We start from the raw sequence: 144,179 nt of genomic DNA on the forward strand, positions 1-144,179 counted from the left end.
CTCGTTCGGCGCTGCAGCGCGAACGCGGCGCGCCCCAGCGTTTAATCGCGGCTCCCCCTAATGGCGCTAACGAGGACGTTTATGAAACGCCGCGGGGCGAGCGCCCCCCCCCCACCCACCCACCCATTCCAGCCATTAACTCTGAGGCAATGCTCACGGTCAACCAGCCCTGAGCCAGCGCTTAGCGAGCAGGCTAATCTTTCAGTGATCCAAATGAATGAAGACCACTGGAGCGCTAATGGCGCTAGCAGCTGCTAGGCCAGGATTTTGGCGGCATTCCAAAAAGGTAAATGCTTTTGAAACGCGCATTTGCATGCAGGTATTTTGCGCATAAGTTCTGGACGCTCATCTGCTTGCCTCACGTTCCATGTGGTTCATACCACCTGCAAGGCAACCAATGCCTCCAACGCATTGATCGGTTTTTTATGGACACTTTAATTTGTGAGGTCACAAATATGTGATGAGAGTATTCTTAGCTGAAGGTTCTAATGCCCGATGTAACAATCACTACCGTTGATCGAAGGCAATGCTGTTCTAGAACGCTTTGACCGAAGATAAATTCTCCTGTTGCCCTCGATACCAGAAGCACTGAAGGCTGGCCACCCAATCGAGATCACTCCCGACACAATGACCCCTCCCACTTTTTGCTTTGATTGATGGGGTGGGAAAGACTGGTTCCAGAAGAGCCAGGGCAGGACAGAGGGTTTTTTTTTTCTTCTTGGTTTCCTTATGACTGGACATTTTTTCCATTTTCTTTTTTTCCATTTTGCTTCCTTCAAGCCTCCTTATCATCCCTGAGCGATCCCCACACTCACAGCTGGATTGCGGCACCTTCAACACCCCCCCCCCCATCCCCCGAATCTGGATCAGGAGGACCTTTCCCCTCTACGAGTGTCTGCTCTAAGCCTTCAGACCCCTCCCCCAACCCCGCCTCGAAAAAAAAGCACAAATCATCCAGACGTATCCCAGGACACCTTCAACGCTGAAATGAATCAGGCTCAACGTAATCACTGATGAAGTCTCGCAGACATCGCAGTATAACAGATGGGCCGATGTGGTGCCCGTCCTCTGCAGCCCCCCCAACCCCGCCCCCCCTCCTAACCCCCGTCTTCGTTTTTCCCAAAAAGTACTCCAGCCCCCCCCCCCCCCATTTTCAGAGCTGATGACACAGAAGGCAATATTATACCTTTGAAGAGTATGTTTTAAAAAAAATGTTTTTCCTAAATTCTAAGTGAGTGTTCTAGAACTCCAGTGCTTTCAATTCACATCAGCATTAGAGTGTTCTTAACATCGGTTAAGAGTATTCTGATCACATAATTGTGCTCTCACACCTTAAACTGGGTTAAGGGGAGGACAGCAAAAGATTGTGGACACCCGTCCATCATCGCTCCCACGTGAGGTTATTATGGGATGTCCTGGTGCAGGAAACAGGAGGCTTTGAGCACAACGTCGCACAGATTTTGCCATTTTAAATAACGGCCTTTATTAAAAATTTTACAGGAAGCCCCGGACCCTCTCTAGGATTTTTATTCTGAAACACACACACACACACGCACACACACACACACACACACACACGCACACACGCATGCTCAGTCCGGGTTGCAGACGGCCACGGGGTTATGAAAGACGCGGATGAGCCACAGAGTGCCCAGACTGCGCTGTGTCCACATCTGCGGGTGAGTAATGTCTGCTCTTACTATGCCAGAGGATGTGGGCCCATGTGGGGGTCAGCGTAGCTTTCCCACAGAATCGCCGTTTCTTTCAGGGGAGATCAGAGCCTTAAATCTCACCGAAGGACGTGGGGTTAACATTGTTGAAGTGCCACCGCAGAGCGCTTTCAGGCAAAAACTCGGCACAGGTGGAACAAGACGTGACACGACATGGATGTGCGCTGAGCGAGCGAATGTGTTCGCGGCTCTGCGGATCTCACTTCTGTGGTTGGTGGCGGGGGAGAGGAGTCGGCTGTACCAGGTCACGTGTCACTTCCTGCCGGTCAGAGGCAGAGACTGTAAATCGCAGCGAGATGTAAGGACGGAGTGTAGCACAGTGGGTAAAGGAACTGGGTTTGTAACCGAAAGGTCGCAGGTTCGATTCCCGGGTAGGACACTGCCGTTGTACCCTTGAGCAAGGTACTTAACCTGCATTGCTTCAGTATATATCCAGCTGTATAAATGGATACAATGTAAAAATGCTATGTAAAAGTTGTGTAAGTCGCTCTGGATAAGAGCGTCTGCTAAATGCCTGTAATGTAATGTAATGGCTGTGCCGGGGCAGAGACTGTAAATCGCAGCGGCTGTACCGCTCGGTCACGTGTCACTTCCTGTCGGCCGGGGCAGAGACTGTAAATCGCAGCGGCTGTGCCGTTTGGTCACGTGTCACTTCCTGCCGGCCGGGGCAGAGACTGTAAATCGCAGCGGCTGTACCGCTCAGTCACGTGTCACTTCCTGCCGGCCGGGGCAGAGGCTGTAAATCGCAGCGGCTGTACCGTTCGGTCACGTGTCACTTCCTGCCTAGCGCAGGCTAAGTTTGGGCTTTGGGAGCGCCGCGGCCGTCTCCGCCGCGGTGTGCGTAGTTACCGCTCGGCCGTGAGAAAGGCATCCCGACTCGCTTCTGAAAGTATTTTAAGGTCTTTTAAAAGCGGCGCTCGAAACCGCAGGGAGGGAAGTTCACACAGACATGGAGATTAAATCCACCCGGCCCCCCCGACTCCACCTCCACACCCCCCCTCTCCTCCCCGAATCCATTTCCACACCCCCCCCTCCCTCCCCGACTACACCTTCAATTAGCTCTAACGTGACACTTTCAATTTTTAAAATAAATGTTTTGTACAGTCCATTTACGAAGCCGATCCGGATTACACGGGACGAGAGAGAAAAGAGAACTCGGTCGGTGGGAATTGGGAAGCCGTTTGCTGACTCTTTCAATTTGCAACGTACGATGTCACTTGGCGGACGTCCCAGCCAAGTGCAACACGGTAAAGACTCAGCAAATTGCCTTTCAAAGTCAATCAAGCTGACATCCTGGATAGTTGCACCATTGACCACATCGCTTGCCCTATTACAGATGGCGAGGGCTCGCTCCGGTTATGACGCTGGACCCTCTGGATACCGTTGGGTCATATACCCACGCACAAACACGGTCATGAACGGACGCGCACACACGCACACAGACACACCAACGATTATGCATACACACGCACTCTCGCATGCGGCAACATGATTATGTAAAGACACACACACACACACACACACAGATCGGCTGAGGGGGAACGTGGCGGTGAAGCTGAGTTGCTTTGTTTGTTTGGGTCTGTTTCACATCCTCCAGTGAGTCAACCTCAGCCCCCCCCCACCCCTCCCTCCCTCCCAGAGAAACAGAGGGAAGTGGGGGATCTTTCCCCCAACCCAGATTCAGCAAGCTGCAGCAGCTGGGTTTATGAGGCAGGCTGACTGGAGCCGCTCACAGGGCCGCCGCCGCCCCCCCTCCCCCAACTGCTCACAGATGCATTGCACACTGTACCAGGAGAACTGTGCACACACACGAACACACACACACTAACATACATACACACGCACTAACACACACATCTCACAAACGCACACGCTAACACACACACTCACTGACACACACACCTCACACATACTACACAAACCTCATACATACACCTCATACACACACACTAACACACATACACCTCACACACACACACACACTAACACACACACACACCTCACACACACAGTGCCGTATGCTGGGGGCCATGTTGACAGAGCTGCTGTTTCACAAGGCAGATGTGGTGCTAGGGGAAAGGGGGGGCGGGGTCCGTTGCCCAGGGAGATGGGAGGGGAGGGGAGGCGAGGGGAGGGTAAGTTTCACTCCAGACATGTGGCTCTGGGTTTTCATTCTTAATGAGGGATCCCAAACCGGCTTTTTCCTCGTGTAATTGGGAACAGCCTCCTAATGGTGGAGTCCCTGTTTTATCGGATGTCTGAGGGCCTTCGGTGGCCTGTCTGACGGGGTGTATGCGGGGGGGGGGGGGGGGGGGAGCTTGGAAAAAAACTCAAAACTCAAGAAAAAAATATAACGGAGCAATGGCAAGGGGCAGGGGGGTTACTGCCCCACCCCATTACCCCTACAGGAGAACAGCATTACTGCTGAGCTCACTGTGAGTTCAGTAGCCCCCCCCCCCCCCCCCGTCCAGTGCTGTTTACACAGGGTTTGGGTATGTTCCCAGCCTTGTACCTCCCATGTTTCTGAGAAAGAACGAAACAGCACAGAACCAGAGGCGAATGTGAGATGGATGGAGGGAAGAGGAGAAAGCAAGCGTGAGATAGGGAGAACAATGCAGATTGGTTGGGAGGGACAGAGGGAGAGATGGAGAGAGACACAGAGGGGGAAAGGGAGGTAGACAGGGAGAGAGGAGGGAGATAAGAAAGGGGGGAGAAAAGAGAAAGAAAGATAGTGAGAGGGAGTGGGAAGGGGGAGAGAGAAAGAGAGGAAAAGAGGTAATGAGAGGGAGAGGGAAAGAGAGGTGGAAGAGAGGGAAAGAGATAATGAGAGGGAGAGGGAAAGAGAGGTGGAAGAGAGGGAAAGAGACAGTGAGATGGAGAGGAGAAGTAAGAGAGGAGAGAGGAGCGCATGGTGAACTCCGGTTTCGGGTACGAGAGGAACGCAGTCGACCGGGTCCGTGGGAACACCTGTACGGCCCCCCCCCGGATCAGAGACCAGGGGCCAGGGGCCGGGGGCCAGGTCTCCAGCAGCGCCGAGCACGAGGCCCCCACTCTACAGCCTCCGGGGGGGGGTGGGGAAGGGGGGGCTACCGTTCCTACCTAAATGAAAAACAGCTGCTCGAGAACCATCTCTGAAATTTTTCTGATAACTCCCTCCCCCCTTCTTTTTTTGGCTGGACCGCAACAGCGGGGCCAGCCCTACAAACACGGATGTCTGTGACTGAGTGAGTGAGTGACTCAGTGATGAAGTTATACCATTGGTCAACCGAGTTATGAAGTTACACCATTGGTCGGCCGGTCCAGCTGTATACTAGGACCTGGTCTTGTTCTCTTCCTGCTTGCAGCATTGAAGGTCTGACAGAGCTTGGTTACCCGCGCCCCTCTCCCCTATCGAAAACCCGGCGCCACTAAATCTCACACGCTAAGTCTCGGACGGCTCACGGTGGGCTACTGCCATCCCAGAAAAGCTTCTATCGACATCAGCGATCAAAGTGAAATAGCAGCTTTACGGGTCGTGCGTTAAATTAACATCAACGAACGTAACGCGTCGTGGTTTTAACTGTCAACGGCGAATTGTCCCATTCCGCTTCACCGATTGGATCCTGGCAGTCGATCCGCGACCCGCGATGCGTGTGGCGTGCTTCGCTTTCGCCCCGGAGACACGGCTTCCTCTCGACGGCTGGGTTGCTCAGCGTGTAAACGGACTCTCTGCCCCAACTTGTTTTCGAAAAGGAAACATCCAGAAAAGATACAAAGTCGTTTAATGTAACCAGGCGTTTCTTTTCGCCCTACGCCCAACCTACGCCCTTTTTTTTTTCTTCTTTACGGAGCAAACTGAATGCGGCGTTTACGAAAAACATTTCAGAAACGTCGGTTGGCGCGGCGCGCCCCGCCGTCCTCTTCCTTTGATCTCGACGTTGATTGACTGTGAAAGGATCAAACTGGCTCCTTTCCCCTCCCAGGAGAGAGACGGAATCCAAAGCAAACAAAAACGACGAACTGTAATCCCAAATTTTCCATGTCCCGAAGGCCCGCTTTCGAATCTCACAGTCCAACGGGAGGTCATCCCCAAATCCGTGTAGTGCACTGGTTCAGAAAGTAAAAGTCCTCCCCAGCATTTTGAACTAATCACCCGGACTTGCCAATTAGTTCTTCACAGTTCTTCAGCCAGGAGGAGGCTGAACGGCATCAGTGAAATCAGCTGGCCGGAGTTCATGGGTGGATGAAACACATGGCAGGACTTTTACTTTCCGAACCCTGGACTGTCCACGTCTGTTCAGCAGCGTTCCCCAAAGGCACCTGTGTGGTTCAGTTAGTAAAGGTGTCGGTAACAGGAACTGGTGGGGTTTTAAACCTTTTTTTCATCCAGGGACACCCACCCAGGCTCAAACGCTAACCAGGGGACCCCAACGCAAGTTAAAAAAGGTTTATTTTATTTTTAAATTTTTTTTTAAAGTTTTATATTTTGAAATATTTCCTCCATCTATATGTTTAGAAAGCCTGGCCAGGGACCCCCAACCGTACCTTCATGGAGCCTCGGTTGAAAACCCAGAGTAGACCAGAGATCTCAAACTGTCCTGGAAGCCAGAATCTGCTGGATGTTGTGCAACCCGTCCAATCAGCAGATGGTTCAGGCCACGGAACAGAGTTGTGTGGACTCGTTAGCCAGTGAGAAACTTAAAATTCAGTCAATGTGCACCGGAAAGCAGCAGACACTGCAGCCCCCTCCAGGATTCCAGTCTGGGACGCCCCACACAGACTTAGCATCTTCGAGAGGTCCTCATAGAAAGTGGCCTACTCAACCCAGGCCTTCCCCCGGGCACTGGTCATTTCCCGTCCTGACGACTGCTGTTCCCTCCCCGACTCACCAGACCTCTGCAGCTTTGTCCAGAACAGGTCTGCTGCTCTACCCTACAACGTTCCTAGGCTCAGCCATGCCACTCCTCCTTTCTGGGCGGCAGTGTAGCACAGTGGGTAAGGAACTGGGCTTATAACCGAAAGGTCATAGGTTTGATCCCTGGGCAGGACACCTGTACCATTGTACCCTTGAGCAAGAATTGCTTCAGTACAAATCCAGCTGTGTAAATGGATACAGTGTAAATGCTGTGTAAAAAGTTGTGCAAGTCCAGAGCGTCTGCTAAATGCCTGTAATGAATGTAACTCTTTATGGGATGGCAGTGAAGAATAATGGTTAGGGCACTGGGCTAGTAACCTAAAGGTTGCAGGTTCAATTCTTAGAACGCTGATGTGTTCACTTAACCTGAATTCCTTCCAGCAACATTCTTGTATGCCGGATACTTCAACCGGAGTCGGTGTGTCGAAAAGTAAAGTTGGTCTATTCTATTTTTTCTTCTTCCGTCAGACAGCAGGGAGGGGCCAAGGATTTTGACCAAGCCCCCCCCCCCCCCCCTCCCTCCCTCCCTCCCAGTTGTTCATAACGACGGGCCCTCTTTTGCCCAACCTTCAGCGTGAAACCTGTGATGTGTAGGAAATGGCCACAGGCTCCGCTTGTGGGCGTCGGCTCCAGAGAAACAGAACGCGTTTATAGCTGTAGCGCTAGTTTGGGTGGCATGGCAACCATGCAAGAGCTCGGTAAAGCTGCCGATTCCAAAATTGGAGAGGGGGGGGGGGGGGGCTGGGAAAGGAAGAAAAAAAATCTCTTTGAATGACGTAACGGTGGCCAGATAAAAATGAGAAGCAGGCGGCTGTGTTTACGCTTTTGCTGAAGTGTGTTTGGAAAAGGACCGCATTTCCAGAACAAAAAGTTTCCTGTTTGATAATCCTCTGAAAAACTGAGGTTAAAAGAGTGTTCGACGTGAGCTTGCACCGGAGGAAGAAATCAGTACGCTCAGACGCACCTACACGGCGCTCAGCTTCCGAAAGCTTGTTTTCACAATTCCTGTATCGAATTTAACGCAGTGACAACAGTACTTTAAAAATCCCCGCGCACGCACACTTGACATTAACTAAGATAACAGAACGCGTTAAAAAGAAATACAGTTGTACTGCTGCGCGCACGATAATTACAACAGAATACTAGCGTCCCGCGAAGCATAAATAGACCTCAAGGTAATCTTTAAACACCGTTTGTTCGACCGTCCAGCTAAGTGCAGGTCCGAAGCATCGATGTTCAGAAATAGCTACCCACTCCATACCAACGCTACTGCACAGCGATCCACACCCTAGAATGCACTGCAATCAGGAGTCACCCGACTAAGCAAGGGGCAAAACTACACTTCCCATATCACGCTACTTAACAGGCACCCTCTAAATTAAACCTTAACATGTGAGAGAGCCTCGTTTATCTTGAGTATACATGCCTTGGACAGCTTTAAGGCCAATTGTCCTTGTGAGTCTTCTCCAGCTAGAACATTTCAGAATGTTCACCAAAACAGCAAACAGACGCACTTAATAAACTGGCGCACTTGTCCAGAGCAAAACGGATCTTTTTGCAAAGTGCAGGGTACTGTAATTGAGATGACAGCGCCATCTAATGGACGCAGCTGTGAAATGCACGCCAAAAGATAAAAAATTCCCCACTACATTACCTTTACAGTGGATGGGACAAGCAGGACGGCTCATCCGAACACGATAACTACAGTTTACAGAAGTCCGGAATCGTCACGGAATCTCACCCCTCCCCCCCCCCCAAAAAAAACCATTGTTCTTACACGCATCAACAACCAGCCAATAAGGAGAGGCTGAACTGCATACTATGGCTGAACTGCACATGCTCTGTCCGAATGTGGGTGGAAAATAATTACCCCTAGGGCATGGACTGTAATTTAGATGAGGGTTCTGGTGGCTCGAGCATTTTGGAACCTGAGGGTTTTAAGTTTAAATGCAATGTGAGACACAGCCATTCTAATATTTCACCAGGATTTTTGCCTCAGCTGATGTGGCCAAAGAGCTTCAACAATAACCTTTCAAGGTGTGATGTCACAAATATGTGATAAGGATGTTCTTAGCTGAACATTCTAATGCTGATGTAACAACCACTACTAGTAACTGAAGACACTGGTGTTCTAGAACACTGTATATTGAAAAAACATTCCAAAAACATATTCTGCAAAAGGTTGAGTGTGTAGTCATCTGCTTGTAAAAGCGTGAATATGTAAAAGGGAAAAAGGCAGTGCTCTCCTCTGCATAAAAGACAAGACCAGCGTTCACGTGTGTTATTCACTTTTTTTGTATTGTTTATACAGCATTTACAAATTCTTGAATAACAACAATCCCCGGTAGGAAAGCCAGAGGAACCCGGGCGACAGACTTGATCAAACAGAAATGAGTTCAGCTGGTCCGTGAACAACCTGACTTACAGACGGGAGTCAACTGGGGCTCCCTTAGCCTGTTAGAAAATGCAACGACAACAACAGAAAAAGAAAACCCCAAAAACAAAACAAAAAAAAAGCACGGAGGCAAGACCTCTCTGGTATGCACCACCCAAAAAAAAAAAAAACGAAAAAAGGTTGCCAGGGAAACTGCCGCTGCAACCCTGGAGCCAATGATGTGCGTGGGGCAAAGCGGGCGGGCGGCAGTTTCTGGAGGAGACGGAATGGCGACCTGGACAACAACAGGACACTTTCACAGGAGCTATGGCTAAGGCTGGAGGACAAACCCACACCACGGGTATATCCCAGCGGCCTTTGCAGACGCAGCCAAACTAAAACATCTTCATCATCATCATCATCAACGTCATCATCATCATCATAGTCATCCTCAATTGCGTCTGCTACGTGAGGAACATCAGGACTCTTTCCCTTAAAGAGGTTCACCAATAAACGAAAAGCCAAACTGAACTCCTGAGAAAACTCATCTACACAAAAAAACGAAAGGAGCCTGGCCTTCAGGAAGGAATACAAAGCAAACTGTCTTCAATTGTTCAAAGCTGAATATACAAACCAGTTTTTTTTTCTTTCTTCAAAATATATTCAGAGTCAAAAGTTACAAAGAATTGTTTTAATTGTACATATTTGTCACAATTCTGCCAGCAAAAAAAAAAAAAGAAAAAGAAAGATTTTTTTTACTCTTAATTTTTTACTTCTGGAAATGTACATAAGGCCTCCGGTAAAATGTACATCACTTTTTATAGTGTAACAACCTCATATGTTCAGATGTATAATTGACAATATCTTACAATCTTTCACTTACAAGTTAGTAGATGTTCCAAAATACAGCGCTCTTCAGTACAAAACGGAAGGTCTTCTGGTGTCGCGTGGAAACGTTTGCCGGTAACCGACCGGACCCCCCTTCCATGCAGTGTACTGAACGGCACCGACTGTAAAGTTTCTCGAAAAAGGTCAATATTAACAGAATATTTAACAGACAGAAGTATAAACAAAAGGCTACTTGTTTCAAACAAAGGATAAAAAGAATGCCATTTCAGATAGTGAAGCCATATAAAGATTTTTAAAAATCACTCTTGATTCAAAGAAATATACAAGTATACCCTATATGCAAGTGGGCAGTGTGAGGGGGTAGGGGTGGGGGTGATGCATATACACTAAAATTCAAATTTTTGCTTTTTTTTTTTTCCTCAAAAGGGTAAAAGACATTACATTTACAGCATTAAGGTTTACAAATGTACAACTGTACAGACCATGTCAGCGTCACTACCAAAAGTTAACAAGGCTCAAAATAAACAACGAAACGAAGATTCTTCTTTTCCCCCAAAAAATAAAATAATAAACTGTAAACTTACATCTAATGTAATAACTACACGTACACTACATATTTATATGAAGCAAAAAAAAAAAAAACGATGGCTATTTGTATAATCATGCAAGCTTTAGAAAAGAGGTGTCGGGTGGAGCACCCGGAGTAACCTCCGCTCCACCGACACATACGCCGCAAATATACCAAAGCGAAAAAACGACGCAAAAATAACCCTCTCCCCCCCCCACCCCGTCAGCTGTGACGGTTCCCAATTGTGTTGTGGCGGCGAAACTGCCCGCCCCCTAATCCAAGAAACGCCCCCTTTTTTTTTTAAAAAGCCCCGCCCTCTACTCCAAGGACCGCCCTTGTCTAGCCCACCTTCTGCCAAAACCAAACAAATATTTATGTACAAAGCTGCTATACACCACAGAACGGTTTCCTTTAAAAAAAAAAAAAAAAATTATATATATATATATTTATAATTTATATTTATATATAGGGCAGTGTTCATCTCAAAAGAATTGCGGGACTTTTCACAAACTGGAGATGAAGGTTTAAAATCATCATTGCTCTTGTTGACATAGTGTCACGGAACACAACACAAAAAAAAAGTATTATTTTTTTTTGCCCTTTTGTGATGAAAAAAAGAATAAAAAAAGTGACATTAAATCTACCAAAATACAACTGAAACCAACATGCTGTGTCTGAGTGTATCTGGGGCCCGTTTAAAGAGCTGTACGGAGAGGGAAAGTCAGGTGCAGGCACGTGTGGGTCTAATGTGCCAAAACTGCACGCTCCACAGGGGAGACGCACGCTGGAGCCTTATTTCGACCAATCACGCGCTCCCGATCTCATCCCACGCGGGCTATTGGGGTCAGGGCCGTAACTGAAGCTCATTGGTCACGCGCGTGGGGGCGTGTCCGGTCCCGCTGTACGGGCGAGCAGAGCGCCATCGCGGGACGGGCCGCGTGCCCGCGGGACCCCGTACCTGACTTTACCCCCTCCGCACGGCCGCGAAACGGAGCTCCCTCTGGTACAGGAGCACGGAAACCCCCCCAAAGGGAAAACGAAAAAACACAACAACGTGAGGGATTGCTCGGTTGTGCTGAGTTGCCAGAATCATCATCATCATCATCATCATCAACTCACATGCTGGTGCAGCTGTAAGAACAGTAAACTTTTTTTTTTCCTTTTAAAAACTACTGATTTTTGTTTGTTTCGTTTTTTCTTTTTTACACAGTGAATTTACAAGGTAAAAATTTACAAAATATATGACAACCAGTTTTTGATACAATTAACATCATGTACATGCGTTCTGTGCTTGGCCCAGCTTGGTGATGGAACGGCTCCACAAGGGGGCACTGGTGAGGTGGGGGGGGGGGGGCGGGGGGCGGGGGGGGGTCTTCAGTATGGGGTCAGGGGTCATGATCACAGCGTTACTCTTAGGTTAAGTAGATTTTTTTTTTTTTTTTTTTTTGGTAATTCCCTTTGAGGAGGGTGTCCCGCCGTTGGGGTAAAGGGGGGCGGGGGGTCGTTTGGGAGGGAGGGGCGGTGCGTCTCCTACATCAGGCCGTTGGTCGGGCCCCCGATGGGCCCCAGGTCCGAGCTGTTCTTCATGTAGTACTTCTCCAGCTTGGCCAGGATGTGCTTCCCGTAGGTGTACTTCCGCAAGGTGGCGATGTGGGGCCGGATCTGGGGGGGCGGGGGGGGGCAGTGTGTGTGCAGGGAGGGGAGGGAGAGAGAGAGAGGGGAGGAAGGCTTGATACTATATAAACTGTAAATATATATTTTATTTTAATTTAAAAAAAATGAATTTATAAGCCCTTCAAAGCTTTGTCAGCAGGGTGTAAACCATGCAGGTTCTGTCCTCCGCTCCACAAAATGTGTATTCTGCGAATCTGCACAGCTCAAACAGTGTGCGACTGTGCGTGTGTGTGTGTGTGTGTGTGCTCCGACTGGTCCCACAAGCAGTATCACGCTAAATCACTTTTTAATACTTAGCCTTTACGTGCAAAATGATTGATTGATGATTTAATAAACTTTCAATTATTCAGATTAATCTCAGGGTGCAGGGTAAACCTTTGGGTTTGGGTCAGGGTCATAGGCCATACTCAAAAGACTATGCTAAAAGCAAGCTACATGCTACATGCTAAAGGCTACATGCTACAGGCTACAGACAGCCCCAGTTAGGGAGGGAGGGAGAGAGAGAGAGAGAGAGAGAGAGAGACAGAGAGCGAAAGAGAGAGCGAGACAGAGCGAGAGAGAGAGAGAGCGCGAAAGAGAGAGAGATCGAAAGAGAGAGAGCGAGAGAGCGAGAGGGAGCCGAGGCCTGGCCCCGCCCACCTTGTGCATGATGATCTTGCGCTGGGCGGGCTCGGCCATGTCGATCATCTTCTGCACCACGTAGTTGGCGTACTGGTCCTTCATCATGGTGTAGAGGGCGCTGTGGGGCCCGTCGTTCTGGCAGCACACCTCGTCGATCAGGAGGGCGCGCTCCGCGCGGGACGAGTGCGTCACGCACTTCTCCACCACGTTGCTGCGGAGGAAGCCGGACGCGGGTTACGCTGCGAGCGCCGCCATTGGCCGGTCGCGAGGGGGGGGGCGGGCGGGGCCTATCGGGGCTCAGGTGCTTCGCTTTTCACCCAGTTAAAAAAAAAAAACAGAAAGAAAAAGCCTGCTCCTCTAAGGGGAAGCGGGTCAGGCGAGGTGAGCTGGCTCCCGTCCCGCAGATTAAACCAGCGCAGAACGACACCGTAAAACACGAACGCGGGCGCGTCACCAGACACACAGTCACCGTACAAATTACAGGCCGCCAAAATGCCTTCCAGCAAATCGCTCCTCTGCAAGTCAAATATCACCCTCCCCGGTCGTCACACCCTCCGAGAATCGCAAAGGTCTCTCCTCCAAAAACAGACCGACCAAAACCACAGACTTTGAAAAGGTAATGCTAAACAAACACGCTGCATGAAGGTGAGATTGACAGGTAAAGGTAACTGTAAACAAATCTACGAGGGTGAGACTAAAACCTTGCCTTCATGTCAAACAAAAAGAGCACAGTCTCTGTCCCCTGCTTTTTATTTACCCACCTAAACACAACACTACAAGTCCTGCTACGCATAATTCGGGGGAAACTGCGTCCATTTCAGCTGCTGTGCTGAGATCAGGTAACCTAGTAAAATGGGAGGAAGTACAGGTGGGGAAGCGTACCTGAGTGGTGCAAACTAAGGACAGGTGACAGGTGTGATCTAAATGGGGAAGTTAAAAAGGAGGCTTCCAATCTCCCGAAGATGTAGGAACACAAGAGACTTAGTGCTGAACTGCGAAAATGGAGCCATCCGATTGGCTGAGGTAAGGGAGATACCACCCACAGTCTGCTCAGGCTGAAGACAGCCCAACACCCAGCAGGGTCACATGACTTAAAAATAAACGCTTGGGGGCGATTGGCAGGAAACCTGGTTTATTGTGAGACCTGGTCCTGCACTGACCCCGGATCAGTCTAAAACCGGACACAGGAAGCTATGGGAAGATGCTGTGGGAGTGGAGGAGAAACTACAGAGTGACACTCTACAGGATGACAGGAAAACAAGAGATCTGCAGGAGGGGGCGGATTAACCCAGGACTGGACTAAGGAGACTGGAGATTAACCCAGGACTGGACTAAGGAAACTGGAGATTAACCCAGGCCTGGACTAAGAAGACTGGAGATTAACCCAGGACTGGACTAAGGAAACTGGAGATTAACCCAGGCCTGGACTAAGGAAACTGGAGATTAACCCAGGCCTGGACTAAGGAAACTGGAGATTAACCCAGGACTGGACTAAGAAGACTGGAGATTAACCCAGGACTGGACTAAGAAGACTGGAGATTAACCCAGGACTGGACTAAGGAAACTGGAGATTAACCCAGGACTGGACTAAGAAGACTGGAGATTAACCCAGGACTGGACTAAGAAGACTGGAGATTAACCCAGGACTGGACTAAGAAGACTGGAGATTAACCCAGGACTGGACTAAAGAGACAGGAGATTAACCCAGGACTGGACTAAGAAGACTGGAGATTAACCCAGGCCTGGACTAAGGAAACTGGAGATTAACCCAGGACTGGACTAAGGAAACTGGAGATTAACCCAGGACTGGACTAAGAAGACTGGAGATTAACCCAGGCCTGGACTAAGGAAACTGGAGATTAACCCAGGACTGGACTAAGAAGACTGGAGATTAACCCAGGCCTGGACTAAGGAAACTGGAGATTAACCCAGGACTGGACTAAGAAGACTGGAGATTAACCCAGGACTGGACTAAGGAAACTGGAGATTAACCCAGGACTGGACTAAAGAGACTAGAAATTAACCCAGGACTGGACCAAGTAAATCGCAGATTAACCCAGGACTGGACCGAGGAGAATGGAAATTAACCCACGACTGTACTAAGGAAATTGCGTATTAACTAAGGACTGGACAAACAAAACATGCATAAGATGGCTGTGATGTAACTTCACTCCCAGACAAACAGAGAGGAGAGCCAATCACAAAGTAAGTTAGCATGACACAACCAAACAATTCTGCTGGTGACTGGTAGATCACTTTCAGACCACTTCCTAGTCATTTTAATAGGCACCTCAGGAGTATAACCAGAAACAATCCACCAATGACCATCAAGCGTTGTTCCACTGACTGGTTACCAACATGCTCCATGATTGGTGGAGCTTCTCTCTGGCCACGGTACTACCCCTGGCTAGAAAGATGAAAGTGCAGTTTAACACAGAGTTTAAAAAAACTAATAATAATTTTTACCTGGCGAACTTGTGCTGGCTCAAGGCCAGGACCTTCCCCCGGATCTCGGCCACGATCTTGCTCTTGTCCTCCGAGCGGCCGTGCTCCAGAACGTGCTGGATCACGTAGTTACCGTACTGATCCTGTCGGGGGGGCGAGGAGCGAAACAAACAAAGCATGCGGCATCTCTTCGTTTTTTTTTTAATTTTTAAAATTTAAAACAAACAAAGAAAAACAAAAACTGGAGAAAAACCCACACACTCTCACAAACATTCAACAAGTAATAAAAATGCATCAAAATAATTTTGTCCCCATAAAAAAATATATGCATGCAGAGGGTGGATCACATCAACTTGAGATTCGTTTCCTTTCCCACCACAAACATTTGGGCTCATTGGACCGTGACCTTGCTGAAAAGAATCCACTCATTTAACCCAGCTCGGAAACCTGCTTCTCTGTGCCCCCCCCCAAAAAAAATCTGGACGTGGCTCAGTCTGTTCTGGTGCACGTTGCACTTCCGATAACTGACATCACAGAAGCAGGATATCTGCTCAGTAAAGTATAATACTGCTACATGACAGAGACTCAGGGTTACTTCCTTTGGTTGGCTGTAGCTGGACTGGACTTTTACCACAGGACTAACTAGCTGTAATGTCAGTTACTCTAGTCCTGGCAGTGACTGATGTTCCCTTAATGCTCTCCTTGTTGTCATACCCACAGCCTGAATGTTCATCTCCACGTCCAATACGCGATGGATGAGTCCTGGCATCAGTTTCCTGTTTCTACCTCACAGCATCCACGCCAAATTCATCTCGTCGATATTCCGTACGTAACTATTCAATCAACACCGCCGTTATGCGAACTAAAACATTACCAGCCCCCTCGGTCAAAACGCACATCTGTACGCTAGTTCGTTTAAAAAATAATTTTTTTTTTTAAAAAGCCGTTATTTTACTAATGCTGTGAGGCATTCTGAATGGATGGTATGAAATTGTGAACGGGGGGAGAGACTCAATGCTCAAGGCTGAACACCTCAGAATGAGCCACAAGGGGGCGCCAGCACAAGACAAAAGCCAGGCGTTCGTGCGAGCAGCAGGGCCAGAGAGCGCGGAAACGGGGGGGAAAATGAGCGGAGGACAGCGGCCTTCTGACACCCAAAGGTTTGTGGTCCGGAACACGGTGAGAGCAAAGAATAATCGTTCGGGAAAATAAAACAGTGGACCCTTTCTCGTATTTTTCAATATTCAAAACTACCATCTAAAGCCTTGCAAGATTTGGAAGAGCATTTTGTTTCTGTTTGCCACAACAACATAGACATAAAAAAAATTAAAAAATTAAAAAACCAAAGTGTCGAGAACGACACTTTCAATTTGGATGGATTTGACATTACGGATGAAGACTTCTAAGAAATGGAAACGGATTCAGATTTATATAGCAATCGTATTATTGCTACTTTTTGTAATATATTTTTTAAGTAAATAGCCAAAAAGACCCAAGGATTTCATCACTTTTGGACACACTGCCACAAAAAAGTCCTACAAAAACGATAATCGGGAAAAATAAATCTAATCTATAAATTTCGACTATTAATCTCCTGCACTCACAGGTGCAGTAACAATGTTAAAACCTTTCAAAACGGGTTGCACGCCAATCGAATTATAATGACCCTGTCTTGTCAGTAGACTTTCATCAGTACGGCACGTCCGATGGACAGAGAGAAAGCTACAGGAAGGGACAGTAGGCCAGGGCCTGTGGATTTAGGGCCTTTGGGTTTCGGGTCTGTGGATTTTGGGCCTTTGGGTTTCGGGTCTGTGGATTTAGGGCCTTTGGGTTTAGGGCCTGGGGGCTTAGGGCCTGCAGAGGCTATGTTGTTGTTTCAGACGGCGCAATGCTCTTGACTGGGTTTTCTATGCATCAAGCACTGAGAGCAGATTGATCAAGAGGAAGGAGGCGGAGCCATGGGAGGAGACATCCGCGTAAGAGGCGGGGTTAGGGGCGGGGGCGGGGTCAGGGTCGGGTGGGGGTTGGGGTGGGGGGTAGGTTGTGGGGGCGGGTTCTGACCTTGAAGAGCGCGTCGCTTGACACTGTATAAAATGTTTTGGATGTCATCTCCAATGAAACTCCTTGATATTTCTAGATGGAATAAGGGGGGGTTGTTTTCATAGCAACAGTTACTCCATTCGGTCAAGTTACTTCGCAGCGAGCATGGATATACTTTATCAATTCCATATGGGGAATATATTTCAAATTGACTAGCAATAACAGAGAACAGACAAAAAAAAAAGAAAATAAAAAATGAACAAACATGCAGACATGCAATTATGCTACAGATGTACAGGGCACAATTCGCTCTAGTAGACATTCAGTGCTATACTAGTTTTACAGTGACTATCGTACTTAAAAAAAAAAAAAAAAAAAAACTTACGCTATTTGGGCATGCATTACAAATAAAATTACCAAAGATTTCATCTATCAAACAGAAGGAGCATCTCTAGCATTGAACATTAAGTATGCATTAAAGCATGCGTCAAACGTGCAAAAATATCAAATACAAAACAACGGTCTATCAGTGGAGTGAAGCACGCTTTGCGCAGTGTGATGGGGGGGAAATGAATTGGATGGATTGTGAATTTCTTTTCTCAGACAGCGTGTTGAGTAAGTAAGTGTTCAGGCAAACGGGCCCTTCCCCAACGTCAGTTCCAGGAACCCTACAGAGCCCAAGGGCGTGTTTTTGCATGACCAGGAGACTGTTCATGGACTCTAAAATACCACTCATCAGTATAACTTACATCTGATGATCAACAGGGTCTTATGACCAGTTTTATACTATAAAATTTTCTGGAACTGTACATTATTTGAGCTATGAAACTACATTCCTTTCCAGGTATTCTTTTTTCTTTTAAAATATGTTTTAATGATGTTGTGCCTGGTTAAATGCTGAACTGCACTGCAGCACCCTTATTAATAAAAGGGGTCTGATAGCCATGTTGCGGATGTGATTAGTTCACTAGGGGGTGCCCTGGATGTGCCCTGGATGTGCTAGGGGTGCCCTGGATGAGCTAGGGGTGCCCTGGATGTGCCCTGGATGTGGTAGGGGTGCCCTGGATGTGCCCTGGATGTGGTAGGGGTGCCCTGGGTATGCCCTGGATCCACCCGGTCCCCTGCGGCGCTCTCTGGGCCTGAGGTTGGGGTGCCGCGGCTAGGCTAGGCTAGGCCGGCAGTGCAGCCGGGGGCTGGAGTGGAGGCTCCTACCTGCACGAGCTGCTCGGTGTGCTGGTGCAGCTCCTCCAGGATGGGCAGGGTCTGCTCCTGGGTGCAGTGCTCCAGAATGCGCTGGATCACCCTGCAGCCGTACGGGTGGGTGGACAGCACAAACACCTGACGGGGGGGGGGGGGCGTTACCCGGGCATCAAACCAATTCACATCCTGGTATGCACTGCGTGTTCAGTGAGGAGGTATGCAGTGGGTGTTCAGTAAGGCGGTACCGAGTGTGTGTTCAGTAAGGCGGTACCCAGCGTGTGTTCAGCAAGGCGGTACCCAGCGTGTGTTCAGTATGGCAGTACCCAGCGTGTGTTCAGTATGGCAGTACCCAGCGTGTGTTCAGTAAGGCAGTACCCAGCGTGTGTTCAGTAAGGCGGTACCCAGCGTGTCTCAGCAAGGGGTACCAGCGGTCGTGTCGGTATGGCAGTACCCAGCGTGGTTCAGTATGCAGTACCAGCGTGTGTCAGAAGACGGTACCTACGGGGTGTCAGTAAGGGTAGCCAGTACCGTGTGTCAGAATACGGCGGTACCCAGCGTGTGTTCAGCAAGGCAGTACGCAGCGTGTTCAGTAAGGCGGTACCCAGCGTGTTCAGTATGGCAGTACCCAGCGTGTGTTCAGTAAGGCGGTACTGTGTGTGTTCAGTAAGGCGGTACCCAGCGTGTGTTCAGTAAGGCGGTACCCAGCGTGTTCAGTACGGCAGTACCCAGCGTGTGTTCAGTAAGGCGGTACCCAGCGTGTGTTCAGAAAGGCGGTACTGAGCGTGTGTTCAGTAAGGCAGTACCCAGCGTGTGTTCAGTATGGCAGTACCCAGCGTGTGTTCAGTAAGGCGGTACGCAGCGTGTTCAGGACGGCAGTACCCAGCGTGTGTTCAGTAGCACTCACCTGGCCCTTGAAGGCGTCGATGATGAACTGCAGGGCCTGTGGCTGAACACACTCGATGCACTTCTGCACCACGTGGTTCCCATTCTGGTCCTTCACACACTTCAGAACATGGCCGTCCAGCTCCCTCACCATGTCACTCTGAGCGGGACAGCAACGCGTCATTCATCCATTCACCTGCTCAGTCATTCATCCACTCATTCATTCATTCGCACCATCATTCACTTATTCGTCTGTTCCCTGTTCCATTCATTCATTCATCCATCGATCCGTTTCTTCATCCATTCATTTGTTCATTCATTCATCCTCTCTACAGTCACACACACACAGAGGGGCCAGGTGTAGGGCAGCACTTCCTGAAGGTCTTCTGAAGGTCAGAGGGTCTGAAGACGCAGGGCTCCAGGACAGCTCCACTCCACACAGCCCAGAGCGGCTCAGCAACGGCAGCGAGGGAAGGATTCGAACTGACACTCACCTGCTGGTCGGAGGAGATGGACTCCAGCGCCTTCTGGATCACGCGGCAGCCGTACATCTGCAGGGCCAGGGGCAGCACGTGGCCCCGGATACGCGTGGCCAGGGCCAGCTTCTGATCCATACTGCCGAACTGCGGCCAGACACAGGAGATATGAGCGCCCACACACACCTACCCACACGCACACACCCACCCGCACACAGACAGCTTCTGATCCATACTGCCGAACTGCGGCCAGACACAGGAGACATGAGCGCCCACACACACGTACATGTACACACACACACACCCGCCCGCACGCACGCACAGACTCACACACACAGGCACACACGCACGCGCGCGCGCACACACACACACGCACACACCCACCCACCCGCACGCACAGACAGACACATGCACACACACACACACACACAAACACACACACACCGCTGCGCGTCAGCCAGCCGTAAGGGTGTTCTGCTGCAGTAAATGATGGGCCTGGCTGGAATCCTGCAACCCCTCAATTTCAGGACTAAAAATAAACTGCGAGTCCCAGGCGGGCGACCTTGGCCAGCCCGTCGGCATGACGACTCAAAAGTTCAGCTTGTGGACGCGAAACCCGCATTTATAACCACGTATGACTAACTCATCCAGATACATGATGCACGATAAATCCCATTTAGCACACAACCCCTTCAGATGTAAAAAATATTCAGAAAATACAGTCCAATCAAAGCTAAGGATAAAGGAACAGTCTAACTTTTTTAGGAAATTCACTTATTGTCCTACCTATAGTTAGACAATAAGACCGATGAAAATCTGATTCCAGTGCGTCCAGCACAAATATATTAGTCACTACGTACGAGCTGCATGCTAACTGTGCTACCGCTATGAATGGCTACTAAGATGCGAGCAGCATCAGCTCTGTGAAGCGACGGAGCTACACCAATCAGAGCGAAGGAACACCGCGCAGAGTTGAGGGATTGTCGGATGACTGTACACAGACTGGAGCCGCACGCGCTCAGTTCGGGCGGGCGTGGTCTCACCTCAAAGAACTTCTGGATGACGTAGTTTCCGAACACGTCGGTCATGAGCTGGTAGGCGGCCTGCAGGATCTCGCTGAACACCATCTGCCGCTCGGCGGGCGTGGCCCGCTCCAGCTTCTGCTGGATGAACCTGCGGGACGGAAACCACGGCGACCGTGAGCCACCCGGGCAGCAGAGGCCGTGCTCAGCAAGGGCTTCCCCGAAAACTCACAGTGGGACAAAATCACACTGACCCAGCCACACACATGCACACACTGACCCAACACACTGACCCAGCCACACACACACTGACCCAATACACTGACCTAGCCACACACACACTGCCCCAATACACTGACCTACCCACACACATGCACACACTGACCCAACCACACAAAAACACTGACCCAGCCACACACACACTGACCCAACACACTGACCCAGCCACACACACACTGACCCAATACACTGACCTAGCCACACGCACACTGACCGAATACACTGACCTAGCCACACGCACGCGCACACGCGCGCGCACACACACGCACACCTGGAGCCGTGCTGGTCCTGGGAGAACTCCACGATGTGGCCCAGCCCCCCACACACACACACACACACACACGCTGACCCAGCCCCACACACACACACACACACACACACACACCTGGAGCCATGCTGGTCCTGGAGAACTCCACGATGTGGCCCAGCCTCACACACACACACACACACACACACACACACCTGAGCCGTGCTGGTCCTGGAGAACTCCACGATGTGGCCCAGCCCCACACACACACACACACACACACACACGCGCACACACGCGCAAACACACACACACACACACGCACACGCACCTGGAGCCGTGCTGGTCCTGGGAGAACTCCACGATGTGGCCCAGCCGCACACACACACACACACACTGACCCAGCCCACACACACACACACACACACACACACACACGCACACGCACACGCACCTGGAGCCGTGCTGGTCCTGGGAGAACTCCACGATGTGGCCCAGCCCCACACACACACAGCACACGCACACGCACACGCACACGCACACGCACACGCACACGCACACGCACACGCACCTGGAGCCGTGCTGGTCCTGGGAGAACTCCACGATGTGGCCCAGCCCCACACACACACACACACACACACACACACACACACACACACACACACACACACGCACACGCACCTGGAGCCGTGCTGGTCCTGGGAGAACTCCACGATGTGGCCCAGCCCCCCCCACACACACACACACACACACACACACGCACCTGGAGCCGTGCTGGTCCTGGGAGAACTCCACGATGTGGCCCAGCCCCCCCACACACACACACACACACACACACGCACCTGGAGCCGTGCTGGTCCTGGGAGAACTCCACGATGTGGCCCAGCCCCACACACACCCACACACACACACACACACACACACACACACACACACACACACACACACGCACCTGGAGCCGTGCTGGTCCTGGGAGAACTCCACGATGTGGCCCCCTCACACACACACCCACGCCAGCGCGCACTGGAGCCGTGCTGGTCCTGGGAGAACTCCACGATGTGGCCCAGCAGGTCGCGCAGCTGCAGGTTGGGGAAGCGGTTGTTGCGGAAGTCCTCCAGCAGGCGGCTGCGGCCGGAGGGCATGATGTCGGAGCGGCTGTAGCGCAGGCGCGACGGCGGGAACAGCTGGCTGCTGCTGGAGCTGAACAGGCTGGAGCCGCCGCCCGCGCTCCGGTACTTGGCCTCCGCGCCCGGCGCCGCCGAGATGTAGCGCCCGCTGCCGTTGGTCAGGCCGCCTGCCGTCGCCGCGGAGACGCGCGCAGAGGGGAGCACGGGGACGGGGGGCGAGCAGGGAGGAGGGCGGAGGAGTGAAGAGGGGAAGAGAGGAGATGGGAAGAGGAAAAAAGTATACATCATATAAATGCCAATATTATTTTTTGTTTTTTATCTATAGTCAGGTTTTTAAACTAGCCTGTTCAGGGACACACCTACAAATCCTCAACTGGGAGCCTGCCACATAATTCACAACTTTATTTAATATTTATTTAAAATTTACTTGCCTTCACAACAGGCCATATAGGGACCAGTGCTGACATTAAGGGCCAGCTATTAGCACTATAGAGCAATGCACTGGATAACTGTTTATTCAATGCCTTCATATGCATTGCTATTGAAATAAACAATGAAATACATACAGTATTATATAGTCAGCGTTCCGCAGTTTAAGGGGAGGCGAATGCAACTTTTTTGGGGAGGCGGTGGTGGGGCAGGGGGGCGTACCCAGGTGCAGGCTGGAGGAGGAGCCGTGCGATGACAGCGAGGGGGGCGGGGTCGGGCTGGGGTGGGGCATGCCGATTGGGCTGGGCGTGGAGGAGAAGCTGAGGCTGTTGTAGAAGGGCTGGCCAATGGGAGCCAGGCTGTTCCCGCTGCGCTTGTACAGGTCAGAGCTCGCCGACAGAGAGTCCCTCCGGGGGGCGCTGTTACTGCCCGAGCTACCTGCTGGGGAGAAAGGGGGAGGGGGGAGGAGAGAGAGAGAGAGAGGGGGAGGAGAGGGGGGAGAGAGGAGAGAGAGAGAGGGGGGAGGAGAGGGGGGAGGGAGAGAGAGAGAGAGAGGGGGGGGAAGCAGAGGGGGGAGAGAGAGAGAGAGGGGGAAGCAGAGGGGAGAGAGGAGGGAGAGAGAAGGGGGGAGGGGAGAGAAGAGAGAGTGGGAGGGAGAGAGAGGGGGAAGGGGGGGGAGAGAGAGAGAGAGACAAATGAAGGTAAAGTGAGAGGGCAGAGGGAGAGACAGAGAGAGAGAGAAAGCGAAAGCACTCAGTCACCTCTCACGGGTGGATATATATAAAGAAGCATGTCGCCCTTTCAGACAGCAGGGAACCTAAAATTAATTCCACAGCAGCCTCCACAGGTGCATCCACACCCACTGAACCACAGCACAGAGCTAAAGCTCACATTCAGGAGCACGTCTTACAGTTACAGCACAAACTCTAAGACATCAACACTCCAGGTCACCAGCAAACGTGAAAAGTGTACGTTTTGTTGAAAAGTGAGTTTTCTAATCCACTAGGACAGAGCCAGGCTATATCCAGGTAAAACATGAGCTATACTGGGTTCAACAACCTAGTCTGTCAAAATGTCTCTCGACCTAGATTTCCACCCCTTCAGACGTCGAGATTCCGCCTTTTGCTCCCCTGGGTCAGGGTCTGAAGCTCAGAGGCTCCACTGTGTTTCACTCAACGTTTGCACTAGGTTAGCTCTATGTCAGCTATACGTTTGCGCTACGTTAGCTTTGTGTTTGCTCTACGTTAGCTATACGTTTGCGCTACGTTAGCTGTGTGTTAGCTATATGTTTACGCTACGTTAGCTATGTGTTAGCTCTACGTTTGCGCTACGTTTGCTTTGCGTTTGCGCTACGTTAGCTTTGTGTTTGCTCTACGTTAGCTATGTGTTAGCTTTACATTTGCGCTACGTTAGCTTTGCGTTAGCTATATGTTAGCGCTACGTTAGCACTATGTTAGCTTTGTGTTTGCGCTACGTTAGCTATGTGTTAGCTCTACGTTTGCGCTACGTTTGCTTTGCGTTTGCGCTACGTTAGCTTTGCGTCAGTTAAATGCTTGCACTACGTTAGCTTTCCGTTTGCACTACGTTAGCTTTCCATTTGAGCTACATTAGCTTTGTGTTTGCGCTACGTTAGCTTTGCGTTTGTGCTACTTCAGCTCTGCGTTCGCGCTACGTTAGCGCTACGCGTTCGCTCGGCGTTCCCGGGACGGACCTGAGGAGCCGAAGCCCCCGAGGGCGGAGCCGATGGCGGCCCCCAGGGACCCGGTGCTGCCGAAGCCCAGGGAGGAGTTGGCGGGCTGGGGGGCGGGGCCGTGGGAGAAGAGCGAGCTGCTCTGGGAGTTGGAGGCGTAGAAGGAGCTGGACTGCATGCTGTTGCTGGGGTGGGGCTGCTGCTGCTGCTGCTGTTGTTGCTGCTGCTGTTGTTGCTGCTGCTGCTGCTGCTGCTGCTGGGGGGGAGGCTGCTGGGAGCTGATTTGACGGAAGAGACCGTTGGCCGCGCCCCCCATGTTGTTCCCGGAACCTGATGCAGAGGCTGCAGCTGCTGAGGGGGAGAGAGAGGAAGGGGAGAGAGAGGGGGAGAGAGAGAGAGAGAGGGGGGGGAAGAGAGAGACAGTGAGAGACGGGGCAAGTCTCTGACAAATTTTGGACACTTGAGACAATCAAACACCATGGGGACATTTATTCACACACTGGAAAATCATACACACTGGGGACAATCACACACACTGGGGACAATCACACGCTGTGGGGACATTTATACACACTTTGGACAATCATACACACTCGGGACAATTACATTCTGTGGGGACACTTATACACACTTTGGACAATCACACAGCTGCACTGCAGGTCTGCCCTGCAGGTCTTTGGGGTGAGTGACAGTAGCCTAACACAGTCCGGCGGCACTGCGTTACTGACCTGCCTGCGCGGCGGCTGGGTTGATCAGCACAGGAGTCTGCACCAGTCTCATGGGCCCCCCCAGACCGGTACGGGCCCCGGGGCCCATCACCAACGTACCCGTCTGGTCATAGTAGGCGGCCGGGGCCAGAACCTGATAGCCTGCGAGAGCACAGATGGAACAGCGTCTTTCATCGGACGGGTCAGCCCCCAAACACGAGAGAGAGAACGATGAGGCCTTTCAGCCCGTCTAGACTCATTATTCTGCGACTCCGATGGCTTTTGTCTTCAATCAGCGACCAATTTAGCCCCGAGGAACCAGGTGGGAGGAGTTAAACTTAGTAAACAACCACTTTAATGAATGTGCTAAAAATGCTGACTAACAATGAAAGGCAGCACATCCTGGAGGCTATCCCCGGTGTGGAGAGCCCAGCCCGGCCTCTGACACCCCAAGGATAAAACTCAAGGAGTTTGGTCCTATTAAATATTTGCCTCCAGGAGGAGGTTATTTTGGATACCCAAGTCCACAACAAAATAAATGCTAAATCTCGTCTGCACCAAAATTTAGGACTACTGTAAATCTCAAAGGTGAAGCTCTCTGCTCATTATCACAATACACCCAGGACTTGAGCTCTTCTTCAGAACACCAACCATAACTGCTGACTAAGTGTATTTCCATAATATTTACATTCTTATCTCTGGAACGATTCGCACAGCTTATTAAAAAAGAAGAAAAAAAAAAAAACCGCATACAATTCATTTATACCGCAGGACATTTTCAGAAGAAATTCAAATTGAACACCTTGCTCGAAGTGCACACAGATCTCATTTGGGACTACAATCTGCAAATCTCTCGATTAAAAACTACGTAACCCAAACTGTTGCGCTGCAATGGCACGCTGAACTTGCTGCAAACTTAACGACAGGCGTGCCGACGCCATGCATGGCGATCGCGGTGATAGAGATCGGCACGCGGGCGTGTCGGAGAGGGACTGACCTTGCATGCCTGTAGCCAGGCCCTGACCGAACGCCAGCGCGGGATTGGCTGCCGCCGCGGCCGCCAGGGAGTCCTGCTGGTTCTGCTGACCCTGCCCTGGGGTGAGGGGGCGCTGGTTGTTCCCCCCACGCATTACCTGGGACAGACGGGATGCAGAGGTTAGAAAACCACCCGAACACAATTACCCAACTGCAGTATCCTGTTGCACCACCGGGGGCGCCATAGCGCATCCTCCCAGACGATAACATTTTTTAAAGTGATCTTTTCAAGGGCAAGTCAAGCACACTGCAGCAGGTGTGGAATGCTAAGTCTTTTCACCTGAAGTCTGAAGAACGAAAGCTGCACTAGGTAACTAGGTAACAGAAAGAACGGGCATTACGATTCTCAAGACGTTTCCACAACATTGCGCCCGTTGAGAAAGTTGGCTACTGCAGCCTGAATGAAACTGAAATTACTTTCCAAGGTAAACTTTTTTTTAGGCAGTTGGAACATCACGTCACGTGACCGCGTGGGCGGCACCAGAAAGGGGGCGTCACCTGCTGCTGGCCCTGCCCCTGGTTGGCTGCTTGCTGATTGGCCGAGTTGTTGGCGGCTGCGGCCGCCGCCTGCTGCTGGAAGAGGTTAGCGGGGTACACCCCCCAGGGGACTCCGTAGTACTGGGGGGGTACCACGGTGGGACCTGCGTTCAGAAACGAAACCGTTAGTGCTGGAACGGTTTGCATGAGTCATCCCAAGACCTCCTCAATCTCCTCAAACAGGAAGTAGCCCAGTTCTACATTTCAGTTCCTACAAAACACAGGGATCTTTCCAATGGCTTATTTCCAACCCCCTTGTGTCCCTTCCCTGCATCCTTTCCTCGCTTCCTTAGCTTCACCCAACAGAGGACACAAGGAAAGGACGCGAGGATGGAGGAATGGAGAAAACGCGCATTAGGCAAACGGAACGGTCCTTGTTCAGTCAAGCGTCAGTTTGAAGCCACGTCAATTACAGACAAGGCAGGTGGGGGGGGGGGAGGTGGATCCACAGGCCGATCATGTATACGTCACAGGTTCTGAAAAAATTACTTCTGCAAAGGCTGTAATCGTGTTTCCTTGCTCAAGAATTCTTCGGGAGCCTCCTAGCTCCATCAAGGAGCATTTAACGAACTGGAATGTTCTTAAAGATGGCGGACTTCCATCGATTTCCAGGTCAGGTGAGGGCCGAGAAGACAAGGAAGGATAAAATAAGCAACCGTAATGAGCCCAATGTCTCCTACCCTAGATTCGCCAGTTTACCTGACTGCAGGATGCAGCAGGAGCGGGGTCGGCTGTCGATGGGTAGGGCGTGAGACATCCAGCCACACCCACCAACGGCTACAACTGGTTAAAAAAAATAATACTGCCTTTCAAATCTCTCCATTGGACTAGACACGTTAGGATGTCTGAAGGTTGGCCTTGACATCCGGCCCCGCCCCCCTGCAACCTGCTGCCAGATTCCTCTCCAGATTCCCCCATTCCCCTCAAACAACCATTCGGGAACCCAGTATTACAAGATAGTACATTCAGAAACATGTTTTGATGAATTCAGATAGAGACAGACAAAAGTCGTTTTAACAAATGTGTCAGAAGAATTTAGCAGCCACACGTCCAGCTTAACTCCATCTTTTTTCTCTTGTTCTCACAAAACCCAGAGAGTGCTGCCAAAACACAAGCATATTTAACCGCTTTCATTTGGAACCTGAGTAACCAAAGCTTAATACATGGTTTTGTTTATTAGCTTGGCACTTTGAACCTGAACGGTGGAACACAAAGATAAACGCGGGCATCTGGATTTAATAATTCCCTAATTGCTGGCGGTCGCCCTCCGGGACTCCACAGATCGGGACTGCGATTTTTCACCGTTCCAAACTCCCTGAACCCAAAACTCTCTCTCTCTGCGGGCCACGATTGTTTGGCTTCATCGCTAAACATGGTCTCACCATATTACCGGTCAACGAGTGCAGAAGCTAGCTGTCCGTCCGTCCGTCCGTCTCTACGCGTGCGTTTCTAACACACACGTTTCCTCTACCTGAGAATATTTAGGGCACGGATACCGAAATCTGGCGCTCGGGGCCAGTGGTGCTTCATTCTTCTAATTTATTTTTTATTTATTTATTAGTTTTATTATACTGTATTTTATTAATTCATTTTCATGTTTTTTTATTTAAACTCATGTCCTTTTTAACTTACTCTTTTTTCCACTTTTTATGTTCGGCACTTGGAGTTGCATTTGATGTATGACCTGTGCTATATGAATAAAGTTTGATTGATTGAATCGGACCTGATTTAAACCTGGAACACCAGGTGAGTTAAACCTCTGGCCAGTCAGTGCCATTAATCTGCCAATGAACTATCGGTTAGGAGAGAAAGCCAGCAGTACCCCACCGTCCTTGAGGGCCAGGCTTTTTGTGTCCCTGATTTAGCGCCAGACAGAAAAGTTAGCGTTACCTGCGAGGGTGGCGGCGGCCGCCAGCCCGGCGGCAGTGTAGGGGTCCGTGCCGGGGGGGGCGGTGCTTATGATGTAGGGGTTTGGCATGAAGGCGCCGGGAGGGAGCCCTGCTGAAAACACACCCGCTGTCAAACGAAAAGCACAGGCTTTTACACCCGCCCCAGCCCAGCGCGGGCCACACGGCGCCCCCCTGTGGTCGGAGGCCAGCGCTACAACACACGCCTTGGGGGATGTGAACACCATGGGGAGTACGGGGCATGCAGGGCCGCAGCGCCTGCAGGTTTCTGGTGGGTTCCTTTCAATTCGCATCCAAATCAGGGAGTGTAGACTTGACTCAATTACTTAAATTTAGCGCGTGAAGGCTAAATTTACACGCTAAATTTTAAATGCACAGGAAACCAGGAGACGCTGCGGCCTTCCAGGATTGGAGTTTGAGATCCCTGTATGATCGATCCACACTGTGACTCTCCAGAACTGCAGTCTAAGATCCCTATATTACAGAACATGCATTGCATAGGCCTTTAAACCTCTTTCCCCTGTCTTATTTCCCAAAGCTCATGACACAAGCCTCAGCATTTATGAGCCAGAGTACGGCATGCTATCAAACAACCTGCCAGCTTTCTGCCTCACTGAGCTCAGCTTCTACGGGCTGCAGTTTCAGTACTCGCAGACTAACGAGCGCACAGACTGCGGGACTGTCAGTCACAGTCTTAACTTAAAATGCTCCGCCCCCACTTTACAGCACACATAGATGCTCCGCCCCCTCTATACAGCACACAGAAATGCTCCACCCCCTCTATACAGCACACAGAGATGCTCCGCCACACTCTATACAGCACACAGATGCCCCGCCCCTCTATACAGCACACAGATGCCCGCCCCCCTCCATACAACACACATAAATGCCCGCCCCCTCTATACATCACACAAAAATGCTCCGCCCCCTCTATACAGCACACAGAAATGCTCCGCCCCCCTCTATACAGCACACAGAGATGCTCCGCCCACTCTATACAGCACACAGAGATGCTCCGCCCCCCTCTATACAGCACACAGACATTTCACTCGCACACAAAGCTCAAAATTATCATATACAGGGTTACAATACACAAGCAAGAACATAACATGGGAGTGTGTACAAACTTTAACACGCACATTAACACACACACACACGTTTTGTTTTCTCTCACAGACTCACACAGTTGCTCACACACACACTTCAGATTCTCTCATTCACACACACAAACTCACACACACTCTCTTACCTATGTGCTGTTGCTGGGCAGCCGCCAGGGCGTACTGTTGCTGCGCAGCGGTCAGAGACTGCACCTGCAGGTGGTTCTGCCTCTGGAACAGCTGGAAGAGGCGGAGCCACATCGTCAGAACCAGGACCGCACGCCCGCCAACATGGGCCGGTCCGTTTCAGGATTTCATACAGACTCTTCATACATCTTTAATCAGCCGAATTATTTGATGTGACACTAAGCTACAGCAAAAGATTGCAAAAACACACACACACACACACACACACACACACACACACACACACACACACACACACACACTCGGTGGAAATGTTTGTCTGCATTCAAACACAGAATCAACACTCGTGTATTCAAACAGTTCAGAAAAATTACATCAACAGCTGGAACAAAAACCAGGACGGAAGATCCACACAGTCCATTTTATACAGCTGGATATTTTACTGGAACGATTCCGGTTAAGCACCGTTTCCAAGGGAATAACAGCAGCGCCCCTACTGAGAACTGAACCCATGACCCACGGGCTCCAAGCCCCGTTCCCCTAACCACTATACTTGCACTGCTGCCCCATTGGTCTGACACACTGTCACTCTCTCACAGCAGTGCTCGGATTGGTCACGTCACGTTGGTCATCGGCAGTTTCCAAACTCTGGGCCAAGACCCTCCGTGGAGAGGGGTTTCAGGTACATTATGACATACAGGTGGGAGGAAAAAAATGGCACTGAATAGTACAGTATACTATTTCCATAGACGTTCATATTCAAATTAAACACTGCGCTGGCTACGCTCATTTTACACTCGTACAGTTGTACTACTGACATGGGTAAAAAATACTTTATTCTAAATATCTGTACGCAGGTTAGGCAACATTCCTGCTCCCGTCTCTGCTGGGAAGAAATCAACACCAGCGCAGCTCACTGACAGGGTTCAAAAGCCCTTCATCACAGAGCTGCACCCGCAACCATTTTATCAAAACATTCACAAACGAAGGCAGCGAAGAATCCAGACTCTATTCGGAACAGCTGGCTTGGGCTTACAGGTCCAACGGGAAGCGCAAGAAGCCTCAGCAGCACACACCATGCAAATGCCACCAGCAGAACGTTCTCTCAACGCTTCTGCCTCGAGGGGATAAAGCTGTTACTGCGCCCAACGTTCCCCGTGCCTAAGAGCACACAGACAGGAAGCACAGCGGTAATTCTATTTGCTGTGTTTCATTTTGACTCACTGCAAGTCGCCAAAAAAATAATTTCCCTACACTAAAACAAAATAACTTTAAAAGACAGTGTGAAAATCTTGTTTTTGGGAGTTGTAGCTTTCATTGGCTGAGCCCCTGACAAGGAATTGTCATCTAAAAGTGCATGATGGGAAGGGACTTTCAGAGCAATACGCTGAGTCTTCTTGCACCAATACAAGCGATCCACTGCAGACAGCTACAGTCCAGACACTGTCACAGGCTTCGGAGAATTGTAGTCTGACAGTGTGCAAACCTGTACCAGGGACTTGTAGCCTGGCAACGCACACCATGCTGTTGGGAGTTGTAGTCCCATAGCACACAAACCTGCGGCTGGGAGTTGTAGTCCCATAGAGCACAAACCTGCTGCTGGGAATTGTAGTCCCATAAGCACACAAACCTGCTGCTGGGAGTTGTAGTCGAACAGGCCGACCGCGGCGCCGGAGGAGTCCAGCTGCACCTGGTTTCCGGCGTAGTCGAACTGGAGCGACTCCAGCCCGACCTGCTCCATGCCGTCCATGTTGGGCGCCTCCTGGTTCTGGAACTCCTCGGCGGGTGGTTTGCTCATGGCCTGGCCGGGGTGCTGGTGCTGGTGCTGGTGCTGGTGCTGGCCCATCATCTCCGGGCCGGGCTGGGGCGGTCCCATCCGTTCCGCCACCTCCGTGGGGGACGCCTGACGGCTGCCGGGGGTGCGGCTGCGGGGATTTGGGGAGGAGTTAGGCAACGCATCGCAGTGAACGGAACTATTTTACACCGCCCTGTGGGGTTCGGCTGCCGTTGCACAGTCACACGACTGATAATGGACTGACGATGAACTAGCAGACATTCGGGTGCGCACACCCAAGTGCTTTTCACAAGCACAACAGGCTCCTGGATGGCCGTCCAATATTCAAACGAGCAATACAGATATGAAATGTGAAACCTCACAGACCTTAACACACAAAGCACTGTAACAACAACAAACATTCCTGTTCGAGGTCAAGCTAATCCAAGCCTTACTTTTCAACACCGGACTCAAAAACCCCAGAGGAGAGGGACAGTCAAACACACAGCGTGGACAGACCTGGCAGGAGGATAGTCACGGCTTTAACGTGTATATGAAACACTGTAATCAGATCAGGGCTGCCCAGCCCTGTTCCTGGAGATCTGCTCTCCAGTAGGTTTTCAGACCCGAACAAAATCCACTGATTGGTACTGATTGTACCGCTTACCAGCTCAAAGAGATCTCCAGCTGGTGAGTGAAGTGTGCTTTATTAGGGCTGGAGCGGAAACCTACAGCATGGTAGATCTCCAGGAACAGGGCTGGGCAGCCCTGCTGTAACTAGTGTCTCAAATGCATATTCAACCCATGACTAGCCTCCAGCCCTCGCTCTAGATGCTGGTCAATTTTCAAATTACTCAGTTGAACCGTTTTCGTTTAGTTTTAGTGCAAATGGTGGCGTTTTAAAACTTTCAGTAAACGGGCAGAAACTGTGCAGGTGTCCAAAGGGTTAAAATGATGATGAAATCGTTTATTTTGGGGGGGGGTGTGTCTCTTAAACGCGCGCGGTTGTGACCCGCAGTGAAGATGGCAGCAGCGTACTTGAAGTCCTTGCAGTCCCCGTCCATGCCGTTGGGCAGGCCGCGCCCGTTGGGTTTGGAGACGTCGTCCGCCTCTCCCGGGGCCAGCTCCCGGCTGCTGTCCTCCTCGTAGGGGCACGGCTTGTCCTTCGGGTCCCCCTTCTCCGTCCCGTCCGGCTCCGTGTCCCCCCCGCCCTGCAGAGGAGGACAAACGCAGGACCGCCGTCAAGCACAGACCGGGCCAGGCGAATCCCCAGCCTGACAACTGAACGAAGGCCGCAGGTCTCCGTGGAGACACTACAAACCCTCTCAAACGCATCCAGAGGCTTCTGTGGGACATCGACCTGCAGAGGCAGCACCTACCAAAACCCAGGTTTTCCTTCCGAAGACAGAGCCACAGCTCCACAGCCAGCAAACTACTTAAGCACACGACTGCTGGCAACCAACATAAGGCAGCAGCCACTGGGAATGAAGTGTGACATCACAGTAGCACACCAGCGATGGAATGCCCCTCCCCCCTGGCAGTCTGAGCCAGCCCAGGTCTGACTGACAGCTGGCTAGCGCACCAGCCAGGGGGCCGCCCACTCAGGATGCCCACCCGCTGCTCCTGAGACCTGCGCTGGATCTGGTTCCACTTCAACATATTCCCCTCCCTCGCTCTATTCCCTCGAATAGGGAATAGAGCGTAAGCCATTTTGTGATGAAATCTGTGACGTGACGGTGTCTCTTAAAGGCCTATTTCCGGAATGCAATGCACGGACAATACCTATAAAGTTAGGAAACAGGGGACAGGGGTAGAGCGTGGAGACGGTGGAGACTGTGGAAGGGGGCGGGGACTGGGTTAGGGGGCGGGGACAGCGTTAGGGGATGGAGACTGTGCTAGGGGGCGGGGACAGCATTAGGGGGCGGGGACTCACGTAGCCTCCCTTCCTGTAGCGGCCGTCCAGCTTGTCCCCGGGGGAGGAGCTGAGGACGTACTCCACCATGCTCACGCCCAGACCGCCGCTCTCCGAGCGGGGCGACAGCACCGAGTTCACCTCGCTGTTGCCGTGGAAACCCTGCCCCGGCCGCCGCTGCACCATGATCGGCTGAGACACGGAGTGATCTGTGTGAGAGAGAGAGAGAGAGAGAGAGAGAGTGATGAGAGAAAGAGAGAGAGAGAGAGAGGGGGAAGGAGAGAAAGACGGTACATCATCTTTTTGTTTGTTTTTTTCTTTCGGTTTTCAGGACTCCACACCATCGAGTTGACGGGGTAGGTGCGGTCCGCACGCTGAACGCGCGTGCGAGAGGGGTCGTGACCCGCGACGCTGCGCTTCCTGAAGGAGAGCGAGGCCGTCGCTCTCTGACCCGGCAGCTCAGGGAGGAGATGACCTCACCGGCCGTAAGTCACCTGACCGCTGAAACGCAGCCGGGGCGGGCCAAACGCCTCTACAGGCCGCCGAACGCCGAACCAGAGCGGGCCGCGTGACTCCTGCACTGAGACTCCCCGGGTTCCCATGGTAACAGCGGCGTCTGAACCGGTGACGCGCTGGGTCTGGCAGAACGCTTCCTCACGGACCAAAAACACAGCAAAGCTGAGACGGGACTGTGGTTTATCACTGAACCTGTCAAAAGGCACTCATAAGAAGACCAACACTCTGCATCGATCCACACGCAGTGGAAGGAGACCCCGCTGGCGCGTTTGAAACGGTGCTGAAAGAAGAGGAATGACTCATCTAAATGATGCAATAGGCCAGTAAGCACTTCAATTCATTTCCGCTCTAATCTGGCACACCTGACTCACACCAATTAGCAGCTCAATGAGAGATCTCTAGCAGGTGAGGGGGGGTGTGCTTTGTTAGGGTTGGGGTGAGAACCTACAGGACAGTAGATCTCTAGCAGGTGAGGGGGGGTGTGCTCTGTTAGGGTTGGGGTGAGAACCTACAGGACGGCAGATCTCTAGCAGGTGAGGGGGGTGTGCTTTGTTAGGGTTGGGGTGAGAACCTACAGGACAGTAGATCTCTAGCAGGTGAGGGGGGTGTGCTTTGTTAGGGTTGGGGTGAGAACCTACAGGACAGTAGATCTCTAGCAGGTGAGGGGGGTGTGCTTGTTAGGGTTGGGGTGAGAAACCTACAGGACGGCAGATCTCTAGCAGGTGAGGGGGGGTGTGCTTTGTTAGGGTTGGGGTGAGAACCTACAGGACAGTAGATCTCTAGCAGGTGAGGGGGGGTGTGCTTTGTTAGGGTTGGGGTGAGAACCTACAGGACAGTAGATCTCTAGCAGGTGAGGGGGGGTGTGCTTTGTTAGGGTTGGGGTGAGAACCTACAGGACGGCAGATCTCCGGGAACAGGGCTGGGCAGTCCTGCAGTCGGAGCTCTCTCTCTGTAAAACTGAAAAAAAGGGCGCGGTCACACTCACGGGACGCTCCCCAGGCGTTCTCCCGCCACTCCTCGCCCAAAAAGATGCCCTTCTGTCCGTCCTTGGCCGACTCGTCCGACTCCCAGAACTTCTTGGCGGGCAGCAGCTGCAAAACGGGAGAAGCCAGACGATCGCAGTGAGCGGCGGTGATGTCATCACCCGGGGACGGGAGTAATGGAGGAAGGAATTTCGCCTGCATGGCAACCCACACCTTATCATTTAATCTGACCTTTCACAGACCGTGAGGCACAGGGACACACCAGCTAAAAACAAGCTCATCTGCAGTGTTACTGTATAGTCAGGTCAGCGAAATTAAATGCATGGAAAATATCAATGTCGTTAAAAATATTTTCCATGCATTTAATTTCGCTGTTCAGAAACCGCATCACAAAAGTAATTAAGTCAATTAAAGAATGTTATTTTATTGAGCTTGAATGATCTGACTATACAGTAGTATATAGTATCCAACATATGCATTAATATACTAATTACTGTTGCGGTATTTTATCCAGCTGAGCGAGATGTGTGCTGTTGACCACATGCTTATAATGCACTGCATAAAATCAGTTAAATATTTATATTTAGACTAGCAGATCAGAAAGTCAAACCCTGGAGGCCTGCTGAGTCTGCTGCTATTTGATGTGATCCTGCAATTAAACGCGTAATTAACGGCATTGATTGGCTACGGCTTGTTTCTGAACTGGCTGCAGATTCAAAGGAAGTCACAAAAAAAAACCTGCAGAGACTGCGGTCCTCCAGGACTGGAGTTTGAGACCTCTCAACACACTCTCTCAGATCTCTACTTAACACTTTGAATAGCAGGTATTTTTGAATATTATTCACAGATTCTACGTCAGTGCGTTCTAGAACCCTGCTCTTGCTTTCAGTCGCCAGTAGTGATTGTGACATCAGCATTAGAATGTTCAGCTAAGAACATTCTAATCTCACGACCGTGGTCTTACGCTTCAAAAGGTTAATAGAGGATCTGTAGACTCATTTCTCTTCAGAATAGAAATGAATCGATCACCGAGTAATCGATCACTGCAGGCTGATGGACCCATTGCTGTATTACAAGTGTAACTTTGAGCCACAGTATCTGCCATATGGCTCATACCGCAAGGGAACACATTGCTAATAACACCAACAGACTAATCGATCACCGACCTCCCAGCCTGGCTAATCAATTGCCTACCTCGCCCATTCCTCGAGACTCCAGGGCCAGGGCCTGGAAGTCGTGGTTCATATCGTCTATGGACCGGACCTGAACAGAACACAGAACAGAATAAAGACAGATTAAGGTATGAGATCAAAAATGTTGTCTACAGAGTCAACATTATAATAGTAATAGCAGTAATGATAATAACAACAACAATACTAATAATAATAATAATACTAACAACAACAATTATTATTATGATGCACTTCTCAGAACATAGTGCTCACAGCTCTTTCCTGAACAAAAAAAGTGTTTTTAAAAGGGAATTATAACTGTCAATTGTCTCTGCCTTTCTGACGTTAACAGAGAGTGAAATCCAGAGCTTGGGGTGGCTCACAGAGAAGGATCTGTCACCTTTAGTTCTGAGTCTGGAGCGTGAGACAGTAAGGAGATCACTCCGTGAGGATCTGAGCAATCTCCCAGAACGATACGACACAAAAACAGACTTCAAACAACATCAGCAGCTCTGAAACGGACCTTTAGACCTTCAGCTGTTTCTCAATTAGCAGAGGGTGTCCGAGTGTAAGATCATACAAAGGGTTGGACTGGTCCACAAACCTCCACCCACCCCCAAACTAAGCACTGTGCAAACAACGCTTATGCACTGCAAAGTGTCTGCCACAGAGCCTATAAAATCAATGAAATACCAGAAGATCGTCCTTTTTTTTTTGGGAGCTGCAGCAGCTCTTCGCCTGACTTTCCAGCACGTCCCACTGTGCACTTCCAGTCAAAGGCGCCCTAACTGGAAACCTTCAACAACAAAAAAAACACTGGAAACTTTCAGCAGGAAAAAAAAATCTGTTTGAAGTCTGTTCAAACAAGAGTGCCAAACGCTGCCACGTGCCAAAAAACCTTCCCCTGATCGGCCGGGGGGGGCGTCCTCCACAGCTGGAACCGCAGCCAAAATTCCCACTTTTGGGAAGCTAGCTCCCTGGGTCTGGCTTCGCATCCGGCGGCAACCAAAGCAGCCCGCGGCGCCGCCGACGCGGCGGAGGCGTCATGGCGACAGTCGCGCTTCCTCAGTTTATTTATTATTTTTTTTTTCTCTTTTTCCCGTCAGAGAGTTCACCTCGCGCTCGGGTCCCGGCCTCGGCTTGTAACTCCGCGGCGAACGCGACATGGGACGCTGCGCCTCAGATTGCGACGCCGGACAAAGCGCTCGGCCTCTGGACTGCCGGCCGATGAAATCGGATAACTCGCGGCACCGAGTCCTTTCTTTTCGCACTGAACCGCGACGTGGAAAAATTCACAGCGCAAATACTTTCCCTTTCACCGACAAAAACAAATCTGATACTGCAAAAAAAAAAAAATGTCAAAAAAGTTTTGTTTTTTTTCAGAAAGCTAAAAAACTGAAGCCAGGTACAGGGGGGCCGTACGTATCGACCCCCTCGACCCCGCCCACCAACCGCTAATGGAAGTTCTGAATAAGTGCAACCCCCCAACCCCCCCCCCGGGCGGCCCGTGCAACAATACCGCCGTTCCCTTTCCCCTCACACGGCTGTTGTCATGGTGACCCATTACCAGAGACGTAAACAAGTGACACAGCACCTTATGGGCGTCCGCCTGCGCAGGTTGCGCAGCTTAGCAAAGCGCTCTGCTTCCAAGGATGGCTGCATTTCCACCAGCTCTTACGCAGCCAAAGTGTCACTGCGCTTTAAAAAAAAAAAGGAAATACTTGAGCTCGGACAAAGTGTTGTGCAAAATAAACAGTGCACTAACAGAGTAACCCATATCACTCATGAGTCTGTAACATGTCACAAGCAGGAAAAAACCCCTGCTCATGAAAGCATTATATCTACTACACAAATGAAGCAATTACCAAAGGTCAAGTCTTTTTTTTGCACCACCAGAATACCCCGTGGCAAAAACATCACCTGAAACATGGCCTAAAAAAATGCAGTTACACTGAAGGCATTCTGCAAGGCTTCTGGAAACTAAATCAAAGGCTCAGTCTGAACATCACAGTTACACACTGACACTGACCAACACGATCCAGGGGTTATTAAAATAGTATGCTCATCATCTACGATTCTGTCTGAGGGAAAGTTTCAAAGAATCATCCAGGAAAAGAAACTCACCCTGCACTTATCAGTCCCAAAAACAGAAGCAAAACTGGTAGGCTGAAAGCATGTGACTGAATCACAAGCATTCTTCCTCAAAAGGGCACAAGATACAGGCTAGGCTAGAGCAAGACCTCCAATCACAAAACAACAAACACAACACAACCTGCACTGCAAACCAATCACAAAATAACAAACACAAACACAACCTGCACTGCAAACCAATCACAAAACAACAAACACAACACAACCTGCACTGCAAACCAATCACAAAACAACAAACACAACACAACCTGCACTGCAAACAAATCACAAAACAACAAACACAACCTGCACTGCAAACAAATCACAAAACAACAAACACAACACAACCTGCACTGCAAACCAATCACAAAACAACAAACACAACCTGCACTGCAAACCAATCACAAAACAACAAACACAACGCAGCGAGGTCAGGATATTTTTAACCCTGTGCAGATCATCCTAATCCCTACAACCACCCGGCATCCATGGTTTCCAACCCTAGTTCCTGGAAACCTATGTCCTGCAGGTTTTCACTCCAACCCTAACAAAGCACACCTCCATTCACCATCCACTGATCTCGTTGCAAATTATTAATCAGGTGTGCCAAATTATGGTTGAAATGAAACCCTAGAGGGTGGTAGATCTATAGGAACAGGGTTGGGGTCCACTGCACTATATCTTTCACGGTCCCGTTTTACAGACTTTATTTAGCTTTATTCAGAGTCACACAAAATCTTCTAAGTGCCATCATCTTGAAACTTGAGCTGTATTTCTAAACAGCACTTGGCTACCATCTGCATTCTGAGAGCCATTGGGCAGAGCCGCTACAGTACGTAATGGGGAAGTGAAGAGACTTTACGGGTGAATCCAACGCTGCGTTGTATTAAAAGGTCCTTATATTTCCGTGCAGTCACTATGACAATGCTGCGCATTTGACACCGCTGCTCCAGAATCTTCTGCCAAACCAGTATGCCCAGTATTACTTTTAGAGTGTCACAGCATTAAACAAAGGGTTTGACAGGCACGCTAACCAGCAGGCAAAGTCAAAAGCTGATGAACCAACATTCCAGATCTAGAGGAACCACAGTGGGAAATATGGTACTTCTGTGAGAGTTCTTGTGAAAGTTTGTGGAAGTTTTGGCCCTGGTATCGATGACCAATACTTGCCTGGTCACGTTGGCTGATGCAAACCCTGTCTTACATTACAGCACACGAAAAAACACAACTTCTCCACCAAAAGTTCCACGTTCATGGAAGCACCAGACGAGCACAGATGCTAACTTAGGAAGGAGAAAAGTAACAGCTTCTCTTTAACAAAACATTTCAAGGTTGTTTGCTTCAGTATTAGGCGGAGAGGAGGAGTCAAGGGTGGCACAGATTCTGTGCAGCTCTGATCGTCCGTTCGGCTGGTGAAAGTGATAAAAATTAAAATAAACGCTCAGGTGACTGACTGGGCTACTTTTTGAGCTTGACATTTATACTAACTTTACAGCATCAGAGGCTTGTCAAATGCATTGCATGCATGTCAGCATGCACGTACTGTACGCATGCTAGATCATATTGGCCTTGATCTTAGTTCAATACCAGTGAGTTTGTTATTACCAACCACACTTCTGTGGCTACGCAGGTCCCGAAAATGGTTCCTCACACGTAACCTAAAAGCCTGCAAAGTTTCAGATTTAACTCAAATGTTTTGACTGAAACAGGAGTCGTTTCAATTTGTTTGGGAGCAAGGACGCCGCCGGGAGAAAAGGAGGCGGGTCGTCGCCCGCCCGTTCAGCGGCATGCCGACGCCCGCGTTCCAACCAATCGCCTCGCTGCTCGTTGTTCTGAAGAACCAGGAAGCAAACCGGGAAGAAAGCGAAGACATGGCAACCCGTAACCTGGTTTGCATACATGGGATGTCGTGGGCAACGACAAACTGGTCACGGTCACACGATACTTGCCTACAGCCTGTGATCGCACAGGCGACTCCGCTGACCTTGCGGAAGAGCACTCTGAAGTAGGCCCTGCAAGTGTACAAGCTGTCAGCAGGACAAGCCAACGCCAAGCCAAAGTCTTCACTTGGTGACTTCAAGCTATCAACAGAATGGCCAAGCTGTGGGGCGGGGGGGGGTGCGAGGGGGAATCAACTGATACTCAAGCGTGAACATTTCTCGGGTCCCAAGCCAAAATAAAAACTAAACTGACACAAGGAGACGAAAAGATCCAGAGCATGTCCTGACCAGTCAGGAAGGACGCTCGCTAAGGGCTCCTGAGCTTAGGGAGCAGTGAGGGCCAGAGGGTCCCCGCCAGACAGGGTAACGGGACCTTTACCGCCAGTTCGGCCGCGGCTAAGGGGGCGGAGACGACGGCTGCATTTTTTTTGGCACGCTTCGCCAGCGTCACGGTCACCGGGAGCCACGGCTGGAGCTCCGCCCTCGCAGGAAGCTCCGCCCTCGCAGGAAGTGCTCGAAGGCCTCGTTCCTGTACGCGCCCGCGCGCACAGGACGCTGGATAAACACCGCAGTGCACACCGCATTCTAACATCTCACCCCACTTCCCCCTTCAGTGGGCATGAGTCAGAGACAAAACACACGCACAGAGAGAGAGAGAGAGGAGAGAGGGCAAAGAGAGATGGAGCAGCGGAGGGGGAGAGAAAGAGAGGGAGAGAAGGAGAGGGAGAGAGGAGGGAGGGGGAGAGAAAGAGGCAAAGAGGAGGGAGGGAGAGATGAGGAGAGGGATGAAGAGAGGGGAGAGTGTGAGAGAGAGAAAGAAAGATAGAATGGGGGAGGGAGAGAGGAGGGGGGAGAGGAAGGTGAGAGGGAGAGACAGGGAGAGGGATGGAGAGAGTGGAAAGAGGGAAAACAGATAGAAAGAGGGAGGGAGAGAGACTGAACTGAGGCTAGTTCCTGTAATCCTCTATCTGTAAATTAGCAGGAAGACAATGCTCAAAACAAGAAAGGAGTGAAACAAAGGTCTGACAACATAAAGAACTGGCAGAACTTTTAACCTCCCATAATGCCACTGTGTCGTCGGCATCAAACCTGTTTCTGTATCACAAATGGTGTCATTTCCTTCCATCACTCAGGTCACAGACAGTAACGTCCTTTCACAGACACTTATCACACTTAACCATCTATGAGACATTTCAGTCCCACCCCCACCCCACACGCATTCTGACTTAGCATCTCCGGCAGTTGAGTTTATTCCACTGGTCTGGCTTATGCAACAAGCAGCGTTAAATTACAGGAAAGCACCAAAAACCACAGAGTGCAGAGTGGAGGGCTCTGACAGGATGACAGTGATCCACTGGTCCAATCAGAAATGCGGGGGGGGGGCTGGGTCTATGACTAAGTAAACTCAGCAAACACGTTCAAATAAACCTCCGCTGGGGACGGGCCCCTCAGAGGCCTGTGTGTAATCTTTCATCACCCCGGCGGCATCCATCTCTGGGGCCTCTTCGGCAGTGACGGTTTCCAGAGGTAACGCGCGCCGCGAGCGCCAAGCGCTACACAACCCCGCGAGAGAGAGAGAGCCGCGCGCCGAACGCCGCGTCCGTGCGGGGCAGGGGAACGCGTAGCCGAGTCGGCCAATGGGGTGCGAGGCGCCGCAGCCGAGCGGTTTGTAGGGACAACGCGCCGCCTTGCGGACGGAAGATGTGTAAAACGGCCCTTCTGCGAGTCTGAGCGAACGAGCTTCACGTAAATAAGGTCAGGATGGCGATCCGCTCCGTCCGACAGGGCGCGGGACAAGGCTGCTGGGGCCACAGAGAGAAGAGCAGTCTCCATGGCAGCGAGAAAAACTTGTATTCATAAAGCATTCGAGAAAGCCTTCTGCTCAACAGTTCATTATTACTTTAACAATAATAACAGCTGTGAGAAAGGTAGACTTGTATTCATAAAGCATCCGAGCAGGCCTTCTGCCCAACAGTTCATTATTACATTAATAATAATAACAGCTGTGAGAAAGGTAGACTTGTATTCATAAAGCATTTAAGTAGGCCTTCGCCCAACAGATTATACATAACAATAATAACAAGCTGGAGAAAGGTCTTGTATTCATAAGCATTAAAGTAGGCCGAGTCACCCTATACAATAGCAATATTAAAACAAGAACCCAAGGAAAGAATCTGTAGATGCATCAAAGGCCTGAGTGTGTCATTGACATAACAGAATACACAAAGGTAGACAAAAGGCATTTGTAGGTATAATGGAAACAAAATACGGATGAGTAAGCATGGGTAAAGGGAAATTGTATCATAAGCACCCGAGAGCTCTGCTAACAGCCGATTATATTAAAACGCTAGAAGGTGCTTATGTTTCTTAAAGAATAGCGCTTCGCCATGTCGTCCAGACACGTGTGAGAAGGAAACGTTGATAAGATGAGCAGGCCTTTAAAAAGCCGCTGTTTGAAACGGAAGCGAGCTGCAAGTGCCTGAGTGCAGAGAGAGCCTGAGAGGAGGGCTGGGATGTGGAACGGAGAGCATCTGCTGGTAGATGGGGTGCTACAGAGGATGCGTCGGGACAGAGCCTGCAGAGGATTCTGTGAGAGTGGGCTAACACGCAGGTCTGGTGCAGAGAGGTGAGAGGAGGCGCTGAGAGCAGGCGCTGGTGAGAGGAGGCGCTGAGAGGAGGCGCCGGTGAGAGGAGGTGCTGGTGAGAGGAGGCGCCGCTGAGAGGAGGTGCTGGTGAGAGGAGGCGCAGGTGAGAGGAGGCGGTGGTGAGAGGAGGCGGTGAGAGGAGGCGCCGGTGAGAGGAGGCGCCGGTGAGAGGAGGTGCCGGTGAGAGGAGGTGCCGGTGAGAGGAGGCGCGGTGAGAGGAGGTGTGGTGAGAGGAGGTGCTGGTGAGAGGAGGTGCTGGTGAGAGGAGGCGGTGAGAGGAGGCGCTGGTGAGAGGAGGCGGTGAGAGGAGGCGCTGGTGAGAGGAGGCGCTGAGAGGAGGCGCTGGTGAGAGGAGGCGCTGAGAGGAGGCGCTGGTGAGGTACGGTTTCTGCGCGTGGCGTGTGAGCGGCGGTACGCGGCTCCTCTTACTCACGCCTCCGGTGACTAATCCCTCGGCCTCTCCACACGTCTCGTATGACATCACCGGAGGGGCGGCGCCCCGGATCGGCACGCTCGCGAGCGGCGGCGCCCTGTGAACCTCGGGCCTGTCGAACCCCCCCCCCCCACCCCCCCCCCCATCCATCAGCGAAACCAGGCGCCTCGTCCACACGACCCGCTTTCAACTCATCCTCAACACAAGCGTAACATCTGCGTACAAAGGCAGACGCCCAGCGCCCTTCAGGCCAGCTACATAAAGGACTACACAGGTGCCCGACAGCCAGGACAGTCAAGGCTGTACAGACTAGGAGCGTTCCGTTCGTTTCCTAAAACGTCCCCGCACACGAGTGGACGAAAACGTGAAACGAGCGTCGATTTTCACGCAAACTCAAATCCACTGCGTACAGGACCCGTGTGCACACAGGCTCTTATAAAGCAGACCCCTGGAAACAGTTATACTCCCTCAGTTTACCCAGGCACAGGTGTCGGAAATTAGCCTCTGGCTACAAACAGACGGCAGCGCGTGTAACGCTTGTTTTTCACACACTGGAGCAAAGCAGTCTGCCATGTCGCTAACAAATAAAACAAACAAACAAACAAACAAGGCTCCTGATATTTAATTACAGACAGACTTCATATCGTTTACTGAATTTGGGCAGAAAGAACAGCGCAGAGCGACATCATTGACAGACTATACCTGGACTAACTACCACCACTCTGTATATTTCACTCTAAATCCACCCCCACCCCCCTTTTCATGACACTTTTTATATGTTCCCACATCACAGCACTTTTTGATAATTTGTATTTGTCCTAATAATGTAGCTTATTCTTCTGCCTAGTTGGCTTCGCAGAGGTTAGGTCAGAATCGTGTTAACTGTGTGAACTAAACTGTGTTCTTGGCTTTAAATAGCTGTGCAAAATAAGTATTGTATCTTACTGAACCTGTGTTTTGTAGTTGTCCATGACCATGAAATGTGCGTTTTGTACATCGCTTTGGATAAAAGTGTCTGCCAAATAAATGTAATGTAGAAATGTAATGTAATCACTGGACCTGGTGCGTTTGCATGTGCACAGAGAGCAGTGTGGTCGGCCTCGAGGCCCACGTCCGTCCGCAGCGCCTCAGCCGATCCTCAGGTGAAGGTGAGCATTTTTCTGCCTGTGCATGCATGTTATGCTTTCTCTTGTTTTTTTTTTTTTTGGGGGGGCGGGTGGACTCCTGATCTAGCGTGAGGCACAGGCGACAGACTCCTGACGCCTGCGTGGGTCTGCAGAGCCATGCTTTCACCCGCACGGGCAAGTGGTGGAGCGATTTTGCCCCGAACGCTGTTACCCTGGAGACAAGGTATCCTCTGAACTCTGACCTCTAAACGCGCCCCCCCCCCCCCGGCGGGCCGTTCCCATTGGCCCCCCTCTCACGGCGGCCGTTACCGTGCAGCTCAGAGACCAAAAACCCAGCAGGCTTCAAAAACAGCCAATCCCACCTCTCCTCTGCTGACACGTTCCTTTGTTATTGAACGATGGGGGTGCGAGAGGGTGGGGTGTAAAATACTGTGCCAGTCTGCTGGTGACCCATTCTGGGTTGAGTGGGAGGAGTCTCAGTGACGGCCAATGGGAAAGATGCATTCCTGTGCACTGGCTCTGAGGCCGAAGCAGCACTCAACACGCTGCTATCAGGTTCCTAACACACAGTCCTAACGCACGGAGCTCTGTTACAGAGAAGCAGGGGGATATCAGGTGCTTCCCGTACACCATGGGGCGAGCCCAATAAGCCAAACTCTCTGTCTCTCTCACCTTCCTTCCCTCTCTCTCCCCCTCTCTCTCTCTCACCTTCCGTCCCTCTCCCTCTCTCTCTCCCTCTCTCTCTCCCTCCATTTCTCCCTCTCCCTCTCCCTCTCTCTCTCCCTCTCTCCCTCACCTCATGTGTATAATGTGTGGCCGAGCGTGACTCAGAAAGGGAGGGATGTCCACCCCCGGCTCCTGGTCCGTTTCCGTTAGCGTTAGCTCCAGGTGAAACAGCGGAGTCGCTCTTTCCGGCGCAGAACGGACGCACGACCACTAACGGCGGAACCCTGTTGTTATTTTCTCCAAAATAAACGACCCTCAGGCTGGCGACGGAGATGAACGCGAGCCCAAACGCAGCCTCGTCCTGCTGTGGGCAATGCACAGCACCGCCGCCACCAGACCCCGGCTCACCACACCCTCAGGGCTCATTACACGAAAATCGCTTCCTTAAGACTACAAACACAGCACACACACACGCACACACACTTACTCTCACACACACACACACACACACTTACTGACAAAGAGACAAGCACACACACGCGCACACACACTTACTCACACACACACTCGCACGCACACACACACACACACACACACACGCACACACACACACGCACACACTTACAAACACACACACGCACACACACTTACACACACACGCACACTTACACACACACTTACACACACAAATACGCACACGCACACTTACACACGCACACACGCACACACACTTACTCACACACACACGCACACACACTTACTCCCACAGAGAGAAGCACATGAAAACAGACAGATCCACACACACACACAAGCATTGTGGAGACCTCACCAAGCTGAGAAAAAGATGAGGACGAAGAAGCCGCTGGCTTGTTGGGGCTAAATTAATCAGCGAGCGCAGCGTGACGCTGGGTTGGTACGCTGAGTACCTACACGCTCGGTCAGGTGACTCCTCGCCCACTACGTCCCTCCGCTTGCTTCGCTACCTGGCCTACCTGTGCACATACGGCCGCTTGCTGGCTACAGGCTTGCAATGCAACCCTGACCTACTGTATGCTTCTAATACTACAGCTTCCCAAAAGAAGACTGAAATCCCAGCGTTATAATTAAATCTACCTCCCTGCGCCTCTTGTGAAATGACCCGTACAGAGGAGCCTTAAGCTACAAGGACGGCTGCCAACAACCATTTCGGCGGAGCTCCATTTCGGGTCGGAAACACCAGCCCGCGCCGCTCGACGAGGCAAAGATGGACCGAACTGAACAGAACCGGGCCCTGAAGCTGAAGTGTATAATATAAGGCACAAACTGTTTAAGAGGTCAAGTGTGTTTTTGCCATGGTAAAAAGAAGCCACACAACACAATGAGAACGTGCCAACACCTGAAAGATACGCTACATAGTGAGGACTCAGAGCACGGCTGTATAACTCCAGTCCTGGAGGGCCCCGGTGTCTGCTGGTTTAACTCCAGTCCTGGAGGGCCGCAGTGTCTGCTGGTTTAACTCCAGTCCTGGAGGGCCGCGGTGTCTGTTGGTTTAACTCCAGTCCAGGAGGGCCGCAGTGTCTGCAGGTTTAACTCCAGTCCTGGAGGGCCGCGGTGTCTGCAAGGTTTAACTCCAGTCCTGGAGGGCCGCAGTGTCTGCTGGTTTAACTCCAGTCCTGGAGGGCCGCGGTGTCTGCAGGTTTAACTCCAGTCCTGGAGGGCCCCAGTGTCTGCGGGTTTAACTCCAGTCCTGGAGGGTCACAGTGTCTGCTGGTTTAACTCCAGTCATGGAGGGCCGCGGTGTCTGCAGGTTTAACTCCAGTCCTGGAGGGCCGCAGTGTCTGCAGGTTTAACTCCAGTCCTGGAGGGCCGCAGTGTCTGCTGGTTTAACTCCAGTCCTGGAGGGCCGCAGTGTCTGCTGGTTTAACTCCAGTCCTGGAGGGCCGCAGTGTCTGCAGGTTTATCTCCAGTCCTGGAGGGCCCCAGTGTCTGCTGGTTTAACTCCAGTCCTGGAGGGCCCCAGTGCCTGCAGGTTTAACTCCAGTCCTGGAGGGCCGCAGTGTCTGCAGGTTTAACTCCAGTCCTGGAGGGCCGCAGTGTCTGCTGGTTTAACTCCAGTCTTGGAGGGCCCCAGTGTCTGCTGGTTTAACTCCAGTCCTGGAAGGCCACAGTGTCTGCTGGTTTAACTCCAGTCCTGGAGGGCCGCGGCGTCTGCTGGTTTAACTCCAGTCCTGGAGGGCCGCAGTGTCTGCAGGCTTAACTCCAGTCCTGGAGGGGCGCAGTGTCTGCAGGTTTAACTCCAGTCCTGGAGGGCCACAGTGTCTGCTGGTTTTTGGGGTGTTCTCAGCACCAGTGGTTCATTAGAGTCATTGATTGTCTAAAGCAAACACCTTGTTTTCAAGGGCTTAACTTTCAGCTGATTGACAAAGGATTGAAAATCAAAGGAACCGGCAGACACAGCAGACCCCTGGTAATTTGGTTTTTGACACCCGTTTGCCTCCCAAGAGAAGAAAAATAAAATAGCAATCAACCGCACAGACAAACTGAGGAGCAAGCCTTCAACACTGTCATTAAACCGATCTGAATGTTTGGATTATCAAATACAAACTTTAAAAACTTTCTCCTGCCGTTTGTCTGTTGGTGAAAGGACATAAACTCTACACTCTTAAAACAGACCAGGTCTGCGCAGCGCCCAAAAAAAACAAACAAAAAAAAGAACCATCTATTTTACAACTTCAATGCTGCTTTCATGTTTCATAAATTTAAACATCTAGCATTTAATGCAGATACATACAGATCCCCTCATAATGTCACCCAGTACTCTGAGAAGAATAAACTCGGCAAACTAGACCACCTATGAAGACATCATGACAGAACTGATCATAGCGGATTCCACCAGCTACTCTGCACCTACGGCTGAGACCTTCACCACAGGGGATGTGGTCTTCCACGGTGACACGGACATTCTGCTGACCTTTCAAAAGCCTCACAGCCTCACGTCAACGTTTGCGTGTGAGGCTGCTTCGCACTACCCTGTCCTTTCGCACGAGCCCGAATGGCGTCCCGTTCACTCCTCAGCCGCCGGGACAGATGTGGCTCAACGGTAAGCGGCCCGTTGGAAAGGTAACACACGAGCGGTGTGGCCCCCCCTCCATCCCCCCCTTCCAAATCCAACAAATGTGCCCAGAAAGAGGTACTGGCCCACAGTGACACAAGTATAAACCAACTGTGGGAGTTCTTATGCCCTAAATATTAGTCCATCTTCCAAACAAACCCCCCTGCCGAGGCACTGCTAGGCTGCCAAGCTAGGTGGGCTGCGATCCAACATGGCTGCCAGAGGGAAGCTTCCGGAAAGGAAGCAGCACTTACTGTAGCAGCGATAGGGTGTGCCGGGGGACACACTTCTCACCACGCGCTCGCCCCACACCTCGCTCTATTCAACCCTTTCCCAGTCTGCCATATGTTTGCTAGAATCATAGTCTGAGTCTCCTATTTAAAAAGCTGCTTTCACTTTAAAACTCGCTGTCACAGCACCAACGGGATAGGTCAGAAAACTATTGGCTGTATTTTGCAAAAAAAAAAAAAAGGCTTCTTAAGGTTTCAGGGTTTTTAACTGATCGGACCAAGCGATGCCTTCGGCAAGACTGCAGCAGACAGGAGGCACGTGAGGTGCCCGGATCCTGTCAGGTTTCCCAACCTGGATCCACCTGGTCAACGTGAACCAATCAGAGAACCACAGGTAAAGGTTGTGTCGGAGGGGAATTTTACATCTTTAACATTTTCCATTTTCTAAACGAACCATTCTGAGGGTACTGCTAAGCCTTTAAACCAGGTGAGCCGCAGGCTAAAGCGGTTGTGAGAAAGTACCCCCCCCCTCCCCCCCATGTGATTTTTAAAACTGCCTTACCTGGCTGACATTCCCTGGGCTAATGAAGCTACCGGGACACAGCAGGAAAGTACGGCTATACGCTTGTGTTCTGAGCACGTTCTCTATTTTCCAAGCACACCAGCACTGAAGTATCCCCCAAGCCTTTAAGCTGCTGTGACCAGCAAAAATGTTACTAGACTGTTCTGTCAATGCAATAACATCACCACTACATGGCAGCGGCATTGTGAGAGCGTGCGGCGTTAGCCAGCTGGGCGAGAGGTAGCGGGCCGTACCTGGTCGACGTGGATGCTGTCCCCCGTGGGCCACCGATGCTTGCTGGTGTAGCCGCTGAGCTGCTCGCCCGGCTGCCTCTGGAAGAAGTAGCCCACCGTGGCGTCGTCCTGGGACCGCCCGCTGAGCGGGGGCTGGGGCCCCGGGACGCCCGCGACCGACGCCGGGGTCAGGGCGTGGGGGATGGGGCCCCCGTCCAGGGCCTGGGAAGGCGGGGGCCCCCCGGGGCCCGGCCCGCCCCCGCCGGCGGCCCCGGGCACCCTGACTCCTGCGGCCTCCTGCGCGCCGTTAGCGTGTAGCATGCCGCTCCGCGTCTCCTGCCAGCCCACTTCATTCATGCCGAGGAGGACACATGGAATGCTCATTCCACGTAAAAACCTGCAGCGGGGGGTGGGGGGCGGGGGGGTGGGAGGACACATGTGACCCACAGGAAGACGCCATAGAAACTCTAATTTTGCACTGTCGCGTTCATCACACACGCTAAACAGTTTCAAAAACTCTGTACGTTCCATCAGTTCTAATCCTTCAGGTTAAGTCTTTTCTCTTTTTTTAAATCTATTTATCTTTTTTATCTTTTTTAAATTACCCATTTAAGGATTATGATGGTCCCGGCTGTAGATGATTAATCTATTCCTAATTTTATACACAAATCTGGCCTGAGGTGTGTCTACAACTGCTTTATCTAACAGAGGAATCGCCGTGCGAAACGACAAGTGTCATTTTCACCATCAAACCCAAAGGAGATTCAGTTTAAAACAAAACGGCTTTCAGAACGCAGGGAGGCCCCCCGAGCACAGAGGTAATGTAAATAAAAAATGCCCGGAGTTAATCTGTAACGGGCTGCTGGTTACCACAACACGTTACGGTACCTGATTACATCACTATAGCGCCTCAATTCTGGGTGAGCGATTCCACCCCACATTAGACATTCAGGGAGGTGTCAAGAAAAAAGTCCGAAGGGGAACAGGAGTTCAATAACACGCCAAGTTCATCTCGATCAGGGTTTAAAACAGTTACAAGCACCTAAGCAGCTACAGGTGGCTCTCACAGGACTAGAATCAGAGACGGATTAGTAGACCGAGTTGTACTCACAGAAAGAAAAAGAAAAGAAAAAAGTAAAACTCTTTGCACCATGCAGGACCAGTGCATTAAGACGCGAGAGTGAGCCTAATAGTCAGTGTTTGTGTTAAATTACACTTGCAGAGAAGAGCTTAGGACAAACTGGACTATAAAAAGATGCAGGATGGAGGTGTGCATGTGTGTGTTATGCAAAAAGACACCGGAGGTCCCTAAAAAGCGCAGGACTTGTCACACACACATATTGCATCTTAAATGACTAATGCGGATGGCAAGTAGGCCTCATAATGTACAGCTACTGCTATTAGCTATATGCTTAGATGCATGCATACCACAAGACCTATAAATTAATAGATTTCAAAACGGTAATGTGGTTTACCAGGCATCAGTATTAAATGAGCAGCAACAGTTTATATCTGGGCTTTTTAAAAAATCAGACAAAGCGAAGTACTCCGCCAAGACTAACTTGAAGCCAAGTTGGCGAAGTTAGCAAGCAAAGTAGACAAACACCAGCTAGCCAGCCAGTAACTCCTGTTTAGTTGGAATTGGCCATACTTGACAAATATTAAGAAATAATCAACGAGCCAACAAAGTGCACAAATACTTTTCTAAACGATTTGTGCCCTGCCTTCATAATGCAACATAAGCGTGGTGAACAAACAACGCACAGGAGCTTAAGAAAACGAAAGACAGCGGCCTTCCCCGCTCCACCAGGGGAAACGGCAACATTGTATTGTTGCTAGCTAACTTGAAACAAAGCTATCACGAAAAAAACAACCGACGACTGGCGCTACCTAGCTACCTTCCTGCCAAACATGTGTGTTACCGTCGGTTAAGTTAGTAAGTTTAGACAATTCTGTCAGTTTACGTAGATGTCCAGCCAGTTTACACGAACTTACTTTTGTGTCATTTTAGCTAACACACCTGGAGTGGAAACAAACGGCAAGTCATCAACTTGGCTAACCTGCTAGCTAGCCGAATTGACGAGAAACTGAACTAGACGGCTAACCAACGTTAGCCATATTTTAAGCAGTCCGTTGGAATTGATAAACTAGACTAACTGAAATTGTTAGAACTACACGGATCCAACCAACTTTAGAGAACATGCAATATAGATGCAATTCGGACTAAACTTAAAATTAGTTAGCCAGCCAAAAAGCTTGCTAACGTAGCCATGGCGTTATGATGTTCACAAACACAGCATGCCATTTTCCTACGCAGAACAAGTAAACACAATGCAAGCTAGTAGTGTTAGCTACAACTCTGGAAAAACTTAACTAGTACAATACATCACATACAATTCATAGTTAACAACTTACATCAGCAGAGTAAGTCTGATCGGTTTTATCGACGGCTAAAAATATTTTAGGAACTAACGTTCGCAAGAAGACTAACTGTTATTAGTTTAGCTAGACAGCAGGTAAGCTACAGCTGCCTTGATACGGAGAAGAATAAGCTAAATGGCTAATACGCTAACTAGCGTTACAGGCCTCTAACCCTTTCGGTTCAAAAGCTAGCTAGCTGACTAGCACAACTTGGCTAAAAATAAAAATAAAGAACTGAGTTAGGTAGTAACTTAGCTCGCTAGTACGCACAATAACACGTAGCAGCAGGCTAGCTTTCGCAGGTCGACAAAGCGGCTTCAGTGCTGTTACAGATCCACCTAATTCAACCAGCTAGAATTATTAATCCAAATAGTCGGCGGAACATTCAACATCGGCTCCTTTAGCGTGCAAGCTAACAAAACAAAACCACACACAGCACCACCGAGCTAGCAGTCGCTGCTGGGTTACTACGCTAACAACATGGCCCCCCCTCCTTACTCTACACAAGAGGCCCTTACCCGCTAAACAAAAGGAAATAAAAAAATAATAAAATGTTATAGACGTTCGGTCCCACGGATATAACCCCGGATTTGAATCCAACAAGGTGTGCGTTTTGTCAGAATTAGGGGGTGGACGGGATACTCACGGGCCGTGCTGTCGGATGGCGATGGATATGTTTTATATATTTTTTTAATACAGCAGTATAGTTTGTCTAGTTTTGTGGAGGTCGGTGTTTTTAATGATTTTAGTAGAACGATGTATGTTGAGTAGCACTGTGGCCCTAACCCCCCTCCCCTTGTGAACTGAACCACGGGCAATAGAATTCCAGGAATATGGCGACAGCGACAGGGGGCGGAGCTTTCAGCACGGTGTCTACGTCATGACGAACGCGACCGCTTATAGGGCGCATGCGCATTAAATAAAAATCATCCACAAAAAAATTAAAATCCAACTTTATCTAGTCTATTCGCTAACCGAAAAATAAAATGAACGACTGAAGTCTGTGCTGATGGCACGCTCAGTGATGTACGATAACCAAATTATATCAATTCTTTTTTTGTTCAAGTTGCGTTTGTTTTAGGCTGCATTTTTCAGTCATTAAATAGCCTGTTTACTAAACTAGTTGATGTCACGTGATTCAGTTGTAAATGTGGCCCTATGTTAGGCAATATTATTTAGTGCAAGTCACGGCTGGACACGGTAAAGACACTTAATCGTGGTTGTGCTTTCTTAGCCGCAAAGATTTATGAATCAACCTTCTAAACTAAAGCTACACTCGCTGTTGCAACATTGAGTGGGTTGCTGTATCTTCTTCCTTTTAACTGAATATCATTCCAGTATGTGTTTGATAAGTTACAGTATTTACCAAACCAAAAAAGTTGCCCTGGTAAAAATCAGTAACAAATTAAAATGGCTTTAATGTGAATGAATGACACCTACGGGTGACAGACTTTTTAAAAAGCCAGCTTTAGTTTGGCAAAAGCACCCCCCCAAAATTATTTTTAAAAAAGTCTCCAAAGAAAATGTTGCCTGGGGCCTCTAGTAGTCTTGAGTCAGCCCTGCATATTCCTCTTCAGAATTACAAAATGCTAGCAAAGCAGCTAAGTTTGGCGTCTGCTGTGCTGTAGGTAGGGGGAGATTGTGTTTAATACTTAGTAAAAAAAAAAAAACAACATAAATCCTACCAATCCTGTTTGTAAACCCTGTCTCTATGCCAATGTTCTTGGGGTTTTTTCATATTACTGGCTACCAAAGCCAGCCAACTCTCAGACTATTGCGCTGATCTGATTTCATGCCACTACAATTGGGCAAAAAAGACTGCATTGATTCCCAGGGTGAGTAAATGGAATGTAATCTCTGCTGTTCAGTAGAATAAACTGAAGTGAAGTAGTATTTGTGTGCAACTGTCACACCCCATGCCATCAAAACAAATAACACCCCTTAAATAACATACTTCTCCTTGCATGCAGGACTTCATGCCCGTCATGTAATTATTAACGGACAGTGTTATTATGTGTGCGACTTTGCCCAGTTAGGGAGCAGCTGCGTGGAAGCGTGCTTCATTTTCTCCCAGGAGATCTAGGCGCTGCTGACAGGTGCTTCAGGTCGTACCAGGAGATCCAGGCGCTGGTGACAGGTGGTTCAGTTCCTACCAGAAGATCCAGGCACTGGTGACAGGTGCTTCCGTTCCTACCAGGAGATCCAGGCGCTGCTGACAGGTGCTTCAGGTCGTACCAGGAGATCCCGGCGCTGGTGACAGGTGCTTCAGGTCGTCCCAGGAGATCCAGGCGCTGGTGACAGGTGCTTCAGTTCCTACCAGGAGATCCAGACGCTGGTGACAGGTGCTTCCGTTCCTACCAGGAGATCCAGACGCTGGTGACAGGTGCTTCAGTTCCTACCAGGAGATCCAGGCGCTAGTGACAGGTGCTTCCGTTCCTACCAGGAGATCCAGGCGTTGGTAACATTACATTACATTACAGGCATTTGGCAGACGCTCTTATCCAGAGCGACGTACAACAAAGTGTATAACCATAACCAGGAACAAGTGTGTTGAAAACCCTAGAGGAAAGTACAGTTCCAAGTGCAAGGGAACGACCGCGTAGTTTAACTTGGACCCTGTCGGTTAATCTGATTAACGCAAAAACAAAAACAGCAACAAAGCAGTCTATGCAAAGAATACAGGTGGTGGCAGATTCTTCAGTTCCCACCAGGAGATCCAGGCGCTGGTAACAGAATGAAGAAGGCCGGCCCGGGGGGTTCGGGACCGAAAGACGGCCCAAAACAGCTGATCCTCAGAAGGGAGGTGGGACTGGTCGGCGCCGTGTCCCTCATCGCCGGCACCATGATCGGATCGGGGATCTTCATGTCGCCCCAGTTCGTGCTGCTGGAGATCGGCAGCCCCGGCGCCAGCCTGGTGATCTGGGCCCTGTGCGGCGTGGTGGCGATGCTGGGCGCGCTGTCCTACGCCGAGCTGGGCACCGTCGTCCAGGAGTCGGGCGGGGAGTACGTCTACATCCTCCGCACGTCGGGCCAGCTGGCGGCCTTCGTCTGCATCTACACCTCCGTGCTGGCGGTGAGGCCGGCCAGCATCGCCGGCATGTCCCTGAGCTTCGCCGAGTACGCGGCGGCTCCGTTCTTCCCAGACTGCCCCCCGCCCCCACTGGTGGTGAAGGCCGCCGCCGCTTTCGGGATCGTCGCGCTGGGCGCGGTCAACTGCCTGAACGTCCGCGTCGCCGTGTTCGTCCAGACGTTCTTCACGGTGGCCAAGGTGCTGGCCCTGCTGGTGATAGTCTTCGGGGGCCTGGTTCTCCTCGCCGGCGGACACACCGGCAGCTTGCAGAACGCATTCGAGGGGACGAGCTTGGGCGTCAACCCTATAGGAGTGGCGTTTTACCAGGGCCTCTGGTCCTACGATGGCTGGAACAACCTGAACTATGTGACTGAGGAACTGAAGCGTCCAGAGGTAGGCATGTTTTTGTATTGAAACTTCGAATTCATGTCCTGTGTTCACTGAGTTCCCATAGAGAACAGAAAAAAATTATTTAAATTAAAAATTATTGGGCCTCATTCACAAATCTTTTCTTAAATTACATTACATTACATAAATTTTGCAGACGCTTTTATCCAAAGCGACATACAAAAGTGCATATCAAAGGTCACTGGAACAACTACAATTGTTTTTACTTTTGTTCTTAAAAATGTTACTATGAAAAAAACAAGATGAGATTCATGACATAGGTGCAGTCCTTTGTTTTTGTGCATATCCCAGGTGCTTGAGATGAATGCTGGCTATTTTATGCACAATCCTGTTTGTGATTTGCATAAGGAAGTAACCATGAACAAATACAGATGAGGAAAAAAAGGTGAATGCTAAAATGTTCTTGGAAACATTTTTACACGCAGTTTACATGATCTACAGAATGTGATCGTACACGTATTTTCATGAATGAGGCCCATTGTTATTTGTTGCAAAATATCCCTTATCTCTGACACTCTCCAGGTAAAAGGTGAATAAGGTAAGTTTGTCTCTCCGCTAAGCAACTGTGTTATTTGAGAACAGGCTCCCAGACAAGGTGGACATTTTCTACCCTACTATTTGGAAAAAAAAATAATTGTTTGGGTTATTTATACCTAGGTGGGCAATGTCTGTGTAATTTGTGGACCAATTTTGGCTTTTAAAGAAACATATCTGCCACATAGGTACACTTGTGCAAGTATTGCTCAATAGTGACTTAAAAGAGGGGGAGGGGTGCTGGTGCAGGTGCAGGTGCATTGTTCTGGTTGAATCTATTTCCATATTTGTGAGAAAGGTGTTTTTACTTCAGCGGTCAGAATAACATTTGGATAATGTTCAACAGAACTGTCTGAATAAGAAATACCAGTTTGAACTTTACTCAATATGCAGTTGACATCCAAGTTATTTCAGTAGAGGTTAATATATGCACATTCTCTGCACATTCTTCACGTGCTGCCAATGAATGAAGTGAGATCGGGCACTCATTGGACGATTAGGCCTGGCTCGCGGTTGCCTTTCCAGTTGATGCCGAAGGTGCTGGATGGGGTTGAGATCAAGGCTCTGTGCAGGCCAGTCAAGTTCTTCCGCACCGTTCTCGACAAAACCATTTCTTTACGGATCTTGCTGTGTGCCCGGGGGCATTGTCATACTGAAATAGGAAAGGGCCTTCCCCAAAGTGTTGGGGAAGCATAGAATCATCTAGAATGTGATCGTATGCTGTAGCATTAAGATTTGCCTTCCCTGGAACTACATTAATGGGCCTAGCCAAAATCATAAAACACAGTCACAGACCAAGGGGTGTCCAGATACTATTGGTCATATCATGAGTATAAACAGTCCACACCACAATGATTACATTGCTGAGTTTTCCAGGTAAATGAATAAATATATGAACCAGTGAATTTGGCCACAAGCAATAATTTAATGAGTGAGAATCTCTGCCAGAATATAACAGCACACCTGGAAAGAGAGTCCTGCTTTCCCATTTGAGTCAACGCAATGTGATAAAGACGAATGTTATTTTGCAATGTTTTTTTTTTTTAATTAGTGGAGTTGCCTGGCCATCCAAGTTGAGATGTCAGCCAAGCAGGAAGACATTCTCTTGTTGACCTGTACTGCAGAGGGAGGGAAAGAGAAGAAGAGTTGTGTACATTACATTACATTTATTTAGAAGACGCTTTTATACAAAGCGATGTAAATGGTAAATGGACTGCATTTATATAGCGCTTTTATCCAAAGCGCTTTACAATTGATGCCTCTCATTCGCCAGAGCAGTTAGGGGTTAGGTGTCTTGCTCAAGGACAATTCGACATGCCCAGGGCGGGGTTTGAACCGGCAACCCTCCGATTGCCAGACAATCGGTCTTACCTCCTGAGCTATGTCGCCCCTACAAAAGTACAAAAGTGCATATCATGGTCATTGAACAACTACATAACACAGGTTCAATAAGGTACGATACTCATTTCGTACAGCTACTTCTAGCCAAGAACACAGTTAAGTTCACACAGTGAACACTATTCTGACCTAACTCATGCCAAGCCAAACTCGGGAGAAGAACAAACTACAATATTAGGACAAATACAAATTACAAAGAGGGCTGGAATGGGGGTACAGGTAACATGATTTTTTGCCAAAGAAGCAAGAAAAGAAAAATAAACTTTTAGTTAAATTCAATCCTATATCCTATGTATATTTTTTAAGGGCCTCTGTCAGTAAGCTTTCTTGGAATCGTCTGAATCCCTCCCCTTACAGCACTCCTTAGGAGACATGATAACACTTTGCATTAACTCGAAATTCTCAGAATAGCAACTTATTACAAGTACTGTCAGGTTTGAGACGGTTGGACTACACCATTTAATGCCCCCGCCTTACTGCTCCCCTGTTCGCACACATCAGACACCCTGGTCATCAATTAGACACTGATTGTGTTGGGACGAGCTAATCTTTGGTAGGATCTGCGGTAAGTATAGTCATAAAAACGTTGTGGCGATGGAACGGTAACGCATTGCGAAGTTAATATTTACTCAGCACTTTGACCCAATCCGAAACGCCGCGCGTATTCAGTTTTTCCTATATATGCGCGTCGAAATCAGTCGTTCCGTTGCAGCCGAAGGGTACGCAGCAGCTCGTGTTCTTGCTTTCTCTTCTCGCGTTCGCCCTCCGAAGGCTAAAAAAGAAAGAGAGGGGATTACAGGGCGAGTGTGCGGGGGATTGTGGGAAGTCGCGCGAGGCCACGATGGACGCCAACAAAGCGGAGAAGCTGAGCCTGAGGCGGGCGGTGGGGCTGGTCGGCGGCGTGTCCCTCGTCGCCGGCACCATGATCGGGTCGGGGATCTTCATGTCGCCGCAGTTCGTGCTGCGCAACGTCGGCAGCCCCGGCGCCAGCCTGGTGATCTGGACCCTGTGCGCCGGGGTGGCGATGCTGGGCGCGCTGTCCTACGCCGAGCTGGGCACCGTGGTCCGGGAGTCCGGCGGCGACTTCGTGTACATCCTGCGCATCCACGGCCGAGCCCCGGCGTTCCTGGCCGCCTTCAACTTCTGCCTCCTGGGCAAGCCGTCCAGCGTCGCGGCCATGGGCCTGGCCTTCGCCGAGTACATCGTGGCGCCCTTCTACGACGGCTGCCCGCCGCCGCCGCTGGTGGTGAAGTGTGTGGCCGCCGCGTGCATCCTGGTCGTGTCCGCCGCCAACGTGCTCAACGTGCGCCTGGCCATGTCCATCCAGGTGGTCTTCCTGGCAGCCAAGGTGGCGGCCCTCGCGGTCATCGCGATCGGGGGGCTGGTGCTCCTGGAGCAGGGGTCGACCGGAAGCTTCCAGGACGCTTTCGCGGGCACGCATCTGGGGCTGAACGCGATCGGGATGGCATTTTACCAGGGGCTCTGGTCGTATAGTGGCTGGAGCAATATAAACTGCGTGACTGAGGAGCTGAAACGACCTGAGGTAAGACTTGGGCGGCAGCGTGGTATAATGGCTAAGGAGTTGGTCTTGTAACCTAAAGGTCGCATGTTCGATTCCCCGACAGGACGCTGCTGTTGTACTCTCGAGCATGGTACTTAACCTGCATTGCTCTAATATATATCCAGCTGTATAACTGAATACAATGTAAGTCGCTCTGGATAAGAGTGTCTGCTAAATGCCTGTAATGTAACTTGGAATCAGAATGTTTTTCTTTCGTGTCTTCTGACGTGTGACAGAAGCGTTGTGAACGTCACTGAAAGAGGATTCCACCGCTGTGTCTATGTGTCCTGTCCGGATCTTGCTGTGTGCCCGGGGGCATTGTCATACTGAAATAGGAAAGGGCCTTCCCCAAAGTGTTGGGGAAGCATTGAATCATCTAGAATGTGATCGTATGCTGTAGCATTAAGATTTGCCTTCCCTGGAACTACATTAATGGGCCTAGCCAAAATCATAAAACACAGTCCCAGACCAAGGGGTGTCCAGATACTTTTGGTCATATCATGAGTATAAACAGTCCACACCACAATGATTACATTGCTGAGTACTCATTTTGTACAGCTACTTCAAGCCAAGAACACAATTAAGTTCACACAGTGAACACTACTCTGACCTAACTCATGCCAAGCCAAACTCGGGAGAAGAACAAACTACAATATTAGGACAAATACAAATTACAAAAAGGGCTGGAATGGGGGTACATGTAACATGAGTGTCATGAAAGGGGGGATTTGAAGTGAAATGTTACAGAGTGGTGGTAGTTAGTCCAGGTATAGTCTGAAGAGATGCGTCTTCAGACCATGTAGGAAGATGGGTAGTGAGAGAAAGGTCTGAAGAGGGACAGGGAGTTCGTTCCACCACTGGGGAGCTAGGGTGGAGAAGCTCTATGATCCCTTTACTTGGGTAGGAGGGGGTGCAAGCGGAGTGGTCGAGCAGGCATATAGAATCGAATCATGTCCTGCAAGTAGACAGGGGCCGTCCTGTCGGCTGCAGTGCAGGCGAGGGTCGGGACTTTGAACCTGATCCTGGCAGCGACCGGTAGCCAGTGGAGTGACCGCATATCGTCTGCATAACAGTGATAGGACAAACCGTGTGAATAAAGGACTGTATCAAGAGATTTAGTGCATAGAGAGAACAGCAGAGGCTCCAGTACAGATCCCTGTGAGACTCCTGTAACAACGAGGTGAGGTGCAAAGACAGACCCCATTCAGGTGACCTGGTAGGGCCTATCTGAAAGATAGGAACCAAACCAAGAGTCTGCTGACCAAAGAACTCCTGTACATAAAGAGAACATCGGGTGGTCAGATACGCTGGCCATGTTCTAAGTGGACTCTTTGTCAGATTCAGTTAAAAATGGCACCAGACCTAGCAAACAGTTTTAGCTTGAATACGAGTGGAGGCATCTTACATCACAAAAACATGCGTTTACATGAATTACCATAATGATTGGATTTATTGGAAGTGAATGTAATGTAAATACATTACATATGGACATTTATACAACTTTTTTTCTGAATGATTTACTTGGTGATCGAGGTGCTGTTCTGAAAGACGAAAGGGTAAATAATTTTTTTTTATGCAAAGATAAACGAGACACCATAACCGTGGAATATATTCAAAAATAATGATGATGATGATGTTTTATGATGATGTGGTGTGGGGTGTAATAAATGATTGGAGGTGCATAGGCTCCTTTTGTTTCACTGCTATTTACTGCCCTGTGCACAGATAAGGGAACATGTGGGGTATCTCTGGCCAGAAACAATTCTGTTGCAAGAGCTGAGTTTGTGATTGTGGCCCTGTCCTATGCAGCCCTGTCCCTCCTGCCCCCTAGGACTGCCCACACTGCTAGAGGGCAGGAGGGATAGGGCTGCAGAGGTTATGGATCTTAACAGCAGACAAATCCTGCAGTGACCTTACTACTTACCTACGCCACATCTGCTCCCAGGGGCACCGCCAGCGATTTATACAGAGGCTGTCTGGGTGGTAGATTTTTTGCCAAAAAAACAAGAAAAGAAAAATAAACTTTTAGTTAAATTAAATCCTATATCCTATGTATATTTGTTAAGGGCCTCTGTCAGTAAGCTTTCTTGGAATCGTCTGAATCCCTCCCCTTACAGCACTCCTTAGGAGACATGATAACACTTTGCATTAACTCGAAATTCTCAGAATAGCAACTTATTACAAGTACTGTCAGAGGTTTGAGACGGTTGGACTACACCATTTAATGTGAAGGGGGGGGGGGTGTCTGGTGGTTATTTTGTTTGCCAAGAACAAGGAAGCGAAATATTATTTTCATGCCAATTTCAATAACTGATGAATAATTCGTTATTCAATCCTGTGTTTGAGGGCCCTGTCAGCAAGGGTCATTAAAATTGTCTTAACCCCCCCCCCCCGCCTTACTGCTCCCCTGTTCGGACACCCTGGTCATCAATTAGACACTGATTGTGTTGGGACGAGCTAATCTTTGGTAGGATCTGCGGTATATAGTCATAAAAACGTCGTGGCGATGGAACGGTGACGCATTGCAAAGTTAATATTTACTCAGCACTTTTACCCAATCCGAAACGCCGCGCGTATTCAGTTTTTCCTACATATGCGCGTCGAAATCAGTCGTTCCGTTGCAGCCGAAGGGTACGCAGCAGTCCGTTCGCTTGCTTTCTCTTCTCGCGTTCGCCCTCCGAAGGCTAAAAAGAAAGAGAGGGGATTACAGGGCGAGTGTGCGGGGGATTGTGGGAAGTCGCGCGAGGCCACGATGGACGCCAACAAAGCGGAGAAGCTGAGCCTGAGGCGGGCGGTGGGGCTGGTCGGCGGCGTGTCCCTCGTCGCCGGCACCATGATCGGGTCGGGGATCTTCATGTCGCCGCAGTTCGTGCTGCGCAACGTCGGCAGCCCCGGCGCCAGCCTGGTGATCTGGACCCTGTGCGCCGGGGTGGCGATGCTGGGCGCGCTGTCCTACGCCGAGCTGGGCACCGTCGTCCGGGAGTCCGGCGGCGACTTCGTGTACATCCTGCGCATCCACGGCCGAGCCCCGGCGTTCCTGGCCGCCTTCAACTTCTGCCTCCTGGGCAAGCCGTCGAGCGTCGCGGCCATGGGCCTGGCCTTCGCCGAGTACATCGTGGCGCCCTTCTACGACGGCTGCCCGCCGCCGCCGCTGGTGGTGAAGTGCGTGGCCGCCGCGTGCATCCTGGTCGTGTCCGCCGCCAACGTGCTCAACGTGCGCCTGGCCATGTCCATCCAGGTGGTCTTCCTGGCGGCCAAGGTGGCGGCCCTCGCGGTCATCGCGATCGGGGGGCTGGTGCTCCTGGAGCAGGGGTCGACCGGAAGCTTCCAGGACGCTTTCGCGGGCACGCATCTGGGGCTGAACGCGATCGGGATGTCATTTTACCAGGGGCTCTGGTCGTATGGCGGCTGGAGCAATATAAACTGTGTGACCGAGGAGCTGAAACGACCTGAGGTAAGACTTGGGCGGCAGCGTGGTATAATGGCTCAGGAGTTGGTCTTGTAACCTAAAGGTCGCATGTTCGATTCCCCGACAGGACGCTGCTGTTGTACCCTTGAGCAAGGTACTTAACCTGCATTGCTCTAATATATATCCAGCTGTATAATTGAATACAATGTAAGTCGCTCTGGATAAGAGCGTCTGCTAAATGCCTGTAATGTAACTTGGAATCAGAATGTTTTTCTTTCGTGTCTTCTGACGTGTGACAGAAGCGTTGTGAACGTCGCTGAAAGAGGATTCCACTGCTGTGTCTATATGCGTCCTGTCCCATTCCAGCTTATTTGTGTTGGCAACTGGGTAATATAACTTATGAATGCACAATATGGAAGTTCTTAGCCAGAATCATTAGCCATGATTCTGATACTGATGGCTTTGCAATTCTGCTTTACATTGTAGCCCGAATAAAAGCTGCAACCATGCATTTTACCAGTTTTTTTTCCCGGTCTTTTTATTTACCTTGTGAAGATGAGTCCGTATGGGGAAAATATTTTATGTTTGAATGAATAACCATGATCACCCATGTTTCTTGTACATTTTCACTTTTGTGGTACTATTTAAATATGAAGCATTTTCCTGCGAGAAAATTCTGATTTGGGTTTACAGGTTGGAAATAGTTTGGTAAATTTGTAAATTTTAAATATCCTTCTTGCTCTCTGACAAATTCCTTTCAGGTGAACCTGCCCAGGGCGGTGATGATCGCCGTCCCCATGGTAACAGTGATATACCTGTTGGTCAACGTGAGCTACCTGGCCGCCATGACACCTCATGAGCTGATGTCATCCCGTGCTGTGGCTGTCACCTGGGGGTAATGTCAAAGAAATGGCCGACGGCACACGCAAAGACTACGTTACCCAGAATCATTGCAAAGGCCATTCTTTGCATTCATGTGTACACGTGTCCTCGAGCGACCACATATTGAATTTTAAAAAAAGAGGAATGTTCTGAACTTAATGCTAGGGTATTTGTTTGTTTATAAATGGTCTATGGAACGAGCAAAACCTGAACCGGACAATTTAAGAATTTAGGAATCCCGCCAGGACGGATATTTTCAGTCGCTGAAAGATGAAATGCTGGGGAAAAAGTGGGCGTCTCCTCGGCCTAATGTACCCCTCATTTTAGGTGAGGCATTAAACCGAGGTCCTCCTGAGGGCACGGTGAACCCTAACCCTTTGCGCTTGCGTCTCCATTGCGAGCCGCTCTGGACGCGTCGCTTTGCTCAGACGGAGTAAAGTGACTCTTGGTCAGTGAAGATCTCAACGTGCAGCAGGTTCCCCACTAGCCCTGGCGAAGTTCCCAGCCTGGCTTCCACACCCTAACCATCCCCCGGTTTCATTGGGCTTGATGATTTCCTAACTTACAACCTAAGCTAATGTGTAGTGAGTGTAGCAGTGCGATGCTGTGGTTTACTTTAGTGTAAGGTGCTATGAGTTCGTGCATTTTATTACATTACATTACAGGCATTTAGCAGACGCCCTTATACAGAGCGCCTTACACAACTTTTACATAGCATTTTACATTGCAGCCATTTACACAGGTGAATATACAGTATATTGAAGCAATGCAGGTTCAGTACCTTGCTCAAGGGTACAATGGCAGTGTCCTACCTGGTAATCGAACCTGTGACCTTTCAGTTACAAGACCAGCTCCTTACCCATTACACTACCCTGCCACCCTTATTAAGGAATTATTGGATTAGAAATCACGAATCCATTATGATATTGCACAATTACTATTATGATTACCATTGTCATCTTATAGAGTATTGCCCAATGCACGCTGGGATAGGCTCCAGCAACCCCCCGCGACCCTGCTCAGGATAAGCGGGTATAGATAATGGATGGACCCTGCTCAGGATAAGCGGGTATAGATAATGGATGGACCCTGCTCAGGATAAGCGGGTATAGATAATGGATGGACCCTGCTCAGGATAAGCGGGCATAGATAATGGATGGATGGATGGAACTTATAGAGAGCAATACCAGCATGCCGTTTTCTCACATCAAGCGACTGAAGCTTAAGTGGGGGGGGGGGGGGGCTTGGGTTTGGATTGGTCGGTCAGGAATGGCTAACTCTTTTTTCTCATTGGTTGGCAGGAACAAGGTGCTGGGGAGCTGGGGCTGGCTCATGTCCATAGCGGCAGCGCTGTCCGCTTTCGGGTCCCTCAACGGGACCTTCTTCAGCGCGGGACGCATTTGCTTCGTGGCAGCCAGGGAGGGGCACATGGTGAGACCTCCACACCTGCCCCAAACACCGAGCAGACCACCAATAAAGGTGTCAAGGAGCGGACATGTCTCCTAGAAATTTCCATCTGTATTTCCTTTTTTTTTCCCCCATACATTTCAGTGAAGGTGCTATATAGTCTGGAGTCAGAGTCCTGATCATCGAGAACTGCTTTTGATTTATGAAGTAATCCGAGCATCTCAAACTCAAATCCTGGAGGGCTACAGTGTCTGTGTGTTTTGATGGTTTGCTTTCAACCGGTGGTCAATGTGACCGTGTGCGTCCGTTCTCCCTGGTCTCAATGCAGGCAGCACATAAAAAGGTTGGAACTAACTGCCCTCACAATTTTGAATGTTTGTTTGAATCAGTGGCTAAAATGAATCAGGTGCAGAGACTGTTGGACCTCCAGGACTGCAGTTTGAGAACCCTGATCTACAGGCTCGACATTTATTGTACCTTAAAGTATGCTTGTGCTGACAGACCCAGCTGCTGGAGCCAAAGTCATTTCCTTACAATCAGCAGCTTAATTTAGGTTTTAGAAACGGGCTTTGTGGAGTCTTAACGGTGTTCACTGAGTTTGCCGAGCAGCCAACCTAGGCCGTAGAAACGCGATGTGCGGTGTTTTTAGCCAGTCGATGACTTAAGTTCAGCACTTGAGTGCAGGAAGACATCAAAAATCAGCAGACACAGCCCCTCCAGGATTTGAGACTTTTTTCCTGAGACCCCTGCTGTAGATGAACGGTGACCCTGGGATGGGCTGAGGGTTGAGTTCGGCTCATCCTGTAGGCCCTGGCTCTCTCTCTCTCTCTCTCTCTCTCTCTCTCTCTCCTCACCTGGCTGCTCTTTGAGTTTGGCTCATTCTGAAGGCCCTGGTTCTCTCTCTCTCTCTCTCTCTCCTCGCTGGGCTGCTCTTTGAGTTCGGCTCATCCTGAAGGCCCTGACGCCCTCTCTCTCTCTCTCTCTCTCTCTCTCTCTCTCTCCTCGCTGGGCTGCTCTTTGAGTTCGGCTCATCCTGAAGGCCCTGACGCCCTCTCTCTCTCTCTCTCTCCTCGCTGGGCTGCTCTTTGACTGTTGTCGGGTTGCGCTCCTGTCTCAGCCGGATATCTTGGCGATGGCGCACGTCCATCGGCTGACTCCCTCGCCGGCCCTCATCTTCACCACAGCGCTTGCCCTGGTGGTGCTCATCCCCGGGGACTTCCAGAGCATCGTCAGCTACTTCAGGTACGCCACACTGCCCCCTGCTGGTTGCTCATCACACAGCACTTTTTTTATTTATTTGCCTTATTCTGCCCAGCCGACTGAAGCCCCGCTCATCGCTGGGTGCCGGTCCAGAGCCAGTTGTGCCTCACCTTCATTGGTTGTCAGTACAGCACGTTTCTCTGGTGTCGTTGTTAACAAGATGTGACATCAAAACTGTAATAGACATTTTTCATTTACTTGGTTCGGTGTGAAATTGAAGACGTACTGTCCTTTTGATTTAAGATCATACTGGCCTCACTAATGTCCAAGTAGTGTTGTCTAACTGACGCTTAATCCCATTTTGGAAATGGACACATGCCATGTGTTTTTTTATTGGGTTTTTGTAAATAATTGCTGGGAACTACAGCAATAGAGCGGGAAAGAGTCGTATCCTTGTAATCTTTAAATCTTTAAACCGCTATCTCTTAACTGCCTCGATCCTATCAATAATTTTTCTGTCTCAGCCCAGTCAATAAAAGTTACTGTTACATGAAGGCATTGGAAATAGTGTGGCAGTATAAGTGCAGTGGCTCGGGAGCTGGGCTTGGAAATCAAAGGTTGCGGGACTGCTGCCCATCTGGTGGGTAACCATTACAAGTTACTTAAACTGAATCACTTCAGAAAAAAAAATATCCAGCTGTATGAATGAGTTAATATATAAAAATGTTGTTTTGTATAAGAGTGCCCGCTCAGTGTGGAATTACACCGATGCTTCTCTGTGTGAACGGGCTTCGTCCTTCAATAGCGAGGTGATTGGAAGTTGGCTACTCGACTGCAAGTTTTGAAATAGAACTCTGCAGGCAGTCCTATGTGTTTTTTTTTTCATTTTCCGTTTATGCGGTCTGGAGCAACCCCCCTATCGTTTTGGGGTGTGCTAAGATGGTGCAGTGGACAGCACTGTTGCCCCATGGAAAGTAGTGTCTCGGGTTCAAATTCCCAGCCAGGGCCTTTCTGTGTGGAGTTTGCATGTTCTCCCCAAGTCCGTGTGGGTTCTTGTACACAAGTTCTACATAGTATTTACATTGCATCCATTTATGAAGCTGGATATACACTGAAGCAATGCAGGTTAAGTACCATGCTCGAGGGTAGAACTGCAGTGTCATACTGGGGAATCGAACCCGCGACCTTCAGGTTACGAGACCAGCTCCTTACCCATTACACTGCACTGCTGCCCGTTTGCCCTTCGATACGATTCCAGCTTCACCGCGTGGATCTTCTACGGAACGACCGTCTCCGGACTGCTCTACCTGAAAATCAAGAAGCCGGAACTTCACAGGCCGTACAAGGTGAGAACGCCGCCGCGTCGGCCAGTCCAGGTGCGTTCTTCATCCAGAAAATTACGCTTAGGTTTAGGTTTTTATTTTTTCAAAGTGTCACGCACCAAAAGGTGCCCAGCCCACATGGGCTTACAAGACACTACAAACATAACAAACAAGAGCAATAACATAGCATAATGAGAGCCAGTACAAATGTAATACAATTCCATTCATGTCAATGAATGTCAGCCCAAGTGTGAACATAATCCTGCTCCTTAGACATTTACAGCTTTAACACATAACTTAGGCATATTTGGGGCACAGCCTGTGCCTTAAACACATCAAACATAAAGCGCCCTCGCACGCTGCTGGTAAGCATCTAACACAAATTGAGCTCGGTGAAACACTTTGTCTAAACAGGCAATGAAGTCTACATTCATCAGACAGAAAAATCAGGCCATTCAGTAAACATTTTAAGGAAAAATCCTATATCTAAAATTATGATATGATGGACAATAGAACAAAAAGTGCATTTCATTTTCGACCTCTCCCAGATCACACAGGTGACACTTTCTATTCTCCTCTGGACTTGAATGGAATTATCACTTTCTATTCTCCTCTGGAATTGAATGGAATTATCAGTTTCTATTCTCTGGAATTGAATGGAATTATCAAATTTGTCAAATGAGTCTTCAAAAAAAAAAAAACAAAAAAAAAAACACACCCCTTATTTTGTGAATGTTTGTGTTTGTTCCTGTCGGACATAATAATCTCCCCTCACTGACTCTGATGTTTCCCAGCTCCTACTCTCCCACCGCCCTACCACCTGTGCTCTTGACCCCATCCCTTCCTCTCTCCTCCAGACCATCACACCTGACATCCTCCCATATGTCACCTCCCTCGTGAACTCCTCCTTGTCTTCTGGACGTTTCCCCTCCTCTTTCAAGCTGGCCCACGTCACCCCACTGCTGAAAAAGCCCACTCTGGACCCCTCTGTCATCCAGAACTACCGTCCTGTCTCCCTTCTCCCTTTCCTATCCAAAACAATTGAACGAGCTGCTTCTAATCAACTCTCCTCTTTTCTCTCCCTGAACAACCTCCTAGACCCCTACCAGTCTGGCTTCAGACCTGGCCACTCGACAGAGACCGCACTCCTCTCGGTCAATGAGTCGCTTCACGCCGCACAAGCAGCCTCCCATTCATCTGTCCTGATCCTCCTAGACCTTTCTGCCGCCTTTGACACCGTCAACCATCCCATCCTCCTGTCCTCCCTGGCAACTATGGGGATCTGTGGCACAGCACTTGACTGGATTGAGTCCTACCTCTCCGGTCGCTCCTTCCAAGTCGCCTGGGCTGGTGCAGTATCAGCACCTCGCCCCCTTGCCACAGGAGTTCCCCAGGGCTCTGTCCTTGGTCCCCTCCTATTCTCCCTGTACACCCAATCTCTTGGTCCTGTAATCTCTGCCCATGGGTTGTCCTATCATTGTTATGCCGATGACACCCAACTCTTTCTCTCCTTCCCGCCTTCTGACACTCAGGTCTCTGCTCGCATCTCTGCCTGCCTGAGGGACATCCAGAGCTGGATGGATAACCACCATCTTAAGCTGAACCCAGGCAAGACGGAGATGATCTTCATCCCTGCTCCATCCTCTAACCTTCTTGACTTTTCTATTTCCCTGGGGGACACTGTGGTGTCATCATCACCCACCGCAAAAAACCTTGGAGTGGTGATGGACAACAGACTGTCCCTCTCCCAGAACATCACGGCGGTGAGTCGAACGTGCAGGTTCTTCCTGTACAACATCCGGAGAATCCGCCCCTTCCTCACCACCTACGCAACCCAGCTCCTGGTTCAAGCGATGGTCCTGTCCCGCTTGGACTACTGCAACTCGCTACTGGCTGGTCTGCCAGCATCCGCCATCAGACCCCTGCAGCTCATCCAGAATGCTGCAGCGCGTCTGGTCTACAACCTCCCAGACATTCCCATGTCACCCCCCTGCTCACTGACCTCCACTGGCTGCCTGTTATGGCTCGCATCAAATTTAAGTCCTTGGTGCTTGCATACCAGGCAGCTAAGGGGTCAGCACCAGGGTACATTCAGAGGATCATCAGACCCTACACACCAGCCAGACCTCTCCGTTCTGCCACCTCTGGACGCTTGGCACCTCCCCCTCTTCGCGTCTGCACTTCCCGCTCCCGTCTGCTGTCTGTCCTGGCCCCTCGCTGGTGGAATGACCTCCCCGTGATGGTTAGAACAGCAGAGAATCTCACCACTTTCAAACGCAGACTGAAGACTCATCTCTTCAGGCTGCACCTCTCCCCACCCCTCCCTAGCCTATAGTTCAGCTCATTGTACCTAGCTAGGATAATTTGATTATGTTAGTGTATCTGGTAGGATTGTTTTTGTATGATTAGGTGTGATTCCAGTGCTAGTTTGTACTTTGTACTTGGTAGGATTCTTGCTGCTGAACAAGCTTACTCTACAGGGTTGGAGTCCTGATCGATGTGGTCACTTCTGGCACTACGATCCTTACTTCACTCTAGTGTTTCTTTTGCGCCTCTACATCTTGAAACCTATGCACTTGTTGTACGTCGCTCTGGATAAGAGCGTCTGCTAAATGCCTATAATGTAATGTAATGTAATGTAATAAGCTAGCATTCACTAAACATTTATAAACCCACTGTGTATAGTCTGCCATTAACATACCGTACGTTCTTATTATTACTGCTTCTGTTTTATGAAGTGCTATTCATTCAAGTCAACGTGCTCTTAAATAAACTTACTCACAGCATATATTTCAAGGCACACAAAGGGCAGCAATAACCACAGTCAATATACTGGAGGTCTAGCACACGAACACTGAAGAGAAATTCACAAGAAACACTGCAACATGCAGAAATGTGTGGGGAATGGGTAGTAAAAACATAATCCCGTGAATTTTATGATTTGACTCGGACAAGAAAAGATTAAAATTTTTTTTTTTTTTTTTTTTACATTATCTCAGAGACTGGGGAGTGCCCATGTTGTAGTGTCTACACTGTGCCAATCAAGTTCCGATTGAAAGGATTACCTCAGAACTGTAATGACACACACTAAACACAAGGGGGCGGTATTGGGTAACGCATGCGTTTTCAGTGTTGCTGTTGGACCTAAAAGTCTGAAGCCAATTGATTTGTTCCTGAATCACGGCCTGTCCACCACCAGGGTAAACCACATGTATTGACAGACTCAGATTCTGGCTTTTGACGTCTATAGAAAGTGCCTCGTTCACGCCAAATAAAAAAAGAACGTAATCAGAAATGGCAGCGGGTGAAGCCAGGTTTACGGTACTTTAAACTTTAAACTAATTGTGAGGAGTTTGGTGTATTGTTACCATAGAGACAACAGAACCCTCATCAGAGAGCTTTGCAGAAGTGTAAATGCAAGACGTCGTGCGACGGAGTATAAATTAGGCTTAAGTCTGGACTTACTGCTTTCAGGTCACCCTGCCAGCGACTGACCGACTGACTGACTGACTGACTGTGGGTTTTCTCCCCTCCCCTCCCAGGTGCCCATTGTAATTCCCATCCTGCTTCTCATCTTCGCCGTCTTCCTGGTGCTGGCGCCCATCGTCGACCAGCCCCGGATCGAGTATCTGTACGTCATCCTCTTCATCCTCAGCGGTGTCCTCATCTACATACCCTTCGTCCACTACAGACTGTGTCCCGGGGTGCTGGACAAGCTCACCGTCTTCCTCCAGCTCTTCCTGGAGGTCTCCCCTGCCGAAAAAAACCTCTAACCCCCCCCCCCCAAAAACAGCCTCACCCCCCCTGAGCTTGCCTACTGAGCTATGCGACATAGCTCAGGAGGTAAGACCGATTGTCTGGCAGTCGGAGGGTTGCCGGTTCAAACCCCGCCCTGGGCGTGTCGAAGTGTCCCTGAGCAAGACACCTAACCCCTAACCCCTAACTGCTCTGGCGAATGAGAGGCATCAATTGTAAAGCGCTTTGGATAAAAGCGCTATATAAATGCAGTCCATTTACCCCCTGCTCCCCCTGCCCCCCAACACCAACCCCCCCCCCCCCCCCCATGCTTGTTAATTATTTTACATTGCGCATGCTCAGTTTCAGTTCCGAAATTAGAATTGATGCTGACGTCCTGGAAATAAATTTAACTGGTACTAATTCCTAACTGTAAAATGTAAAAATGTTATTTCAGGCTCTAGAATCTACGATCTGTAAGCTACATAGTATAGAATACTTGCCACATAAATAAGTATATATAAACAAATTTTATACTTGAGAAGAAAAATGCATACATATATACGCCCCCCACCCCCCCACGCACACACACACATACATACATACATACATACATACATAATGCATAAAGAGTGGAAAAAAGTCTTGAAATTAAAGACTTTTTAGAAGGGTTCACAAAACTCACCAAAGAAAAACAAATGATTAAACAGTTTTGGCTTAGAGTTCATGACTCAAATGGTAAATGTTGTTCTTCATTTCCAAGCTTGGGCACCTCCTGGGTATTTATTTAATGTAATTGTTTAACAGACTGTTATAAAACACTTTAACAGAATTAACAGTTCACATTGGGCCGTTTCATTCCGATGTTTTTACTTACATTCTTATTTACTTATTATTCTATGATGAGCTACATTTTTATATGAAATATTTATTCTAAAAGTATTACAGTTAATTTTTTTAATAAGTATGACTTCCATTGTGTTTAGCCATTTTGGACAACACTGTATACAGTACAGAGTGATCTGATGCAGGATTGTGTGTCATCGTACAGACCTCTGGTGAAGATAAACAGATCATTTGAAATGAAAATAAAGTATTGCTCACCGCCCGTGTCCTTGTGGGACCTGTTTTGTGTCAGTATCTGAGTGAAAGATTAATAAACTACAGACGAGAGGATTCACAGTGAACTGCGGAAAGCTTTATGCCTGAAGTGGGACCCCCTCCCCTCCCCCCCTCCCGGTCCTGTATTGTACTCTGGATTATGAAATTTGTGTGTTCCCCTTGGGTGTACCTCACCCCGCCCCCGGTGCCTCACCCGTTTTACCTGTTGCGAAGTGCGATACGGAGTATGTTGTTTGTTCACTCGCGTTTTGGCACCGTTTCTGTCGTCGTCGTCGTTGTCGTTGTTGACGTGCGGTTACCGCTCCACCCCGAGTGACGGGAAGAAAGCAAAGCCGGGCGTAGAACTCGAGAGGCTGTCTGTTGTACGTAGGCGACACTCGTATTAATAGTTTCCCTCACAGCCCACATTTTGACCAAACCTAAATTTTCCATCTGAATTCTGGAATCACGTATTCCGTAATAAGGATTAATAAGCCTGCATTCGTGATGGTATTCAACACAGTGTTTTACACACGGACCTCAATTTCAGTTTTGATCTGACTGACTGACTGACTGACTGGTGGGTTTTCTCCCCTCCCCTCCCAGGTGCCCATTGTAATTCCCATCCTGCTTCTCATCTTCGCCGTCTTCCTGGTGCTGGCGCCCACCGTCGACCAGCCCCAGATCGAGTATCTGTACGTCATCCTCTTCATCCTCAGCGGTGTCCTCATCTACATACCCTTCGTCCACTACAGACTGTGCATTTTGACCAAACCTAAATTTTCCATCTGAATTCTGGAATCACGTATTCCGTAATAAGGATTAATAAGCCTGCATTCGTGATGGTATTCAACACAGTGTTTTTTCCATCTGAATTCTGGAATCACGTATTCCGTAATAAGGATTAATAAGCCTGCATTCGTGATGATGGTATTCAACACAGTGTTTTTTCCATCTGAATTCTGGAATCACGTATTCCGTAATAAGGATTAATAAGCCTGCATTCGTGATGGTATTCAACACAGTGTTTTTCCATCTGAATTCTGGAATCACGTATTCCGTAATAAGGATTAATAAGCCTGCATTCGTGATGGTATTCAACACAGTGTTTTTTCCATCTGAATTCTGGAATCACGTATTCCGTAATAAGGATTAATAAGCCTGCATTCGTGATGGTATTCAACACAGTGTTTTTTCCATCTGAATTCTGGAATCACGTATTCCGTAATAAGGATTAATAAGCCTGCATCCGTGATGGTATTCAACACAGTGTTTTACACACGGACCTCAATTTCAGTTTTGATCCCATGACAGTCCGGGGGCCGCCAGTCCAGCATTCTACAGAACAACAAAAAAAAACTTTTAAACATGCCTTCTCTGTCAGAGGTGCAAATAAATATCCTAAATTTAGGCAGCAAGCCATATGATTCAGTTAGGGACATTGAGTACAAGACACATTTCAACAACAATGGAAGCAAATGCAAATACTTTTTTAAAGGCAATTCACAATGTTGTACAGTATATGTATGACTAAGTGTTTTTGTCCCTTTCTGAAAGAATTGCCATGAGCATTGAGTCACTGCAAGAATCTATTGTTAGCCGGGTCTCCTGGCTCACTACCATTTGAATGGATTTATGAAGGGTGTGACGTAAAAAAACAAAAAAACAGAAACTTTCCGATTATTGTGCAAAGCTATTTATAAGTGTTCCTACACAATAAATCACAGCTTATTGCCAGGATATGACCTAATATCAGCACATCTCCGCTGGACTTGGGTATGCACTTCAACATTTCATCTGGCTGTAAACCAATTTCTCTCTGATTAGAATAAATAAATTGTAGGCCTGAACCAGTCTTAACTTTCATTCGTTCAAATTTTAATGTAAAGTGCTTATATGTCACAAAGGTGATTCCATTCCTACTACAAACTCGGGACTCTCAGCTAGATGTAAGAACTGCTACATCACAGCAAAAAATGTATGACGTATGGCTGGGACAAGAAAATCTAATTAAGTTGAGAGAGAAGTTCAGTGTATTCCTAACGTAAGGGGCGGTAGAGACAAAGTAAGTCTCACGACCCACCATTTGAATCACTACAATTCCCAGAATTCTGATATCCCCTAGCGCAGTCCCTGGCCCTGAGCTCATCCCTAGACAGTGTACAGGTCCTCGTGGTGAGTAGTAACTCCTCCTTTATCTTTAGAAGTTATACCGTAGAGCCAATCAACTCCTCTTTTCGAAAGAGTGACCTCATCCAGCTTGTTCCTATTGGATTGCTATATTAAGAAAGCGGCTGCTCACTTTAAAAAGGAAGCGCTCTGGTTCCTAGTTAGAATTTGACTGAGAAAGCTGGAGAAGAGCGGACTGCTCGGAGACTTTATAGCAATTGGTGCGATAATTTTGAAAATACAGATTTAGTTTCAGAGAGAATTTGCTAGATAGCCGTCACGGTAACGTCAAAAAGGCGAATCTGTGGTAATCCGCAATAATTTTTCTACTTTTTATTTGTAGCCAAAAAGATCACAGATTGAACCAATGGCTGCTATCCGCAAGAAGCTCGTGGTTGTAGGAGACGGCGCCTGCGGGAAGACCTGTCTACTTATTGTCTTCAGCAAAGATGAGTTCCCCGAGGTGTATGTGCCCACCGTGTTTGAGAACTACGTGGCGGACATCGAGGTGGACAGCAAGCAAGTGGAACTTGCCCTGTGGGACACAGCCGGTCAGGAAGACTACGACCGACTTCGCCCTCTATCCTATCCGGACACCGATGTCATTCTGATGTGCTTCTCCGTGGACAGTCCCGACTCCCTGGAAAACATCCCCGAGAAGTGGGTACCGGAGGTGAAGCACTTTTGCCCAACCGTGCCGATCATACTGGTGGCCAACAAGAAGGACTTGCGGAACGACGAGAACGTGAGGAACGAGCTGGCGAGAATGAAACAGGAGCCGGTGAAAACGGAGGACGGCCGAGCCATGGCCGTGCGCATCGGGGCGTACGACTACCTGGAGTGTTCGGCGAAGACGAAGGACGGCGTGCGGGAGGTTTTCGAGACAGCCACCCGAGCTGCTCTGCAGAAGCGCTCGAGCCAGTCGGGGGGCTGCGCGAACTGCTGTAAGCTGCTGTGAACTCTTTTGTTAAATGACTGAAACTACTGAAAACTAGCAAATGAAGCGCAGCGAGTCCCCCCGGCGTCCGTCTGAATGACCGGGATTGAAGCAACTCGTCGGAGAGACGGGACTCGTGCTCTTTGTGCTAGTTTCGAAGCGGCAGGACGAGAGATGCACGGGCACTATGTCCTGATTCACTCCCAGTGATAAAGACTATTTTATGACCACCGATTTTACTGGGCGGGTGGGGGACTTCGCTGCAGCCAATGGGCTCGTAGAGTGTGGGGGGGTCGAAGTGTGTTCAACGCACAACGGCACTGTCAGATTTTGAGGATTTTAAAAAATGCCACGTTACTGCATTAAGCTGTTTGTTGACTGTATGGACAGAAACTTTGGTGAGGACGCATTTGGTTTGCCAAACCCATCAATAAATGTTACTAGCAATATTGGCCTGGCTATGTCTCTGTGATGCCGAGCACAAGACAACTCGATGACTCTTCGAAATTAGACCTGTGGACCGAAATCTTTGACATTATTGAAGCAGTTAAGTGGGCATTTGACGAGGATGAACGAGGGGCGAGAGCGATGGTTGTGGTGCAGCATGGCGCGCAGGCCGTTTCGATTTTACGAGGCTTTGTCTCAGTTTTTGGGGAGACTAACTGTAATTTTTTTTTTTAAGTGGATGTTTTGAACGGGAGAGCCACCCGCTTTGCTGCGTCCATCGTTTCCCACATTTTGCACAAGGTCTTGGATCTAGCCCAAGGCTCTACCCCAAAGCTCAACATCAGCATTTAAACGCACCATCCTCTGAACTTTTATAATACAATTATTTTATTTTTTGCTCAGTTAATACTACAGTTGAACAAGCCACCATCAGTCGTCTTTAAATATAAGGCGCAGTTAAAAACACAAACCAATCTGCCACGATTGCACTGTGCATAAGATACGAGGCTGAGATGTTTGGTAAAGAAAGGTTTAAACACCCAATTGCCTCTTGTATCTTAATTAGTGTTATGCTTTCTCTGTTACGGAGGGGGCCTATTAAGATCGGTATTGTGCTATACTATTTTTATACGTCTTTAAGCCTGTGGTACAAAGGATTTTCTTTGTTTTAAAAAAAATGACTGAGTTTCAAGACGTATGAAATGTTTACAACAAACCATGAATATGTGAGCTGTATAATCGGTTTTTGCAAAAACAAAAAAGTATTAAACGTTTAAAATGAATTATTTTGTTTGTTTCCTTCATTGTGGTGGGGTGAATGGGGACAATCAACCGCACAAGGGAAGTTCGCGACTGAAACCTCGCTTGTATTTAAATCGAAAAAGACAAAAAGGGACCTTCACTTCCCTGAGCAGGGGAAACGGTTCTTGTTTATTATAAATGAATCGATGTGATGTGCAAATTTTAAAAGTCCTGAATGGTGTTTAGTAAAACACATGGCCCATTGAAGGCCGATTGAAGGGGTCTTTGTCTCTCAGGGGTGGGGTCACATCTCATTCACAATCCCCGTCTCTCCTCGGTCCTAGCGCCTCCAACACTCTTTTGTCCGCGAGCCGGTTTCCGCGCGACCTTAGTCGTGGCTCCATTGTCATTGTATGATTTTTTTAAAGATCGCCACCCAGGATTATTGCTTTTTAAAAAGCCGCGAGACCGCAGGCTCTGTGGACAAAGTGGCTCTATTGAAATACACGTCTCTCCCTGTTAACGGGGCCCTCTGTTCATTGGGATATGCACGTGTCCTACTGAGTAGCAGATGACCGATAAAATGGATGGTAGAGCGCACTTATTTACGTTTCTCCAAGTGTGCTTTATACAGCTGAGGGCTCATTTTGCTTTTATTATAAGTACATAAAATGATTATGCTTTTTCTGCATTATATTTCAGCAGTAAAAGGGTGCTTATTGGCCGTTCTTAACTCCTCCCCCCATCTCTCTCTCTCTCTCTCTCTCTCACACACACACCCTACTGGAATTACAAGTCAGTTTGCATGTGATTATAACATCTGTGTGGTTATGGGCCCTAATGACACACTTTTACACCATGCAAGCAAGCCTGATTTGAAGACATAAAATAATTAGAGATGTTGGGAGAAGCTGCTTCACAGACTGCAAAATGATGAGTGCTTTTTCCAGCACACAGGCTGTAAATTCACCCCTCCCCCCACCCCATGTTCTAGTACTATTTTTTTTAAAAGTAATAATGATATTAATAATAAAATAAATAAAAAAAACAGGCTGGGGCCAGCTTCAATGTGAACAGCCGTGGCAAAGAAATGGAAAGAGGCAGGATTTTTATTTCCTTCCCTGCCACAGACACAGGGCCGCTGGGCTGAGCAGGCTTCTGTGGCCGGCCTGGACTCTGCTGCTCTGGGGCTGTTCTGGAGCTGCTCTGGAGCTGCTCTGGAGCTGCTCTGGGGCTGCTCTGAGGCTGTTCTGGTGCTGTTCTGGGGCTGCTCTGGAGCTGCTCTGGGGCTGCTCTGAGGCTGCTCTGGGGCTGCTCTGGAGCTGCTCTGGAGCTGTTCTAGGGCTGCTCTGGAGCTGTTCCTTGGCTGGTCTGGGGCTGCTCTGGAACATCAGACCAGCTGGTATCTCTGTCAGTTTAATGTGCAGTTCTTGTTTTTGGGGCAGGTGGGGGGAGGGGGTGGGGCGTGTGTGTGTGTATGCGTGATGGGGAGAGATAATGAAGGCGAGGGGAATCTCTGGGCCTCTAAGGGAGGAGGTAGTGTGTGTGTGTGAGCGAAAAACAATTTCTAATCCCTGCGTGATAGCAGCTGAGGGCAGGGCAATTAGTCCCGACATCAGCCCTACACTGCACTGCGCAGAGGGGACCTGTGTGTGTGTGAGAGAGAGTGTGTGTGTGTGTGTTTGTTTCTGTGTATAGGTGAGTGTGTGTATGTGCCTATGGGTTTCTCTTTCTGTACGCAGGTGTGTGTGTGTGTTTTTCTCTGTGTGTAGGTGTGAGTGTGTCTGTGTGACTATATGTGTTTCTCTTTGTGTTGCATTCTGTGTATATGTTTGTGTGTTTCCTTTCTCTCTCTCTCGCTCTCTCTCTAGGTGTGTTTATGTGTAAATATCTGAGGGCATTCTGCAGAGTAGCTCAGATGAAGCATTCAGCTATACAGTCTTCTCATGGCACACGTTGATCGATGCAACCGAGGGTGTCGTCACAGGGGAAGTCACTGGGATAATGGCAAACCCCCCCCCCCCCATCGGTCGGTGATGCAAAAGCCAAAAACAGGAACAGGGCCCGTGCCATCTGTGGGACGCTGTGGGCTGAGTCAGTCCCATTTCGGCAGGCCATTGGCTGAGAAGCGCGCTGAGCAGTTTCACAGCTGGTGGATGCGGGCGCGTGCAGAACTGCCAATCGCTCAATTAACCTCGCAGTCTGTTAAATTAGACTCCGCAGGAGCGCCCGGTCAGTTTGCAGCGGCGTGGAGGAAACGCATCGATTCGCTTAGGCCTCGTCTACACCTAGATGGAAGTTTTTGAAAATACCGGGGATGTTTTTTTTTTTTCCCCATCTGCTTTCAAAAAAATCCCCCTCCACACACAGTCCCGGACTGATCACGCCAACACTGAACAATAAGCGCGTGTTCTGCGCACAATTTTTTCGCTGTGCTTTACGGGGTATGTGGTTCAGACGATTTGCGGCGTGCACAAAAAGCTCTATTGTCCTCCGTCCACGTCAAAAACACTGAAAACGGGCATTTCGAGAAAAAAAAATCTCCGCTCTGGAGAGCGTCTTTAAGAAAAGCTCCGTTTTTCCGGAGACATAAAACGCCGTTTTTGTGTGGACGGGAGAGCGGGTATTTTTTGCGTTTTCAAAAAAAACACCAGTCTGCCTGTAGATAATGCCTTTTACTGTCAGCATGTTAATGGAAAGGAGCTCACTGGGGGAGGGTTAGAGGCTTTGCCCGCTGCTTTGCGGTGAAACGCGGGGAGTGCCGTGGCCAAACCGGCGAGGGGAACCCCGCCAAATCCCCAGCGACCACGTGACCCGCTCCCCCCGGCCTTCTTCAGCTGTACTCTTTCTCTGTTTCTCTCTCTCTCTCTCTTTTTTTTTTTTTTTGGTGCCTTTGCCAGATTGAGGATTTTGTTTTCGGTCTGGAAACACGTGAGGGGGGGGAAGTCACTCCTCCTACCTGCGTGAGTCACTCTGGAAAGCTGCCCTTGGAAAAAAGGCGCGTTCAGCCAGCCCCGGCGTTCCCCGGTGAGAACGGCTAAAAGGGTTCGATTGTGCCGCGCGAATCCTCCGGGGCGTTAGCCCTGCGGTACCTTCCCGTGACAGCACCTCACGGGTCCTCCAGCGACCCGCCGTCCGTACGCGCACGGCCTGGAGCTTTCCGTCTCTCGAGCCGAAGGCCCTCACCAGACAAATGCCCTTTATCAAGGCCAATAGGCTCTCAGTTCTTAGGGCAGTGAATCGTGAGCAGTCCAGCCGTGTGCAAGTGCAACAGCGCTACATGCTAACACCACTGCAACAGCGCTACATGCTAACACCACTGCAACAGCGCTACATGCTAACACCACTGCAACAGCGCTACATGCTAACACCACTGCTGATACCATTGCAGTTGCTTTTTGAAAAAATTTAGTTGAAGCTAGTACAGGAATACTTTTTCTGATTAAATGTTTTGTTTGCAGTGCTACTGTGCTAATCTACTAAAGTATACTGCTAAGAATCCTTTTGTGCTCACTTAGGCTCTCGTGTACTCTGTATAGACAGGCACAAAAGTCAGGCTGCTTGCATTACCCAGAAATGATAAATACATAAAATTATGGATTTACCAAAAATGCAGAAGTATACCTGAAGGATGCTACTTCATACTAAAGAATACTTTAAGTATAATTAAAGTTTTAAAAATCATAGTATGCTTTGAATACTATTTTTTCTCATGGGTTATTTTGCATGAGCCTGTGTCTTGAGGTGGCACAAAGGTCTGCTTTACCCTTTGAAGAATTAAAAATCTTTCAGTGAATTCTAGAACTCCATTGATTTCAGTCACCAGTGGTGATTGTGACATCGGCATTAGAATGTTCAGCTCAGAACATTCTTATCACATACTTGTGATGTCACACCTTTAAAGGGTTAACAAGCTGAAAGGCATTAAGGACTTTGTAGTTGTTGTTGTTGTTTTTTTTAAAAATTCCTTCTTGAGCAGTCTGACGGCCTGATTTTGAACGTGGGGTTTGGTGACAGGGCAGGGCGGCCCGGAGGCTGCACCTGCGTGCCCCTGCATGTCCCGGGTCACCTGCAGCGCCCGGGCCAAACGCGCAGCTGTGTAAGGCGTGCGCAGACGGGTTGCGTAACCACGCAGCCGGGATCCAGCTCAGGCACTGTAAGCTCCGGGCCTAGCGGTGGGCGTTGGTTAAGCAAACGGGCGTTAGCAACCGATTTTTTTGAAATTCTCCACCCACCAAAAGCCAATTTCTAAAACCTCTTTCATTTTTTTTAAAGCCACCTCTTCTGCTCACGGCCTGCCAGAGTTCTACCTTTGCCCCAAACCTAACCCAACCCCAAACCAGTCCCTCCTGATGTGGAACAGTGGCAGGAGCTCTCTGCTGTTTTTTCGGGCATAGTGTAAAACCTTGCAACACTCCCATTTGAAAGCAGGAAGTTGAATCTATTTCTGATTGATCACTGCCAGAAAAAGGGGGTATGGTAGCGGTCCGTTTTTGTTCTCTAAGGCACGATTCCTGTTAACGTTTCCTCACCAAGTCATATATTTGTACCTAAGAAAACAAATGTAAATGGACGAAGGGTACAATGGGCATACCTTTGAGGGTACTGCCTCAGTGACAAGCCACCGTACCCCTATAGGTGCAATTTTTGCATATATATATTTTTTTTTGACAGTGACGGAGCAGCCTGTCAGCTTCTCAGTGTCTGCTCACACCTCATGCGCCTGTTCGCACCTCAGGCTGTTTCAGGACATGGCTGGACATGTAGCGAGGCCCCATGATGCAATGCGCTACAGTGGCCACGGTCTGCTGTGTCCACCATTTCTTGATTTCGGGCTAGACTATTTGGTTTGTTCAAGCCTAAAGTCTAAAATGTCATGATCTAACAGCACCTCTCAGTTTCTCATTTTGTTTGTTATTTATTTATTCACCCCCCCCCCCCAACCCACATACACCCATTAACACAAATGCATACACACACACAACCACATATGCTCATTATGAACACACATGCACACACTCATCAAAACATAAATGGACACTCAGACACACACACGCACATACACACAGACACACACACAGACACACACAGATAGACACACAGAGGGTGTAGCAAGCTGATGAAAGGCCAAATCAGACCCACCACATCCAGAGCACCAGCAGCCGGGGGACAGAAGATGTGGTGTGTCAGCTGCGGCTGCCACGCTGCCAGTTAGGACGGGACGGGATGGGACGGGACGGTGGGGGGGGGGACGGGGTCTGACACACACACACGCAGGGGGAACCTGCCCAAAAATCACACAGCTGTCCTCAGACTCCTCCGGCGATGACGGGGAGCGATGTTTATGCACGGCGTGGCCGGCGGCATGTTCAGGGTGTTCCAGGTCAGTTACAAGTGTTGTTCTCTCTTTCGGCTTTTAACCTGTTCCGTCCCCCGCGGTGGACACGGTGAGGTGCGGCAGTTCGTAAGGATGCCCCCTGACTTGAGGAACACCAGCGTGCACCCAACCCTCACCCCCTTTTTTTTTTAAAACTACCTACTTATTGAAGAAAAACAAGCGTACCTTCATTTGTTAACTGCCGCCCTCCCCCCGCTTCATTCATTAATCCTTGCAAAATTACAAAGTAGAAGCACTCTCAGAACATTGAATTTCCAAATTAATATTTTAAAAAAATAAAAAATAAAAAAATACAGGAGAAAAAGATGAGTTGAGATAAAATAGCTGTTAGTGGAGCAAAGGAGGATGAGATTTACATTTTCCTTCTAATCTCCCATAGATTAAATTTTCACTGCTAAGTACTGGATGGCATACATATGGCATACAAAAGCACTGACAGTCCACAGCAGAACCAAACAAAGAAAGAGGATGGTAAACCGAATCATTCATCGTTTGTTTTCAGTAAACACAGGGCAGGACTTAGCCTTCTCAGCCCAGTCTGAAATAAATTTCTCTGATCTCCTCACACGTTTAAGATTCCCAGAAAAAAAAAAAACTGTTAACACTATTGAAGAGATAGGATGCAGATCATCTGCAGATCATAGATGCTTTATCTTTTATTTTTAGGAAGTGTAATTTTGTCCATTATGGATAAGGGGAAAACAATAGAGACAGTGGTGAAAAGGTCTTTATTTATAAACGCAATGTCAAACTGTGTTAAAAATAAATTATAGCTTATAGTTATAATTTATAGTTACACCCATTTTTCTTTTAATCAAAGGGCTTTTACTGCATAATTATGGTTCATGGTTAAGCAGCTTTGCTTGAAACTGTACCAGGTTTGGCCTTTTAATTATATTCAGAACTAAATATAATAATTATTTTTCTCTTTTCCTCAGCTTGAATATGGTTATATTTATATATGGTTATATATATTCTTTTCGGTTAGGCCTACGTGTTTTAAGCAACGCATGGCGATTTTTCAAGTAAATGTCTTGTTGCTGGGCAAATGCTCAAAAGAGGGAAAATGAAATAATAATAGATGACCTACTTTATGGTGCTGTCAGCCAATTGTGTGATCCATTACGTATCTCCCTACATAATGTTAAGATTACCTTAGCTACCTTGGAAAGAAAGCATGGAATGCTGATAGCTTTAATATGATTAATTATTGTGTTTACACTCTAAACCGTTTTCCTTAAACGTTCATTTTAAAAGATTAAGTCGAAAATCAGTCTTTTCTCGGCGCGGTTCCTTAATTTCCTCCATCGCCTTTTCGATTTGTCATCCATCTCGCGAGTTGAGCTGTTGCGGCGTGAATAAAGAAATTATGGAAAGTAGGTCACGGGGGTGTCTGAGGAGTCACTTTTACCCGCTCTTTCAGTGTCGGAAACATGCCGAGCCGAGAAGGGTGCCTGCTGGGTCCGGGATGGGTCTGCCAGACAGACAGAGCACGCCGGCTGCCGTATTCATTCTCTCGCGCTGCCACAACTGTGTCGCGTGACTTCGCATGACTTCATCGGAGCCCTGCGTTACACAGGGACCTGCGCAACTGACAGGCGGCGAATGCAAATACCGTTCATTCTGAATGTATGAAAGTATTCGTTTATAGCAGGAACAGAACAATTTACATCGATACGTTATCACTCAACACTCGTGTCATACGTAGACCTATTGAAAAACGAGAAAGTGCAACAGCTGAGTCCGCAGATAGGCTTTCGAAACAAAAGAAAAAAACAAATAATTAGTAATGATAAGATTGAAATAGAAGGGAAATGCATTTACATGGAAAGGCGATATTTGTTCAGTTCGTGTAATGTAATTGCAATTTCACAGAAATTACATTGTTTTACCTACATGGCCTGAATGAATAAGATGGGGGGAAAAAAACTAGATGGAATGCTGAGTAACTATTTTTTCCACGTATACATTTGCACATGTAAATTTATTTAAGATTGTGATAGCTATGATTAGCACACCTGAAACTGAATGAATGAACACAGGGCTGCAATGAACGAGTGTCACTGTTCATTGGACAGCGACAGTGTAACCTCAAAACAGCACGGTGGCGTACTGAAGTGAACTGAACACCCACCCAGCTAGCACGAAACGTACTCACAGTGTTGCGGCCATGTAGCGGCAATGCCACAACGTTGACAAAACAACTCCAGAAACACTGCGAGGACATTTTGCGTTCGCTGGGCACCTCTCCAGGCCGGTCATTCGTTCCCATCCTGTCCCCGCACCGCTAGCATTCCCCCCTTTTCCTGCTCATTCAGGTTACGGCACTTTTTATGGTTTCAGGTCGTTTATGTTTATGTTTTTTTATATCTCTCTTCTTACGGTTGGCTGTGGATGTAATGTGTACATTCTGTTGTTGGATTGCGGTTCTTAGTTTTTCGGACATTCGTCAACGTTGCGCTTGCAGCCTGGCGATATTACCTCTGCGGTTTTGGGAACGTCGTTAGCCAGGTCTGCCACTGTGGCTCATTAAAATCGAGCGAATGCGCTGATGTTCCTCCGGCATCGCAAGTCACTCTGGGTAGGAGTGTGTGCTAAATGAGGCTAATGTAATGTAATGTAATGTAATGTGATATAGTGTTATACTGGGCCTTGGGAGGCAGTCTCCAGACTTTTCAGAAGAGTGAGATAATGGCTGGGTTTGGTCTTGTAAGACAGCAAGCCTCCTCAGACTTCAGCTTGTCTCATCTGTGGGGTGGGGGCATTTCATGAAGCAGGATAACTGCGTTAGCTGGAAAACAGTAATGAGTAAAACCCAGAACAGCTCTTACATTACATTACATTACAGGCATTTAGCAGATGCTCTTATCCAGAGCGACTTACACAACTTTTTACACAGCTCTTTTTACTCAGTCCATGTTCCAGGTTTGGCAGGGTTCCGGATTTTACCCAGTGCAGTTTTTCAGCTAGGGGCCCAGGGACTCTTTAGCTATTCTCACTCTCTCTTGGTTTTTGAACTTCCTTTTTGTAGCATTAATGTTGTAGGCATAGATGTGGAAGGACAGGTTTAGCTGTATACTTGCATTTATTTTTTAGCTTACAATGTTATTTGTGCAATCAATATGCTTGGAGTAAAATCAAGATATTTTATATTAACTAGGCTATATATGTGGGCTCCATTAAATGTTCAGGTAACTCTGAGAAAGACATCAGCTGAAATTGAAACATCAGTTTCCTGTTTTTCTGTGGATTAAAGCCAGAGTGAAAGAACAGGTTTGTTCCCTGTCTTTGTTTTAAACGAGTGAACCAACTCCACCGTTTACAGGAATCAGTCAGTTTTTTGTTTTTTGCTCAAGTGTGCATTATAGCACCAGTCTACCTGAACCTGTAACCTCAGAGTTACCTGTTTCACAAAGCAGGATTACTGAGTTAGCTGGATAACTGTACTGGAGTAAAACCCGGAACCCTCCCCAATCTGGAACATGGACTGAAGTAGAAAGAACTGCTCCGGGTTTTACTCAGCACAGTTATCCGGCTAATTTAGCAATCCTGCTTCGTGAAATACCCCCAAATCCATAAACTTTCTACTACACTGCAACCTGACCTCCATCATATCAGAAGGATCTATGGTTGGCTCTGTTGAGTTCTAAATAGGGATCGGCAATGAAATACGTGTCAGCTCCACAGAGTTAAAAATAGTTACCAGGGCAAAGTGAGATAAGTTTATTAAGAATGCAGCAGATTTATGACCCACTGAAAGTAAGAGCCCTTGCGTTGTCTCTCAAAATCATCTTCCTTGACACCTTTGATTTAGTTCCGGTCTTCCTGCATTTCTGTTTACCCCATAATCTTATCACAGAGAGACACAAGTGATCAGGCATCAAGCGATATGGGGAGCTGACAGCATAATCCGATTTGATTATCAGTTGATGCCATTGGTGCTCTCTGTTGCTGCAAATGAATTTGCATCACAGTTATCTATGGATGTCATTTGAGGTGCTTTCATCATTGATCATATCTAAAAGGAAAAAGGCCTAAGTGATTGTGCTGTGGTATGTGATAGATAACAGGACAGTTAAAACACACCATGAAGGGATTTAAAATGTGAGGAAGGAGGATATCCTATTATCTCAGTCTAAAATGTGCTTAAGGGCCCATGAATACTGCATAAGCTAAGGAGGCCAAGTTAAGTGGCAACTGAAAGGACAGTGCGTGACTGGATCAGTACCCTTCATTAGCACGACACCAAAGTATCTGCGAAAGAAAAAAAGACTGACAACTGGATAACTTCCCTTCCATGGTGGAACATCTCAGATGAATCTCAGTACCTCTATGTGGTGAACAGATTTTCGGAGTATGCCACTACGTTTAATGTGTTAGGTGCGTATGGCATACAGGAAGTTATGAGCCTCGTCGGGTGTCAAATGCGCTGTTGTCCAGACGTTTTTTGCACACGGTCTGCTCGAGTAGTGCAAACCGTGAATTCCAGTGGTGAAGATTGGCCTTGTGTGGGACGGCGTGTTGGGAGAGTTCTGTCTGTGATCTCCATGGCAATGGCAGAAACCCCTCCCCCATCAACCCACCCCCCCCAACCAACCAACCACCCCCCACGATCACATGCTCAAAGCCCTGACCATCAGCACGGCATGCCTCTGACCCAAATATCATAGATGCTTTTCTTTCTCCTTCCCTTTCTTCCAATTTATTTATTTATTAATTTTTTTTTTTTTCCTGAGGACAAAGATGCCCATTCTCTCCTCCCCGGGACGCATGAAATTGGGGCCCGATTTGGAGAGGGTACAGCGAATGAGCCGTGTATTAGATTACAGGAGAACGGGCGCACACAGCACCGCCTGGGACGGGCGTTTATGGGCAGTTGGGCCTCGACGGTGGCGCATCTAAACCCCAACCCCAACCGCGGGGCGGACCAGACCACATCGCCTAAACCCTGCACCCAGAGAGCCACAGAACCGGCTGGTTTTCACTGTCCCTCAGCAGCTAAATTACATTACAGGGATCTAGCAAACGTTTTTATCCAGAGCGACTTACACATATTTTAACACAGCATTTATGTTGCATCCATTTATACAGCTGGATATATAAACTGGAGCAATGCAGGCTAAGTGCATTGATCAAAAGGTACAATGGCCGTGTCCCACCTGGGACTCAAACCTGCAACTACTGCTGTATACCGCCGCCCTAAACGATCACCTAGCTCTGTGGTTTCAAATCGTGTTCCCGGAGAACTACCGTCCTGCAGGTTTTAATTTCAGCCATAGTTTGGCACAGCCGATTCTACTCATTAGCAGCTGGATGTGATCTTTGTTGAGATCTCTGAGGTGTGCTTGGTTAGGGTTGGAGTGAAAACCTAAAGGATGGCAGATCTCCTAGAACAGGGCTGGGGGCCACTGACGTAACCGAAAGCAGTTTGTCACGCAGTTTTCCCCTCTCACCTGTTTCCTCGGATCTGAGTTTGTTGCCGACTTTTACGATTTAAACAAAAAAACAAATAATGCTTTTTAGCTCCCAATTGTGATTTCCACATAGGCTACCCAGCTATGTTTGGTTGAAAGTGAACATTCTTTTCCAGCCAACTAGGACATAACCCAGCTATATCTGGGTAAAACCTGGGACATAGGACGGAGTGTAGCACAGTGGGTAAGGAACTGGGCTTGTAACCGAAAGGTCGCAGGTGCGATTCCCAGGTAGGGACACTGCCGTTGTACCCTTGAGCAAGGTACTTAACCTGCATTGCTTCAGTATATATCCAGCTGTAAATGGATACAATGTAAAAATGCTATGTAAAAAAAAAAAAGTTGTGTTAGTCGCTCTGGATAAGAGCGTCTGCTAAATACCTGTAATTTAATGTAATGTAATGGATATATTGGGGGTAACCAAGTCTGTTTGTGTCAAAACGCCGCTCAACCTAGAATTCCACCCCTCCAGACGTGTAGATTCTGGCTTCTTCCCCCACTGGGTGGTATCTCTTGTGTTATTATTTGTTCCTGCTTGTTTGTCACTGCTGAACTTTGTGGGGGGGGAGTTGAAAGGTACTGGCATTGAAATGGTTGTTTTCGTTGCTGTTGTTGCTGTTGTTCCTTTGGTGGTTGGCCGAACCTCTCTTTGAAGACGCGAGTTGAATGTCCCGGTCCTTGTTTGTCCAGCAGTGGTGACCAACGGCCAACACAAGAAGAGTGTGTTTATAAAAAAAACAGGGAGACAAAAGGTGGGTCTCGCCCCCGCGTGGAATCTAACACTCTTTCGTCCCCCGGCTCAACGGCCCTCTCATTCACGCAAATGTCCATGACAATTGCTCTGATTACAGCACAACATGGTGGAAGTCTTGAAACATTGCCATTTTATCTGCTTCGGTGTTGGTCAGCTCTGACAAAGGGTTTATGCCAAAAGGCATATTTGCATTTCTTAGGGCAGAGACTTCAAACTCCGGGTCTGGTGGGCCTGCGATGTGTCTCTAGGGTTTCCATATGTTTCAGTGCTTATATTGAATATTGAATTATATTGAATATTGAATTGCTGAAGTTAAACTTATGAGCTACATTGCTGCCCCATTTTGGGCACACAGGTATGTCCCTTGGAAAGTTTCTGCATACACAAATGTAGCATTCACAAACGTCACATACATCACGTTGAATTTTCAGAAAAGCGTCGATGTCAATGCACTGACAGCACACAGGTTTCACACAGACAGAACAAACCAGGTGAGGACGTTCCATTGAGTGGTTTGGTCCCTGTAAATGCATTGATTAACCATTTATTGCGATCAATTTTATGGATTCTGCTTTTAGGCCGATGGACCAGGAGGTGCCGGGACATTCTTTAAGCGCTATCTCACAAGTAGCTGCCTTCACTCTTGACACTTAAGAAGACATGTAATGAAAGATGGCTTCCCTTCTTTCTACTAAGAGAGAGGGAAAAGCCCTTGAATGGTGGTGTGGAGTCGCTGTGGGTGGTGGGCAGTGGAGGGGGTTGAGGAAAGGTTCTAATGTGTGTTTTCTTTCTCCTCCTCGGTGTCCTTGGCTCTTCCTGAGATGAAAAGCCAGAAATAAAAGTCATAATAAATAAACCGCTTTAAAACAATAGAAGACTATGGGGGGGTTTCCCCTGGACAGTCCAGTGGCTCAGTCAGACCGACCTCTCTCTAAGCAGCAGCTGTCCAGTTCAGGTCATTGTGACATAACATAACTATTTCGGCCTGCCTCTTAGCTCATTGTCATTCGTCCGTTGGACAATGGGGTGTCTATGTCATGATATGGCATTACACAGTTATAAATGGTACTAGGAGTAAGAGAAGTGACATAGTAATTGATAAATGGTACATCATAACAATACTGTGTGTACACCAATATGGAATTTCATGTTATTTAAGTGGACGATTTATTTTAGAAAACCTCGGGAGACACATTAGCCCTCTTATCTACATAATTTACTGCATTAGTAAATAATTTATTAATCCATTCATTATTATTAAAGAGAGTAATAGGACTGCTGTATAGGATCCATAACACATTTTGTGCTTGCAAAGAGAGATGTCTTACAGTAAAAAGCTCTCAGAACACTGACAACCACTAATTCTCCATCACATATCTAAAGGAGAAGCTTGTTTGATGAGAACGAGGGGTAAAAAAACCCCCCAGAACTTTCAGTTTAGGAACTAACGTGAACAGAATGTGGAAGTATCCTGGCAGCGGCGCGATTCGTTGGATTTCTGCGTAGTTACTGACGTCAGACTCGCTGTCAACACGCTTTCGTTCCCCGTGCTAGGCTAAAAGGGACACCTCAGCCCGCGGAACGTTAGCACGAACCCAGGCAATCGATAGCACGTTAGCGTTCGTTTCTGTGGAACGCTGAAGGTCATCTGGTTCATTGCCCCTCCCCCACTTCCTCACCTTCTTGTCAATCTATTCATGAATATGTTGATTGGTGGAAAGGGGGGGGGGGGCTTGTGTTGATCTAATGGGGGCTAAACGCTGTCCTGGAGCGGCTGGCAGTTCTGACCACGCCGCACGCTGGCTGGTGTGGAAAATGCACTACTCGCGTGACAACGATCGATTGGCTCACACCCACTCTCTCTCTCTCTCTCTCTCTCTCTTTCTCTCTGCACACTATTTAAAGCTGGAATACTCCCTCTGATCAAACTAGGCCATGGAGAGAGAGGGAGGGAGGGAGGGAGAGACAACGAGAGAGAGGGAGGGAGAGACAACGAGAGAGAGGGAGGGAGGGAGGGAAAGAGACAACAAGAGAGAGAGAGGGAAGGAGGGAGAGAGAGAATGGCAGAGAGAAAGAGGGAGGGAGAGAGAGACAACGAGAGGGAGAGAGAGAATGGCAGAGAGAGGGAGGGGGATAGATCAGGCAAAATAAACAAATAATTAAATAAATAAAATGCTCGTGGCTGTGTGTGCTGATGTATTTGCTGGGGTGTAAACAGTCTCTCGGTTCCTAGCATTGAGATAAGGCGAGCAAAGCTCAACCCCCCCCCCACCCTCAGATCCAGGGTCCCAAATCACCGCTAACTGCATGTGCTCCCCCCCCAGCCCTCTCCGGCACAGAGCTGTTAGTCACGGCCTGTTGGAAACGCTGTAAATGCCACAGATTCGCTAAAAGCTGTAAAAACAGGAAAAAAATAAACGCGTAGCGGGCGGTGGCTGTCTGCTGCGTGCGTCCCCCCCGAGGGTCGAGGTTCGAGGATCTCTGAGTGACTCTGGCTTTGGGGGGGGGGGGCTCTAATGCCTCGTTCTCCCGTGGTCCAGCTGGGGGGGGGGGTGGGGGGGTCTAAGGCCCCACTCTCCCGTGGTCCGGCTGCTATGCTGCTTTTCCAGGGAGCTCTCGGGTCAACCAGGCCCTGGTAACCTGGAACCGCAGCCCAAACAGGGCCAGGCACAGTACCCCACCTCTGCTGCTGCCTTAATGGCTTTGTGTGGAGGAAGCAGGGGGTGGGGAGGTTGGGGGTATGGGAGGTTGGGGGTTGGGCAGGCGGGTGTTCCAAACAGTTGTCATCCATCAGGCGTTTGTGTGACATATTCTGGGTAAAAATACTTGTACTTTTGAACAATGAGGGGAAACCAGCGCCGGGCTAGAAGGTACAAATGTCTGCATGGTGCGGCGCAGCAACAAAGGGGGGAACTTAATCAGAGAGGAAGTCTGGTTCTCCCCAACAGGAAGTGCCCAGAACGGACACTCAGCAAAACGAAAAATAAAACGAAAAAAAAACCACTCAGCAGATTGCCAAGGGGGCCGGGGGGGGGGTGCTGGCACAGAAATGCCTTTGAATTTCGGCGGTTCCTCTGTAATTTCTCTTGGGTGAGACAAACAGGAAGTGCTCCGTTTTGTTTTTTGGGCCTTTGTTGTTGTTTACACTGGGAAGTGAAACGAGGTACGGGAACAGAAAGTTCTGAGAATTGGCAAAGACCCAACGGGAGTCATTACGGGAGCTGCGATGCTGTTAATAGAAGGGGATTGATGTCTCCAGAGAGAGAGAGGTGGTGATGTCTCCTGAGGGCGACATAGGTCAGGAGGTAAGACCGATTGTCTGGCAGTCGGAGGGTTGCCGGTTTCAAACCCCGCCCTGGGCGTGTCGAAGTGTCCTTGAGCAAGACACCTAACCCCTAACTGCTCTGGCGAATGAGAGGCATCAATTGTAAAGCGCTTTGGATAAAAGCGCTATATAAATGCAGTCCATTTACCATTTACCAGAGAGAGAGAGGTGGTGATGATCCAACAAAATGTCTGTTCTAACCAGTGTTTTAGTCCTGTAATGAGATTTAAAATCATTTTTTTGTTTTTTCTCCGAAGCAGAACTAATTAGCTTGTTTTAAGTTGCTGTTTGACGAGTGAAATTTTCTTGCCTCATTGGCAAATCTTGAAATGAGTCAAATTGTGTCGCCTCATTTTAAATATTTTTGTCTTATTTTGCAAAAAAAGAAGAGTTATATAATTAAGATTTTAAGTCTAAATTTAAGACTAAAAATACTTTTTTTTCTTGGTTTTTACAGAGAAGAGTACAAATGAAGCACAGAAAGTCTGAAAAGGTCAAAGACCTTTCTGGATTTGCAATAGATTAATTGGGGGGGGGGGGGGGGGTTGTGAGAATAATGCGGAATGTTGCATATTCTGTAGCCTCCAGCACCCCACCACCTCACCCCACTCCACCCCTCCACCCCCCCCGCTCGCTGACCTAGTCACACTGCATTTCCATGGACCGTTGGATAACTTTCCTGACCCAAATACCTAACGGGCCCCCCGGCCCCGCCCGCCCCCCACCCTGCCATTACCGATCTGAGAACTTTGGCCGTTGTGTTCCCAGGCTTCAGCGCGAGGATCGCGTCTTGATCTCCTCTCTCCCCTCGAGCCGCGCCGGAGAAAATTTCCACTGCGAGTGATTATGAAACAGGAAGCTGAGGCACACAATCATAGATCACCCGTGCGGCTTGTTCATTTTTTATTGAGAATAGCTCCCCATTAAGTTTTGGGGCTCCACAGAAGAAACTTTACATTCCCAGGAGCCAGGACAGTTAATCTGCGGTTACCCACAACCCCCCCCCCCCCCACCACCACCACAGCACCACCACCTCTCTGTATGTGGTATTTTACCCTGTGTGACTGAAAAAACTTTCTCTGAAAAAAAAAGGAGGAACTGTAAGGGGGGGGGGGGGGGGTCAGAATTGACCTCAAAAAAATAAAAGAAGCAAAGAAAAGGCCTCAGGCTGGCCCTGTTACAGGCCTGTCCTGTGCCTTTGGCCATGCAGCTGACTTTTTAAAAACGGACAAATGATACAAGCCAGCCCCTCCTTCCCAACTGCCCTTTCGTCCACTTTGTGCCAAAAGGGGAGTCACAATTTTTTTTTATAGTAGATCGATAAAGTAGAGCCACACTATACTGCTCCCAAAACAGTTTATTAACCCCAAAATAAATAAACGACAAATAAACCTTTATCGTGGGCGCAGTAAACGTGGTGCTAAATCAGTCGATCAGGATTCGCTTTCTGTCTGGCACCTGTTGGGATTTTGGAGGCGTGCTTTTACCCTTTTTCACGGGTTTGTTTTCGCAGTGGTTTCGCGCGTGTGAGCCTGGCCCACTGCATCCGAGCAGTACCCAAGAGATCGAGCGACCCGTCTGCCTTCTGAAGGCCCACGCTCGCTGTAGAGTGGTGTTGACTTGGACGTTCATAACCTAATCATAGCCACTGATTAGCCACTTCCCTGGCGCATTAATGAAAAGGCGCGTTTTGTTTGTTTGGGTTTGACAGTGATCGCCCTGGAAGAAAGCGTTTCGTTCTGTCAGACTATCGTGAGGCTAAATATAAAAATATTAACTACCTTGATGAAAATGTATCATTCATTTTTTTAACAGTCAATGGATGCCAATCCCTCTCTTAATTTCCAAATGCAATTTGTGTAGAATTGTAGAATGTAATTCACACAGAAATAATATATGTATATGTTGTCAGTGTAGAGGAATGTATAGTGACACCCCCCCCCCCCATTTCACTCTACAGCTCCTTCTCTCCACAACAAATTCAGTGGTTGAGGGTTTTTCTGGGCTTTACCCCTGGCCAAGAATGGCAAAAGCCCAAGTGCCTAGCACACTGTATCTGGGGGGGGAGGAGGGAGGGGGGAGTAGGGAGGGGAGGGTGGTTCCCTCCATTAATCAACACAGAGGATCTCCTTTAACCCTTTAAGGTGTCAGCTCACAACTATGTGTTTGGAATAGTCTTAACTGGACATTCTAATGTTGATGTGACAATCGCTACCGGTGACTGAAAGCGATGGGGTTCTAGAACACTGACACTGAAAAAAAAAAAACCCTACTCTTCTAAGGGTTAAGGTTTGTGTGAGAAAACATAGCAAAGACCCTCTCTCCCACCCTCTGCCACCCAGTTTTTGTCACCCCACTCCCCCCCTTTTCCCCCATGCCCCTGGGGAGGTGGCTGTGCATGCTGAAGTCTGGATCATGTGACCAGGCCTGGTTGCCAGGGGAAGAGGGACAGATGGGACAGTGGGGCCTGCTCTGGAAAGCACTGCTGTAATTGGCCTTCTGAACCCTGAGCTACAGGAAGTTGGAGAAAGCGGAGGTGGGTCAGGGTGGCCCACAATGTGACAGCCTCCATTTGAGCACAAGGCCTTCTGCTGTAAAATTAGTTACAAGACAGAATATGGGGGAGATGTTAAAACACCCAGCGATGCCAATGGAAACAATATAACCAAATTATATCGCCCCCCATAAATGTAAGACCAAAAGGTACGACAGAAAAACATGTTACAATCCAGCTTTTCGAATAACCCCCCCCACCCCCCGCACTGAGGCCTGTGCAGGGTGGGGGCAGCTGGCCGGTCAGTTTGAATTCGAATCCAGCGGCTCTGGTCAATGAGGAAATCAATGGAGGCAGATAAGAGCTTGGAAATCGCCCATTAAAGATTCTCCAGCTTCTCTCTGTCATTAATTAGGAGACGAGGCAGTTAATCAGCCCAGGGTTAGCCTTTACTCAGGGATTCGGGGAAAACTTCAGGGACGTGAACTTGGACAGCCAAGTGAGAATGGGGGGGGGGGGGGTGTCAGGCAGCGGCGTTGTGTGTGGAAATTTAATGAGGCTCAGTGGGGATCCATTTTTGGTCAGGGGAAGAAAATCTGTGGCCCACCTCCTCTTACAGACCCTTTAAAAAAAAACATTAGTTCAGTTTCTTACTGTTATAATACACCTGCTTCAAAGTGTGTTCATCGTGTACAGGTAAAGATATTCAAACCTAGCTCTCAGTTCCTATGTATAACTGCAGTTGCTTGAGGGCACAGCTTGTAGCTTTACTTGTAACTTGGAGTGAACACCCTCATGTCTCCCTCACTTCCTGTGTATAAATTGACCTCAGTGGGATTTTTTCCCCTTCAAAAACAGACCACTGTCTGGCAATGATACTTTTAACCCTTTAAGGTGTGAGATCACAAATATGATAACAGTGTTCTTAACTGAACATTCTAATGCTGATGTAACAATCACAGCTGGTAATTGAAATCAATGGAGTTCTAGAACACTGACTCAGAGTTATGAAAAAAAACATTCCAAAAATCCTACACTTCAAAGAGTTAAACAAAAAAATAAAAAAACACACTACATCAAATATCAAAATGAGATATTCCCGCCAAGCTAATATACAGTTGAATAATATACAGTGCAAATATCAAATCAATGTTGGTTAATAAGCAATTTAAATAGTGTTCTTCTTCACTGATTGGCACCAGATGAGAGAGATCACATCGTCAGTCAGCTCAGAAGTGCACAGCGTGCATTGTGAAAATAAACATTACGTTACATTACATTACAGGCATTTAGCAGACGCTCTTATCCAGAGCGACTTACACAACTTTTACATAGCATTTTTTTTTACATTGTATCCATTTATACAGCTGGATATATACTGAAGCAATGCAGGTTAAGTACCTTGCTCAAGGGTACAACGGCAGTGTCCTTACCCGGGAATCGAACCTGCGACCTTTCGGTTACAAGCCCAGTTCCTTACCCACTGTGCTACACTACACTTTATAAACACTGTATGCATTTATTGCACAACACTTCTTAATTAAAATGTCGTGTTGAAATGCTCTGACAGTCTGGGTTTTGCCTCCGCAGTCCCCGTTGCCAAACCTCGTCTCGTTAGGATCCCAGAGAACGTTCTCTGTGGTCACGTCCTTCTGGCTCCTCCTGCAACGACAGATCCACCCTCGCCGCCTCTGTGGACCCACGTTATGAAAGCTTAAACACTTGAAGGCGGGAGAAACGACATCTTTATTAAAGATGAGGTCACAGGGACCTCATGAATTATGGAGAGCTCTAACACAGGCAGTCCGTGATGAGCTCGAAGAGATGAAAATTCTAAAATGTTTGTTCCGTGTTCCGTACTTGTTATCTTTCCAGACACACCATTTAGCCCAGATATTTAAACTCTCCAGCATGCCTGAAGTAAAGCCTAAATCAAGTACATTAGCAGCACTGCAGTGAACTAATAATGTGTTCATTTATCAGCTATAAACAGCTAAAAACATCAGTGAAATAGAATGGAAAATATGTGATGGGGGAAAAAAACGTATGTACACATCCCATCTGTAACTTTGATGTGCTATTTTAACAGACGTTACAAGTATGCTTTATGAAAAGGGATATCCTGTCTGACCAAATAAATAAATGAAGAGAACACAGAGCAAAATGAAGACATTTTATGAGCCATGGGGTGTTTACATATCCTACTCTGAGCCTAAACAATGAAGGAAATGAGAGGCCTCCAAGCCAAGCAGAGAGGCCCGAGTCTCATTGCAAAAGCCTGGGGCTAGAGTTTGGTTCGACCCCCCAGAGGAGGCTTCTCTCCCCAGCCGAAGTCATCCAGGAGCCAGGGCAACGAAAAGGCAGCCAGGAAGCATCGCAAACTGCGAAGAGGAAATAGGTCACTCGTATCGTCCCCGTCCGATTTGTTGTGACACCTCAAACTCTAACCCCTGGCAGGGGGGATCTTGTGAAAGAGGATAAAGGAGCAGCAGAAGGCTGAAGTAATCACAGCAATTCTCAAAGCAATGCCTTGCTCGAGCCAGACAGGGAGAGCTGCAGTGTCGAGTGTAATTTGCAGACGGTCCCTAGAATGGGATCTATCCATCTCTCTCCCCTTCTCCTCCCCACTCCCCTCCCCTCTCCTCCCCTCCCCTCCCCTCCCCTCGGGCAGTTCATTGATTTGCATGAGAGCAGTGAGGAGTCCTTTCTCTGATGGACACCTGGACTGAAGGCCATCACTCAGTCCTCTCGCTGTCAATAGACCACGGCAGAGAGAGAGAGAGGGAGGGAGGGAGGGAGAGAGAGAGAGAGAGGGAGGGAGAGGGAGAAAGAGAGGGAGGGAGGAAGCAATTTTCTGCAGTTATAGCCCCTTCACTGCAAATAGTGAGGAATTACTCAGCAGAGTGTGCCTTGATATGTGTGTGGATTGGACTGTGTGTGTGTGTGTGTGTGTGCGTGTGTGTGTGTGTGTATGCGCAAGTGTGTGTGTGCGTGTGTGTTTGTGTGTGTGTGTGTGTGTTCTCCAGACAAAGGGCACAGTTTGAACCCGGGTGTGTGTGCCAGGAAATGGGGGGGGGGCGGTGACATAATGGCCATGTCCTGCATGAGTGACCCCCTCCCCCATTCCCCCCCCCCACCCCCTCCACCCCCCCCCCCGCCCCGCTTTGCTGACTAGGCTGCGATCGGGACACAGTTCATGATTCTCTCCCTGACAACAGCACTCCAGCACAGAGCTGTCTGCTGGGGGCTGTGGTGGATGCACAGGACCTACGGCTTCAGACCAGCCAAGTTTCACCCCCTCTCCCTCTTTCTCTCTCTTTATCTATCTCTCACTCTGTCTCTCTTTCTGTCTCTCCTATCCCTCTCCCTCTTTCTCTCTCTTTATCTATCCCTCACTCTGTCTCTCCTATCCCTCTCTCTCTCTCTTTCTTTATCTATCCCTCACTCTGTCTCTCTTTCTGTCTCTCCTATCCCTCTCTCTCTCTCTTTCTTTATCTATCCCTCATTCTGTCTCTGGCTGCGTCTCTATCTCTCCTTCTATCCCTCTCTCTTTCTCTCTCTTTATCGATCCCTTACTCTGTCTCTGGCTGTGTCTCTATCTCTCCGTCTCTTTCTCTCTCTCCTCCTCTCTCTGTTTCTCTCTCCTTCTCTCTGATTTCTTTCAATCTCCCTCCCTCTCTCTCTGGTTCTTACTCTCTCTGTTGTCTGTCTCTCTCATTCTCTCTCTTTCTATTCTCTCTCTTATTCTTTCTTTCCCTCTCCCTCTCTCTGTCTCTATCCCTTGCTCTCTGTCTCTCTCTCCCTCTCTCCTCCTCCGGAGAGAGAGAGGGAAGTCAGTGCGACAGCGACTCCACTGTTAGTTCTTACAGGGTCGTTCTGTCTCGACTGATTAAGGCTGGACCCCTACTGGTCCCAGGACCTCTCTGCTTCTCCAGCAGGCACCACTGAGAATTGAGTCACCAGACAAATTACACTGCAATTTGCACGACTGGGGAATGGCAGGACGGATATGCAGGAAAGGGCTTCATTGTGTTTTTTTGTGTGTGTGTGTTTGTGACTTGAGAGGAGCAAGGATTTAGATGGAGAGTGTGATTTAAAAAAAAGAAACAAAATGCTAAGAATGCAGGCTCGTTCTGAAATGTATACACCACAGGCGAAAATGAAAAAGTGTACCATAGACGTCGCTTTCTCCTGCCCCCTGTATAGAATGGCGGACCAAGTATTGTGAGCTTCTCGGCTTTGTGCTCCAGATTGGGCGCAGCGGTTCCCATCAGGGATACTGTGTACCAGGAGGTCAGCTTCACAAGGACCGTCATGGCTGTTTTCTATTGGTGGAGCAGCGTGTGCTGCAGCTTGGGTGCTGGGCTCCACACTCCGAGGGCTTTGGAGGAAACACACTTTCAACACAACACCTTATCTCCACTGCTGGAGTGCTCGTGCATCTGTGCAAAAGAGTTCCAGAATGTCTATGGTATGAGATTGTAAGCAATGCAAGTCACTCTGGACAAGTGTTTGTGCTCGGCTGATGAGCAGAAGGGATCAAAAAGTCCATTGGATTCTAGTCATTCTTTCTGTAGTTTTTTCTTCTTAACCCTCCTGTTATGTTGCGGGTCAAATTGACCCTTTTTAAAGTTTGAAAATCTAGGAAAAATACTTAAAATTATTTTTTCAGTATGAAACTTCTTCTACTGGCCTTAATTAGTGTAATCAACATTTTAAATGAAAATGGTTCATTTCATGTATTTCCAAACCCCCCCTGTATGGGGAACATTTTTGCTGTACCTAAAAAATGAACAGAACAGGAGGGTTAAACTGTCCAGCATTATCGCAAAAAGGCACCAGACCGTCTGGAGGCCTAGAGATCAGTGACAGCAGGCAATTTCTCTAGACGACTAATATCTCCTTCACAAGGTTCCCTCATTTCCAAATGCTGGTTTTAATTATCATTATCTTTTAAAATATGCGCTCACTATTTTTATTATTATAATTAGAGCATGCCTGTCTGACAACCAAGAGATGAAAGGCCTTCAACCTGTTTCAAGCCCAAGTCAGGGCAAAAATGTGGGAAATTTGGGGAATTAAGAGGTCATGCCTCATGATAGCTAAGATCGGCGTACAATTCCTAGATCCTCATGAAACAGATTAATTTCTCATGCTGGGAACCTGAACCATGAAGCACAGGCTACCCAGGTACTGACCTGAATCTTAAAATCTTAAAACACTTAAGGCCCGATTTACTAAGACCTTTAGCGAGTGCAAAATCTTATAGCACGCACAAAACTAATAACATGACCAAAGATTGTTTGGTGTTTGTTTTGCACCAATCATTGGTTATGTTATTACCTTTGCGTGTGATAAAAGGTTTTGCATGTTAGAAAGCAAGCTCTTAATAACCCCTGATTCATTTAAGTGGTGTTACGTTTGACACTGTTTGCATTTGTTCCTTATTCATGTTCAATTTACTTTTTGTTTGATGTTTAATTTTCATTAAACATTTCAATAAATTGTTTTTGTCATTTCTTATGTAATTGAATTGAATTATACAAACAATATGCAAAAAGCACTTTCTGTATAAATAGAATTCCTTATAATTATTTTTAAAATGATAGATTTTTTTCCCTGTCAATAAAGCAAATTGATGCTGGAAAAAAAAAACTCCTTTTGGAGTTCAAGGTCCAGTTAATGGATTACTTGGCAGAATCCACATTGTTCACTGAAAGTCAAACAGACGAATGTGGCGTGGTTTTGGCTGGCATGTTTTCCTTTTTTCAAAAACTATTATTTAAATAATATGGAAATACCTGCATAAAATATTCATCTTTCAGCTCCCCCATCAATGTTGGTGCTGGAGGCCAGGGCTGGTTCGAGGCATACAGTAGGTGACGAGAGCGGTCATCTAGGGTCACGTATTGGAGCCTATAACCGCAACCCCTGAAACAAATGTGGAAAATAAAAAAATTTGTGTTTAACTTAATAGGATGAAATGAATGCGTTGTCCAACAAACTATTTTGGGACCCTTCAATAATTAATTAAGTGATAATTATGTTAGCTTGACATAGCTGTGTTCAGTGTTTTGGAACGGTGGGCAAAATCATCCCCTCCCTGTTCCAATGCTGCGATAACTAAGCTGGCTCTGTCTGTGTGTGGATGAATTACCAAATGGTAAATGGACTGCATTTATATAGTGCTTTTATCCAAAGCGCTTTTACAATTGATGCCTCTCATTCGCCAGAGCAGTTAGGGGTTAGGTGTCTTGCTCAAGGACACTTCGACACACCCAGGGTGGGGTTTGAACCGGCAACCCTCCGACTGCCGGACAATCGGTCTTACCTCCTGAGCTATGTTGCCCCATATGGTGTTTCACAAACCCGAAAATGGGCGGAGCTTCAACAAGGTGTCATTCACTGATTGGTCTGAACCAATTATGATGTATTGATCAACACAGCAATAAATCTAACGATTGGTTCAATCGAAGTTCAGTAATGTGGTGACTCATATTTTGGTTTCACAACCTCATTCTCTGTCAGTGTGGTGATTCCCGCTCCATGAAATTTGCCAGTTTAATCAGCTAACCTCATTCGTCGTGTGTAGCAGTGTGCGTGATCTGTCGTTGTCCATGCAATGTTGGTGGGTTTAATGTCGGAGTGTGATTTCCTATGTGTGTGTGTGTGTGTGTGTGTGTGTGTGTGTGTGTGTATCCCTGTGTGTGTGTGTGTGAGTATGTGTCCTGTAATAGACGGGCGCCCAGGGATTGTCTTGTTTCTGCTGTGGAATCCCTTTGGTGGTTAATGTGATTACTTAAACTGGATCGAGGCGACAGCTGAACCAAAATCTGTCTCAGAAGCATGTTTAAAAAGTGTTGAGTAAGCCACAAAAAGACCTCTACTAACACATTTGCTTTCCTACACGACCTATTACACACGCATCATCCAGAGACGTCAAATTTCTTTAACTGGACAGCTCGATAAAATAGTTTTGAGTGCAAAAAGTGTGTGCCTTCAGGACCAGAGATGAGAAACACTGAAGATTTTCGCAACTGAAGAGCCAGAATGGACGATGGCTGACTCGTGTCAGTAAAATGTTTTGATAAAGATATCCCACTGCTAAAACAATGTACACAATCACTGCACAAATGACACAAATGACATCAGCAGAGTCGGTGTCAGATTGTGAGAGTCGTCAGCATTAGACTGCTTTCAAAACCATAACAAGGAAGAGCCAAAATGGATCCCGTGATGTCTGACCGATCGGCTCCAATCGCAGTCACACAAGCCTGTGTGCAGAACACTCCCACATTCTGCATTCCCCACTGCTTTTATATGTCCATATATGATACAAATTTGTATCGCAATAAATAAAAGATTTCCTCAACTGCTTTTTGGTCCCCTATCCCACTCCCCACAGTCAGCCTATTACAGACGCGGGCCTGTGAGGCTCTAACGGGAACCCCCAAAACTCGCTGCTGCTCTCCGAGCGTCCTCCTCATCCCCGCGTTCTTCACGGAGACCTGCGATCGCTCGTTTTATCACGTTTTTTTTTTCTTCTTTGTCTCCCACTCGCTCCTGAGCAGCCTCTTCTTCGTGGGTGGGCTGGGGGGGTGGGGGGCGGTGGGGGGGCTGTGTCTGTCTCTGGATTTCCCACACAGACAGGCACAGAAACGCACACACACACAAACAGGCACCCATTCTGAACTGACATTTTTGAATTGACAGTTGTAGGCAGACGCATTTGTGTCGGTCAGCTTATGTGCAATATTTTCCAGTTGATTTTAGCCCATTTCCTTCCTGAACAGCTCTAGTTGCAGAATGCGATTTTTTCTCAGAGAGAGGAGAAAATGTTGGCCTGAGCTGATGTCAGCAAGGAACGCCTGCGGCCCTCGGGTCAAAGGTGTTTCCAACAACGCCAGGTGTGCATTTCTCACGTCCTCTCCCAAAACATTTTCGTAAGGGACACGCACACTGGTGTTAAATCTAAACTTCATTCAGCGACATCAAAAGCACTGCGTCCTGAAGGTTATTGGTTCCAATCTCAGGGGGGTTGGCCACGCCTATTTCCCCTGTTACCAAGGTGCTCAACTTGAATTTCTTCACTTAAAATATGAATCAGTCCAAATGGAGAGCGTGTAAGCACATTAACTGTGTAGGATAGCTGCTAGTTAAACCACATAATAATTATAATAAACAAAGGGAAAATGTATAATCTCTCTAACTGGACTGGATCCCATTTTTGGTAAAAATGATGCACTTCCTCTGGAAGGGGGGCGGGAGGGGGAACTCAGATTGGGGGTCGTGGGGGGGGGGCGCGTAATCGCCCCATGTTACATAAGCGGGACGGTCTCTCCGTGTCCGGCGGAATCGATGAGCCGCCATTTCCCGCCGATTCGCGGACGGCGCCGTTAGATTCTCTCCGATGCGTCTGCCGGTGCAGGACGACCCGCGTTGAGAAGCGGTGCATCATGGGACGGAATAATGTTTTTTTTTCCTGTTATTGCGTGCCAGCCGTTGCTCTCCTACGCGTCGGGTTTGCTCGTTCTGAAAATTATCGACAAACTCCTGCAGGCTAAAATCCCTGTGCATCATTTTCCGTTGGTAGGATGTGGGTGGTGTGTACGGGGGGTGGCGGGGGTGGGGATGGGTAGATGTAGAACATTCCACAGATCCATATTTTGGAAGTTAAACACACTGGTGCCTTAGGCCCCTCTGTAGCACTAGGCCACTGACAGAGCACCAGCGACGGCGCGTTTGTCATTGATTTCATACCAACCGATAAACGTTGCGTAACTCAGCACACATACAGGTCCCTCAGAGGTCATTTCTCACAGCCGTTCCTGTTTACTCTCTCTGTGGCTCTCTCTCTCTCTCTCTCTCTCTCTGTCTCTCTCTCTCTCTCTGTGGCTCTCTCTCTCTGTCTGGCTCTCTCTCTCTCTCTCTCTCTCTCTCTGGCTCTCTCTCTCTCTCTCTCTCTCTCGCTCTCTCTGGCTCTGGAGAGGCTTCCAACTTCCTCTTGGCGATTAAGGTGCTTGGGTCCTGAAAGCAGCCACACAGATACTGAAGATATTGAAAAACTAAATGAGCTATTTCCTGGTCAAAGGGTAAATAGCAATGAAATCTATTTTAAATGTGAACATTACGTGATATCAGAAAAACTGTACATACTGTAACAATTTACTATACTAATAATAATAGTATTAAAATCTTGATGAATTTGTCTGCTAAATAAATTGATGAATGAATGCCTTTTTCCTTTGTCTGTTTCTTCACAGTTTTTCTTCGATAATGTTGTCTAGGGGAGGTCAGCTGACTGCATGAGCAGGCTATGTGTGATTTACTCTCTCCAAAATCACCCCGCCCCCCTGCCCCCCACCCCAGCCCCCCTAACCCCCCCAGCACAGCTTGCTCTTCCTTGTACTACCTCCCCATCGGGGCTGCACATCTCATTTAAATGGGAGTTTATGAGCTTCGGGCCTCAGTGACAAGCACCAGCAGCCTAATGCGATGCAGGGGAGGACGCAGGTGGGCTGTCCCCTCACACTGATTCTGAGCGTGTGTGGTGTGTGGTGTGTGTGTGTGTGTGTGTAGCTGTGGGTGTGTGTGTGTGTGTGTGTGTGCGTGTGTGTATGTGTGTGAGGTGTGTGTGTGTGTGTGTGTGGTGTGTGGTGTGTATGTGTGGTGCGTGTGGTGTGTGTGTGTGTGTGTGTGTGGTGTGTGTGAGGTGTGTGTGTGTGTGTGTGTGGTGTGTGTGCGTGTGTGTCGTCCTCACAAAACATAAAGACCAGCTGGAGATAGCTCATTGGTAGGACTGGGTTCAAAGCCACAGCCACTTGCTTCATTTATTTTGCCCAACGACAGTGTTGAAATCTGTAATCGTAGATGAAAGCAACTGGATGTATCGGAACAATGTAATTTGTGCACAGAATAATTCAGCGGGCAATCTGTTGTCACACTCGTTTACGTGTGTGTGTTTGTCAAAAACACATCTGAGACCTACACTCATCACTATTCAGGAAGGAAAAACTGTTGAATGAAAGGGATTTATTGATGACCCTGGGTCTTTTATGCCTCTTTCACAACGTTAATGACTGACACAGGAAATAAATATAATTGTGTGTGTGTGTGTGTGTGTGTACATGTGCGTTTGTGTGTGTGCGCGCGTGTGTGTGTGCGTGTGTATGTGTGCGTGTGTATGTGTGTGTGTGTGTGTGTGTGTGTGTGTGTGTGTGCATATGTGGTGTGTGTGTGTGTGTGCGTGTGTATGTGTGGTGTGTGTGTGTGTGTATGTGCATGTGCATGTGTGTATGTGTGTGTGTGCGTGTGTGGTGTGTGTGTGTGATGGGGTGTGATTGTGTGGTGTGTGTGTGTGTGTGCATGGTGTTTGTGTGTGTGTGTGTGTGTGCATGTGTGGTGTGTGTGTGTGTGCTTCAACAGTGCAACCCGGGAATCAGACTAACAGCAAACTAATGGCTCAGACGCTAGATAGCATCAGTGTTAGCGTTAGCGTTAGTCTTGCAGGTTGTGGGGGGGCGGAGGGGTGGTTGATGTTCTCCCAATCAGAGCGGCTCAGGAGACGTGTGTAACTGCGGAGGAACCGTGCGGCTTGCAGAAACGGTCCTCCTGACGAAGCGCGGCGCGCCCGTGTCCCGCCGTAAACGCGGCGCCGGGGCGATGGCGGAGATCGATCTCTGCAGATCTCATTAGCGGGCGAGCGGTCGGAATGATGAATGCGCCCGCTGCAGTAATTGGATGCGCCTGCATTCTTTTTTGTTTTTTTCTTTCTTCCCGCCGCCTAATCTTTGCTTATGGTTGCGGTCGCTTTGGGATGGCGGCGTGTTTCACTCACCCCCCCCCCCCCCCAACCCCCGGGCGGGCTGATTAATAACGTGCTAATTCACCCGTCGTCGCTGACAGCGCCCTAGCAACCCAACGAGAGAACGGAGCTCGCCCGGCTGCTGGAAGCGCCTCCACACCGTAAACAAAAGACTCCGTGTGTGTGACACGGGCGGGACTCCGGAAGATTCTGGAACTGCGAGACCATGCCGGCAGGCTCTGGAAAAGGGAGGGCGGACTTCCGGAACAGGAACTTCGGTGTGCTGGAATGTTCCGGAGCATAAAGGCCGACGCTGTGAGGGTTCCAGAACGGAATGGCAGACGCTAGAAGGTTCTAGGTTCTAGAACGTGGACGTAGACGAGCACAGACGTCAGAATCTTCATGTTTTTAAGGTGCGATTGAAAAGGTAGCCAGATCTGTGCAATCAAACCATTTTTTTTTGTTGTCACGCAGCTTCATCCTGTATGTGATGGCTTGACAGAACCGTGTGTTTTTTTTAGGGTTTTATAGGGGCACTTACAAAATAAATAAACAAATAAAACAAACAGCAACAGATGGAGGAGAGCGAGAGACTCTGAGCGCGTCACCTCGCTCGTCCTCTCTGACACAGCTGCGGCGCGAATGGGCCAATCAATCAAATTTCACTTAATCTGGAAGCCCTAAAGGAGCTGGCGCGCAGAGCGGCACAGGGCACGCCGCTATTCGAGTGAATAACCTCCGCGTTCGCCACACAGCCGTCCTCGCCCTTCCATACCTGCGTATGGGCCTGTTACTACCCCCCCCCCCACCCCCCGTAAAAAAAACACAACGGTTTTAATTACACGTCACATTGCCGTGGCAACGAAGAGCTAAACGCACCTGTGCATTTGATCACGCACCTGAAGGGCGGGGCAGTCGTGGTTGTTGTTGTGGAGCAGGACTGAGTCGGCCTGTACGATGTTAGCGCCGTCTGGATGGAGTGTAGCACAGTGGGTAAGGAACTGGGCTTGTAACCGAAAGGTCGCAGGTTCGATTCCCGGGTAAGGACACTGCCGTTGTACCCTTGAGCAAGGTACTTAACCTGCATTGCTTCAGTATATATATCCAGCTGTATAAATGGATACAATGTAAAATGCTATGTAAAAGTTGTGTAAGTTGCTCTGGATAAGAGCGTCTGCTAAATGCCTGTAATGTAATGTAATGTCTCTCTGCGCGAAGCAAACAAACTGTCAGCGGACGCTAAACACGAAACGCTGCAGGAATTCGATGCGTTAATCCCAGGTTAGCATAACAAAGGGCCGAGGAGTAATTATAAACAGAGCCGCTCCTGTGGTGGAGGGAATCGCACGCGCCTGACTTACCACTTCAGGCCCAGGCCGAAGCCAAACCTTTTTTTTTTTCTTTTCTTTTTCTGAAATAACATCCCTTAAATAGTCCTGATGGAAGGGAATGTAGATCAGGGCCAGCCGATGACGCTGCATCTCTCCTCAGTGCGCTCTCATAGGCCCCGGGCCTCATGCTCCACTGGCACAGGCTTGGCCTACATTCCTCTGTTATTAACGGGTGATGCCGCTGCCTCCGTGCTCACGGCCGATTTGAAACGCGGCCCGTCCACCCGCCTGGTACGTCGATTAAGTCTAAAGACACCCCCCTCCCCCTCCGCCCCTCCCCCCCGCACCCCGAACTCCTCCACCCCCCCTCAATTAAGAGTAAAGACACCCCCTGCCTCCCCCCCCCCCCCCCGGAGCGCCACGTGTATAAAAGAGGGCAGTGCCTGAAGCTGTGGAGCGGCCCCGGCAGACTGTGCCAGACGAAAGAGCAGAAGAAGAGAAGACTCTGGGCTCTGGCGCTGATTCTGTTATTTTTATTTTATTTTTTATTTTTTCAGATTACAGCGTGTCTCACGGCGGGGTCTGTAATTTGCGTCAGGGTACCCCCGCCCCCCCCCCCCCCGCCCCGCTTGAGCATGTGCAGCGTGCGCCGGGGCGACTGACTTTTCCCACCAAAACTGAGCTCTTTTTCCCACGGCGAGCAGGACTGCCTGCCGCCGTGGGCTATGCGTGGCAAATCGTCACTCACTCACTCACTCACTCACGGACGACCTGAGAGGGACGTTTGGTAGGACGCATGCGCAGGTGGTGCTTCGTTTAGCAGGGTGCATCTCCCAAAATCACCACTTCGAACGGCACAAGATTTTTAAGCACAGCTTTATCGCCCAACGTTACTTCAGCTAACCCTAACATGTTAGCGTTTCGCCTACTTTAGTTAACCTAGTTAGCGCGTACCACCAATACAGATGTATGGACACACGGAGGACAACAAATAACGTTACAGAGGTGAGGACATGCCACAGCTAGCTAGCTATATAGTTAGCCAAGTGTTACTCATGACACTTTGTACAAGTGCGCCGTGGGTCTGGATGGTTTCGTGCTTGTTTTTTCTTTTTACAGTCAATTGGAATGCAAGGACTCATCTGCACAAATTTTAGAAAAAAAAAATAGCCATGGCAGAAACTTTTTTTTTGGCTCAAAATCTCTGAAATGCTGTACATGTGTGTCCATGCTCAACATATTTTCTGTGTTGTCATGCCGACTGCACTTAATGTTATCACGCTGGAGTTTTGGCATCTAGCAGATGCTCTTATCCAGTGTGACTTCCACTCTTTTTTTTTTTTTTTACACACAATCCATTTACACATCTGGACATTTAACTGAAGAATTTCTGGTTTAGAGCCTTGCCCGTGGGTGCAAATGCTGAGCCCGCAACTGGGATTCAAACCAGCAACCCCGCAAGCCCAATTTACAGGAGTGACTTTCAAGCTGGTTCAAGAAAACCTGTGTTATCGTGGCAAACCAACCTTTCACTTTTTGTTGTGTTGTGCTGATCTGTGCCAGACCTACGCAGGAGAGGAGGATTTCATTGTACAGATGCATTAATGCGTCAGAAACACATTAGAAAACAGACAGGATATGCATTCCTGTTTGGTATCCTGGATCTCCTAGGCTCCTGGAAATAAACTCCCGTTTCTATTTTTCCTCTAATTCACAGAAACGCCAGCATCGTTCGATCGTAAATTAGCAGTGTTTGCAATCCGTTTTTCACGGCGATACCAAGAAGAACAAAAAAAAAAGATGAAAAGGAAGAAAAATAAAAGGAGAAGATAAACAACATTCCGTCGACGCTGGCTTCAGATGTGTGGCCGCAGAATCCGTTTGGAAAAGCAATCTCATTTTCTGGTTCAGGCCCTCAACCGTGCAACACCCAGCTGAGAGAGAGAGAGAGAGAGAGGGGAGAGGGAGAGACAGAGAGAAAGGGGGAGAGAGAGGAGGAGGAGAGAGAGGAGAAGGGGGGAGAGAGGAGAGAGAGAGAGAGGGGAGGAGAGAGAGAGAGAGGAGAGAGAGAGGAGAGAGAGAGAGAGAGAGAGAGAGGGGGGGAGAGAGAGAGAAAGAGAGCGAGAGAGAGAGAGAGAGAGAGAGAGAGAGAGAGAGAAAAGACTTTCACTTACAGAGATAAACAGGAGAGGCACCCTTTGAGACTCTGGCCTGTGCTCACAGCAGCTGAGCAGAGGCATGTATCTCCTTTAATGCGCCGCGGTAATGACCCTTTCCATCGCATCAGAGAGGCTCACGTCAGCACGGCGGTCGTGAAACGCGGGATTTACCGACGCGCCGCGCGCTTTTATGCCGTTCGCACTGTCTGCTCCGGGCCCTGCTTTCACACGGAAAGCTTTTCAAATGCACTCTCTCACTCGCTCTCTCTGTCTCTGTCTGTCTATCTATCTATCTCACTCGCTCTCTCTGTCTCTGTCTGTCTATCTATCTATCTCTATCGCTCTCTCTGTCTCTGTCTGTCTATCTATCTATCTCTATCGCTCTCTCTGTCTCTGTCTGTCTATCTATCTATCTCACTCGCTCTCTCTGTCTTTGTCTCCCTACCACCCCCCCCATCTCTCATAGCCTTAAAAAGTCACATGGGATTCATCATTGAAGTTTCCGGAACACTCGCTGGAGTTCTATAAAAACTGTGCGTGAGACACCAAAGGGTCTGAAATCAGGGTCTACAGCGAGGCAGCAAGACCATCTATCTATCTATCTATCTATCTATCTATCTATCTATCTATCTATCGCCATCTATCGCCAGAGAGAGAGAGAGAGAGACAGAGAGAGAGGAGAGAGAGAGAGAGAGAGAGAGAGAGAGAGAGAGACCGTCGCCGTGTAACTGCGAGCCGGCCCCTGAAAACCAGGCGAGGACACCGCGGCAACCGCGACGGAATTAAACGGCGAAATCAAACGGAACAAATCGGACGGAATTCGATTCAAAGCCCGTCCTGCCGCGCGCGTGTTTGCGTTTGTCCCTCTCGACAAGCGCGGCTTGCCGTTGCTAATGGTTGCTTCACATGAGTGGAAAGAAGAAAGAAATTAATTTGTCGTGGGCTAACGCAAATCCATATTAGAAGTTACGGCACTCGGTTCTGGGTTTCAGAACATTGGCATGAGGCCTGGGGGGGAACAATGTGAAAAATTCTAAGAAATTTGTGGAGTCATCTACACAGCCTCATTTCCACCAATGAGACTGCGTCTTACAGACTACAGCCCACTGACCTTCTCAGAGCAGGCTGCACTGTAAACGCAATCACAGCGGGGCGGCAGTGTAGTATAATGGCTAAGGTGTTGGTCTCGTAACCTAAAGGTTGCAGGTTCGATTCCCTGGGTAGGACACTGCCGTGGTACTGTTGAGCAAGGTAGTTAACCTGCATTGCTCCAGGATATATCCAGCTGTATAACTGGATACAATGTAAGTTGCTCGGGATAAGAGCGTCTGCTAAATGCCTGTAATGTAATGTAATCACAAATTCAAACAATTCTTAAAGCCTGTCATAGATACAGAAAACCAAACTTCTCATTGTCTTGGACCCATAACCCTAAACGGCAAACTCTATAAACCCTATAGACCACATCGTCTAACCAAGGCTACAGTCTTGTTTTAGTCTAGGGGTTTTGTCCTTACTGAAATGAAATATACCAAAAATATATACTGAAATAAAATATATCAAAGTATTGCTGCTTTCGTTCATTGTACTACACATTAAAAAAAAACACTGCTCAAAGATATATTTACAATTATATTTTTAGAGAAGTCTGCATTTGAAATATACTGTAAACATGTCATTTCTGTGTGGAATCATTTCGCAAAATAAATCTAAAGATAGTGATATATTTCAGGGGCACATAAGCAATGCGGTAAATGATATATTGTGCGGCGCCTCCACTCGAGAGGGGCTAATTTCCCTTCCCCCTCTCATTACCCGCGGAGCGGGACGCCCCGTTCATTGACAGAGATATCGATGGGTCCCATTCATCTGGAGCCCGGGGTTTTTTCGGCACACGTGGGGGTCCCGCACCTTGAAAAGGAGCGCGCTAGGCGCGGCCCATCCATTGTCCCGGGCCGGAAATTTTCCGACAGAGCGCTCCCGCACCCTCCCTGATGGCTTTGACCCACATCTACGTGTCATTAATTAGCAGGGCTGGTAATGGGCCCCCAGGGCTTGGGGGTTAGTGGGGGGGGGGGGGGGGTAGAGTGGGGTGCGGGGGTGGGGGAGGGGGGCGGAGTTGCTTTGACACAGCGGCAGGGCTGCGCGTGTCTCCATGCCAACGAGGGGCTGGAAGGGAGGGGGGGGGGGTTGTCAGGGAGGGGCTCAATTGTGCCTTCTGGTGACAACCGGTTGCTGTGCGGAATCTTCCACGGGATGAAGAGGAGGAAGAGGAGGCTGACCTCACACGCCCTCATATCTAAAGCAGCCTTTCCTGTACGAACGGCCAATCACGGAAGGGTGAGACCTGTATCTTGAAAGCCCTTAAACACACCCAACTTCTGGCAGGACAAACCAATCACACGTGCTTCAGACTTCCCCATAACAGAAAACAAACATTGTGGCCCTTGCAGAAATAATGCATCAGAATATACTACAAATGTAATAAATACAATAAAATATATTCTTAACAAAATATATTCATGACAAAATATTGGCACACTTATACAATACATTGGTGGATATCAATACCTCTTCTGCAATATATAAAACAGAAAAAATGCCTGGGTGTCATTGCAGCCCTAACAGTATACATATGAGTCCAACAGGGAACATATGTACCCTGTAAGAGTTAATTTAACACTGAACATTTTACTGTGCAAGCTTAGGATAAATATAGTAATCTTTATATATTTCCAAAAAAAGGTCCACATATCTATAACATATATTGCAGCATATCCCATATCCGTCAGGCAGTCTGGGCCCCGGCCTGCACCACTGAGTCACTCCTGCGCAGAGTCACTGATATTCTGGCCTTCAGCGCTGTAGCGGGTGAACGTGTCTCACTGTTATGTAATGATGACACGCGCGCGAGCCTGGAGTAAGGGGGGGCCCCCTGTGTTTGTGTCTGGAGGGCAGACAGACAGACAGACAGACAGACAGACAGACAGACAGACAGACATGCCCTTACCTGCGCCTGACCCCCTCTCTGCTCCCCATACTGGCGTCGGCGGCGTGCGGATTTCCGCTAGCGGCGATGTGGGAAAAACGTGCTCGGAACGCCGCTCCCCCCCCCCGCCCCACCCCCCCTGAGCGCTAAAGCAAGCCTCAAGGAACGTGTCTCAGCGCTGTGCGCCGGAAAACCACAGAGGAAAAATCTTTTTGCTCAGGACAGTCTTTTCTTTAACTCCTGAGAAAGCAGCAAGATATCAATTGCACATCTTTTTTAGATCACTTCAATCTGAATTGTTGCTCCTAAAACCCCCTTAGGAGAAAAGATGAGATGGTAAATGGACTGCATTTATATAGTGTTTTTATCCAAAGTGCTTTACAATTGATGCCTCTCATTTGCCAGAGCAGTTAGGGATTAGGTGTCTTGCTCAAGGACACTTCGACACGCCCAGGGCAGGGTTTGAACCAGCAACCCTCCGACTGCAAGACAATCGGTCTTACCTCCTGTGCTATGTCGCCCCTAGATAATGAGAGGATGAATTTGAGACTTCGGTAGGACGAATGGATATTGAATTGAGATGCGGTTGTTTCTCATGAGGTCACTGTGAGAAAACTGAGACATATTTGAAAAGAATCATGGGATCCCAGGAGTCATAGCTGAGTTTTCTTTGAGCTATTTCTCTGATCTCACGGTCCCATGTTCAGGAAGACCTAAATTAGACTTAGATTTAAGATCATTTAGAGATCTCTTGTTTTGACCAGAGTAAGACATAAATGAGATTATATGTGGTTTTTTCTCTTGAGTTGAATTTGAGGAAGTAGGAGAAAAAGCCTTTGGTCTCGCCTTAGTATTAAAAATAGCTCATTTGTGTCTAGGAGAAATGAAAGAAACAACTGTGAGATCTCCTCTTGGATTTTGCTTTCCTAGGGGAAGTGCTGCCACTGTGTGAGGCTCCCTGTTCGAACAGAAACTCACCTCATTCCCCAGTCCCTTCCGGTGCCGAAGAGCCACATTCCAGTTTCGTTTTTAAGAGTGGGGAAAAGCGTGCCTCTCTCGTTTCCCTCTCACGAGGAAACCTACAATCGTTACTATAATGTTAATCGCACTACAATTAATTACATTTACGCAAATAAAAGTGACAAAATGCTATTTTAATTACAATTACATTTAATGTATTTTTAAATATAAGTTGTTCTTAAATTTAAATTCACTTTTTGTTTTTGGTAAAATATTCGCTTGAACGAGAGTTGTCATCAGTGCAGACGACTGGTACTGAGAACAGGTGGCTGCCACTGAAACAGTAACAGAGCAGAGTACAGTCCGGTTAGCCACCTGTGTGCACAAAGGCCGCTGTCATCAGGTAGTCTGACTGCAATAGAAGTGTAAAAAAGTGCAGGACAACCGGAGGTGTGGACGCACAACGACTGCTGCGGTCCATCTGTCCGGCGTTCAGTGGTACTGAACGTTTGCGGTTATGACGCTGAGGACCAGACGTTTTCCCAACACAGACACAGGTGTGGCCCATTCTGCTGGGAATCGACTGACTGTTTGATGGAGGGTGGGGGGTTACAAAGGTGAAAGGAGGGGAGTTTCTGAGTCAGGCAACCCCGGGACACACCCTTAGGAAGAACTGGTGGCTTGCTTCTCGGAAAACACACCTACCTAATTAGTTTAAAATAACTTTTACACTGACAGCACCGTTGAACAAAAGACAAATAATGAAACAGAAAGCAACATTGGCCCGGATACTGTCAACTTTTGTACTTATCTTTAATTTACAAATAAAATAAATACAATAAATATAATAAAGAGTTTTCTTTTGTCTTTACAAAGACAAATCGGCAGGTTTGCCTAAAATGCTTAATATGGCAAAAAAATCCGTATTTTTCCCAGTGAACATGAAGGGCTAGTGCGATTTAAATCAGGCCACTGAAATCGTACAGTAACATATGACACTTGTGTGGCTGGTAAACTAAATTTGAGTCAGGCCATAACCAAACCCTTTTTTGTGTTTTTATGAATTCACAATGGCCATCTGAATTTGTTCTTGTATTGCTACCCTTCAGAATTGGTCCGTGAATGGTCTCAGTGCCCCTGACGCAGAAATCAACAGACGAAACAGCAGAACACGAGCCAGCCTCCATGCTGGCGTGACCAGGCCGAGATCCGTCCAGTAAAAAAGCAGCGAAACGCTAGACACCAATGATTGGCACTTTCTTTACCCAGTGAAAACCGCTCTCTGACCTGGACGTCATGTCTATGCGGGGGGAATTAACGGGGGCTGGTTGTGAGTGGAATCCTGGACGAAGGTTTCCTTTCAACTTTGGTGGAAACACACTGCCGGACCCCCTCGTCCCTAATTGAGGGGGACGTCTACAGTAACTCTCACAAAAATGTCGGGGGCGACAGGCCTTCTCCCTGCCTTCCTCCAAAGCTACGCGTACGAGAGGAATTGCTTAAGAAGGTTGAGTCCACTGCATTTGTCCAGCAACTGCAGCCAGTGTTACACACACACACACACACACACACACGCACACACACACACACACACACACACTGCAGGATCAAATTCACCGGAGAGATTTCAAAGCGTCCGCTCGCATAGCGAAATGACAGACGGGCCCTATGAGACCGTTTTCGGGCGCCATGTTGATGTAAATATCAAGCCGCCCCTGTCAGAGGACATTACTCACAACGTCCCGGTCCCGTCCTTCTCTTCGGTAACGTGGCACAGGAGGGGATCAGCCATCATCTCTAGGCGTCTTATTGGTTGTCGCCTGGGCGACGTTGATTCGAGAAGTCACATTGGTCATCATGCGTTGGCTCCGCTGAACTGCTGATTGGCTCCAAATGACTCCTAATTGGACAGGTTCCTTACCAAAAAATCTGTAGCCAACCAGCAACTGAAAATTTATTCAAAAGAACATGCGCAACCGCGATGAGACACAACTGCCACAAACACTGCATTTCCTGGCATCGGCCTGGCTGACTGTAATTGCCATCGGAACAGGCGGGACGGAGAGTTGCGCAAGAGGCCGTCGCGCGGACGTGGGGGGTTAAAAAAACTCCGCAGGAAGACAAACAAAAAACACGCCGTTTTGGAACAGCGCGTCCTCCTCGCTGTTCGCGGGTGTTCCGGGGCTGTCTGAGGCGGCGGGGGCCGGCGGCTGATTGGATCCGAACAGGGGGAAGGAGGTCCGTTTGCGCGGGATTTCAAACGCAAGAGCTATGTTATCTAGGCTTGATACAGTGTTAGATTGTCACGGTTTCTGTGCAGGTAGATCATTTTTCTGTGCCTGCACCGGCTCAGTGGTTAGCATTCCGATTAGCCACTCGGCTAATCGTTATTTTTGGTTCCTGTGGGAGGATTGTTCCTGCTTGAACATTCCATGCATTCCTGCAGGGTTACCTCTGATCGGTTTCACCTGTGGGTTGCTCACATCTTCCGCTGATTACCAGCCACACCTGTGGCTGGGTATTTAAAGCGTCAGTAGGCAGTGGAACGGTGCTTGAGTGTAACGTGTTTTGCTCTAGCCAGTTCCCTGTCGTATTTCTGAGCAAGGTGTAAGGAATTTAAGAACAAAGAAACTTAAAAAGAATTCTGACTTCAGTTTGTTTGTTTTTTCTTTTGAGAAAAAGGTATTAGGACGGTATATGTCCAGATTCTGAGGCTGGCGGTTTTAAGGGGTTATTGTGTCACCGTTGGGGCACAAACCTTTCTGCCCCTTACTAACTAGTTTCCCCCCTGGGGTTAGTTGGCCTCTTGTTTTTTGTTTGTTTTTTGTTTGTTTTTTGAAAAGACATTTTCTTTTTCTCTGCTTCGGGTCGAAGTCGTTTTTCTTCTTTTCTTTTCCCTGTTCCTTTAGTTTCTTTATATACTCCTTCTTCCTCAGTTACCCGTTTAGGGGTTTATTCATTTTTTGGGATACGTCCCTTAGGAGTATAGCACCCCCTTCTCATTTCGTCTCTCACGAGACTCAGTGGTTACTGGAGTGCCCCTTCGGTAACTTATAGATCCCCTGTTTGGTCGCGTCTGGTCTTCACACTTCCCCTCCCTCACATAGATGCTATCTAGTCTGTAGGTAATCAGAGCACTAATTTAGTCAGGAAAATGGCAAGCATCCTTGGGCTGAATGGCCTGTTCTCGTCATTATGTTATGTTATGTTATGCTATGTTATGCTATGTTATCTTATGTTATGCTATGTTATGTTATGTTATGTTATGTTATGTTATGTTATGTTATGCTATGCTATGCTATGCTATGCTATGTTATCTTATGTTATCTTATGTTATCTTATGTTATCTTATGTTATGCTATGCTATGCTATGCTATGCTATGCTATGTTATCTTATGTTATCTTATGTTATCTTATGTTATCTTATGTTATCTTATGTTATCTTATGTTATCTTATGTTATCTTATGTTATCTTATGTTATCTCGCTCCTTCAACCCAGATTCTCTCAGTCGCTAAAACCCCAAAACCGCGCCTCTGTGCGTTTGAATTCTGCGGAGCTGCCGTGCAGCTGGAGTCTAAAAATGTCTGAAAAGAGAATCTAAACTTGGATCCTCTGAAGCTCGTCAGGTTCACTGCACTGGTATTAGTTCCAGGGTTCCAAGTTTTTTTTTTTAAGTTTATAAAGTTTTTTTTTTTTTTTGAATACTTAGGATCATTTTTTTGCTTTAATTTGCTTGTTTTGAAGCGAGCGCAGCCAGCTCTTGGATAGACGTTTTTTAGCTGTTAATCACTCGCGAGGCCTTGGCGAGAGTTACTGACCCTCAGGACAAGAAGTTCTTTTCTGCTTCAAGGCAAGAATCAGGGTTCGTCCCCCTTTGGCAAAATAAAACTTGAGGCCCCCTGGTGTTGTTGCTGGTCGACGTTTGTGAAAGAACACCCAAACAGGAAGTTCCCCAAGGTCCGTGGCGCTGATTTTAGACGCTCTGGCGTTGTGCCCTCCCATGACATATCACACGCTCGCACCACACCTGCCGCCGGACGATCTGTCATCAATTTTCGCTTTTTGTTTTTTGGCGCGAGCTGCGAGAGTGTTTATTTTAGCTTGGCTGCCGGGGGATTAATTTTGTCAGCCACACCTGCCTGTGCTTGTAGTGGCCCAAGGAGAGAAAGAAGCCGGCTTTTATTTAGGAACAGTGGGACCCTACAGGAAGAGGCCAAGGTCAAAGGTCACGTGAGAGAAGCGGGCCTGTCTGCCTGTTAGCGCGGGGCTTCTAGCCTGCGTGTGAAAGTGTGTGTGTGTGTGTGTGTGTGTGTGTGTGTCTGTCTGTGTGTGTGAGTGTGTGTGTCTGTCTGTGTGTGTGAGTGTCTCTGTGTGTGTGTGTGTGTGTGTGTGTGTGTGAGTGTGTCTGTGTGTCTGTGTGTGTGTGTGTGTGAGTGTGTCTCTGTGTGTGTGTGTGAGTGTGTCTGTGTGTGTGAGTGAGTGTGTCTCTGTGTGTGTGTGTGTGTGTGTGAGTGTGCGTGTGAGTGTGTCTGTGTGTGTGTGTGTGTGTGTGAGTGTGCGTGTGAGTGTGTCTGTGTGTGGTGTCGTGTTTCTTGCGTGTGTGTGTGAATCAGCGCTTTGGCAGGGGCCAGCAGACAGGCTCAGTGTCAGTGGCAGACAGTCAGCCGCTCAGGCGTCACAGTTGGGCGCTAAGGCTGAGTGTTTGGGTGGGTGGGTGGGTGGGGGGAGCGGGGGCGGTGTCAGACCCCTGTGTCACACTCACTGTCAGCAGGAGACTACGCAGGCTCCTGGGTTGGTTCTAGTTCCCAGCCCAGTTTTGAGTACTGTGATGAGGAGACCGTTACTCCCATCAGTCAGTTTGCGACATCGCCCCTTCAGGTAGGGAGGAGAGCCTAGTCTGGGATCCGTGTTTTGACACATTTCTCCTTGCATTATGCCACAGAGGAATTCTCGGGTGAGGGTGTTCTTTTAAAAGCCATAGCGAACAAGATACGGCAGATGAAATGGAATACCCTTATTCCGCCAGCATGGAGGATCTGGTTACAGTGGGTACGGTCACTATTCCATTACCAGTCAATGTCCCAACGATTATGCAGGTCTTGCGCAGGTATTTAGTAAGCAAGAGGCCACTATTTTACCTCCGCACAGAACGTATGATTGCGCTATCGAATTATTTCCTGGTTCGGTCCCACCAAGGGTTCCTTATATTCTTTATCTATTCCGAGAGCGAGGCTAGAGGGAATATATTCAAAGGTCCCTGGCCAATGGTTTTATTCGACCCTCCACTTCGCCGGCGGGGCAGGGTTTTTCTTTGTTAAGAAAAGGACGGCGGTCTGCGACCCTGTATAGATTACAGAGGTCTTAATAATATCACGGTCAAGAACGCTACCCCTTACCCCTTATGAATTCGGCTTTGAACGTCTCCAGGGGGCGACTATATTCACCAAACTTGACCTTCGGAATGCCTATAATTTAGTGCGAATAAGAGAAGGAGACGAGTGGAAAACGGCATTTAACACGCATAACGGGCATTTCTAATATTTAGTCATGCCATTCGGTCTCACGAACGCCCCGGCGGTATTTCAGGCCTTAGTCAATGACGTTCTTAGGGAGATGTTGGAGAGATTTGTGTTTGTCTATTTGGATGACATTTTAATCTTTTCCAACACTCCTGCTGAGCATGTCAGTCATGTCAGGCAGGTTTTGAAATGCTTTTTGGAGGCTAAACTGTTCGTGAAGGCCGAGAAATGCCTATTCCATGCCAAATCTGTCTCTTTTTTGGGGTTTATCATTTCTGAGGGAACTATTAAAATGGACCCTGATAAAGTCTCCGCAGTTAAGAATTGGCCCCCACCACATCAGTTAAACAGGTGCAGCGGTTTTGGGATTCGCCAACTTTTACAGGCGTTTCATTCGCAATTTTAGTGCAGTAGCCGCACCGATCACTGTGCTGACCAAAAGGAGGCCAGTGTTCATTTGTTGGACATCCAAAGCCGATGCGGCTTTCCGGGTTTTAAAGTCTATGTTCTGTTCTGAGCCCATTCTCATCACGCCTAACCCGGCACTTCCATTTGTGGTGGAGGTGGATGCCTCTGAGCTTGGCGCGGGAGCCATTTTATCTCAACGGTCCCTGTAGATAACAAGGTGCACCCGTGTGCATATTTCTCGCGGTCCCTTTCCCAGCGGAGAGGAATTATGACGTCGGGGATCGTGAACTTTTGGCAGTCAAGCTGGCTCTGGAGGAGTGGCGGCATTGGCTGGAGGGGCGGAACATCCTTCACGGTCTGGACAGATCATAAAAACCTGGAGTTTATTCAGAGTGCTAAGAGACGGAATTCGCGGCAGGGTCGCTGGTCTTTGTTTTTTGCCGATTTAATTTATCCTTACTTATCGTCCGGGTTCAAAAAATATCAAACCTGACGCCCTGTCTAGAATCTATGACCAATCAGACGACAACCGCTCCCCAGAGCCCATTGTTACCCCACTTTGATTGTAGCTCCTGCTATGTGGAGGATTGAGTCAGTGGTCCGGAAGGCTCAAAGGTCTGAGCCGGATCCGGGTGGAGGTCCGCCTAACTGTCTCTTTGTCCTGCTAGGGTACGCACCCAGGTGTTGCGTTGGGGACATTCCACGCATCTGACTTGTCATCCGGGTGTCCACAGATTTAAGGATTTTTATCCCGCGATTTTGGTGGCCTGGCATGGAGAGGGATGTGCGGGAGTATGTTTCGGCCTGCTCGGTTTGCGCTCGGAACAAGGGTTCTCGATTCCACCGTCGGATCTTTTTCGTCCCTTGCCCGTTCCTAGTCGCCCTTGGAGTCACATAGCACTGGACTTTATCACTGGGCTGCCACCCTCTGATGGCAACACGGCCATCTTAGTCGTCGTGGATAGATTCTCGAAGGCGGCTCATTTATAGCGTTGCCTAAACTTCCGTCGGCTTTGGAGACCGCCCGGTTAGTTATTAACCACGTCTTCCGAAACACGGGTTACCTCAAGACGTAGTATCGGATCTGGCCCGCAGTTACGCGCTTTTGGCGAGCATTCTGTTCGCTTCTGGGGCGTCTGTCAGTCCTCATCAGGGTTTCACCCAGAGACCAATGGACAGACGGAACGCACAAATCAGACGTTGGAAAACACTCTCCGCTGTCTGGTCTCTTCCAATCCACCTCCTGGAGCCGTCTAACTCGTGTGGGCAGTACGCACAATACGCTACGTAAGCGCCGACGGGGACCTCACCATTTGAGGCCCAATGTGGTTATCAACCTCCACTCTTCCCAGAATTGGAGAAGAACATCGAGGTGCCCTCCGCAGAGACATTTGTCAAGCGGTGTCGGTCCACCTGGAGGAGAGTTCGTACATCACTGCTACGCTCGTCAGCCAGTCAAAAGAGTCTTGCCGACAGACACCGCAGACCTGCGCCCTCCTATCGGGTGGGTCAGCGTGTCTGGCTTTCTACTCGTGACCTCCCTCTACGAGTGGAGTCTCGTAAACTCGCTCCTCGTTTAATTGGTCCATTTAAGATCCTTCGGAGAATTAACCCAGTCACGGTTCGCCTACAGCTGCCCCGGTCCATGAGAATTCATCCTACCTTTCATGTCTCTCGTCTTAAGCCAGTTCTAGTAAGCGCGTTGGCCCCTGTGGACAAACCCCCACCTCCGCCTAGACTCGTGGATGGGGAACCAGTTTATACGGTGCGTCGCATTCTGGCCGAGAGGCGTGTGGGCCGTAGGGTACAATTTCTCATTGACTGGGAGGGTTATGGTCCGGAGGAGCGTTGTTGGGTTCCCTCTAGGGACATATTGGATCCTGAACTGATCCGGGATTTCCGCTCTCGTGGGTCCGAAGGCCCGTCTGGGGCCGGTCCTTAGAGGGGGGGTACTGTCACGGTTTCTGTGCAGGTAGATCATTTTTCTGTGTCTGCACCGGCTCAGTGGTTAGCATTCCGATTAGCCACTCGGCTAATCGTTATTTTGGGGTGTGGGGACGATTAGTTCGAGCTTGCAGATTAGCCACTCGGCTAATCGTTATTTTTGGTTCCTGTGGGAGGATTGTTCCTGCTTGAACATTCCATGCATTCCTGCAGGGTTACCTCTGATCGGTTTCACCTGTGGGTTGCTCACATCTTCCGCTGATTACCAGCCACACCTGTGGCTGGGTATTTAAAGCGTCAGTAGGCAGTGGAACGGTGCTTGAGTGTAACGTGTTTTGCTCTAGCCAGTTCCCTGTCGTATTTCTGAGCAAGGTGTAAGGAATTTAAGAACAAAGAAATTTAAAAAGAATTCTGACTTCAGTTTGTTTGTTTTTTCTTTTGAGAAAAAGGTATTAGGACGGTATATGTCCAGATTCTGAGGCTGGCGGTTTTAAGGGGTTATTGTGTCACCGTTGGGGCACAAACCTTTCTGCCCCTTACTAACTAGTTTCCCCCCTGGGGTTAGTTGGCCTCTTTGTTTTTTTTGTTTGTTTTTTGTTTGTTTTTTGAAAAGACATTTTCTTTTTCTCTGCTTCGGGTCGAAGTCGTTTTTCTTCTTTTCTTTTCCCTGTTCCTTTAGTTTCTTTATATACTCCTTCTTCCTCAGTTACCCGTTTAGGGGTTTATTCATTTTTTGGGATACGTCCCTTAGGAGTATAGCACCCCCTTCTCATTTCGTCTCTCACAAGACTCAGTGGTTACTGGAGTGCCCCTTCGGTAACTTATAGATCCCCTGTTTGGTCGCGTCTGGTCTTCACACTTCCCCTCCCTCACATAGATGCTATCTAGTCTGTAGGTAATCAGAGCACTAATTTAGTCAGGAAAATGGCAAGCATCCTTGGGCTGAATGGCCTGTTCTCGTCATTATGTTATGTTATGTTATGCTATGTTATGCTATGTTATCTTATGTTATGCTATGTTATGTTATGTTATGTTATGTTATGTTATGTTATGTTATGCTGTGTTATCTTATGCTATGTTATGTTATGTTATGCTATGCTATGCTATGCTATGTTATGTTATGCTATGCTATGCTATGCTATGCTATGTTATCTTATGTTATCTTATGTTATGTTATGTTATGCTATGCTATGCTATGCTATGCTATGTTATCTTATGTTATCTTATGTTATCTTATGTTATGTTATCTCGCTCCTTCAACCCAGATTCTCTCAGCCGCTAAAACCCCAAAACCGCGCCTCTGTGCGTTTGAATTCTGCGGAGCTGCCGTGCAGCTGGAGTCTAAAAATGTCTGAAAAGAGAATCTAAACTTGGATCCTCTGAAGCTCGTCAGGTTCACTGCACTGGTATTAGTTCCAGGGTTCCAAGTTTTTTTTTTTAAGTTTATAAAGTTTTTTTTTTTTTGAATACTTAGGATCATTTTTTTGCTTTAATTTGCTTGTTTTGAAGCGAGCGCAGCCAGCTCTTGGATAGACGTTTTTTAGCTGTTAATCACTCGCGAGGCCTTGGCGAGAGTTACTGACCCTCAGGACAAGAAGTTCTTTTCTGCTTCAAGGCAAGAATCAGGGTTCGTCCCCCTTTGGCAAAATAAAACTTGAGGCCCCCTGGTGTTGTTGCTGGTCGACGTTTGTGAAAGAACACCCAAACAGGAAGTTCCCCAGGGTCCGTGGCGCTGATTTTAGACGCTCTGGCGTTGTGCCCTCCCATGACATATCACACGCTCGCACCACACCTGCCGCCGGACGATCTGTCATCAATTTTCGCTTTTTGTTTTTTGGCGCGAGCTGCGAGAGTGTTTATTTTAGCTTGGCTGCCGGGGGATTAATTTTGTCAGCCACACCTGCCTGCGCTTGTAGTGGCCCAAGGAGAGAAAGAAGCCGGCTTTTATTTAGGAACAGTGGGACCCTACAGGAAGAGGCCAAGGTCAAAGGTCACGTGAGAGAAGCGGGCCTGTCTGCCTGTTAGCGCGGGGCTTCTAGCCTGCGTGTGAAAGTGTGTGTGTGTGTGTCTGTGTGTGTGAGTGTGTGTGTCTGTCTGTGTGTGTGAGTGTGTCTCTGTGTGTGTGTGTGTGTGAGTGTGTCTGTGTGTGTGTGTGTGTGTGTGTGTGTGTGTGAGTGTGTCTCTGTGTGTGTGTGTGTGTGTGTGAGTGTGCGTGTGAGTGTGTCTGTGTGTGGTGTCGTGTTTCTTGCGTGTGTGTGTGAATCAGCGCTTTGGCAGGGGCCAGCAGACAGGCTCAGTGTCAGTGGCAGACAGTCAGCCGCTCAGGCGTCACAGTTGGGCGCTAAGGCTGAGTGTTTGGGTGGGGGGGGGGAGCGGGGGCGGTGTCAGACCCCCTGTGTCACACTCACTAAGTACACACACACAGGCACCGCCTGACCGAAACTGACGCTGACGCTCCACGGATTTCTCCGAAAAGGGAGTAAAACATTCACCTTCAATGTCACAGTCTCCCCTGCCCGTTCCAATGGACTGTGTCACCGTGACGGCCTCCGTTTGAGCCACAATGGCCGCCCGCTCTGCTCCTCTAGCCCAGCGGAAGCCACTTCCTGCTTTTCAGATTAAGAGGTGTGGAGGTTATCAAATTATGCCCCGACGACTTTCCCTTTTTGTCATTCGTCAGCCTCCTTAACCCTGATTAATGTGCAGTGCTTCCGTTTTCGAAGCAGGGACCGCAGTTGAGCCGTGACTATTCTTCCTGTGAATGCATTGTGGGATATCAGCATGTCGACCCCCGGTGGCGTGCAGCCTGTCCTATCGAGAGGTGTGAAGTAGTAGATATTTACATTCCTCTCCGGAGCGGGGCGATGAGGGTCTGCGTGTGCGTGCGGGGGCGACCCCGGGGTGCCGTGACCGGCGTGAGACACGATGACGACGATGACGTCACCGTCAGACGGCGAGGTTTGCCCGAAATGTCACGCCTCCAAAAACAGGCAAATTTCAGGGCCACCCCCGAGCCGGCTGCACGATGACAGAATCGGTAACCGTGCCGACGGCCTCAGCAGAAAGAGAGTCGCTCCAGGGTCGGGAGGGTGGGGGAGTAACCGGGGGGCTGGGGGGCGTGATGTCACCTATGAAACATGCCAAGTTCAGGCCCAAGTTTCGACCGTTCCTGTCCGTCCTACGGTGTGTGCTCGTGCTTGTCCAGTGTGCCGTTTGATTAAAAAGCAACAGTAACAGCGAGGTCAGACTCGCTCAGAGTGTATTTACCTTGTGTGCCGTGACCGAGCGGGGGGGGGGGGGGGGGGTCGTTCATTCCGCAGACAGATAGCGGACAGCAGCCAGGAAGGAAGCACATGCAGGATTTATGGAAGGGGGTGTATTGTGGGGGTGCGGGGGGGATGGGGGGGCATGAATATTTGATAAATCCTGGAGGCTCCTGAAAATTCAGGAGACACTCTTACGAGCCCACAGGGCGTTTTAACAGAAGGACTACGGCCGTGCGCTGCGCTCTCTGCTCCTGCAACAGAAAACACAAACCAACCGCCTCTCCATCCCCGACGAGATTTACCGTCAATTATTTACTCCGTTTTTATGACAAGAGGCTGGACTTGAATGGACCGGACTGACGCCGTCTTATCGGTATTTCAGTTTAAGGCTGACTGTGATGGCTTCCGTTTCCTCGCGTGTGAATATGAGCATAATTTATCGTTATGATAAAGACAGGATATAGACACATTCACGAGATGACAGCCCCGGAGATAAAACTACACTACTACAAAAATTCTGAAGACCTCTTGACCGAGATAATAGCACTTTTGTGTAAACACAACGTGGTTCGAGTTAAAATGGTAAGAGGGGAGGGGTTTAATTAAGTTGATTGAGAAATATTTGCTATCACCAAAGTTATTACAGGATCGTAAGGACATAAGAAGGTCTAAACTTAATGTTGAGAACAAGTCGTTCGGCTGATCTTGGCTTTCACATTTTTGCCAGCTGTCTAAACAGCATCCTGCAGTATTTCGGGCCTGGTCACGAACACTGCAAGGCCCGATAAGCCAGTCCACGCATTAACGGCTCAGTTTGCGGAAAAAAAACAGACTTTCTAGGCTTTACTGTTGGCTCGCTTCCACCTGCAAGCCCTTGATCTGCAGTCTGATCTCATGGAATAGCATCTGTTATCTGCTTAATTAATCTCTTTTAAAAATGTGGAAACCTTAATCCGCCTGATTTGCTAAGACTTGCTAACGCTCCTCGTTTTAAAGACTTCGCAAAATAAGCACGCTACAGTGCAGCGTTCGCGCTTTGTTCAAATTTTTAATCTCTGATACATCACCGATGCCTCCTCAGCCATGTTTACTGATTAACTGATGCTGTCTCTGTGCTGTTCCGTGTGGTCCAAAGTTAAAAACAGTTTTGTTTTTTTCGGGGGAATTTTTTTTTTTTTTTTTTTTACACAGCGTGGTGAAAAAATTCCCTTTCTTGCGGCCAGCTTTGATAAATTTCGGGAGGTGGTTTGCACGCACCCCCGTCCGCACGCTGCTCAGTTTTAGCGACGCCTCATCGGAACGCGTACACGCGCGTTAAGGGTCCGCCATTAAAATGCAGCGGTGCTTTTATTCCCCGTCAGGAATGCTGAACACAGGTGAGTCTGATCAGTGAGCATGGACAGGTGCTCCGCTCCGCATGGCGACTGATCCACTCCTGTTCATTAACCGTCTGCAAATTCCCGCTAAATATGGCCCTGGGTGTCTTCTGTCTCTCTTCGTAACTATTTGTTTGTCACCGGGAAAGTTTAAGGCCTAGTTTAAGGCCTGGTGACAGTTGCATTGGCCCACTTTTCTGTGCAAGCTTTTTACGTTTCCATTTGAATGTGTGGTTCCCTGACCCACACACAGTTCCCTAAATGCCATTTGATCCGCAGAGAATATATGAAGATATCGAACCGGTCACTATAGACGATGAAAATGTGTGTGTGTGTGTGTGTGTGTGTGTGTGTGTGTGTGTGTGTGCATGTGCTGCACATAAAATGCAGTCCTGTGTGAAAACTGGATATGTCACCAGTGACCCGGTTTCTGCACACTGCGCAGTTGTGTTAGACTTTGCAGGTCACAGCAGCTTAACACCTGAAGGAAGAAGTGCAAAATGTTTCACACCCACGTGCAAACCCACCCATGTGCAGCAATGTCATTCTCGCACGCTCCAAAACGTGTGCGAGGGTCACGATGGGGGGAGGGTGGGGGCTGGGGGAGGTGGGGGGGGGGGGGGGGAAGTGAAATAACGGCGTCTTAAATGCCATTAGGACCCGAACGTCTGGTCGGCCGGATGCATCTCTTCAGCTTCATTAAAAATGTAACCGTCCGCTCAATCTGTGGCGGTTTCCATGGCGATCCGCTGGCCCACAGGGGTCGACGTGTTCCCCTCCGCGGGCATCAGCATGGGGGGGTTGGGTAGGGGCGGGGGGGGGGAGGCGTTTTGTCGGCCTTCCCAGACATTCAGCGAAATTGCTTCTCTCGCTCGGCGCGGTTCGCCGTTTCAAGGCAGAGGAGGCAATTTTGTGAATGGCGGACGATTCGTCACGGGGATGAAGCGCTTTGGCGGGAAACGAGGTCACCGAGACGCCCGCGAGCGCCGTTAATATTTCGGTCCTGAGACGGGACGACCTGCACGCGAAGGCCGGCGTCTCGCAAGGCACTCCCGAGAGCGCGCGGCGTTTTAGCCGAAAACCGGGGGAACCCAGGCGAACAGCGGGGTCTTTTTCTTCGCGAGCGCATACGCAAGTCTTTCCTTTGTGCGCCACCTCGAAAATTTGCACCAAGTGCGTCTGGGCGTTTAACTTCCCTATTAAAGACCACAAATTCAAATGTGAGTGCGTGAGAACAGCTCAATGCGCTTCTGAGCCTTACTTCACTCTAGTGTTTCTTTTGCGCCTTTACATCATGAAACCTATGCACTTGTTGTACGTCGCTCTGGATAAGAGCGTCTGCTAAATGCCTATAATGTAATGTAATAATGTAATGAGCCTGGAATCTGACCGAGTGAATTTATGAATTAGGTTTACCAGCGATGTACCGGCAATATGTCACCCGGCCTATTCTGAAACACAGGTTTAGATCAGGGCTTAGATCAGGGCTGGGCTGTTCCAGTCCTGGAGGGCTGCTGTGTCTGCAGGTTTTTTTTTTTTTTTGCCAATTACCCTGGCTAAGTGAGCTGATTGGCTGTACACCCCAACACTGGTTCCACTCTATTTGATCAGAGTAAAACGTGTCATATAGGGACCCATTCAAGCTGTCATTCAGGCACTCATGAAAAAGTGCAACTAAAACGTCAGGTGGCGTAAACGTCTGGGCTAATTGAGTAATTAAGGCCTGAACTTCGTTTGAGAACCGAAAACAGCTACAACCCTCGTTACTGATCTCTGCCTCAGGATTATGCATTAAATTATCCATGACTCCATTTGGATTCTGCTGCTGATGCATGATTGTGAACCTCAGAGTGGCTCACTTGGAAACAGCACAGCTGTAGCTGATCCGTCCTGCTGGGTCCTTTGTGATCACGCAGCATCCGCCCAGCACCATTTTCTTGTTTATTTTTTTGGGCTTTTTCAGCTTCATTGGACAGAACAGTGTAGAGAGACAGGAAGAACGGGGGAAGAGAGAGGGAGAGACGCGCAACAAAGGGACGCGCGGTCGGGACTCGAACCGCCAACGTCGCGGCTCGTAATGAGCATGTGGACAGTGCTCTACAGGCTACGCCACGAGACCCCCCCATTTTTTGTAACACTGATTTTTCTTCTGCATCCTCTTATTAGGATGTTTGATTCTATTCGGAAGTGCTGGGCTGTGGGGTGGGGGGGGAGCTAAAAAATAAAAAATAAATGTGTAATTTTCTCATTCGCGGCACACAAACATTTCACGTGAAAGGAAGCGGGGACAGAAAGAGCCTTCTGGAAAAAGGTGTCAACAGAAAAGCACCGTACGGTGGGGAAAAAAAACCTGACCGGGCTGCCCGGCGCGATCGATATTCAATTAACGTGTTTCCGGCGCGTCCGCGCGCGGCTTGGCCCGCGATTAGCATGTAAGAGGAGGAAGCATGTGGCCCGGGGGCGCGCGGGGGGGGGGTTTCGCTAAGAGATTAATGGTAACCGAATCAGCGGTGGAGGAGGGCAGCGGGGGGGTATACAATTACCTGTAATATCAGTTTTATGAGCTGGAATGAATGGGGAAAAGGAGAGGGAGGTGGTTTCTCTCTCGCTCTCTCTCTCACTCTCTCTTTCTCTCGCTCTCAGTGGAACAAAAGGCAGAATTGAAACTCCTCGCTCTTTTTGTATCAATGGGAAGTCCCAAATTGATGTTGCTTTGAAGATTTAATATGAATATTAAATGGTTCCCCTCTCTCTCTGTCTCTCTTTCTCTCTCTCACTCTCTCTCTCCCTTTCTCTCTCTCTCTCTCTGACACACACACACACACACTCTGCTAATTACCCCTTTGATTTCCTCTTGCAATAATAGTGCCCCGGTCCAACCCCCCTTCCCCCCTCCCCCTCCCCCTCTCCCTTTCTTTTGAACCCAGATAACTTCGCTAATTGGTCACAGTCTAGTCTGCAGTCTGGCCTTTAGGTCCGAGGCGCTAATGCGTGCGTACAGTGGCTCTTTTGTTCCACAGGAGGATGAGATGGATTTCCCCCAGTGTGTTTCTGGGGCCCGGCTGTGCAGACTCGCTGTCCGGCACATTTGTTCCGATAACAGCTGTGCCTCCCCACACCCCCCCCCTCTCGCCCCCGTGCCCCTCCCCCCCCCCCTCCGCCCATGGGTCAGCTCATTCCCAGCTTCGCCGCTGAGGAATAACGGCTTCCTGTCTCAGGGATCAGGTGGGAACAGAGTGAACGTGAGCGGAGGGGAGGGGAGGAGATTAGATCCCGCAGCTGTCCAGCTGTCCCGGGAGACTTCATCTCTGTAGCCCCTGTGGCAATGGAACACACTGAGAACACACTGAGAACACACTGAGAACATACTGAAAACACACTGAGAACACACTGAGAACGCACTGAGAACACACTGAGAACACACTGAGAACACACTGAGACACACTGAGAACACACTGAGAACACACTGAGAACACTAGATGACACACTGAGACACACTGAGAACACACTGAGAACACACTGAGAACACACTGAGAACACACTGAGAACACACTGAGTACAATGAGAACACACTGAGAACACACTGAGAACACACTGAGAACACACTGAGAACACACTGAGAACACACTGAGAACACACTGAGAACACACTGAGAACACACTGAGAACACACTGAGTACATACTGAGAACACACTGAGAACACACTGAGAACACACTGAGAACACACTGAGAACACACTGAGAACACACTGAGAACACACTGAGAACACACTGAGAACATACTGAGAACACACTGAGAACACACTGAGTAACACTGAAACACTGAGAACACACTTAGAACACACTTAGAACATACTGAGAACACACTGAGAACACACTGAGAACACACTGAGTACATACTGAGAACATACTGAGTACATACTGAGAACACACTGAGAACACACTGAGAACACACTGAGTACATACTGAGAACATACTGAGTACATACTGAGAACACACTGAGAACACACTGAGAACACACTGAGTACATACTGAGAACACACTGAGAACACACTGAGAACACACTGAGAACATACTGAGAACACACTGAGAACACACTGAGAACACACTGAGAACATACTGAGAACACACTGAGAACATACTGAGATCACACTGAGAACACACTGAAATAAAATGCATTTTCAATATATTCCAACATTTCCCAATATATAGAGAAACACACTGAAATAAAATGCATTATCAATATATTCCAACATCTCTCAATATATAGGAAAATATACAGAAATAAAATGTATTATTTATTTATTTATTTGTTTATTTGAAAGGGACAATGGACAGTCAGTAACTACCCCAGAATTTGCTTGAAAGCCAAATTGCATCGGCAGTCCCTTATATATTATAAATATATTGCAACAATTCCCCAATATATAGAAAATGTGTAACTTGTTTCTGCTTTCAGAAGTTGCAATATATCCCACTGCTGACAAATGTGCTTATTTGTAATATTTTCAAAAGACAAATATATATTCAACAATATATTCCATTTCAGGCATCCAGCAGACTCTCTCATCCAGAGAAACCCACGTTCTGTTCATGTACGATTCATTCGTACAGCTGCAGGTTTACTGAAGCGGTTAAGCACCTAGCTCAAGGGCACAATAACTGCTCCCCACCTGGGAATCGCAAACCCAAAAACTCCACGTTAAAAAAAACAAACCAAAAAACAACTTTGGCTCACTCAGACACTGTGTCAGCGAGCGTCCTCTGGGAAAATACTGCTTTTCCAGCACGGATAGCGGTCGTTAGAGAGGAGCTACAGTATCTATCACTGACGCTCGTTATTAAGAGCAGCTTACGCGGTACTAATTTCACTGACCCTGACCAGCACAAACGCGCTCTAGCTCTGGATGAAGGCCAGCTATGTCCGAGCACCACAAATCCCTGGTCGTTGAGCTTTTGGCAAAGCTGGGACTTGAAGCCGTAACATTTCCATCACGAGACTCGCCCTATATCATCGCAAGCACCTCTAGAGGTTTAGCCACTGAAAATAACCACTAATAGCCACTCCACACGGTTTTTGATAAAATTCATACTTTCAAAACTCGTTGAAAAGTATGTGGCATCTATTAATCGTGGCTTGTTTTGTAACTAATCGGCAAACAGACAGTGAGTAGTTTGTAAATACTACATGTATCTCTGTGTGATTAAGATATAAGTATTTGATTCACAAATTTACGGGGTATACCATACTAATGACCAAAGGGGAAATCATATTTCCTTGTTTACTTCATAGTTCCCATGTATGCCCGTTTACTGTAAAAGCCACGCTCAGTTAACAAGCAATGATATGCTTATGAGATGTTTTTCAAAAAGCATAAATAAACAGATAAAGTGAAAGCTTGTCATCGTTAGTCAATGACCGGGAAAAGAGTGTTGAACTTAAAATTCTTAGACAGCGCTTCAGTTCCTTAGTTGCATTCAGCACAGAAAGTAGAGCTGGGTTGTTTGGTGTTTTTGGTGTTTTGGTGGTTTGGTGTTTTTGGTGTTTTGGTGTTTTGGTGTTTTTGGTGTTTTGGTGTTTTTGGTGGTTTGGTGGTTTTGTGTTTGGGTGTTTTGGTGTTTTTGGTGTTTTGGTGTTTTGGTGTTTTTGGTGGTTTGATGTTTTTGGTGGTTTGGTGGTTTGGTGTTTTTGGCGGTTTGGTGTTTTTGGTGTTTTGGTGTTTTTGGTGGTTTGGTGGTTTGGTGTTTTTGGTGGTTTGGTGTTTGGGTGTTTTTCAGTGCTGTGAGCCTCTTGACATCACCAGGCCCTATAGCTGGTGCCCCGACCCATTTAATCTGTGCTATTCCAAAATACCTGAACCCTCTTTAAGAGGCGGACCGTGAAAGCAGCAAGCTCAAGATTCAGTGGCTTTCAGTCATTTTAAGGAATGGGTTACAGAGTACTACCCCCCCCCCCCAGTGGCCCCCCATCCGCCACTGTCTGAGAGATAGCTGGGAAGGAAGAAAGCACAAACCCACTTTCTAAAAGGGGGGGGGGTCCTGCTCCAAATGGAAATCGAACTTGAGACCGAATCAATGCGATTCCATCTACTTTCATTATTAATTTATATCACTGAGTGTTTTTCCCCTTTACTTTTCTTCCGTCTTCTCTATTTTTTTGTCACGGGAGGGATTTTTTTTTTTGTTGTTTAGTTTTGTAGACGGGGTCAACTGACAATCTATTATTTATGCAGTTTGTTGATTGGGCGAGAGTGGGGACCGAATGGGGTGAGTGGTAAGGAAAAACTCCCAAGATGCCGTGCAGGAGGAGACAGACTGATGAGTAGGTGCCCATCCTCTTCCAGCCAGCTCGGGGCATGGGATCACGTCCATTTTTAGCCCGTTTAAATTAGTTCAGGACTAGCTGAGTGGGGCGTCCGGACGTGGCAGTCCTGGGACGGAGCGGTGGGCTGAAAGTTGAAAGGTCAAAGGTCAGCTGAGGCTGACGATAGTTATCATGACAGATCTGAACATGCTTATTGGCTTCTGAACTATTCTCAAAGTTCAGGGCTGGGGCCTGCAACAGCAAACGTGACGAGAACAGGAAAAAACGATTCCTTGAATATTAATGAATAGATGCCATAGAGTTTGCATTAAAACAATGGTTAACAAATTAAAGGGTGAAATGGTGGAAAAAACAGAACATTGCTAAAGACCACTAAGTCTACACACAAATGATGTTGTGGCAATGCATCTACGTCAAGTACGTCCTTCCGAAACGCAAGAAGTCTAAGAAGTCGGCGACGACCGTAGGAACCCTAATTGGACAGCTGGTGACTTTGACAGTGTCGTAATGACATCATTCATCCTCATCATCATGACACGGTAACTTTAAGCGACGCTCCCCTACGAACGCATGGCCTCCGTAGACCTCATATTTCACGCTCACGTTCTGGGTCACGTCCCGCGGAGGCTAAATACGCCGGCGAAGGAACTCGATGTGCTTCGCCGCACGGCGGAAAGAATAAAAACACTCAGGCAGACAGCGACCCTCAACTGTAACAGATAACCCTCGGCCCGGCAGGAAGCACTCCACGGCCCGTTACCACCGCGAGAACGTCCGGGCCGAGGTGTCTGGCTTCGCCGTCAGCGCCCCCCCCCCCCGCCCCCCCCCACTCCTGGCCGCAGGACCAATCACTCTGCCTGTCGTCTCCGAGGGCCGCCAGAGAGGCGATGTATCGCAGAGACTGCCTGTCTGAGAGAGAGCGACACGAGCTTGTCTCTTGTCTTTCACTCTCTCTCACTCTCTCTCCCTCTCTCACCCTCTCTGTCTCTCTCTCTCTGTCTCTCTCTCTCTCTTTCTCTCTCACACTCTCGCTCTCTCTCCCTCCCTCCCTCTCTCACCCTCTCTGTCTCTCTCTCTCTCTCTTTCTCTCTCACACTCTCTCACTCTCTCCCTCTCTCTCTCCCTCTCTCACCCTCTCTGTCTCTCTCTCTCTTTCCTCTTCTCTCTCTCCTCTCTCCTCTCTGCTCTTCTCCCTCTCTCTCCTTCTCGTCTCCTCTCTCCACCTCTCTCTCTCCTCGTCTCTCCTCCATCCCTCTCCACCCTCCTTCTCCCTCATTCCTCCCTCTCCTCCATCCCATACGAGCCCTGGTAATGACTCAGCACGCTGGCTCCGGAACCTTCCTCCCGTTCGTCCTCACGGGCATCGCCTCCACCCCCCCACCTCCTCCCACCCCACTTCCCGCCGCCTAGTTGGTCACACCCCCACGTGGTCTCCTGGGACCCCCGCTGTCACAGTGGGCTGTGTAACATGCTACATACTTCTTTGCATCATAGTGCCGTGTTTTACTCTGACAAAGCGCAGCCTACAAGAGAGAGAGAGCAACACGAACAACCAGACAGACCGACTGACAGATGGTCAGACAGGTATAACCCCCCCCCCCCCCGTAGACATCCTGTCTGGGTGGGGTGCTCTATGACTCGCGCACCACAAATATGCGTCGCTTTATCTGCGAGGCGATTGGCTCACACGTGAACGCGGAGAACGTTTCGTCTGAAAACCGCGAGCGAGGCTGAGGAATGCGTCTGATGTCTGGCACCCGATGACGTCAAATAAATAAATAAATAAGTACTGGTCAAACAACAGCTGTTTCTGCCGGTCGGTCTCGAAGACACCGTGAATCTGAATTTTTAGGAGCTTGTAATAAAATCTTCCCACTTGCTAATTTTGAGAAAGCGTGAGCATAATACATGTAAGCTATATTGTAATGTATCAGCAAAGTCTTTGATCCATTGACGTCTGGTATTTGGCACAAATGGTAAAAAGCCCCATCAGCACAAATTCTTTTTTTAATTTATGTCCTGGCCTGGCTACAGGCCTAGTACGAAAGATTAACACAATTTGAGCCTCAAACGAGAGGCAAAATTCCAAGCTTTCCTCACAAATGGATTTGGCACTCAAAAAAAAGGGAAAAGATTGTATGTTCCAGAATTCTGGCTTTGTATCAACAGAAAAAAAATAAAATACAGAAACACTCCCCCCCCCACGTAGTTGTTCAGATTAGAGTAAACTGTGGCAATAAAATGTCTAAAATAGTTTTGAAGTAGTCGTTGTAGATCAAAAATACAGACCAAAATGCTCAAAGAAACAGATTTCAAGGTACTTATGCTCTGCATGGGAACAGCTTTACAAACCAGCAGGAGCACTTGCTGCTACTGGGCCTAGTCAGAGGACAATGGCCAGTTGTCACGGTAACCGCCACGGTCAACCTACAAGGTAGGTGTCAACTCGAGAACGCTGGGCTCACTTTGAAGCAATGCGCGGCAGCATGGTCGTCACGGGGACGAGGGGACTCCGGGAGGCGGGCACAGGCAGTCACCGCGTAGCAATTGGTTAATCCTTTCGGGGGCATTTTGCAACAGCATGGGGCAAAAAAAAATGTAGCCTTGCGGTAAGGGAACTGCACTCCAGCGCTAAGTAGGTTTGATTCCCAGGTGGGACGGTGTTGTTGTACTCTTCAGCAAGCCACTTAACCTGCATTGCTTCAGTAAATATCCAGCTGCAAAGTGGATTATGTGTTAAAGACTATAAGCTGCACTAGTTACTCAGGATCAGATGACTAAGAAAGTCACGCTTGCACATCAGGACTCCAAAGAACACATCTTACTGGGTTTTTTGTGGGTGCCATATTAGTTCCAACCTCTCATATAATCATATAATCACCTTATCCAGTCATTTGGGAGGGGGGATTCCAATCATCTGCTACTTTAGAGCAGCACTAAGGATGAAGCCATTTTGTTTGCGTCGCATGGATTAAAGTTGTACCGTTTGCTTAATGGATCAGAGGTTCTGTCTGCGTTTCCTCAGACGGAAAAGGCCAGGGGCGCGTCTTGACTTCTCATTTTTCTCCCATGGAGAGTCGAGAGGCCTGGTCTGGAACACTGGAACGCTGGAACACCGGAACACTGGAACAGTGGAACACTGGAACACTGGAACACCGGAACACTGGAACACTGGAACAGTGGAACACTAAAACACTGGAACACCGGAACACTGGAACGCTGGAACACTGGAACACTGGAACACTGGAACACTGGAACACTGGAACAGTGGAACACTGGAACACTGGAACACTGGAACGCTGGAACACTGGAACACTGGAACACTGGAAAACTGGAACACTGGAACGCTGGAACACTGGAACACTGGAACACTGCGTGACCTAGCGACGCTGTTCCACGGACCTTTGTGTTTACATCCTTACACTGTGAGCAACTGGCTCAAAGTGAAGGCCAATTTTTCCTCAAAAGATAGGGGGAGGAAAGAAAAGTGAGAAAGGGAGAGAGAGAGAGAAAGAGAGGGAGCGAGAGACAGAGAGAAAGAGAGGGAAAAAGGGATAAAGAGAGAGGGGGAGAGAGTAAGAGAGAAAGAGAGAAAGAGTGAAATAGAGAGAGAGAAAGAGTGAGAGAGAGAGAGAGAGAGAGAGAGAGAGGGTGTCCATGGAGCATGTCATTTTTCACGTCGAGCCAGATTTAAGAGCGCATTTGCATTCCCCCCCACCCCCCATTTGTTATGGCCGCCCTTCAGACGGTGCTGTGGTGGAGCAGATCGATCCTTGTCAGGCGAAGGCTTTTCATAACGCTCGCGGGACGAGGCGCGCCGTGGCCTGCTCTATTCAGATAAGCCCCGGCTAGAGAGCCAGAGACCGACATCACGACCAGACTTTTCCCTGCAGACACACAACTAATACTCTCATTTTTCAAGTTTCAAAAAAAGCAGATTCCAGATTACATTTTTTTTCCCACTGGGCCTTTTTTTGGTCAGGACTGCATATTTACATATATAATTCAGTATTATATTTATATAGACATTTTGACACATTATGTCATTTATTTCAATCCCACCTTGTTGATACATGACAAGGTCTTCGTAATCACTGTCATTTGCCTGGTCTTCAGCATTACATTACATTCATTTTGGCAGATGCTTTTAGCAACGTACAATTAGTGCATACCCACAAGGTCATTGGAACAACTACGAAACACAGGTCGGATAAGGAATAGTATACTCACTTGTTTGCTAACAGAACATGCATGCAGTTACATTCTGTGTGAAGGGGAATGTGGTTTGAGCTGTTGTATTGTGTCAGTTGCGTGTAAATAGTACAAAACACAGATCACTTTGTGCCATTATGTCACTCTCCGAAGAGGCTTGGTTTTACATGCATACCTGTTTGTGGGTGTGGCCTACCTGTGCAGGTGTGTTATGTCTGGACTGGCGGCTGCTGCCGTCGGCACGATACCACAGCTGGAGTCTTCCCAGGGTGCTTTGCAGGTTTCAATACCAGCCGAATGCCGGGTGGTATTCAAACCTGCAGAATTTTATTTCTCCAGTCGTGGGGGCTGTTTCATCTGTAGCCCTGCGATGTGATGCCATGCTTTCTGCTGGGATTTGACCCCAACAGGAAGTAAAAAAATCCGTGACCCTGCTCAAGATAAGCGGGAATATATAATGGACGGATGGATGGATGGATGGATGGATGGGTGGAGAAAGTAAAAAAAAAAAAACGGATGATCCTGTTTTTTGACTCATATTTACATTGCATTACATTAAGCAAACTCCATAAGCCACAGCCATTTACACAGCTTACTCTCTTGTTCTCCCAACAAACAATCCGTTTATGCGGCCTGATATTTACTGAGCATTTTTGGGTAAAGCATCTTGCTCAAGAACACAACCGCTATGGCTCAACTGGGAATCAGTCCTGCAAGAGTCTGCATCACAAGCCTGACACTCTAACCGCTAAGACTACACTGCCGTTAATTTAAAAAAAAAAAGAAAAGAACAGTGTAATCTACTGTGGCTGCGCAATCTGATCCAGACAGTGCACAGAGTAAAAAAAAAAAAGAGAGAGAGAAGCACTAATTGATTTTTTTTTTTTTTTTTTTTGAACTTGTCTTTTTTTTTTTCCGGGTCGTTTAATAAGTAGTCCGAGAGGAATCCCAGGGGCTTAAGCCAGGGATATGGAGCAAATGAAAGATTTTTGGCTGAGATTTGGCTGTTTAATTTGCCCAGCCCCGACACCGTGACCATCAATTTTCTGGCTAAGGGTGTTGACGCCGATCATGAATGCTGAATGTCTGGGCAAAAAAAAAAAAACCAAAAAAAAAAAAACCACAAAGGCATTGTGGGTAAACAGCTGCAGAGGACTGCCCATTGTTCTGGCAGTGTAATGAATTACCTTATAGGCACTGAACTGCAATCGGAGTCCATACGCAAAAACACACATATTTATTTATTTATTTTTTTGTGATCGATTGTTGATTGGACTTTCGCAATGAACAATGCAGACGATGACATTCCATCTTAGAAACTTCACATGACAGTATCAAACAGGTGGTAAAAAAAGGAAAAGGTGAATTCATTCCAAATATGTATGACATTATATCTTACATTATTATATCTTCTAAGAATGTAGTCCCAACTCCCAATTGTCTTAGCCTTACCTCAGTGGAATTTAATCGATCGATCTCGCCAGTGAAAAAACACATATTTCCGATTCTCGGGGAGTGTTTTTATTTTCCCGCGAAAGGCCGATCGGTTCTGCGTGAGCGGGATGGAGGGGCCCTCCCGAGTGACTCACGCTGTCCCACACCTCGTCAAACTCAGGCGTTTTAACGCGGACCCAAGGACATAGAAGTTTAGCGAAGGTCAAATGATGGACGTGAAGATGGCCCGTTTTTTTTATCGCAGTGCTGTCCCACGACACAGCTCAACCCACGAGCCCACTTCCTGCACAGAGCAGGAAGTGACCATAACAAGCTGGGGGGGAATGTGTGGAATGTAGAAGCCTGGACGGGAGGGGATGGGGGGTGGTTTGGAGGGAGGCGGGGGAGGAGGGTGGCGGGGGTGATTACATGGCCTAAGGGGATGACTCAACTGGTCAAAACCCAACTTCAAGACCCGTGTTTGGGATGTTTGCTTTTGGGCCTGTTGACGTGGAACATCTGGGGCCTTGCCTTATCTCCCCGTGACCCCTGCCTCTCTCCTGTCCACGTCACTCACAAAACCATCAGTCAACCCCTTCTCTCCAACCCCCCCCCCCCAAAAAAACTAAAAAAACCACCCAGGGACTCTTTCTAACTTGCACAGCCCACAAGTAGTGCCCTAAGTTTGCTTCCAGAAACGTTGCCCTTGCCTCCTCTTGTACCTAAGCAACATCATCCAGCAGCCGATTCACAGCCTATTAACGCCAATAATAAACTCCTCAGGCAGCCTTCGACTGTTCCTCTCTTACATGTAGCGTGTAAAATCAGAAGCGATTTCCCTCCGGCATCAGCAGTCCGACAAAGACAACAGTAAATTTCCACGGAGCAAAAGAACACAGAAGACAGACACGGGAAGGAGGGACGATGACGTACGATACGATCGGAGAAAGGAAATGGTGTTGGCCAACAGTTCAACAGCTGCTTGAAAAATAAGCTGCAAAAACAAACACCGAAAGAGATTCATACTGTGCCAATATTGAATAAAGGGGTACCGGGGGGTGCATCGGTTAAAAAAACAAGCGTGACGTGAGCACTGTACTATCTTGCTCTGATGAAATTGCAAAAAAAAATAAAAGGAATGTTTTTGCTATCTCAGCCTCATGAAATTCCTTTTGGGGGAATGAGATTTTTGATGGTGTGCAGGGTCTGCCTCCTGCAACCAAAGAATAAGCTACACCTTTCTTTTTTTGGGGGTGGGGGGGGGGGGGGGGGAGCGTCTTTTCACCCCCAAACCCCTGGTCTGTGATGGGTTGTCCCCGGTATCTTCTTGTTTTGGGCCACCAACATTTCAGAGCTGCCTGTGGTAGACATGGAGCTGCATGAAAATAAATTATGTAAAATTGTAATTTGAGTGAGTTGCTCTGCATAAGAACATCTTCTGAAATGCGATATGAATGGTGATTATGTGTGATAGCACCGCTGAAAACGGTGATGTTGTGATGACGATAGAAGTGTTCAAAATGTCCGTGCTCAAATCTGACACGATCAGATACCAAGGGGAGATTCAGACACATCCGAGCCAAAATTCCCCAGAGATCATCGTGACATACATTACATTACAGGCATTTGGCAGATGCTCTTATCCAGAGCGACGTACAACAAAGACACGAGACAAAATTAAGCAACTTTTATCTTCTCTTCACAGTACAAAAGGCCACAGGCCACATTTTTTTTGTTCGTCTTCACGCTGCTGTTTGTGTATTCTGGCGCGTCCAAAGCCGGGTGAGTGTAACACCTCGGGCCAAAAAAAACGAAAGACAGACACGCGTTTCCTTCACGTCGCGGTCTTGCCACAGTTCTTTCTTTTCTTTTCTTTTTGCTTTTTTTTTTTTTCCCACGGATAAAGAAAACAGACGGACGCGTCGCTCCACAACGAAAGGACGTCTGACGAATCGCTTAGGTGACTCGACACCCTTTCGCTTCCCTTAAGCCGCTGTTTGTTTACATGGCCGCCCGGCGACGGGATCGACCCCTCGAACCGGTCGCCGTGTTTTTCCTCGCCCGCTCGGAAAGGCAGGTCCAGCGGTTGCGTCGCTCGTTTTAAAAAAAAAAAGCGGGAGGAGAGTTCGGCAGCCGACGTCTTTTCGGGAAGGGGGGGGGGGGGGGTTCCCGGTTCCAGCCGCTGAAAGACACACAGCCTGAGGCTATCTCTCTTTTGGGGCCCGTTAAGCTACGCGCGAGAGATTACACTCTGACCAGGGCTTTTTTCGCGTCTCTATAAAAGTCACAATTTACGAGCGGTTTATGGCCTTCGAAAAAAAATCTCACTTTTTTTTTTTTTTTTGTTTTTGTCAGTGACCTTTTTTTTTGCACTTCAAGTCAAAAGCGTGGTACGTCGTCGTCAAAGACGAACATAAATCTCACACCGTGGTTATGCCGTACCTGTCATTTTAACTGCACTGAAATCAACCTCCGGCCCGTTCCTCACACTCTGCGGGACGGGGCGGGAGCGGTCCAGAGTCGGAGCCCGCTGGTGCGCATCCTGTTACCTCTCACCTGGCGCTGATCACAGCGGCCATTTTGGGACTCACTCAGGGCCCCTTGGCTGAGTGTTTTTTTTTTTTTTTTTTTGGGCAGGGATCCACGGGACGAGTCCCGGTCTGCCTCGGGCTCGGGGTGGGGTGGGGTGGGGTGAGGTGAGGTAAGAGCTTCGATGTCGGAGCGGGGAGAACGTGACACACGGGTAGGGGCCGTAGACAGTGAGGCAATTAGGTTAAGAAAGTGCCGGAAGGCTTAACCTTACTTTCTTAAAGTAAGAGCAGTGAATAGGGGTGATTTGTACCCGGACAGGAAGTGACCCCCATATATGGGCAGGTGGACTTGAGAAACCACTCTAGACTCATTGGGCAGGCAGACTGTTCATGACACACAGGTGATGCGAACGTACCTGAGCTTCAGGGTTGGTTCTGGCCTGGGCCCACGCCACTGCACCTGGCCAGAGTCTATTAAACCAGATTCAGTGCAGTCATCTTCCAAAAATCTGTGTGAGTTTGTGGACAAGTCTTTGCTTGAATGTGTATGTCTTGAATGTATCTGAGTGTGTGTATGTTTGTGTGTGTGCGTGTATGTGTGTGCTTGTGATTTGGCATGTTACCTAAACCTTCTTGTTAACGTTCTCGTTAGCTGCTATGAGTCAAAATGTAAATGCGTAAATGTACACTCTCAAAACAGATGTGTTAAAAACAACAAATAACGTGTGTATTTCTTAGCACTCCCTCATGTCCAGTTAAGGACAACACATTTTCTGTTACTTTCAACACAATATGTGTTAAAAAAAAAGACTCTCTTCTTTACGCATAAATTGTATATTTGCAAAACGATGGTAGTAAACTTTGACGCAAAATGTGTCGAAAGTGAGTAGTACGACAAACAGTGCGTTGGATAACGCATCCCGAAAGCCCCGTTTTTTGAGCGTGTGGAAGCAGGAGCCCAGCCCGGGTTCACGTCTCGCTCTCCCCTTGCGTCTCTGTAAACAGGAAGTGAGAAAACCGACGATGAGCACATCTTCCACATCTGAAAAGCCCCAAGAATTCCCAATGAGGAAATGGCCTCTGCTCCAGGGGTCAGTAGAAGATGGCCTTTTAAAAGGCTTGTAGTGTCAGTCTTTTTTTTTCCCTCTCCTTGTAAATATCCCACATCAGACGATGTGCTGTTGTCCGAATCCTCTCCCATCCTTTAAAACAAACAGGATGAGAGGCCGGCCCGTTTGCTTTGGTTATCATCAATCTCTGCCCAGAGGATTTCCTGACCTTCGGATCGAACGTTTTACCTCCCCCCCCCCCACCCTTCTCTTCTTTTGTGCCTTTCCCTCTGACCGACCTGTCCAATTTCCTAAGATGGTTTTGTAAGAATGGGAAAAAAAACATGTTTACGGGGTTTCACGAGGAAATCTGTGAAACAAGGGTCCGTTCAGTCTAATCGCAACGTGCTGCTCAATTATCTGTGGGAGACAAGCGTAGCTGAATGCCATTTTTTCAGATCCATGAATAGCAGTGAGTGAATGTGACCTTTCCAGCTGTTCGCTCTCGCCGGGACCACTGTTTCAAACTCCAGATGTTAAGTCTGGAGTCCGGAATCAAGGATAAACTCTCAAAAAAACGTGCTCCAGAAGACTCCTCAATGTATCCATACAGGTTTACATCAAGGGATCTTTGTCAGCCAAAATGGTTCCACTCTGGGAGTATTCATACTTTTCACATCTACCATAGACGGTTCCATAAAGAACTAAAAAGGGTTCCCCTATGGAGACAAGCCAAAGAACCCTCTTTTTTCTGAGAGTGCAACACATCATTTTATTTCAAGATTCCATAAATTCAGAACCACCAGTAACATGATAGAATCAGTGTTTGTTTCCTTGAGCAAAGGGTACAGGAATATAAATGTTGAAAATGACTTCCCATCATTTTCTTTTCTTTCCAAAAAAAAAAAAAAATACTTTGACGAAATTATATTTTCATCACAGCATCTTTTCCATGTCAGGAAAGCATCATAAGGGACATTATTGGGTGGCACAGTGGAGCCATGAGTGGTACCTTGCATGGTGTGTGAATGAGAGGCACCAACTGTAAAGCGCTATATAAATGCAGTCCATTTACCATTTAGGCTCCAGAGGTCACAAAAAAAAAAACAATCCTCCAATATCTCAACCGCAGTATGACCACCCTGATTAAACACAGGTTATATTAAAAAAATTACATTTTCTTTAGACCTACGTACACTTTGTGAACTGCACTCAGGTTGACCCCACACATTCTACGGACTAGCAGGGTGTTAAGCCCATTGCTCACTGCCATCTAATACGTGCGATTGTACACAGATAATAAATCTGACTGCAGGATGCTACTAGCGACTTTAACAGATGTGGACTCAGGAAAAAATAGCGAAATTAAGGACATATGCTGTGCGTTTCTCCCGCCAGGAAATGACTCACTCCCAGCCCTTCACTGTAGCTACTGCTGTTGTTGATTCAGCATCTTTTTGAAAAAAATTAAAGATAACAAATAATCCAAGTTCTTAGTAATAATAATAACAATAATAATAATAATCATTATTATAATAACAATAATAATAATTGTAATAATAATTAATAATTAATTGTAATAATAATAATAATAATAATAATAATAATAATAATACGTGTGCTACAGAATACATTCAGCGAAACCCCAGAAGTAAGTATATAATCTGGGGATTTTTAAAACTACACTACATTTAGAAACAAATTTCACCTACTTAGCAACTTTCTCATCCTGTGTACTCAACTGATATACTCAGTAGTAGACAGTTATGCTGTTTCGCACACGGCCTGGGTATTTATTAACAAATAAGAACGGTCTGTCACAGCAAAAACGTGTCATCAAAACAGGACACCAGTCTGGCGTGTAGCAGCATACACGACAATGGCGATGACCCTGCAGCTGGCTCATCGAAGCCAAGCTGCTCACTGTGTCATGTAATTAAAAAGCTATTTATGTTTTTTTTTTAGGATTTACCTTAACCCTCATCATATCACAATGAGCTCAGACAAAATGGAGGTCAGGACTCAGGCTGGTTTCCCCCGGCTGTACCATGGCCTTGTGCCGCGTGGTCTTTACGGGTCAGGTGCAACCTTCAAACCAAAGCGAGGAGAATCAGAGAAGCTCTCTTTAATCTGTGAAGAATGCGTGGGACCCAGGCCCCATTCCCCCCCCCCCCCCACCCAAACAGGCCGGGCACGGAGGAGCGCTCGCTTCACTGCTAATCTGAGAGGCGGGGGGGCTACACTATGTTACGCAAGGGCCCTCTGAGAGACCCACCCCCCCCCAAGAGGAACGGGCCAGTGTGTGAGTGAGTCCTGACCCCCCCCCCTTCCCCAAGAGGAATGTGCCAGTGTGTGCGTGAGTCCTGACCCCCCCCCTCCCAAGAGGAATGTGCCAGTGTGTCGTGAGTCCTGACCCCCCAAGAGGAATGGGCCAGTGTGTGAGTGAGTCCTGACCCCCCCCCCCCCCCCCCCGAGAGGAATGGGCCAGTGTGTGTGTGAGTCCTGACCCCCCCCCCGTGACCCCGTCCCGGGACCAGCGTCTGCCCTGCTGCCCGTTTTGTTCCCACCGTCCAAGCAGAGACCCCGCCAGACCTGGATATCCGTAGAGGAGGAGAAAAAAGGTCCAGGCCCAAACCCTGCACAGGCACTCTAACCAAGGAAGGGGAGGGGGAAGGTGGAGGGGGGTGGGGGACCGCCCGGTCCTTCCGCCCCTCCGCATTGGGCTCGGTTTCAGAAAGGTGAAAGAGAACTCGGCTTGCCTCTTTCCACGGGGCTACAAAGCCAGTCTTTCAAAATAATCGGTTTTGTTTTTTTCTCGCTCGAGCAAGTTTTCCGCCCCCCCCCCCCCCTTCCTCGCGCGTCTCGGTCACTGTTTGGCTCTTCACGGTCGACCGGGCGTACTCCGCGGTCCTTGCGAAAACACCATCCATCATCGAATATGTGTTGTGTTTTTAAAAAAAAAAAATGTTTTTTTTTTTTTTTACATTGAACGTCGGAAGGCCTAATAGCTTCTCGGGCGCAGAAACGAGACGGAAGCTAATTAAAGTTTAATGTTCCGTTTCTCTGGGGCGCTCGCGCAGGGGCTGCGGGGGTCTCAGACACCGGGTTACCGGGCAGAGTCCCCCCCCCCCCCCCCGGGCAGACCCTGGGCACCCTGCCAGCACGGTTACCATGGGACTGAGCTCTCTCTCTCTGTCTCTCTCTCTCCTGATTTCTCTCTGTCTCTCTCTCTCCTGCTTTCTCTCTGTCGTTCGCTCTCCTGCTCTCTCTCTCGCTCTCACCCTCTCCCTCTCTCCTGCTTTCTCTCTCTCGCTCTCACCCTCTCCCTCTCTCCTGTCTCTCTCTCTCTCGCTCTCACCCTCTCCCTCTCTCCTGCTTTCTCTCTCTCTCTCACATTCTGTCCGTCTCTCTCTCTGTTATGCTCTTTTACGCTCACTTTCTTTCCCTCTCTGCTCCTCACTCACTCGCTCACTCCGTTATTGTCCTTCTCTCTTAACCCTCGCTTTCTCGCCTGTGTTCCTCTGTCACTCACTTGCCCAATCTTTCTCTCTCTTGGCCCCCCTCTCTATTTTTTCTTTTTCTCCGTTCCTCTCTCTCTCTCTCTCTCTCTCTCAATTCAATTCAATTTGCATTGTTGGCATGAAATACATACAGTAAATATTGCCAAAGCATTTTCCATAAAAATAAAAAATCAAAAAACACACAAATACAGGAATTCCAAATAGAAGGAGAAAAGAGAGAGAGAGAAAAAAGCAATAGACTATTTCTCTCTCTCTCTCTCTCTTTCTCTCTCTGGTGGACTTTGCTAGCTGGTGCGATGCTCTCCATATACAGGCCCTCCAGCGTGTGTCCCATCTGCACCCTTCTCCATCACCGAGGCTGTTGGCCTGCGTTCTCATGCAGTCGGTAGGGAGAGTGACTGGGCATGGAGACATTAGGTGGATATATCCATATACCGTATCCATATTGACATATGCAGTGCTGGAATCACAGTTTCCCAACCCTGGACTCATCAGGTTACGCCTTTTCAGGTTATGATAAAATCAAGAATGGGGTTTGTGCAGCACAGTGGGTAAAGAACTGGGCTTGTCACCGAAAGGTCATGGGTTCGATTCCCTGCTAGGACACTGCCGTTGTACCCTTGAGCAAGGTACTTAACCTGCATTGCTTCAGTATATATCCAGCTGTATAAATGGATGTAATGTAAATGCTATGTAAAAAGTTGTGTAAGTCGCTCTAGATAAGAATGTCTGCTAAATGCCTGTAATGTAATGTAATGGGTTACAAGTA

General features: G+C 48.4%; 3 protein-coding genes and 1 long non-coding RNA gene across 7 annotated transcripts; 3 read left to right on the forward strand and 1 right to left on the reverse strand.

The window, feature by feature from the left end:
- Positions 1 to 8,895: 8,895 nt before the first annotated feature.
- On the reverse strand, positions 8,896 to 52,351 carry pum2 (pumilio RNA-binding family member 2). The gene is made up of 23 exons (XM_064303365.1): positions 52,334 to 52,351; positions 49,416 to 49,791; positions 36,360 to 36,428; positions 35,168 to 35,273; positions 33,688 to 33,875; positions 32,793 to 32,965; positions 31,611 to 31,905; positions 29,983 to 30,073; positions 28,717 to 28,842; positions 26,788 to 26,930; positions 26,252 to 26,387; positions 25,276 to 25,416; positions 24,569 to 24,898; positions 23,080 to 23,298; positions 22,325 to 22,595; positions 20,797 to 20,926; positions 19,772 to 19,900; positions 19,300 to 19,437; positions 18,408 to 18,533; positions 17,217 to 17,288; positions 15,177 to 15,298; positions 12,729 to 12,921; positions 8,896 to 12,077 (listed from the first exon to the last, which is right to left on the reverse strand). Exons 2-23 carry the CDS (start codon positions 49,776 to 49,778, stop codon positions 11,946 to 11,948), a joined length of 3,693 nt encoding a protein of 1,230 aa, XP_064159435.1. The 5' UTR covers positions 49,779 to 49,791; positions 52,334 to 52,351; the 3' UTR covers positions 8,896 to 11,945.
- On the forward strand, positions 15,790 to 16,085 carry LOC135236877 (uncharacterized). Its single transcript, XR_010324686.1, has 2 exons — positions 15,790 to 15,882; positions 15,928 to 16,085. It is a non-coding gene; the product is annotated as an uncharacterized LOC135236877 (long non-coding RNA).
- A 339-nt stretch (positions 52,352 to 52,690) lies between the features above and the next one.
- On the forward strand, positions 52,691 to 72,682 carry zmp:0000001267 (b(0,+)-type amino acid transporter 1). 4 transcript variants are annotated; one of them, XM_064303386.1, is made up of 8 exons: positions 52,691 to 54,239; positions 54,549 to 55,278; positions 62,957 to 63,090; positions 64,379 to 64,508; positions 65,602 to 65,726; positions 66,943 to 67,030; positions 70,549 to 70,752; positions 72,449 to 72,679. In XM_064303386.1, the coding sequence occupies exons 2-8, from the start codon at positions 54,550 to 54,552 to the stop codon at positions 72,632 to 72,634; spliced, it is 1,596 nt and encodes a 531-aa protein (XP_064159456.1). In that variant the 5' UTR covers positions 52,691 to 54,239; position 54,549; the 3' UTR covers positions 72,635 to 72,679. The 4 variants fall into 4 exon arrangements, with proteins under 4 accessions (XP_064159456.1, XP_064159446.1, XP_064159476.1 ...); XM_064303376.1 differs by having other exon boundaries at positions 52,691 to 53,650; positions 53,848 to 55,278; positions 72,449 to 72,678; XM_064303406.1 differs by lacking the exons at positions 52,691 to 54,239; positions 54,549 to 55,278 and adding an exon at positions 57,234 to 58,768 and having other exon boundaries at positions 72,449 to 72,682.
- A 1,418-nt stretch (positions 72,683 to 74,100) lies between these two features.
- LOC135236872 (rho-related GTP-binding protein RhoB) lies at positions 74,101 to 76,177 on the forward strand. Its single transcript, XM_064303462.1, has 2 exons — positions 74,101 to 74,232; positions 74,355 to 76,177. Exon 2 carries the CDS (start codon positions 74,379 to 74,381, stop codon positions 74,967 to 74,969), a length of 591 nt encoding a protein of 196 aa, XP_064159532.1. The 5' UTR covers positions 74,101 to 74,232; positions 74,355 to 74,378; the 3' UTR covers positions 74,970 to 76,177.
- Positions 76,178 to 144,179: the final 68,002 nt, after the last annotated feature.

This window comes from Anguilla rostrata, chromosome 1 (assembly GCF_018555375.3).
Source record: "Anguilla rostrata isolate EN2019 chromosome 1, ASM1855537v3, whole genome shotgun sequence".
Taxonomy (NCBI): domain Eukaryota; kingdom Metazoa; phylum Chordata; class Actinopteri; order Anguilliformes; family Anguillidae; genus Anguilla; species Anguilla rostrata.

Coding starts and splice junctions, on each gene's coding strand:
- pum2 (XM_064303365.1), bottom strand. CDS start 49,778: ATGAGCATTCCATGTGTCCTCCTCGGCATGAATGAAGTGGGCTGGCAG. Junction 33,876..35,167: donor GAACGCCTGGGGAGCGTCCC/GTGAGTGTGACC, acceptor TCTCTCACACAG/ATCACTCCGTGTCTCAGCCG. Junction 31,906..32,792: donor GGGGACTGCAAGGACTTCAA/GTACGCTGCTGC, acceptor AAATCCCCGCAG/CCGCACCCCCGGCAGCCGTC.
- LOC135236872 (XM_064303462.1), top strand. CDS start 74,379: ATGGCTGCTATCCGCAAGAAGCTCGTGGTTGTAGGAGACGGCGCCTGC.
- zmp:0000001267 (XM_064303386.1), top strand. CDS start 54,550: ATGAAGAAGGCCGGCCCGGGGGGTTCGGGACCGAAAGACGGCCCAAAA. Junction 65,727..66,942: donor AGCATCGTCAGCTACTTCAG/GTACGCCACACT, acceptor ATACGATTCCAG/CTTCACCGCGTGGATCTTCT. Junction 67,031..70,548: donor AACTTCACAGGCCGTACAAG/GTGAGAACGCCG, acceptor CTCCCCTCCCAG/GTGCCCATTGTAATTCCCAT.